Here is a 144,179-nt window from a genome sequence, read left to right as displayed (position 1 = left end):
TAAAAAAAGTGTTTTCTCTTAAAATCTGTTTTTTAACTTAAAGTTGAGTAGATTTATATTGATAATTCATCGAGCAGTTATATAGGTTATTATTGTTTTAAGAATAAATAATTAGGTAATAATAAAGAGATAATCCTAATACCGAAACAGAAAACTAAATTTACTTTATAACAAATGTGAATATAACGTTAATAAAATATTAGGGTAGCGCACATAACTAAAACACATGCACGCACTAAAACACAAGCACATTCAAACAGACACACGCACGCAAACACACTTGAACACATACGACCAATACCACATAAAGAACTGTTTAAAAACCTAACAGCTCTAGTTGCATCAAAAGCTGTTCTCTTTAACAGTATTTTGCTAATAAAGTTGTAATAAAGATATCATAACTACGAAAAATTTAAAACAATATTATACATTGTTTAACGCTATGGAGTTTGAACAGAAATCAAAAAAAATTAGTTAAATCTTTAAGAGAAAAGACCTAAAGCAACCGAACAAATAATTAAAAAAAAAAAGTGAAGTCGTTAATTTATTCGCATGCAAATACTCAATTAAAGTTTTCTTACCGAGGTATTTATTACAGTTGAATGGAATTTAACAACCGCTAAAAAATAAAAGTACTAACTCTGCGGATAATTATTCTAACATCTTTGATGAGGATCATGTTAAATTACGTAATATAAGATTTATTTAAAAAGAAAAGATGAATAGATTATGATGCATAAGAATTTAAAAAGTTTAAAATAATAACTTTATGTTACTCGAATAATGCAGGACTCAAAAATAAAAAATTGTTTCAGCGTTGCTTATCCGTTTTGCATAATTTGCATAATTATTCGTTTGAAGTTGGGATTAGTTTAATTAAAGTAATAAAATTTTAAATAAAAAGCGAACTTCGACGCGTATTTAATTTTTTCAAGTTTTATAAATGAATACGCGGTGAAAAGGACAATTCTTAAAAAAAATAGCTTAAATCCTAAAAATTGTTGTAAAATTATTAATAAAAGTATAAACTATTAATTAAAATAACTACTATTTTTTAATTTATTATTAATAATATTTCCTCACTAATAAAAATAAACATTTTTTTTACTGATGTTTTAACTTTGTACCGTGAATGGACTATGAACGCTTTTTGAACATTTTTGCATCATGAAAAAAAACTGCTTTCATAATCACTACCATTTTTTTTTAAAGAGTTTCTTCGTTTACCAAGGCTCTACTATGTTTCACATTGTCTGCAACCCAATTTGTTAAACAATGTCTCTTCATGAAAGACTGAACCCAATCTAACCTAGGCATATTATTTTTGAATTTAGCGTCATTAATCTTCACTCTATCACAACAAGTTGTGACTAAAAGTTTTATGTCCAACAAATCAAATGGTACTCTCTAGTCAGTCATATGAATAATTGTTTGGACAAATAGATTTTGGGTTTTACTATCAAGTCTGGTCTGCCCGCCGTGCATTTTCGGAACTTGATCCCCAAGCTTTACTTTTTTATGTAATTTTCCTAATGAAAAATTGTACATTTTTACAGTCTTCCTTACGATAAATTCATGGTTTTTTACTTTAATTACAGCTGTTTCTATGTCTTTTTTTGTGCAATTTGTTTTATAACCTCGACTCTTTGTCTTTCTTTTGTAATTTCGAGGCATAGTTTATAAAATTAACAAAGAAAAGCCTAATTTCGTATTAAAAAAATATCATTTTAAAATGAACTTATAATTCGATACAGGCAAGCTATTACAGGCATCATTACAAATACATTAATGGTAATATTAAGATACAACCGTTAATTGTTTGCATTCTTTTTTGATTCGACATCTGCATGTATCTTGAAAGATACAATAAGTATTTAATAATTTTCCATTTCCTTCGAAGGTATTGGAAAGTATTCCAATTGGAAGGTTTTGATACCTCCGAATGTATCAATACCATCGTAACTTTCCAATACCTTCGAAGCTATTGGAAAATTACGTCAACGTAATTACATGTATTTATTGTTATTAATATAATATTTTGTGTTTCTGAATTTTAGATAACAAGGATGATATTTGTAAATAATATATTTGCAGTCAAATGATAATAAAACAACTATAAACAAACAAGTGAATTTATTAGTGTCATTGGGAAACGTTTAATAATTCCCCACAATATAAACAATAAATATGCTTTTATGTTTTTATATAGATATATTTAAAATATAAATTAGGTTGTTGCCATTGCTATTTATTTAAAAATGCTTGGCAAGCCAGCGCTTGATTTATGTAACTGCGCATATAGTTGTAAAATGGAATTAAATTAAACTCTGTAGTATCCATAATATTTTTAAGTTTCCTGATTACCCCATCCGTATTTCGAGGCCTTTCTCCCTGTTTGTAAGTATGCTTTAAAGAAGAAAAAAATTTTCTATTGGATTAAGCTGTGGCGTGTATGCTGGCAGATACTTAATAGCTATGCCATGAGAGGCTAGTGTTTGCCTAACAGAAAGACTCCAGTGGAATTTACAATTGTCCATAAGAAGCACTGGCGCTTTCACATCTGCATTCCAAATTGCTAATGCCAACATTGTAGTAATGAAAGTACAAAATGAATCTGCATTGAAGCCTCCAGTTTTTGTTTCTTAAGCCAGCACTCCAATTGTTGAAACAGCTCAAATTAAACTAACATTCTTGCCACGATTTGCAGACAACTGTAAAATTGCTGGCGCACGTCTTAGCGAATAACCATATGTGCTGTTAGTGTACACATTAAATCCAGTTTTATCCAAATAAATAAGTTTTTCATTTGAAATTCCGTTAACTTTGCTTGTAAATGCATAGCGTGCTTCAATAACTTGTGTTGATTTTCGTTCTTCTGGCACATGCACAACACGTTTTCTTGATAAATCTGAGCGTTTGAGTTTGTTTGAAATGGTAGGCTGAAGCATATTGAAGCCTGCTGCAGAAATTATTGCTTCTTGCGTAGAAAGATTGTTTTCTTGTACGCATAATTCAATAATATTTTTATCTGAGCGTTTATAGACCTATTACCTCGTTTTTTATCAGAAAACGACTTGAACGCACTCATGTTGTCGAATTTTTCTCTGTTAATGACAAGATTTTGAACTGTGCGCTAACATAAATTAGGAGAAGTGGAAATACTTGTTGTAGATTCATTTCTTTCAACTAAATGCTTAAGCATTTCAATGTGCTCTTTTGTAACATTTTTCCATATTTTACAATTGGCACTGCTATTTTCTCTTTCATCCATTGGGTAAGTATTTGATATTAATAATAATTATAAATAATTAAATTTAAATCTAGATAAATGAATAATTAGATAAATAATAATTTAATCAGCCAAGAAGTTTAATAATAAAATTAAACAAAGACCTAATAGTAAATTTAATAAACCATCACTGAATGTGAAAAGTCTTCGTCTTAAGTATTTTTAAGCTTGTTTACCAGGAAACAAGAAATTTTTTTTTTGAAAAAACAAATTGTTTTTTTAAAACAAATTGCTTACTTAATATTATATATAAGTAATAAATATATATAACTTAATAAATATATAACGTATATATTATTAACATATACGTTATATATTTTTTAAAACAAATTGCTTACTTAAATATATACGTAAATATGCTTTTTTAAAACGCATAAAAGAATGAATAAATACACATATAAGAATGAATAACCCTGTATGCTATTTAAAAAAAACCTAATGCTTTTGTAACAAAAAACCGCAGGAGAACATTTAATAAGGAAGTTTCTTGCTGACTTTCTCGCCAATAATGCTTTTATGATTTGAGTTTGCAGCAACCTTTTGGAACTAAGGTCAGCACTCTTTACCGTGACAAGTGGGTTAAATTCCCCTTCCCCATCCCCTCCTCCAAAAAAATTAAACCTGTTATTAGGGTTCCAATTTCTTAAAAAAATTTTAATAATAAAAAAAAAAGGCTCCTTAAATTGCCAAAAGGGCCCGTAAATTTACAAACGAGTCCCCAATATTGTGCGGCCGTGGCGCAGTGGTTAGAGCACTTGCTTTATAAGCAGGAGATCTAGGTTCGAAACGATCATTGGACATATTTTTGCGTCACGGTAAGGAAGGAGGCGTGAAATCCTGGTTAAATGCACTTCCGCGGTGCTCTGTGACATGACCGTTAGGACTTCTTTGGGCACCTAAAAGAAAAAATTAAAAACTCCCTGGACTCTCCCCCCACCCCCAATTAGGGTGTGTGAGGTAGCCTAGCCGCGGCTACTTTAATGTATAATGAGATCTATACACTAAATTTCCCTTCCAGTGTTTTAGGTCTTGGTAAATTGTATCAAAAAAGTATGGTTTGATTTTATTTCAGAATGAGTATTTTTAGAGCTTGATACATTGCTAACTAAAATATAAAACTGGTAAAACGTTTTTTTTTTCCAAAGTTTAATGAAAAAAAATCTGCTTTTTGATGGGTGAAATGGAGACTTACAGAAACAGCATGAATACCAAACTTTTGTTATCAAATTTTAGGCTTTGTAGTTTTGCACTTTAGGCTTTGTAGACACTTTGTAGACAAAAAAATAAAATGTATCTGATATATTACTAACAGTAAAATAGTTCATATTCCAAGTTTTTGTTAAATAAGTTATAAGCTCTAATGTTTATAAATAAATATAGTTACACAATAAACTTCAAAAACAAACACTCGCTGCTAACTGTTAAGTACAAAAATATTTTTAAATAAATAAAAGTTTAAAGAGGCATTTTTAAAGTACTTTTACGTTATTTTACACGATGACTAATAGTAAAAATATGATAGTAGATGATTGTAGTAAAAATTATAAATATATGTAAAGTAAAAATAAGTTTTATTTGAGAGTTATTGCTTTATTTTATTGTTTTACAAAGTAAAACTTGAAACTTAAATATTTGTGAAAGTTATAATTAAACTTTATTTTATATACAGAAAAGGAAAAAAAAAAGTTTATGTCTAGTTTACGAGTTATCCCTAACGAAGCTCATTGCAAACATTTGATGTAGCTCATTGATATTAGTAAGTGCCCGGAGCCCCGGCAAAATTATAAGATTTAGCAGGAGTTGATAGCCGGTGCTAGAAAAAATTCATAATAACTTTTTGCATTATAATTTTAAATTTACGTTTACTATTTTTACATACTGGCATATATTTATATATTTTTAAACTCTTATTTACTTTCAACAAGATGGCAAGCAACCACTGTTAAGCTATGAGTTACTTTAAAATAGAGGACAAGTTAAAGTACTAGAAAATGGTTAACTGAATGTTGACCATAATAGTATTTGTAGAAAAAAAGAAAGAAATGCAACCTTACAACAATGGGAGAGTGGTTCAAGTTTGGCTGATAAAGCAGGTCTAACATTTACAATATGCTTTTAGACTTTGTCTGAGAGTAAGAGGTTTGCTATTCGTCAATATAGGAATGCAAACAATATTGCAATATTTTTTTGCATTAAATAAATGAGTTTTGTTGCCTTAAAAAATTTAAATCCACTAGCCACTGCAAGCCTTAGGCTGTTACAGAAGAGAGATCAAATTAAAAACCGGATTGTTTAAAGCAATCAAAAAGTGAAAATTTTTTGTCAAGACAAGAGTATAAAGTTGAGTACTTAGCTAATAGAGGTACTTTAGATTTAAAACTTTCATGAAGATTGTTATTGTAGATAAGAAACATTACAAGAGCAAAGATAAAACTTTGTGGTACCCTTAAAGTTACTTGAAATAAAAAGGAGTGTAAGCCTTCAATAACAACTTTAATTCTGCAGTTAGAAAGAAATAATTTATTAATCTCAAAAACTTTATATAAAGAAACTAATAACAGAATGAAGACTAATTGTAGGATAGTCGGAGAGGTCAAAGTGTCTTCTAGAGTTTTGAAAAATTGGAACCACTTATTTAGCACTTTTTCAAAGTTTTTTTTAAAAAATTGAAGAGAATTCTGGAAAACACTTTTTTAAGACTATGATGGGAATCTTATCTGGAGCACAAACTGTAGAAGAGTTCGATTGAGAACTAACTTTAGTATTAGAAGCCATAGTGATTTTAATGTTTAACAATGGGTTAATCTGTTTAACTGGCAGGAAGAGTGTGGCCATTAGACTCAAGAGTTGAATTAGAGTAAGATTTTTTTTGCAAAAAACTAACATCTGAGATAAGAAACAGGATTTAGTAAACTTAAAATAACAGAGCTTAACATAAGACTGAACATTTTTACATTGGTTTCTTGGAATAATAAAAGGACATTTGATTATAAGAGAGACATTTTTGTAACTAAGATCAAAAAAATAACTACAGTTTGATAAAGAAACTGCTCAAGATGGTAAAAATAGCAGATTAGAATAAGGCTTGACTTAATATCAAAGAGAAGGAATAGAAGCTTCCAAGCTTTTATTCCAGTAGGAATAAAAGCTTCCAAGATGCGCTTCATGCTTACATATTATGGGTATAAACATATATTTTTGCTATTTATTTAGATGCTAGCAAGCAATATCCTTTCATATTTATATAAACTTTAGTATTTATATGGTGTAGTAGAAGTAAGAAAATTTGAAGAGAATGCCTTATATATTGTATAAATGAGGTTTAGTTAAAGAAAGAAAATGCTCTAGATTGTTCATATTAGAGAAACAGCATAAAAGAGGGAAGCTAAAGCCTGATGATGATGATGAGGATGACGATGATGATGATGATGATAATAATGATGATGATAATGATAATGATCATGATTATGATCATGAACATTATGGTAATGATGATTATGATGATCATGTTGATCATAATGATGTTTATATATGCATATATATACAAAATTTTGTATTTTAAAATTTAACATTAATTTTAAATTAAAAAATATACTTTAGGATGTGTAATTGTTTATGCAGCCCCGGTTACAAACGCGGCCCCGGCCCCAGCCCTGGTTAAATATCCAGTTGTTTACTAATTGGTATACATTGATATATTTGTAGACTTATGGTTTGATTGTTACACGGGTTTTCAATAAAAATCCGAGAAAATTATAATTTTTATGTTTTATGTTTACATTTATTCCTTTATTAGTTTAAATTTGAATTTTTAGATTTAAACTTTATTAAAGGAGTAAATATATTATATTATAGATATTTATTCCTTTATAAGTTTCAATTATTATATTTCAAATATTCAATTTCTTCTATTAGCATATAATTTTTTGAATTTCCCAGTACAAGGAATTGTTGACTTTTGTCAACTTTTTTCGCAATGTTATTTGCAAGTTTCAAGTCGACTTTCTAGAACCAACTATTTATCATATTACGAAGATATTTCAGGGTTTTTGTCTGCCCGCTCTTTGAATAGACTATTCCTTTTAGAATACATGTCATGGTCCTCGGTGTGTTATACACTTTAGACACATTTTTTATGAAATTTTTTTTTAACATCAACTGTTTTGGCATAATAAGATCAGGTCAGGTCAAAACATTTATTGATTATCAAATCAAATATATTCAAAATAAAGTTGTTTCATCAAGAATATTTACAATTAGTAATTTTAGTAAAATTAGTAAAATTAGTAATTAGTACTAATATGAAGTAAACTCCTGTCGAATTCATTAAAGTAAAATGATAATAATAATAGTTATGATACAAGTAGAAGTAAATAAAAATAATAGTAGTAATAACAGGGATTAAAAGTAATAGTAAAGTTTATAAAAGTATATACTATACTATATTAATAATAATAGTAATAATAACAATAAAAATAATAGCAACAACAAAAATAGTATAACAATAATAGTAATGTATAAATTGTTATAACAATATTAACAACTGTAATAATAATAACATTTGTTATGATAAAAATATAGTAATAATAACAATAAAAGTGATGAATAGAATACTAATGAAAATGTTTCAGTTTAAAAAAGATTAAAATACATAAATTTAAAAAATTATTAAAACTAGTATTACAACAGAAAAGAGAAAAAATACTAGATAAATACAAGCTCAAGGTTAGGATTATAAATCATAAGTTGTTAAAAGGTATAAGATTTATAAACAACATTTTTCGAAAAAATAGTTAAAGAGAGCATTTTTAATTTTTATAATGGTTTAAGAGATTTTAGTTTGGAAGAGAGATTGTTCCAGGTTTGTATGCTTTTATGTTGTATGGATTCATAGCCGTAATGAACAATTCGATATTTAGGCAAAGGTAACTTAGTTGGAAGCAGATTGTAAAATATAGTTACAATTTTCCCTATAATTAAAAAAGTTGATAAATGTAAAAGGTAGGTTATTGTAATTTTTGTTCCAAACAGATAGGCAATTTCATTGCTGTAAAAGATCACAAAATTTAATGACTTAAATTAAATTTAGAGCTTTGTTTTGGAGAAAAGTTAGTCTTTCAAACTGTTTTGATTGTCCCCAAACTTGAAAAGCATATCTGAGAATAAAGTAAAAAATAGCATGATATTTATTAATCAAATTTCATGATTAACAAAATGACGGATTTTAGCTAACATACCGTTCGATCTGCTTAACTGTCTTGAATATGTGATGCAAAAGATAAATTAAAGTCTATTATGATTCCAAGATATTTAAAAGAGTTAACTGGATTTAAATAGTTAACTTCTGGTTTTTTAGAGTTAAGGGGTAATTTATTTCTGCTCACTTAATCTGAAATTTAATTACTTATTAATTTTTTTGAACAGATTTAAATAGATAACTTCTGTTTTTTTAGAGTTAAGGGGTAATTTATTGGAACGGTCATTGAACAATATTAGCTAGATCGCGATTTATATTTTTGTTAATTTTTTAAAGTAATTTGTTAATTAGGAGCCAGTTGGTGTCATCCGCAAAGTGATACGCAGTAGAAAATTTAAACCGTTAAAAGTTTTAGCTAGTTCCGAGTTGATACCATTAGTTGAAACAAATTGTGTTCTATTACAAAGATAAGATACCATTATGGTACTCTTTAATATATATATATATATATATATATATATATATATATATATATATATATATATATATATATATATATATATATATATATATATATATATATATATAATATATAATATATAATATATAATATATAATATTTAATATATAATATATAATATATAATATATATATATGTATATATTATATATTAAAAAAATTTATATATATATATATATAATATATAATATATATATATGTATATATTATATATTAAAAAAATTAATAAGCAATTTAATTTCAGATTAAGTAAGCAGAAAATAAATCCAGCTAACTCTTTTAAATATCTTGGAATCAAAATAGACTTTAATTTATCTTTTGCATCACATATTCAAGACAGTTAAGCAGATCATACCGTTCGATCTGCTTAACTGTTAGCTAAAATCCGTCATTTTGTATATTAAAATGTATTTATTTATTTATAAATCTTTATTTAAAATTGAATAGCATTGCAAGCAGTGGCGTAATTATAAATTTGAGGCCCCCCCCCTCCGCCAAAAACGAAAAGGGGCCCTCCCACTTTAAATTTTTTTTAAATATATTTACAAATGAAATATCCAATATTTGATTTTTATATTGAGTTAATATAACACGATTAAGTATATAAAAATATTTATTTTATAAATTTGAGAAATAATCTAGAATCTTTTCACAAAATAACTATAAAAAAGAACGAACATCCTTAAAAGCAAAAACTAACTTGACCTCACTTATGCCTATGGGAGAATTTTTATTTTCATAATAACTATACTATCTTAAGACAGTAATTCTTAGCATGCTATCAAGAATAGAAAAAAAAATTGAAGAATATTCTAAGAAACTTTGTATTTGTTGAACAACTTTAAATATAAACTTTTCTTGCCTTCTTATTCGCAAATTCCGCAATTACTTTATCTAATTCTAATGTTTGTGCTTTTTCGTTTTCTATTGCCAAAATTGCACAATGTTTGAGACGCTCCTGAAACATGCTATTTCTTAAATATGATTTGATAATCTTTAATTTGCTGAAAGATCTTTCTGCACTTGCAACTGTCTCAGGTATTGTCATCAATAGCAATATTGCTGTGTTTACATCTGAAAAATTGCACTCCATAAAACTGTATTTGATGAGCAGTATGTCAGCTAAATCTTTTAATGTAGTTGCTTCTGTGATGTCGTTTTTAATAAAAGTGATTGCATTAATTAATTGGGTTGGAAAATGTTTTGTCAAATCGTCTGGGTAACTATGTTGCAATAATTTAGCTGATTTAATTAGATCATCTTTAGACAATTTTATTAAATTTTGAGGTTGCAAAAAATTAAAAAGATTTGAAAGTTTTTCCATTCCAGTAAATCTATCACTTATTTCCACGTTAACAATATCTATGGTCCTATAAAAAACATTAATTTAAAATCTTTTTTCAGCGCATTCGTTTAAATCACTTCCACTAAAATCATCAAAATGTCTCGCATACTTGGATTGCCTCTTAACCTTAAATATTGGTCTTATTTTCCACTTACTACAAATAGTAACAGCCTCTAATTTAAATAAATCGTAATTTGACCTAAAATCTTTTAACTTGAATTTCAGTGTACCAAATAACGCGGCCGCTTCGTATAGATCTATGTACTTTTTTTGTAAGTTTTTTGAAGCATAATTTACATTCGTTAATATGTGATACATAATGACGCAAACAAAAACAAATTCAAAGTTTGATATTTTGTCCCTTAATTTTAGAGCTTCAGTTTGTTCTACTCTTTTCGAATATTTTAAAGAAATTTCAGTTAAAGTTTTAACTATATCTAAAAAACGTAACTTTATAGCTAATAAAGAATTAATTCTTGAAGACCATCTTGTTGGGTTTAATTTTTTAAATGTTACTTCCGACTCCCCGCTAAAATTTGATAGCAAATCCCATCTTTTAATACTGTTGCCAAAAAAGGAGTAAATTTCTTGTAAAATTATAAAAAATTGTTTACTTCTCTACAACCAGAAACAGTGTCATTTATAACCAGGTTTAAATTGTGACTCGCACAATGAACATATTGTGCAGATGGCTGAATATTATTAATTTTTTTCTGAACTCCGTTATAAATGCCGCTCTTCACATTAGCTCCGTCATATCCTTGACCACGGCACTTTTTTAAATCTATTCCTTTATTTTCAAGCAATAATAACAACTGATTGGTTAAACCTACTGCCGAATGATCCTTTATTTCATAAAAACCCAAAAATGTTTCTTTAATCTCTAATTGACAGGGTTGAGTGTCCTGTTTGCGCATTATGTGAACGTATCGAAAAATTAAACTTAATTGTTCTTTTCTAGATACATCTTGAGTTGTGTCAACTATAATAGAAAAAAAGGCAGATTCATTTATTTCGAATAATAATGTTTTTTCTAAATATTGGCTTAAACATTGAATCACTTCATTTTGGATAGCTGGACTAAGATATTTTATAGTGCCTTTAGGCTTATTGAGAACTTGTTTCATTGTATCGTCGTACTTTGACAGTAAATAAACATGAGACAAAAAATTGCCATTGTAAATTTCATCTGCCAACACTTCACTATGACCTCTAAATGCAAGTGAGTTTTTTGTTAACATTAAAGTGATGTTAAATAACCTTTCCAATACCATCTTCCAAAATGAAGCTTTATGACGAATTATTGTCTCTGTATCCTCATTAAGTGTCCTTTTTTGTTTCCAATGATCGTATACTTGACATGCTTCAATATGTTTTAGGCTATTAGCATGACTTTTTATTTTTTTACTTAGCCCTTTCCAGTCTCGAACTCCCGTACGCCATTGGTTATTTTTATCATTTGAAAATAACCAACATGGTTCACAATATGCTGAGTCCAGAATTTTGGAATAACAGAGCCAAAATCGCTGAGTTCGACCAAATTTATATGCACAATAATAATAATTTGTGAAAAAATGTCTAAAATTTTGTGAAGGATCTTTTTTAAATGGTCCTTTTGGTTTGCATCTTTCAGAGGAAATAATAAATTTTTTTGTGCTATCATCTAGAAATTTTCCTTTAAAATATCCCATATCTGTTGTTAATGTATTTAATTCCAGAAATATATTCGGTTCTGGATCTGTTTCTTCAACTTGCATTGCAGTGGTGAGATTGTTAGGATTTGCGAAAATATATGCATTACTTTTATAACGAGATTTATTATGATCTTTCGAAAGTTCCTTGTGTTCTAAGTTAACAGATAACATTTCTTCTTGTTGGGTTGCTTGAGGGTTTACTAGTAACGACATTGATATTTTTATCTGCAACTTCTTCACTAGATTTCTGTTCTACTGATGAAAAAAATAAGGATATCTTTTTATTGTTTTTACGTAATCTATCATCAGCCTCCTTTTTTAATTTCCTTTTTCTGGCTCCACTCATATAAGTTCTATTTGAGTCCATGCTATTGTACGAAAAATGTTTTATTAGAACAATTATATGTATTAACCCTATAGATATAAATATATGTGGCTAAATATTTTTGAATAAATAATAAACTTAAATTGCATTTATTCTTTAGTTCGTATCTTGAGTCCGCGCTTTTAATTTTATATCAAATATGTACACATAATTTGTGTTTCTTTGTTAATTCGTACTATCCTCGTACTATAGCAAAACCTCGTGCGTACTCAACACAAAAACATGGTTCTACCTGTATCGCGTTTATATACATTTTTTATTTAAAAATTCAAGATCTCAGTAATTAATTTATATAGGATATTTTGAATCGCTAGAATAAAATTGCAAGATTTTTTTAACAAGCAGTTAAAAAATATTACCAATATTTTAAATATAACTAATTTATTACCTATTAGCTAAACATTTTGATAACTCAACTTATTGTAATGAAAATTATAATTATATGACTTTTTTACTGCTTTGCATGAATGCATATAAATAGAAAAGCACTTACCTTCTGAATATAATTATATTTAATAATTTATACTTAATTTTCCACTATAAAATCACCTGACTTTATCGACAAATACTTAAGTACTAAATTAGATCAGCGGTATTTCTATAATAGACAACGTTACTATTCGCTAATGTTTACTAACATTCAATAGAAATTCTATAATGGATTTGCTATCGAAGTTAAATTCTGAAATAGAATTTCTATTGAAATTTAATTCTCCGATAAAACTGTTATTGAAACTAAATCTATTATGGGATTTCTATTGAAATTAAATTCTATAATAGAATTTTTATTGAAATTAAATTCTATTATTGAATTTCTATTGAAATTAAATTCTATAATAGAATTTCTATTGAAGTTAAATTCTACGATAGAGTTCCTATTGTTGAAAAATTATCTGTTTTTCATTTAAGAATACGTGAAAAATCTTTGCGGGGCCCTCTAAGCTCTGGGGCCCACCGCCTTGCGGGGCTGTGCTCCCCCTAGTTACGCCATTGATTGCAAGTAATGAATTATACAAATTTATCCATCCTTATATACTAAAAAAAGAAAGCCAAAAAACATAATATTTATGCATTAAAAAAGCAGTGGAACTCCCAATGTTTTTTGGCAAGTAGAGGTCAATGACATTATCACAAGGAATACTGAGGTATTTTTGAATTAAAGATTGTTGATAGGTGGTGGTCTTTGCCGTGTTCGAACAAAATGGGAATCTGTTAGGGTTTCTGCTGTTGGTGTGAGCAAATTTAGTGGTTATAGGATGGCATGAATCAGCAACGATCTTTTTAAGGATACTAATACAAATCTTGTCTAGTAACTCTTCAATGGCAAAACTAATATTGAATCTGCTCAAACTGGTTACATCAATTCCAATAATGTTTATAGCATTTTAATGGAAATACTGCATCTTTTTTTGCAGCAGGACTGCACGAAATAAGGACAGGAGCAATATATATCAAGTGACTAATAGCGTAAAATCTATAAACTTGTAGAAGGTTGAGCTGAGTGTGTCTGATTTTCTTAAGGCGTTTGAGTAGATATGGTACTGATTTTATATTATTGTGCACTTTTGTCCATTGTTCATCCCAATCAAGATTCTCATAGATCATGATTCCAAGGTATTTGTGGCTGTTGACTTTTTCAAGCTCTGTATTATTGAGTACGAGAGAAGGTATAACTTTAATTTTGGAGCACCTTGGTTTCTCATGATTTTACATTTAGAGCTATTAAGTTTTATTCCATTGACAACGGACCATAGTGTGATATCATCTACAATGGATTGAGGTAAGTTGGCAGGAACTTTATTGTAGATTATATAAGTTAGAATGTCGTCAGCATATTTTTGGAGAATGGTTTCAGGTGGTAGATAGACGGTAATGTCAGAAATAAAGAGAATGAACAAAATTACACCCAAGAACTCTTGAAGTACTCCTGCTTCAATATATTTCCAGCCAGTGGTGAGATCATTTATTTTAACTCTTTGACAACGGTTAGATAAATAAGCTGCAATCCAGGAAGTGAGCCGGCTAGGTAGAATATTTACAAACTTTAGCAGTAATTTGTCATGACTCACAAGATTTAAATGCTTTTACAAAATCAAAGAATATTGAAAAAATTGATTTGTTATTATCTTTAACATAACTCTAGTTCTCTATAAATTGAATAGTAGCATCCACTGTGCAACGTCCTAAAAGGAAACAGAGCTGTTTGTTTGACACCCAAAAATGCTTGGTGTGATGGATTATGAAACTGGCAATATTGCGTTCAAAAATTTTGAATAATGCGGATATAATGGCAATTGAATAGTAGTCATTAGATGAGAGCGGGTTATATTTTATTATGTTTGCTGATTGCATTGGTCAGGTAGGTAACTGTTTTCTAATAGGATACAGAATGATGCGGCAATTTTAAAGCGAGTAGATTTGAGTAAAAGCGAAGAAAGATTATCTGGTCCTGACAATCCATCTCTAGCTTATTGAGTTGGTTAAAAATGTTATTACAGTAAACTCCCGGTTATTGGAACTGGCACTTATTCGAATTTCCCGCTTATTCGAAGAAATTTTAATTCCCCGTGAATTTTCCACAACAAACCCATGCAAATATACATCAGTTATTCGAACACGCAGCTATTCAAAATTTCGGTTATTCAAAATAATTTTTTACTCCCCTCAACGAAAATCCTTTCAGTTATTCGGAGTTTTTCTTTGTTTAAAGATACCATTCCATTGCATTTCAAAACGTAACGTTACTAAACGTTATCGAAATATTATAAACGAAATAATGTTATTAAAGTATAATTAAAAAATCGAAGACATTGCAAAGGAGTGCGGTAGAAGTTTCAACATGTCGTCTAAACAAAAGAAAACAGTTCTGACAATCAAAGAAAAATATCTTGCTCTTAAAGATTTAGAAAAAGGTCTAAAAAAAATGTTGCAAAAAAGTTCAGTGTTCCTCAAAACACTTTAACTTACTGGATTACGCATAAAACAGTTACCTACCTGACCAAAACATAATTAGCAAGTATGAGTCAGGTCAATTTGGAGCAAAGAGACTTTAAGGCTTTAGAAGGGTGACTTGATCGGTAGAAAAATAGACATAATGTTGTTTTTCGAACTGTTTCTGGCGAGGATAGGTCATGTACAGCGGAAAAGACATCAAGTTAAGAGCAAACCCATTTTTCCACTATCCTCTCAAGGTATGAGTTGAGAGATGTTTACAACGCTGACGAGTTTGGTTTATTTTATCAACAGCCACCGACAAAAACCTTTCATCTAAAAGGTGAACGATGTACAAGAGGAAAATTAAGTAAAGCTCGTTCAACAGGCTTAGCAGCAGGAAATGGGGTTGGTGAAAAGCTGCCTATGTTTATAATCGGAAAAAAAGAAAAACCACGATGTTTCAAAGGTGTCAAAAACCTACCTTTTCAGTACAAGTCCCAAAATAATTCCTGGATGGACTCTAAAGTTATTACTGATTATGTAAGGAGACTTGACGCAAAGTTTAATGCTGAGGGTAGAAAAGTTGCACTAATCAAAGATAACTGCCCAGCTCATCCTAATGTTGTATCATGGGATGCTGTATCGACTAACACTGTAATAAATTGTTTTAGAAAGGCAGGCATCTTAAAGGAAATTCCGGTTGCAAGTATAAATGGTGAAGAAGATCCTTTTGAATTGCTTGAAGAAAACGTCAAAGAGCTTAGATCACGTGGCTTAGTAGAGAAAGATTTTGCTGTTGAAGATTACGTAAACATAGATTTTGATATTTGTTCAAGCAAAGCAATTGCTATCACAGATCAAGAAATTCTGAATTCCATTTTAAACAACGATTGTGCTGAGGTAGATGAGGAGATAGACGAAGATTCGAACGATTTGCCTCCTGTAAAGTCAAAATTATCAGAGGTTGCACGTGCAATAGAGTTGATTAAATGTTGGTCTCTTTTTGAAAATAACGGCGTCGAAATCCGACAATCGCTAAACCTAGTAAAGATGTTTGATAAACATTCTTTAGAGGCAAAAAAGCAATCGAAAATGGACGATTTTTTCGAAAAATTGTAAATATTTTATTTCTTTATTTTAGATTGTTTTTTTTTAGAAGATAAAGACTTAAACGGCATCTTATTCCAAAGTTTTTCTTCTTTTTTACTTTCTACTAGTGTTAAAGTTTAATAGTAACTTGAAATTGGTCACTTTAAAGAAGATTTTCAGTTATTCGAACTTTCGGTTATTCGAAGTAAATTCTCGTTCCCCTTGGAGGTTCGAATAACCGAGTTTACTGTAAGTGTTAAAATGGGGGTATTAGGTGAGTTTACTTTTCGGTTGATGAAGAACGCCAGATTTATTTATTTTTTACCAATCCAAACACTTTGAAAATGATCGTTTAATTGGTTTGCTAACGTCTCAAAGATAGGGGTGGTGATTAGTCCTTTATCTGCTAGCCTGATTTTTCGCCAAAAATCTGTTTTCAGAAGAAAATCGCCTGTTATAGATTCTTTTTCTTTTGGTAATTAGTTTACTGATTTGATTGGCATGTTCTTTCCACTGGTTATAGTGCCCGAAAAAAAAAGTCGTTAACGTTCTTTTAAAAGACTGAATAAATGGTGTCATCCAAGGCTTGAAGTTAACAAGCATTGTTGCTCTTAGAGGTTGGCAGATGTCTTGAGTAGAATGTATAGAAGAATAAAAATTTTGCAAGCAGTTTGTATTTCATACGGTGAGTCAACTAAGGTTTCAAGATTGGTACATTGTATCAGTGCAACAGTGTCAGCAATTCTTCCTAACTGGTTAGCAATATTAGCACCGGTAATCCACTCGCTCAGTTTCGTAACCTTGCGGGAAACTGAGCGAGTGGATTTGTAAAGATTAATAGGAGACTGACTAACTACTATCTGAATTACCAAAATAGGAAACTAGGAAGGGTTTTGGACACATAGCCTTTGGAAGTATTATTTAAAATATTGTCAAGAATAACTAATTTTCGGGTAGGATGTTCATTATATATATATATATATATATATATATATATATATATATATATATATATATATATATATATATATATATATATATATATATATATATATATATATATATATATATATATATATATATATATATATATATATATATATATATATATATATACATATATATATAGTTTGCCGAGTTGATTTCATGACATGTGGTCAAGCGTTGTCATAAAAAAATAAGTTTTGTGTTGATCTGGATAGAAAGTTGAGAGTTTTAACCAAAGCTTTACTAGTTGAGAACAATAGACCTCTGCAGTGACAGCTGTTTTTTAATGAAGCAATCCCTACATCTTTAAATGGCACAAAACTGCAATATTTTTTACTTAAAGAGTCCACTCTAAAGACGAATTAAAGAGTGCTGAGGGAGCACTCGTAGAGGTCCTTCAAAAAATCTTTCGGAAGGGTTTATCCGAAGAACCTTACGGTAAGGTTCTTTAAAGAACCCTAAATGGTTTTTAAAAGAACCTGAGAGTTCTTGAGACTTACGATAATTTACCCTGAGAGATTCTTCAAAGAACGTTAAAAAAAAACTTTTTTTTATAAAAACTGAACGTCAAAGTTTATAAAAGAACTATTTCTGATTAACGACATCTAACTGCCAAAATAGATATTCATAATACAAATTTCTAAATAACTTTTTGGAAAACAACCTAAATTAAAGATTTTTAATATTAAGTTCTTGGATGATTCTTTAGTTTACATTCCAGTTATTTTTCTCCAATTCTTTTTTTTTTTTTTTTATTTAAAAAGTTTATACTGAGTGATAAAAATGATTTAACTTTTTGACTTGTTGTGTATAATGAAAAATAAGACAACGACTAAACTAACGTTTAGTCGTTGTCTTATTTTTCATTATACACAATTATAAGCATATGTTATAAACAATAAAAAATAAAAAAACTATTGAATAAAATAGTTTACTAAAGTGAAAAAAATTGTTCACTTTATTTTAAACGCTTTGTTATACAATAAATAACGATTCGTTGCATATAAGCCATGAATGCAGTTCATTATGGCGTTTAACTATTATTTGTCCGTTCAATATAATAATTCAAAACTTTGAAGTCAGTCTTTGAAATTGAGGCATTGCAATAAACGGCGTATTCTGCCTCGAAGTATTGTCAAATGTAACTAAGATTTAAACAGACTCTTTGAATAACCGTGGCAATAATAAAAGGATGGCTTCATTCAAAGTAGCATCTGAAAAAGAAAAAAAGAAAAAAAAAATTACAAAGCAACAGAAAAAACCATACAAAATTAATTAGATATCGTTTTTACAAATGATTGCTTTTAATTTAGTAGTTCCCACCTTTTCAAGGTTAATAGTGAAGACTACTGATATTTTTTAAATCAGTTGTGATCAATGTATCAAAAATCAGCAATGAAAAATATTTACATATTGGACATCTGTCCGACATCTTTTTAAATCTATTAACTAACACTCACCCTAACATGATTTTACTTTTTTCTTCCTTAAAGCTCTTCTGGTCGCACTTTTACCAAGCAAGTGATTAGATTTTGTTGTTCTAATTGAAAAAAATTATCGAAATATATAAACTGTATAAAAACTCACGTTAAATCAACTTCTTGCAGTGCAGGTAACGCTTTGAGATTGTTTATAATTTTTAATAGCATAACTTGATTTCACATTGTTCTACATAAATTGGAAATCATTGTCAAGGTTAAACACAACACATTTTTTCCATCAATTTCTTCATCTAGATTCAAAGTAAAGTGTTACTAATATAAGTGATTAATAGAGCTTTATAAAGATCTAACAATAGTTTAGATAACTGTACTAGAATTTGTATAACTGTACTATCATTGACAAAAACATCAAAATAGATAAGAACCAACATTTTTATATATGTATTTGGTTTAAATCAGTTAGAATTACAGAGATAACTCATCAAAAATAAAACAGATTAATGTATTAAAGGTGCATTTTTTAATTTTATTATTATTTATTATTAATAGTAATATTTTTTAATTTTTGTTATTATTTATTACTAAAAGTAATACAATTAATAGTAATTATTATAGTTTTTTTTCTTTATCAATATTATTGTTCATGACCGACAACACGAATTTCGAAGTAGAGGTGCACAATCGTCTATTTCGTATATTAAAACGTATATTTAAAGAAGGTACTTTAAAAAAAAGAAGGAGGGGGGGGGGGGGAACACGTAACCTCAGAACAAGTAACACAGTCCTGGTTACTTGCATTAATCTTTTTGTTTGCACACTAGCCAACTATAACTTTGAAAAAATAATAGTGTTAAAAGTAAACATCTCGTGTGCACTTATTTAGTTCTGTTTGTGTCAGATCTTTTTTGAGCGCAACACAAAAAGTAGGAATATAAAAACTTTATTAAAATATTAAAGGTTGAGCGAGTGTGCGTGAGCGAGTGTGCAACACAGGACTGCAATTGCAGTCTAATTTTCCAATTGTATATTCCTCTGTAATTAAATTTATTTAGAAAAAGTAGCTTTGTCTACGTCAAATTGTCTTGACCTCTCCCTACCCTTTTCAACAATTGTCAAAAAATTGTTGACCGCCCTTCCCTCTTATTTTGTTGACGTATTTAATGGACAACCCCTTAACTCTATTCAGTCTGGTTTATATTCACCAGAAAAGAAAAGATCTGATAAAAGGGATAAAAGTTACTGCTTTTTTCAACAAAAACAAAGAAAAATAGGAGGTGTATGTTAATACTGTTAATGGCGTAAATGTGAAAGGTATTGGAAAAAAAAAACCAACTGCATGCTTGTGTGAAAAAAATTTTATTTCAATAATAATTTCATTTATTAGAGGAGGCTGAATAAGTGCAAATTTCAAAACTGCGAATCTGCATAAGTGCGAAGCAGCTGCAAAGACTGGCATAAGTGCGAACTGGCATAAGTGCGCCAAAAGAATTTGCAAACATTGACATAAGTGCGAACTGGCATAAGTGCGAACTGGCATATGTGCGAATCAATTGCAAAAACTGGCATAAGTGCGAACTGGCACAAGCGCGAACTGGCATAACTGCGCCGAAAGAATTTGCAAACATTGGCATAAGTGCGAATTGGCATAAGTGCGAACTTGCCAATTCGCCACTTATGCCAATTTGCACTTATGCCAATGTTTGCAAATTCTTTCGGCGCACTTATGCTAATTCGCGCTTGTGCCAGTTCGCACTTATGTCAGTTTTTGCAATTGGTTCGCACTTATGCCAGTTCGCACTTATGCCAGTACGCATTTATGCCAATGTTTCCAAATTCTTTCGGCGCACTTATGCCAGTTCGCGCTTGTGCCAGTTCGCACTTATGCCAGTTTTTGCAATTGTTTCGCACTTATGCCAGTTTTTGCAATTGTTTCGCACTTATGCCAGTTCGCACTTATGCCAATGTTTGCAAATTCTTTTGGCGCACTTATGCCAGTTCGCGCTTGTGCTAGTTCGCACTTATGCCAGTTTTTGCAAGTGATTCGCACTTATGCCAGTTCGCGCTTGTGCCAGTTCGCACTTATGCCAGTTCGCACTTATGCCAGTCGCACTTATGCAGATTCGCAGTTATGAAATTCGCACTTATTCAGTTGCCCCATTTATTATGTTTGTTAAATACTTTAGGAATTTTAAGAATTGTTCTTTACAATGAAGTTTTTTGTGATCGTTTAATAAATGGTTTATTACAGTTACACAATGTTATAATATTTAAACGTATTTTTATTATAAAATATGTGTTTGTAATAATATTTTATTTAAAATATTATTACAAATTGATAACTTAAATATATTAATTACCATATTTATATTGATTTGATGTCGTAGCGTCGGTTATACATTAACACGGTTTACTTAACGAGCTTATAAATCTGATAATTAGCTTTAGCACCCGTAAGTAAAATGGTTAACTATTTTTGAGTGCAGTTTTAAATAAAGAAATTTAAAAATTAAAATTATTGTTTCATTTATAAACAAACATCTGTAGGTTACACATTACTATTTGTGTGATACAAACAAAACCAATACTGATTACTCTTTACGAGACGTGGTTTTGAATAACGGTGTTTAACATATTTAGTGTCAAAAAAATGGTGTTAGTAGGCTTTAGGGTTTTGTTTTCTTTTTAAACTCATTCGAGTATCAGAGATTGCCTACATTAACCAAGCAAAAACTAGAAAATTATTTCATATCTGGAAAAAAATTGTTTACTAATTCATTTTTTTTGTTTATTTCTTCGCTTACGTTCTTAGATCAATATAATACTGAAAATGTCCAATGAAGAGAACCCTTCGAGTAAAGTAAACGAAAATATGTTGGATGGAATAAACGAAAGTACACAAAAAGACTTTGATGCTAGTTTTAGAATGTGTTCTGAAGAAGAAGTATCAAAAAATTTAGTTTTTGAAAAAGACGATTATAATTTAGCCAATGAAGAAATTGAAAAAGACTTTGATTTTGGAAGTGCTAGCAGCAGAAGAGAATCTGATGGAGATTCGTGGGAGACTGTCTCAGAAGAAATGAGAGCAGAAGCTAGCGCTCATCAAGCTGATGGACATTGTTTATGTCAGACATGTGAAATGAAATCACTTAGCATATCAAATAGAATTACACAAAGAAGCCTTTACTCAAAAGAGTCTTTACCTGAAAATGTGAGTAAAATTGTGTCTAGTAGTGGAACAATAATATATATTATAGGAACAGCTCATTTTAGTAAAGCTAGTCAAGAAGACGTGGCTAAAACTATACAGCTATTGTCTCCTGATATAGTTATGATAGAACTTTGTTCTAGTCGTATTGGTGTATTAAAATTAGACGAGGAAGCTCTTTTGGAAGCAGCAAAAGATGTGAGCTTGTCCAAGTTAAAAATGGCAATCAAGGATAGTGGTAGTGTATTGAGTGGAGTAATGCAGTTACTTCTTTTGAGTATGTCAGCACACATTACTAAACAGTTAGGGATGGCACCTGGTGGAGAATTTCGAGTTGCAACAAATCAAGCTAAACAGATACCTGGATGTAGAATTGTTTTAGGAGATCGACCAATTCAAGCAACACTTGGCCGTGCTATGGCTTCTCTTTCAATTTTTCAAAAAATTAAGCTTGGATGGCATTTGATTTTTTCAAAAGGTACTATCACTAAAGAAGATGTAGAGAAATACAAACAAAAAGACATGATAGCAGAAATGCTAGCAGAAATGACAGGTGACTTTCCTGAATTGTCTAAAGTATTTGTTGATGAACGTGATCTTTATATGGCGCACATGCTTGAGCAATGTGGAAACATGGTAAGAAATGATATTCCTTCATCTCTTTATCTAAATAATGCTGAAACACATACTTATAAAAATAGTGAGGAGAAATCCAACTCTGGTAAAAAATTGGAAGATAATAGTGATGACGATTATAATAATGATGAAGATGAAGTTAAAGGACTTGCTAATGATTTTGATTACTCAGAATACCAACCTATAGTACTTGGTGTTGTCGGAATCGGACATATAAATGGCATTATTGCTAATATAGGAAAAAGTTGTGATGTAAATGAATTGCTTCATGTGCCTCCTCCTTCTTTTTCTAGTAAAGCTGTTAAAATGGTATTCAAAGCAGCTATTGTTGCATTTATAAGTTGGAGTGCATACTCAGTTATTAGTTGGGTGCGCAAAAAATAAAAATGAAAAGAACTATGATTATTTATTTGTAGCTGTTTTACAAAGTTATGTAGAAAATCCGAGTTTTGTCATTGTTAACATTTTTAATTATAAAAATACCATTTTAGAAAATTTCTAATAAAATATTTAAAACTGAAAATGATCTTTTTATAATTTTATCTTAATGATCTTAAAGCTGTGATATTTTAATGTTTTTGTTTTTTTCTTTACAATTTTTCATTTATAAATGTTTCAATTTTAAAAACTGTTCTCATCATTAATTATATTGTATTTTATTCTTTTTCTCAATATATTTTAAAATAATTCTTATAATTAAAACAGTTTTCAGAAGTAATTGTTAGGCAATTTTTTCACAACTTTAGATTGTCCTTATCTTTTGAAAAGCATTTTATTAGATGCAAATTTGCTGTTAATTATTTAAAGTTATAAGAATTTTTTTTTTAATATTCTAAATATTTATGTGCATGTTTATAAGTATTTTTCATATTAAATATTTAATTAATCAGCTTTTTTTTAAAAGCATTTTAGTTTATTCAATAATTTCTAAATATTTTTGTTTGACTCGGTTACCAAAGTTAATGATAAACTTTTTTTAGGAACTAGAAATTATCATAATTTATGTAATACAACACCTTTTTGAAACTTCTTTTATATTAATCAAATAAGGTTTTAACAACATCTTTTTGAAACTTCTTTTATATTAATCAAATAAGGTTTTAATAAAAATCTTGAAGTTGCAATAAATTATAAAATGCATTATTAGTTGTAAAGCTATCATTCAAAATGATTAAAGGCAAAAAAAAATTTAATCACCTTACCATTAGAGTTTATTTTATATTAAAAAAACGTAGAAACCTTGGCACAAAAGTTTATTTATATTTAAAAAAGTTCACATTTCTAAAAGTCCAATACTTGTTAAAATATTTCTGATACATTAATATTTTGTTTACATCTTTACAGTAAAAAAAGTTATGTTTTATATAACATGCCCCATAGTTGTCAGAAAACAATTTAAAAAATTAAAATCTATGCATTTGTTTTAACTGGCACAATGTTGACATAGTAACAAATTTTTTAACCAAAGCAGTCATGCTAGACTCCTCTTTGTTTCCGGTAACTTATGGGGTATCATAAGGCTCTGTTTTTGGTACTTTATTGTTTTTCACCTTTGTTGATTTCACCTTACATCTTAAGTGGCTCTGTTTGCTGACGGTACAGCTATACACTTCTATTTTGGCAAAAAGTTATCATTTTTTGATCGCCTAGAATCTTGTAACTGATCTCTCCTCTAACAGCTTGGGGCCTGCAGTAACTTGTAAATTTTGACTTCAACAAAACTCAGTTATTTACTGCAAACTATTATCGCAATATATGTTGATATTCCTATATTGATGAATAGCAACCCTCTCACTGAGTCTTCTACTTTACGTCTTTTCGGATTTTCATTCACTAATAACACTTTGCAAAGTGGTTCTTAGTGTGAAATCAAGTTGTCTTTTTGACCTCAGTTAGATACGGTCTGATATAAATTAGTTTATTATCAATGCTGCTTCTTGACTTTTTTTTACCTACTAAAAGTACTGGATTTCAAATGGTTAGCACATTCAGTTCCACAATATTTGGGCCAGGCCTTGTCTTGTCTTTTGATCTAGGTCTTCTAATATAAACTGGTTTAGTTTCTGGTTAGCTGATGAAATTAAGAACATCTGCTATCATTTTTTTCATTTTTATTTCTTCTAATTGACAGATCTGTTTGAATTGATTCTGGAATTCTGAAATCAATTAAGTTTATTTTTCTCTTCTTTCAATCGTGCAACTCGTTTTTAGTTTCATTAGCAACAGCTACCTAAGTGGCTTATTACCATTTTTTTATACCTTTTGTAACAATTTGCACTCATTTGTTGCAAATATTGGCAAAAGTCACTTTTTTTTAAATTTAATTAAGTCATTTATTCAAAAGTTCAGTAATTTTCAAATTATTTCTTTATGTATCACTTTATATACGTTTACTTTTGTTTTAATTTTTGAGTTATTACTGTTTTAGAACAACTACTATATGCACACACCATTGTGAAATATTAATTGTAAGTGTAATATGATATGAGCATGATATGAGCAAAATCAGAGAACTGTTGTAATCCACTTCTAATACATAAAAAAGTGTGTAGAGGTAAAAAAAAAAGTTTTATATTCAGGGTAGATTTGGTTATATGAGCACCTTGGTAATATGAGCATACTTAAAGATTTCTTAGATGTAAGCAGTTAAGTTAAAGTTGCTTTGTATTTTTTAAATCGACTTTATGTGGCGGTAATAGGAATCAGTACAATTAGCGTAAATTTATATGCAGTAATTAGCGGCTATCATCTAATTAAAAGGCTGTTAAATTTTATCATTTAATTAAAAGGCTGTGAAATTCAAAAAACTTGAATTTTTATTGTTCAAAGGTTTGAGTTAATAAAATTGAAAAAACAACGTTCTTTTTTTTTTTTTTTTTTTTTTTGCGCAAGACATTGTAGCATTGTTTCAACAAAAAATGGCTTAAAATTTGATCTTTTAATGATAAGTTTTTTTAATAACGAATCATTAGATTCCAACAATTAGTTCTAATTGTCAGGTTGGTATTTTTTTACTTAATTAATGTTATTTTTTTGAGTTAATTTAAAGTGCTCATATTACCATTATTATCCCCGACAATAAGAAAAAGGTTTTTATATTTTTAGTTTACCGTTAACTATAGGCTTGCACATAATCTAGCTACCACGCTAGATAATAATGTACAGGATCAGTGTTATTATCTGAAATGCAACAGAAGCTACCAGCCAGAAAGCTACCACGCAAGATAATAATACACAGGATCAGTGTTATTATCTGAAATGCAACAGAAGCTGTACACGAATATTTAATATCTATAGTCAGTTGCACAATAACGACTGGAAATTTGTGATTTGGTTTGAGGCGTTTTTGAAAAGGCTGACATTAATATAAGTAAAATGTATCGCCAATGCCTCTGATGGTGCCTCTAATATGCAAGGTCAATACAATGAATTCAATGCCGGGTTAAGTACAGTTTCCTCGGATAAGATTTATGTATAGTGTTATGCCCATGTTTTAAATTTTGTAATGGGCGACGTCCAGCTTTAAAAGAAGTTATTGGACTTTGCAAGGAAATGGAAAAATTTTGAAATAACTCTTGCTATTTGACTCGAAAGTATCCGTCTCTGTTTTGAACAACATCCGACATTCTGAATCCGTAGATAATCTCTACAATCCAAGCAGTAGAAAACAGCGACAGCATAAAAAATAAATGCAAATACTGCAAAAGAATGCATTTTTTGTTGTTACTTTGTTAATTTGTGTTGACATTATTCTCATCACAAGTTGTTTGTGAGAGGTCATTCTCAAAATCAAAATACCTTTTTCAATAGATTAAGAAGTTTGCTAAGACTGTCAAATTTACAATTATTCATGCTGATATTTTGTGAAAAACACCTTCTTCCAAGAATTAATAATAATGAAATCATTGATATTTTGGCATCGGCTAGTGGAACGATGAAAAAGCTATTAGTCAATAGTAAATAGCAAACGTGTCTACTATTTCTTGATTCTAATGTGTAAGTTGTTAAAACGAGTGACGTAAAAATGTAAATAATAAAATTGGTTCCAAACATAATTACGATTTTAAACATATCATAAGTTAAAAGACACATACAACTTACAATAGTGTTTTGGAAATTTTTTTTTTATAAATATTTAGGCTGGGAAGTTTAAAACTTTTTTTTATAAATATATATGTATAAAATATATTTTGTATATATATATATATATATGTATATATAATTTTAGAAATACGTAAACAAATTAAATAATGCCAAAAAACTTTATGAAACACATCGCGACGTTAAAATTATCTTGTTTTATCACTACTTTTTGAAAAAATTGAGTTATTAATAGTGTTATGTACCTCAGAATAATGTTTTTCTACTGAATTGAAACCTAAGTTATAAGTAAAAAAGTTAAGGAGAAAACATAAGTTGTAAAAATGTTTTAATATGTTGTCTCCTAATTTTTTTGGCGTTATTTAATTTTAAAATTATTTTAACTCAAAACTCAAAAATGCGGAGATAGAACAAAATAATTCTAAGGCCGCGACATGATGAAGTAGGCCGCCATGGCCAAATTTTGCAGGCCACTTTTTTAACCCAGCTCTACCCTGATAAAAAGTTTGTAAGTTATTTTTTGATTTATAAGATTTCTTCATTCATTCATCATAATTAGTAATATAACTAATGTAAGTAATAACAGTTAAATAATGTAATTACATTTGCTTCTCAGCAACGCCACATGTGTTCACAATACAAGCTGTTTTAGAAGCAGGAGCCTTAAATTTAAACTTAGAAAAGATTTAAATCTGGAAAAAAATTGTGTTCACCCTATCAAAGTGAAGTGACAAAACGTTTATTAAAAAGTTCGAGAAAAAATGAAAATGAGGCTTCGATATTGTTAATAAATCATCAACTCAAAATAAAAAAGAGAATGTAGATTTACACTTTACAGCTGCTGGAGTACCTCCTTTTTAGGTAAAATCAGAGAATGTAAACAAAATTGACAGCATTAACAACCTTCATTTAAAAAATGTCGCCACTTTTCTTAACATATCTGAAGAATGTCAAAAGTCAAGAAGAAAAGTCAATTTTTGGCAATAATTATATGGAAAAAGCAAACTCGTTTGATAAAATAATAATTTGGTTAATTTTAAAAATTGCAGAGTTTACAAGGGAATCTAAAGAAAATACAGCTAACAACTCTTGCTCTAACTAACTGGTCAATAAAATAAGTTATATATATATATATATATATATATATATATATATATATATATATATATATATATATATATATATATATATATATATATATTATGTTTAAATTGTGTTTTGGACAAAACTTGCACATTTCCAAAAAAAATGAATTTAAGAATTTTACTTTGCGCATCGATCTTAAGAGAAAACTTCACTCTGAACTACTTTGAAATAAAAAATATACTTTGACAAGCCATCTACTGCATAATACAGCGTACTGAAAACGGCTCTGATCATAAAAGAGTTAGGTGGCACACAATTTAAAGCAAGTTTTTTTTAAATTATCAATAAGAGCAGAAATATATATCAAAATGATATAAAAAAGTAGCATTAAATATTTTTTTATTTCTGATGGCTAAAAATATGTTGTAAAACCTGTCTTATTACCAAAATTCTAAAACCTATATATAGGTTTTAAAATATTAGCTAATATCTTGAATTTGTCTCTATAACTCAAACTCAAACTTTAAATATAGTTTCCTAAACATATTTCACCTTACTTAACAGTGGGAATTTTTGTTTACTTTTAAAAAATATTTTTGTTAAAAGTATTTTTAACAAAATCCTTTTATATATATATATATATATATATATATATATATATATATATATATATATATATATATATATATATATATATATATATATATATATATATATATATGATATATATATATATATATATATATATATATATATATATATATATATATATATATATATGTATATATATATATGTATATATATATATATATATATATATATATATATATGTATATATATATGTATATATATATATATATATATATATATATATATATATATATATGTATATATATATGTATATATATATATATATATATATATATATGCATAAAAAAAGCTTAGTTGCTTTGCTCATTGTTGATTTATTTTCTATTTAGTTTTGTTTCTGAGTTCAATTTCTTGAATACAGTTAGAAATTTATATTTATATAATACGATGCAAATTTATATTTATATAAACGATGAAATACGATTATTATTAAACTTCCATTAAAATGAATGAAAAACGAATGGGTTTATTAAAACATCGGCTCAGCCTGACGTTTTACTTTTGAAAAAATAAATTAAAAAATTATCCTTTTTCTGATTGTTATTGAAGTCTTTATATAATTATTATTTAAAAAAATTATTTTTTAAAAAACAATATATTTGCATTGATGTTTTATAATATAACATAGTTTAATTTTTTAACAGAAAATATGAGTGACACGGACTTTTTTGGACTTGTCTGGAGACCATGGAATTGTATGTAATTCAAATTTACACTCTTTAACTGAACCCCCATTTTTAGCTAAACATTCGTCAACTTTCTTTCCGTCATTTGCATCTGTATTCGGGCACCATGTTTCGACCATTTTTACGTAAATGTAGTAATAGTTTCCAAGTTGCCCTGTTGTTACATGACGATTTCCTTTTAGAATTGAATCCAATACCAACCTTTACAAAAAAATTTTATCAAAAATTTTTTTTATCAAAAAATACATAATTTATTACATATATATATTACACATTTAAGTTTAAATATTTTGAACATACACTCTAAAAATAAAGGGTAAAAATTTCTGCAGTTGGTGTAGGATATGTGATATACCCTTAGTGAGGCACATTTTTTTTACCTTTTAAGGTACAAAGTAATACTATTTTTAATTACAGTTTTTATGCTTTTAGAAGGTTGGAAATTATAGCTTACTTAAGGTATATAACATATTCTACCCTAAGGTAGACAGCTTTTTTTTAGAGTGTATAAACATTTAATATAAATGTTTGTATGTATATGACATATGTGACGTTAATCCACTTATGTATTTAACATATATGATATTATTCCATTTATGTTTATGACATATGTGACATTGATCCATTTAATAAGTTAAATTTTTTGTGCATGGGTTTTTTATGGTTTTCAAAAAGACCTAATGGCTTTATAACAGAGTACAGCGTAAAAACTTTTTAGTTTTATCACCGAGCACCGCGTAATAATCTAAGTTAATACACCAAAATTTATAATAAGAGTTAATTAAAGTTGGTTATTATCAACCAATGGATATTCTAATAAATAGAAAATGATGTTTCTGAATTCAATCAAGATAATATTTTATTATTTTTACATTAAACCAATTGATTCATTGAAGATTTAAAAAAGGGCTTCTAAAATCAATACATCATTGTGGAAACATATTAATAACTAAAAAAATTTTATTTACCTTGATTCCTAAGTGCTCAACTCTATAAACTCAATTTAATTTACATAAAAATTACAAATTATTAACTTTTAAATAACATCAAATACAGTCAGGGACGACGACACGGGTTTCAAAGAAAAGGGACACAGTCATCAATTTTTAAAAAAAGTCCATTATATCAAGAATTTTCTTCAAAAAAAAAAGTTTTTTAGAAAAAAATAGCTCGTGACCTCCTCCCCCCCCCCCCCGGTTTCGTCGGCTCTGATTGTGAAAGTGGTTAAGTTTCACAATCAGAGCCAAAGTCAAAAATAATTTAGAGTTTTGATTAATTTTTATACTCTATTATTAGACAACTAACGATTTCTAAACGTTTTTTGTAAATCAATTATTTTTTTAACCTACTAATTATTGAATCTGTTCATTTTTTAACATAATTATTTTACATTAAATCTGCGCGAACCATAAAGCTTAGCCTAAACTATTTTTAATGTTAAATTTTTTTAGTAACTAAATATAAATATAAAAAATGGTTACTTTGAAGGGTTTTGAAATACCTGTATTGATTTTCTTTTCTATCGTGTCGTGAATTCAGTTTATCCACTGCCATATCAATACCTGCTAAAACATATTCAGCCCTTTTTATTTCATCTAAAGTCATGTTAAAAATATTGGCATAAGAAAAGGCACACAACGCAAAAAAGATTGCGAGAGAATACATTTTTGTAAAAATGTCGAGACTCTGAAAACAACAGGTACAAAATTATAACTGTTTTCTTTTTATAGCTTCGAAAGCATAAAACAAACAAATTATTTTTTTAGCTGTAATTCAGTTTTATTGTTCTTTAAAATGGTAGGCGTGTCATTTGGAATACATCTAATGCAGGTGCCAAAACAAACTTTTGAATTATATATGTATTATTAAACAAGCAATAAAATGTTGATTCCACCATATGTATTTTCAGATTTAAACAAAAATCAATAATGATATTTTTATATATTATTGGTCGGACATGGTTTTATTTTTAACGATTAAATATTTATTAATGATTGTTAATCATAAAATCTCAAACTGAAAAACAATTTTTTTAAATAAGTTATTAAAGATTAAACAAATGTATGTATGTACAGTGCAGGAAAAAAGTGTGAGGACACAATGATGCTAGCAAAATCAATTTATTTAAGAATCGCACGTACGCACGTTTTAAATTCAACATAGTTTCATAGTACAGAATCCTATTATAATGGTATATTACTCAAAAAGTTTGTATTTTGTACGTTATCTTTTATTTTTAATAATATTGCTAATTCTGTTTTACATCAATTGAGATAGTATTTGACAAAAATTTGGATCCAGTTTATCTCAGTTATTCTATAGGGTTTATATTAGGTGATTGTGGAGGTCAAGTCATGGTTTTAAACATTTTCTGCTTCTCTTTCGTCTTCAAATAATTCAAACAAAATTTAGAAGTGTGCTTAGGGCCTTAGTTTGCCTTGTTGAAAGACAAATTCTTTACCAATATTAGGAATACCAGATGACACCGCATGATGAATCACAATATTATGGTACGCTTTTTTATCCATGGTTGGTTTGACTTGAATTAAAACACCAACTTTTCCTCTTACAAAACCACCTCAAATCATGAAATTACAACCAGTGTGTTTCACTTAATAACTAAAACAATTATCATTACCACGTTCGCCAATTGTTGGAGAAATGTTGGAGAAAAGCCTTCTGGTTCCAAAGGTTTTTGACACACTATGCGATAATTTAGTCCAACTAATTCAAAAACTTAACTTTTTTCTTTATCTTATTGTTTATGTGTAACATACTCATGGTGGATGATTTTTTAATAGCAGACACCAAAATTAATTTGTTAACAATTTAAAAGTAAACACCACACCAAAAAAAGATCAATTTGTATAACTTTTCAGACGGATATAACTTGAGTCTATTTTCAATTTTTATTGACAAACAAAGCATTTTTTTTTTTTTCACAGGAATTAATGCTGAGTTCAGATGATTATGATCCAGAGTTTAACACCTCTTTAAATATACTTCTTTCACACCCTGTAAATATTTATTCAATGAAATAAAATAATTACAGGGTATTTAAAACATGTTTATATCCAGAGTTTCACTCTGGATATATTATGCCCGTACTGTGTGTGTGGGGGTGGGGGGGGAGGGAGTGGGTGGATGATGGGTGGGTGGATGGTTGGGTTGGTCGTCGGGTGTGATCAACACCCCTTTTTGTAACAAGTGCTTTTTTTCATTTGACAACAAAAATCATTTTCAGCAATTTTTTCAAAATAAAAATATTTAATTGCCTTGAATAATTCACAAAAGTTAGGCGCGAAATTTATTCTTTCATTGCAAAGTGTCGCAAGCATAATTCTTATTAAAAGAAAGAAAACCTCTCCGTAGTTTTCTCAATTCTAATTTCAGAGCTAATTCGAATTCAATACGAAGAAGAGTGCCTTCGCACTTTTTTCCGTAAATAGTTTGAAACACAATTTTAAATAAACGAGCGGTTCAGGGTAACAACATCAGTTTTTGCTATGTCTATTAACATCTGCCCAAAAACATCTGTAAATATAATGAGGTATAACTACATCTGTTTAAAAATATCTTTAAATTCACTGAAGTATAATAACATCTGTCCAACAATACCGGAAACTTACTTAATATCTAAAAACATCTGTATAAAAAGTATGTGATTACTACAGATGTAGTTACATCTTTTCAATTATCTAAGTATAACAACATCTATGCAACTACATTTGGATATTTTACAGATGTAGTTACGTCTTTTCAATTTTATTAAGAGTATCTACATCTGTACAACTACATATGTAAATTCTAAAGATGTAATTATATCTTTTAAATTTTATTAAAAATAGCTACAGGATTTTATGAAGTTATAAAATTATAATGCGTTATTTTAACCAGATGCAGTTACATTATGTGACTACAACTGGTATTTTTTTTTTGCCATATATTTATAATTATGCCGTATAAGTATGCCATAATAATTATGCCATATAAATCTATAAGTCGTGAACCATAATATAAATACAAATAGCAGGAGCAAGAAGAAGACATTATTGGTCTCATCACCAAGCCCCTTAGTCTATACCGTAATATAAGACAACAAAAATTAAAAAATGTAACACTATATAATATTAAACGTTTTTCTAAAGACTTAATAAAATAAAAATCACCGGTCCTAAAGTCCTAATTTAACAATTTGTTTTTGTATTGGTTAAGAAAAATTAAAAAAAAGAAAAAAAAAAAGAATTAGTACAAAGAAACGATATTACTAAAATGCATGCAAGCAAATGCGCATAATCCTGAAGCTTTCCTTTTACACCAGCATATACCTTGAAGTATGTGAATAATTCTTAAAAACCATAACTTTTTATATATATTTAAAAAAAAAAAAAAAGAAAAAAAAGAAGATTTTAAGCAATAACAAGTGGCACAATCCTTTTCTAAGATCGTCAAGCCGATAATGACAAACCTCTAATTGTTGGGTAAGTTTAACAGTAGCAATCATTAAAACTTCTGAAAAAGCTGAGCGCTACGTAGCTCATCAGTAGTTTTTGCTTCAATTTGTTCTTAAACTCATTAAGCGTAGCAATTGTTTTAAGTTTATTAGTTAATATTTTATTCCATAATTTTGGCCCCCTTTGAATTGAAAATTCAGTCGCCGCAAAATAACTTTTGGGTTGAATATAACTGTTATTTGAAAATCTGGTTAGATATGTATTCTGATTTATTTTGAATAATGGGTAAAATATTTTAGGAGATATATTTTTATTAATTTTGAACATAAATATAAGAGTTTGATACACATTTAATTGATAAACATTCCTTATATTTGAATTAAAAAATAATGCTTTGGAATGTGTATAAATGCCCACATTGGAAATGATTCTTATTGCATGCTTTTTTTTATTTTATTTTTATTTGTACTGCACCAAGCAATATTTGAATAATTAAGATGGCAATGAATGAAAGAGAAATATAAAAGCTTTAAGCAAGTTGGATTTAAAAAAGGGTTAGCTCTGCATAGCAGGCCTATGTTCCTTGAGATTGAGTCACATTTTCATCAAGAAGCACGCCGAGAAATTTTAAAGTGGTTTCTCTTTTTATGACTTGATTGGCATTACAAAGTTTTGGAAGTTTCAAAGGAATTCATCTCGGTTATGAAAACGATGGAAAAAAGTATATTTTGTTTTGGTTACATTTAAAGGTAATTTGTTTGCATTAAATCATTCAGTAAGATTTAATAGCTAATAGTTATTTTGTTTACTGACTTTAACAGAATATTTTTATCATTATGTGCATAAAATGGATTTGTGTCATCTGCAAATAAAGTTATATCTAGCTCAGTACAAGCTTTGCTTAAATCATCAATAAAAATGAGAAATAGGAGTGGGCCTAATATAGATCCCTAAGAAACCCCACATGTTATGTTCATATTGGTCGTTTTACCTTCATTATAAGAAATGTATTGTTTTCTATTTGACAAATGGCTTTTAAACCACGCAATATTTATATGTTTAATACCATAGTTTTCTAATTTTGTTAATAAAATGCAATGATCGACAGTGTATTGGTATGTAACTTTCATACAAGATTTTTTTCAAATGTAATTGCATCTGAAGGAAAATCGTCTCAAATGTTATTTGGAGAAAAATTATCAGACGTAGTTACATCTTCCTAAAAATATTGTTAGGGCTCATTGAACTTGCAATGATATTGGACAGAGTAAAACAGACAGAGTTGTTGGAGTAAAAAATTAATACAAATGATCTTGGACAAAAGTGTACAGATGATCTTAAGCTACTTTACAGATGCTGTTGTGCAGATGTAGTAAACTTTTACCAAGCGAACTGCAAAAAAAAAAAAAAATAATTAACGACAAACTTAAAATGCCAATTGGTGTGGAAAAAGAGCAGCGGGTATAAAAGAGCTTCAAAATGCTTCAAAAAAAAAAAATACTCATACATACCATACAATACATACCATTCTGAACATACATACCATTCTGAACATACATACCATTCTGAATATAAGTATATATTTCAGTTGATTCTCTTTTATATAGGAGCCCCAGGTTTCAGTCCACCGAAGAAATTATTGCCTGTCCAACAAAAACAGGAGCCATAAGTCTAGCTTGCCAGTATAGAGCATGTGAAAGATCAATCTATAGGTGTGTTACTTCAGCTGTCACTGAGATCTGGATAAAAGCTGGTTTTAAGTGCAACATTTTTAATGGAAGATCTGTTAGGTAATTTAAAATAATATTTTTATGATATGCTTGTTTGTTTTTTTAATAACTTCAGCTATGTAATATTTTTCAGTGAAAGAATTCTAAAACTCACAGAGAAATATAACAAAATGAAAGGATGGAGTAAACTGAACTGAAACTCAAGCAAAGATAACTGGACTCAAAAGCAAGTAGATTTTCAGGTTGAGATTAATACTTTTTTTAATATATCTGCTTCTCAGATAATTGACACGATAATGAAAGATCAAAAAAGAACAGAAATGGCAAAAAAAGAAGATGTAGCAATCTATGAAGACCAGAGATCTAAATGGAATATGACCATGACTAAACAGCAAGAATTTGAAATTAAGACTCTGCGAAGAAGAGATTTGAAATTAAGACTCTGCGATGAAGAGATTTGAAATTAAGACTCTGCGATGAAAGAAGAGATTTGAATGAGTAAAACAGTTGAATGATCAGAAAAACACAAAGGCTCAAAAAGAGAAAAGATCTGTGCAAACATTTGACAGATCACAACAGTCAACAGCAAGAAAAGCACAGACAATGTTTTGGATGGCCAATCGAATTTGAAGATGATGTTAACCCATTTGAAAATTCTATTTTATGTGAAGAAAGTGATGATTCTAAATATAATGTATCCAAATAAAAAAAATCGAAAATAATTTTAGAATTAACGCCTGATGAATTAATTGAAGCTACTTCTGCAGTAAGCATTCGGTATAGAACTGGTGTTAGGCTCCATGCTGCTATAACTTCTGCTATCTGCAATAAAGCAGGTGTTGATTTGTATGAGATTAATTGATCAAGATCTACTCTACACAGATAAAAATACAGATTTATTGAAAATATTGGTAACCATTATTTACTAAAGTGATTTAGTTTATTTGTTTTATTATCTTTATTATTTTTAATGTACAATTAAATTGATTTTGGAGAAACACTACGACAGGATCTTGAATGAACGACAAAGAACGACTACGACAGGATCTTAAATGAACGACAATGAACGACTACGACAGGATCTTGTTGATGTTTTAAAAGAAAAAAAACTCATAGCCCATTTTGGCGGGAAACTTGTTGACAAAAGAAAATGATCTGGCAGTTTCCTGTGAGAGAATTGCAGTTAGTGTAACCAGTTCAGGTTTGGAATGTAGAGATGATTTTTTACTTGGAATAGTGCAGGCAGAAAATATAATTGGGTCCGAGCAGGCTTGTTTAATCCTCAACCTCTTGGAATACTATGATATTGTCGACAATATTATTGGTGTTCGCTGCAACACGACTGCATCCAACACTGGAAAATTTGCTGGAGCAGTTACAATCCTATCAACTATCTTTAATACTAGTCTTGTCTGGTGCATATGTCGTTGCCATATTATTGAAGTACATATTGAACATTTGATAACTGAACTAACTGGCGTCGAAAGCAAGTCTCTGAGAAGAGAGATTTATGTCCAATTACAATAGACTCGATCAAAGATTGTTGACAAGATAGACACATTATCAGACAATCTTGTTAAGTTTAACAGGAATTCTTTAGAGCTTGGATCACCTATCTTTAATATAGCCAAAGTAGCATTAAAGTTTGGGGAAACTGCACTAAAGGAAAATATTTTCAAGAGAGGAGACTTTAAAAATTTTTGTCATTTACATGTTTACTTCCTTGGTGCACATATTCCTGCAATAAAATTTCATCAGCCAGGAGCTTGCCATGAAGCAAGGTTTATGGCAGATGCAACTTATTTTCTTACATTTGAAATGACAAAGGACATCTCAAACATCATGTATGAAAAGGAGAAGAAGATGATTCAGACAGCTTCTTTATTTATATCTCTGACATACTGTCCTTGATTTTTCAAAAGTTCTCTGAGTATTAAAGCCTCAGTTAATGATCTACCAGCTTTCAAAGGCGTGTTTGATTTAATTAAAGAATATCCTGAGTTTTCTCAATCAATACTGAAAAGCCTGCAAAATCATACCTGATATTTAAGTCAGCAGCTTGTTGTAATGGCTTTAGCTGATGATGATGTTGAGAAAGACGAGAAGAAGAATATACTTCAAAAACTCTTACAGTTTTCTTAAAGAGTTCACGAAGAGTAAACCTAAAATCCCGGTAATCACACCGTCTAGATCACTATCAGATTTAGAAGGTAATATAAGCTGGATTTTGTTTTACCTAGACCAGGTTACTCATGAACAGGTTGAGTTAGATGCACAGGGGATTTTACTGTTTTGGAAAACTTTAAACCTTTTGTTAAAAATATGGAAGTCACCAATGATTGTGCAGAAAGAAATATAAAACTGATCTAAGACTTTATTATGTCATACTGAAATGAAGACATGAAGCAGAATGTGTTGTTGGTTGCAAAAAACCACAGAAAAACGTTGAATACAAATCTGACTAAAACTAGCTGGGTTTAAATGAGATTTGAAGTGCTCGTGATACTTGTTCAACCTTTCTTTACATGATTCTTTAACATATGCAACATATTTCACACGTTTTTATTATAATAAATGTTTAACATAATTTTTTTTAAATATTTATAAGGTTTATTTAAAAAAAGGAAAAAATCTATAAATTTCGAAAATTTGAAGTTTTACACCAAGCACTTATAACCGTTTAAATAAAAAAATTCTGATACATTTGGTCACATTATACCTAATAACTGCATCTCTTTTTTCAAATAAAAATATTTATTTGGAACACCCTAATATATATATATATATATATATATATATATATATATATATATATATATATGTATATATATACATATATATATATATATATATACATATATATATATGTACATATATATATAAATATATATATACATATATATATATATATATATATATATATATATATATATATATATATATATATATATATATATATATATATATATATATATATATATACATATATATATATGTACATATATATATAAATATATATATACATATATATATATATATATATATATATATATATATATATATATATATATATATATATATATATATATAGGGAAGGGAGGGGAGGTCGTTTTTTAATGTAAAAGCGCTTTTAAAATACCAATTTAATTTTAAAATACCATATACATATATATATATGTACATATATATATAAATATATATATACATATATATATATATATATATATATATGTATATATATATATATATATATATATATATATATATATATATATATATATATATATATATATATATATATATATATATATAGGGAAGGGAGGGGAGGTCGTTTTTTAAAGTAAAAGCGCTTTTAAAATACCAAGCAAATATCATGCTAAAACCAATACCAAGCTAACTTCATGCTATATCTGTCAAATATGTCTAATATATATTTTCTGCCAACATAAAATATGCCCACATATTTTCTATCGACGTGTTTCGACATAACTTTATGTCTGAATTATTTTTTGCTGTCATAAAATATGTCTGACATTTTTTCTATCGATGTATTTTGCCATAATTTTATGTCTGAATTATGTCAAAATATGTCAGACATTTTAACATAATTTTGTTTTGGACATGTTTTATGTTTAATATTCTTGAAATAAAAATTGAACTAACAACTTAGTAACGCATTTCAGAATAACTTGATGAACAAAATGAAAATATATTAAAAATTAGTTTGACTTATTCTGAACAGCAAGTAATTCAGCAATGACATTAACAATAACATTATTAATAACATTAACACTCGAATTAATTTGACTTGTTCTGAAACAGCAAATAATTCAGGCATAAAATCATGTCAAAATATGTTTTTAGAAAACATATCGGAAATATTTTATATCATCAGAAAACAGTGTCGTATTTTCTATCGACAAAATATGTCGATAGAAAATACGTCAGACATATTTTTTGTCAGTAGAAAATAATTCAGACAAAATAATGTCAAAATAAGTCGATAGAAAAAATGTGGGACATTTTATGTCAGCAGAAAATTGTCTAAAAATATGTCAACAGATCTGCCAGATATATTATGTCGTAACAACCCTGATGCTAGATTGTTTTTAAAAAATTTGTGTGAAAACATGTTTAAATTTGCGCAAAATATTATTTAATCTATTGCATTATAAATCTAATTTTGTTTAAAATAAATTGATAAATTATTTACATATTTTATGTTATATTTATACCTTGTATAGTTAGAGAATAGGTATTGATACAAAAGTAATATTATTTGGAAAATATGTTTAAATTTTTTACTAGCTAAGCTTTTTTCATACAACTTTCTGGGATGTAAAGAAAAAATTAACTTTGAGACATGCTTATAATCAACTGTTTCGTTGTTCGAATATTTATAATTGCTAATGAACCAAGTCTTTCTGCAGTCATACTGGCTCTTACCCATGTTCTTATTCTTCGTATCGGAGAAAAAATACGCTCACATTCTAAAGACGTAACTGGCAATCTCATCCAATCTTTTAGACCCAAAGAGATTAGGGTATTGATTTTCATCGCAGATTTTTATAGCTTCGCCCAGGGTATTAGGTTTAACTTCAGGTTTAACAATCAACCATTTTCTTTTCCAAAACCTTAGTAGTAGTAAAAGGCGGGTTAGACGCCACTTTTTGACCATCATTCGAGAGCATTTTTGCACCCTTTCTCCTAAAAAATATTTTTGACACCACATACGGAGTTTTTTGACACCCGGTTCAGTAAAATTTTTTACGCTCACTAAAGGATGGCTTGCGGAAACCTTTTTTACTCTCCGAAATTGATTAAGGGCAACGGAAATCTTTTTACAATTATGAAAGTTTTATATATTTACTAAGTGGCCATTTTATATAAAATCTTAGTCAACCGCTTGAAAATCACTACGGGTGTGGAAATCTTTTTTGACACCCATTCACAGAAATCTTTTTTGACACTACTTGGAAATTACCCACGGAAATCTTTTTGAAACAAATCAATAATTTTCTATATTTTAATTAGTGACCATTTATAAAAAAATTAAGTCAACCACTTGGAAATCAATTTTACGGCATCGGAAAAACTTTTTCAACATCCGGGTAAAGGAAAACTTTTAGCACCACCTGAGGAAATCTTTTTACATTTTTGATCATCTTACTTAGGGTTTTCACTTTTATTGTTATATTTAACAGTTTGATAAATAAAGATTCTTAATACTGTTTGCAGTACCTAGTTACTTAAGGCTATTGATTATCTAAGCATTACTGACTATACAAACATTAGTTATAATAAGTATAAACAAATGTTTATACTTAAATAGTAGTATAAACAAAGGTTTATGCTTATACAAACTACGTTTAAACAGGTAACCAAATTAATATTATGAATTGCACATGCTAACAGCTAGTGCAGTATCTGTCTTACTCTTAACTTACTCTATGTTATCTTTCTAACTTTACTTCTTCCGACTTTCATCCTAATTCCTTCGTTCTTCTCAAAATCACTAACTCTTGATCTGCAAAGCGGGTTATAATGCTCTTTAGTGAGCTAAACTCGTCCTTGCGGACATTGGTGATGTGCCCTCTGTATAGCAATTAGCTGGAGGAGAAACTATAATACCAGGCTGCTAACTATCTTTTTACTTGTTTAGATGGCTGTGAGAAAGCCACCCTTCAGCTACTAACCTTTCGGTTGGAGCACGACTTTTCTTGTTTCTTATGAGTGGAGCCGGCCACCTCTAAATTTTTTTAATTAAGAGAATAGTTACCTAAGTTATACTATCAGAGCAAAACGTACACACGTATTTATAAGAACAACTAGAGGAAAATATGCTTATATAATATTACTAAAACAATCAAGAATATTAGAGAAAGAAATAAAGAGAAATAAAGAGAGAAAAAGTTTCATAACTTATAATAATAACATACACACTACAACTAGCAAAAGCGGAAAAGTTAATACGACTTGCAAATGAGAACAGGGCATAATTTGATAGTTATGTAAAGACTATTTATGATGGCTACCAAGACTACCAAAAGGTTTTACAAAAATTATTGGTGAAGCAGCAGCCTTAGAATACGTTCCACGTAGAATTAGCGGTATAATAAAAAAGGAGCTTTATACTAATGGTTTGTTTAAACCAATAAGCTTGAAGATAGAAAAAGATGTAAAGGAAAAAGTACAAATTAACATTCACAAAGTAAAACCTGAAGAACTTTGAATAACACCAGAGTTGGTTAAAGCGATAACAGATAAAATTTGTGAATATCATCATAATAACCTTCTTACTATACACGGTGTGCTAACAAAATTTCTCAAGTGTCTTAAACAAATGGGAGTGTCAGAAGATATTGTAAAAATAGCAAAGAAGTCAAGAAGTAAACAGCCTATGCGAGAAATCGAATAGCTGAAAAAATAAGGGAGAAAAAACAATACACTTATCTAGCAGAAAAATAAGGGAGAAAAAACAATACACTTATCTAGCAGAAAAATAAGGGAGAAAAAACTTATCTAGCAGAAAATACTAACATAAATAAGCCAGATAAAAAATTTTTTTTGATTGAATAATAGATAAGTATAAAACATTACACACTAGAAAAAAAAAACTTATTTGAAGAGAAGCGAAATTGTATTCCAGAAAATTAGGACTAAGAGAAGATTTAAAAGCTTTCCAAATCAAAAATTTCCAATTAGAGGAAAGCAAAACTTATATATATTCGAGAGAATTAAAACTCGTAGAAATATACAGTGAAAAAATACATCAAAAAAACGCAAGTTCTTGCAGATCTTGCAGATCTTCTTCACGAGAAAGTGATTACACTCGACAAATGGTTGAATGGGGTAAAGGCATTAAATGCCACACCTCCATATAAACCACCAGTCAACTCTCCAATTGCATCAAAGCGATTGGAGCTACCAGCTAAAAGCAAAGCAACAGTCAACAGGAAAGTCTTACATTGAAATACCAAGTTGTATTTCGAAGTGCTGCGTTATAAATGTTAAAAAATTTGATAATTGATGCTTTGAGTTGGCTATTCTTAGCGCATCGTTCCCTGCAGAACCTCCTAAAATTAAGGGTAAAACTACAGCAAGCAAGGTAAAAAGCACGCAAATTCTACATCAAAGTATAGCAAACATCTTGGAGAGCTCAATTTTGATGAAATTAAATTCCCAGTCAAGGTAAGCAATATTGTTAAGTTTGAACGTCGAAATTCAACACTTTCAGTTAACGTTTTTGCATAGAATAAAGGGTTGTACCCTCTTTACATTAGTGATCAAAAAGATGCTATCTTCTGCTTATTCAAGAAGATTTAAAATCTCATTTTGTCCAAACAGATCCAAATCCAAACAGATTAGATTTAAAATCTAATCTGTTTGGATTTTTAAAAATTACAGATCAAAACATTCTTGTCGTTGATGTCTTCATGTATTTAGTACCGCCGATTTGTTGAAGGCTCACTGCAATTATTGTCTTGGGATTGGTGAAAAAGCACTGCACCCTGTGATGCCTGATAAGAGTAGAGACAATATTTGTAAATTCACAAACTATCACAAGCGAATGCAAGTTCCTTACGTTATTTATGCTAACTTTGAATGTCTGAATATTCCAGCAGATTCCAGGGGCTCCTAATGATTAGGCTAATAGTTCAACCCGCTTGGTTGCAAAACAGTTGAAGTAACTGTTTTGTAACCAAGCGGATAAAACTTTTATAACTACAAGAGTGTTTGTAATGCAGCTATTACTACGTAAAAGTTAGAAGTGACAGACTTACCGATGCTTCATTTGTTTTACTACCATCATTGTTACTATGATGATAGTAAACCAAATTTACAAATAACGTATTTAGATGCTAATAATTTATACGGTTGGGCTATGATGCAGCCTCTTCCGGGTCAGAGGTTCCAGTGATGCAATCCCTCAATTGAAGAAATCCTTAAAAGACCTATAAAGTTTAGGCAAGAACGCTGGGTGACGCCTTACATTCAGCTTAGTAATGATTTAAGAGCTAAGGCTACGACAGCTTTCGAAAAAGATTTCTTCGTACACAAGAACAATAGCGTGTTCGAGAAAAACTATGGAGTGTCTTTGCAAGCGTATACGGGTAGACCTTGTTCGCGGGAATGAGGAAGATTGATTACGTAAACTTGTTGCTGACCCAGCTTATTTATCACATAAAACATTTGATGATAATCTAGCTGCCGTTCACAGCACGAAAAACAGATTGAAATTGATTAAGCAAATATATATTGGCCAGGCTGTCTTAGACTTGAGCAAACACTTAATGTACCAGTTCTGCAAAAATAAAATAAAATCAAGGCATGGTCAAGAACCACAGCTGCTCTACACTGACACGGACAGCTTGCTATTCCAAGTGGAGACTGAAGATATTTAAAAAAATATGCTAAAATATTATGATTTTAGCAAATATCCAGTAGATCATTCATGATTTAATGAGGCTAATAAAAAGGTTGTTGGAAAATTAAAGCATGAGTCTAATGGACGTATCATCCAGTAATTTGTTGATTTGCAATCCCAGATGTATTCCTACACTCGCGTGACCCAAAACGAACAGGTGAACACTCTGTTTTTTTATAAATTTATTATATCTACATAAGCGGTGTAGATATAATAACTTTATAATAATCTATAGAGTTGAATACAACGCGATGCGAGCTTTCCTATCCGAGCGTGATGTTTTCCTCGAAACAATTCCAATTTGGTCTACTCCCTTTTCAGTTTATAATGCTTTTACTAAAAAGCTTATAAAAAAAGATTTATGGTACCATTGGACGATCCAGTAGTAAAAACTCTCATTAAACAATTCCCAAAACGTGAGAAAAAATTAATTTACAAATAGTTAAAACTTATGTTATAAATCCCAAGTATGCTCTCCTATATTTGCGTGCGATATATAAGTCAAATTATATCAATTAGAGAAAAACATATGTGAGCTATACTCTAGTAAAATGGAAATTACCTTGAGAGGAGCAAAAAGTGGAAAACTAGTGAGAGTTGTAAATGAAAACAAAGAAGAATTCGATAGTTATATAAAAACACTTCGTGGTTATCAACAGGAGTGCTAGTCGATTGAATCCCTTATTAAGGGTTATTCTCATCAAAGAGTTCATTCTTAAAAGGGCTAAATTTTTTTATAGGTGCCCCAAGAAGTCCTAACGGTCTTGTCACAGAGCACCGCGGAAGTGCATTTATTTAACTAGGAAGTTCACGCCTCCTTCCTTACCGTGACGCGAAAATGTGTCCAGAGCTCGTTTCGAACCAGGATCTCCTGCTTATAAAGCAAGCGCTCTAACCAATGCGCCTTTGCCGCACTTTTCACTGCTAATATTTTTTTTCTTCAAACTTAACATCTATAATCAATGTAGCAAATAAAGCACGAGCGCCTAGTTTTTCATTATGCTTACATGATCCGTTAGTGAAAACAACGTAATTGATATCATAAATAAAACTTTCCATTTTTACTAGGGTATAACGTATATAAGTTTTCCTCTAATTAAAAAATTCATTCAGAGAATAAAAATTTCACAAAGTTATCTGTATAAGATGCTTTCTCTACAATGATAGCGGCAGCATAAGTAGGAATAGATATCCCCATTCGACTTAGGCAAATACTGTCCACTTTCCCAATTGCGTCAATTTTACAATCTTTTTCAATAAATTTTTCAATATTTTGATTTGGAATTTTTTCTCCATTCACTTTTGTTAGTTTATATTAGTGTTGTTATCGACTTTGACTAAATCGACTAAAATTCGACTAGTCAAAAGTCGAAATTAGTCGACTTTAATAAATTGAATAGTCGATTTAATCGACTATGGGTTTCCTACTAATCGACTAAAAGTCAATTTAGTCGGGTAATCATCTTAACATCCTTATTTCTATTTTTTCACTTGATATGACTTTATTAACCTTTAATTTTGTTATGATGCTGACCAATTAGTAATTGGTTTAACTCCCTTTAGACATTATTAAAGATTGGTATAGCTTCATTTGGACTATTAATAATAATGGTTGGTACGCATATAAATCCCTTTGGAAAATATTTCCGCACGAAGAAATTCTCCTGCAAACGCACTTAAAAGCTGCGCAACTAAACTTAAGAAAGACGAAACGACGGAGAACGATGAAGAGATTTTATGATATTCCTTTGACTTAATTTTAATATAATTTTTATTTACTTTTATTCTCTTTTTATGGCAGAAACAAAATGTTAAATAATAATTTTCATAAAAGTAAAGTCTGGAATTATTTTGTAAAAAACAATGACTCTACAATAACCACTACAATAAAGGTTATGCATCTTTTAAACAAAGTTGAATTTGCCATCTAACAACCGATGGATGGACATCACAAGCCTCGCATTCATACATGGCGCCACAATACATTTTGTTGATCAAAATTTTTGTTTGAAATCGATTCCCATTGCATTAAAGCACAGCCCAAAAGCTCATACTAGTCTATATTTATTGGAGCAAATTGAATTAATGCTAAATGAATGAAAAATAAGCGATAAAACACTTTCAACAAGTAGCCACACTGCTGCGAATATCAAACATTGTCTAGAAGATCTAATGAATAAATTGTGCATACCTTGTTTTTGTCACATACCAAATTTAATTGTTAGAGGTATTCTTGTAAAAGAGAATGAGCAATCAACTGAAGAAAATGATTGCGTTTTCATAATTTTAAAGAAATGTAGGAAACTGGTTGGCTTATTTAAACATAGTAATAAACTTTCTGCTCAGCTAGTTAGTTGTGTTGAATTAAATAATATGAAAATTGACAATCCGGAAGATAAATGTTTAATTAACAAATTAAAACAAGACGTACCTGCTCGGTGGAATTCGACCTTTTAAATGCTGCAATCAGTTTTTAAACTTAGCGACTCAATCAAAGACGAATAAATCAAACCAGAGAACAAAGATAATAAAGTATTTTTGTTAAAAAAGCTGGGAACTGGAAATCATTGGCAAGCTAATTGATTTATTAGAACCAGTACATGATTTTACAAAAATTTTGAGCGGATCACAGTATACCACTTGTTCAATTATATTACCAGCCGTTTATAATTACCTGATTATTTTGCTAACTTTAAAAGTGAATCAAATAATTGTACAATTATGAATCTTGCCATTAAACTCAAAGACAGTTTTAGATTTTCTCAAAATTGAAAAGTTATACGCAGCTATTTTTAGATCCTCAATTTCGTACTTTTAAGTTTATATCGAACAAAACAGCAAAAATTGCTTGTATTAAAAAAGCTCATTCTTTAGTTGTTCAATTGAGCCATGAATTGCAGCTCTCACCGACAAGTCTTCAGTTGTCTAGCCGAGAGTCGTCATCTAGTCAAGGAATTCCATCAAAAAAAAAAGAAAAATACTGTTATGCGATGAAACAGTGTCGTCAAAAGATTTGTTCCAGTGGACGACAAAATCATCAATTATCTAAATATGAATATAAAAGTATCAGAAAATTCCCCTTGTATTTTATAAAAATAATTTGTGCCAGTTTCCCGTTTTGTCAAAGGTAGCAAAGATGCTTTTTTGAATAACTGCTCCATCATTGCCTTCAGGAGAGTTATTTTCAAGTGCTGCCGAAATCATTACAGAACGGCGAAATAGACTTAAACCAGGTTTAGCTGAATAATTGTCTTGTTGAGCCAAGACATATATAATGCCAATCTTTTTTTTTTTTTTCTTCATTACTTTGTAATTGTAATTTCCGTTTTATTTTGTTTGTTCACTCGATTTTAATTCGTCTAGTAGATTAGAAGAATTAAAATTGAACAAAAAAATGCTCTTGTTATAACACCATGTATTACAACAGTATTACATATCACCAAGTTTTTTTGTTTATTCTCTTAAAGTTCTATTTGTTTCATACCATCTAAAAAATAAATTCTCAAGCAACATTAAAGTATATGGATTATAATAAAAATTTTTATTCAAATATTTCGACTAAATCGACTTTTAGTCGACTTAGTCAATTTTAAAAATGTATTATTGATTTTGGTCCACTTTAAAAAATACAAAAATCGATTTAGTCAACAATCGAATAATTTCAAAGTCGTAACAACACTACTTTTTATGTAGAAAAAACTGAATCCACGTGGCTAAACCAACTACCAAAAAGAATAAAATCTTAAATAATTGACAATAAAAAATAATTTTCACGATCAAATAATGAGCAAAAGTATTTTAAAAATTGTAAACAAATCACAAAAAAAGTAACTTTTTTTGTGTTTATGTTTTTTTTTAAAGAAACATGAAAAAATAATTATGTTTAAAATAATAATTTACGTAATTAAATTATGTATAAAGTTTATACATAATTTAATTCATAAAACGTAATTAAATATTTTTAATATGCCGCGTTTCGTAAGTGTTTTTCCGTTAAGAACTGTTTCGCAAGTTGCGGTGCGAAAGAGTTTCGTTTCGAAAGAAATTTGGTTTTTTATCATTATTTAAAAAAATAAATCTTAAAATATTTATATGTTGCAATACTGAAAATAAAACTTTATTATAAACATTTTGGTATATAAAAATTTTGTTTTTTACAATTATATCCGTTTGGCCAACAAAATTTTTTTATAGACTTCAAAACGTCGTTTAGCGAAAGAGCTCGTTCCGCAAGTGCGACTTCCGTAAGCGCTACTTTCGTATGTAGTAAAATAGTTTTATTTCATAATTCAACTTGAAAAAGGCGACATTTCGTAAGTAGCATTTGCGAGATGAACATCGATGGTTTTTTTTGTTTCGTAAAATTCGGTACGAAAAAAAAAAATTCCTGATTCTCAATATCCTTTCTAAAGAATTTTATTTTTCCGGAATTATACGAAATATTCCGGTTAACAACTCTAGTATAAACTTACTTAACTCAATAAATAATTAGAAACGTATATTATGACATAGAATATACAAATAACTGGTTTTTAATTATATTTTTTCTGTTGCCGAGTGTCCGTTGCCATTTTTTTAATTTCTCCAGTTTATAATATCATACTGCGCTTTGCGTATAACTTTTCGCTTTATTCTAATATCTAAACATCCGTGATATATATATATATATATATATATATATATATATATATATATATATATATATATATATATATTTACATATGTGTGTGTGTGTGTGTGTACATTTATCTGTATAACAGCGATTTTGTTTATTGCTAATTATATTTCATCCGGCGTAAACATTTCTGTTTTTACGGCCATCAAAAAAGCTTTTAAAAACGAAATCGCAAAGTATTACCGAATTCTCAACATTTAGGTGTTTGTCGTTAAAGAAATGACAAACTATTGGGTTTTCTAGTTGGCCATCTAAATACAATTACGGAACAACGATAGAATACAATGTTGGTGCCTTATAGGTTTTAGACTACTGGAAAAGTTGTTCTTAATGATTTTACCTCTTACTTTTTTAAATATTCTTTATTCAGTTTTAAGGTAATTTAAGTCAACCCTCATATCGTCGACAATGAAATATTTTTTAAATCAGGACAACTTTTGCTAGTATTATTCAGTTCAGCCAACAATGTTTGAAAAATTTTTTTTTTTTTTTTTTAGTTTACAATTAATAATCCTACTATAACAATATAACAATACATAAACTTGGTATCTGAAAGAAGATCCAAAAGATCTTGTCGTCAGAATCATATAAAGTATATCAAACGTGTATATATAATATAATGAAAATACAATTGATTTAATAATTATTAACAATGTAGAATAAACAAAAACAGAAAACAATTTTACATTTTAAAAATATTTATATATATTGTCAGTAGAAAGAATAAAGTTTTTTAATTTAGTTTTAAAAACAGAAAACGAAATTGACAAATCAAAATTTGGAACAACAATTTTGTTCCATAAATACGGTGCTCGATAGTTTATACAAAATTGATTAAACTTTGTTTGACAAAAGGGTTCAATTATTAAATTATTATTTCGTAAAGTATATTTGTTTATAGCTTTATGGTTGTTCACTTTCACAAAGAAACATAAAACGTAAAATATTATAGACATTGAGTTCGTAAACGTTAAGTGCTTTAACGTTTTTAAACAAAATATTAGAATGAGAAAAACGATTTTCAAAACATATTAAACGCATTGCGTGTTTCTGACGATGGTAGAGATTTCGTAACTTACTTTTAGAGGTACTTCCCCAAACAATATTGGCATAATTTATATAGCTATGAATAAATGAGTTGTAGAGTTGAATTAAATTTTGTTTATTTAGATAGCATCTGACCTTATATAGAATTCCAATACTTTTGGCCAATTTTTATTTGTTTAATTAAGGTGTTCCAAGAAGACCTAACGGTTTCGTCACAGAATTCCGCGGAAAAACATTTAACTAGGAAGTTCGAACCTCCTTCCTTACTGATTGCGCAAAATATGCCCAGAGCTCGCTTCAAAGAAACCTAGGGGTCTCTTGCTTTTAAAGTAAGTGCTCTTTAAACTGCACCACGGCTGCTAATTAATCATTTTTTATAAACTAAAGTTATTATTTTTTAATTAACCATAATTCAAAACATGACAAAAGACAAGTGAAGCGAAGTAATTTTTAATTTATTAAAAAAAATATACGCATACAAAAATCTACAATTTGATCAGGAAAAAAAATCTAAAAATGCAGTAATAATGAGAATTAAAGTAATGGAATCTTTACAACTCTGTTGTTTTTGAACGAACATGAACACAAGAACATTAACAACTTTCATTCAAAAATTTCAAATTTCGATTTTGTAAAGGAAAAAGATTGTTGAGAATATTAGGTTAAATATTCACTGTTTTTTACTTTTAGGATTTTTTGAAAGCGATAATAAGATTTAATAAGTGATGAATAAACTTTGTGCTTAAAGAAGACTTCGAATGTTGATTCTGAATGAAGTCTATTTCTATTATGTTTTTTTTTTTCTGAGTTCAAGTTCCCAAGGCCGAGTGGGCCACTTTAATCGAGGAAGCTACCCATTTTTTTTTCTTTTTAAAGTGGTTACAACCCTCTCTTAACTCTTTAACTCCGAAGCACGAATCTTGACAAAGCAGGCCACTGCGAGGAGAAAAAGGTTGATTTACATAAAACATGTAATATATTTTATAATTATTATTCTTTTTTAATTGAAAAAAAATTAAATACTTTCGAATTTAACTGAAAGTTAAATAAAACTTTACGATTGTTGCCGAATTTAACTGAAAGCCGAAGTTTTCAAATTTTAGAGCAGCCGTAGCGTACTTGCCTTAGAAACAAAGGATCTATGGTTCAAACCCCACTTCTGGGCAATTTGTGCAATATCGCTAAGGAAGGAGGCGTGAACTTCCTATTAAATGCTCATCCGCAGTACTCTATGATAAGATCGTAGGGCTTCTTGGGGCACCTAAATAAAATTAAAAAACAAAAATTTGGCACCGAAGTCGAAGCCGAAGTCAACTTCGCCTTTCAGCAAACTTCGTATTGGAATTATAACGAATAAAGTGAATACAAATAAAGTGAATAGTAAGTCCACAATTTTGTTAAGAATGAGAGACACTTGTTGGGAATTTTAGGGAAAAAGTTTAATAAATCAGTAACTATAAGGAAAAAATATATTACCATTAGGAAACAAGTAATTAAAAGTAAATCGTAAATCACATCATAAAAATAAAAAATCTATTTTTTAATCAAAACATGAAAAATTTACTTTTATTACTTGAAACAAGGACGGTTTTTTTTAGTGTTAGGAAAGGATATAATCGAACGTCAGTCAAACACTTCATATAGTGATTGCGCGTTTCATTCACAACATACCAAGCTTCAACAGGGGATTTTCTATCCAATAAAATACTAGCATAACTCAAAGAAAAGTCAAATTTAAAACTATCTGTCTGCTTATTAACGGTAATGCTAATAACTAATGACTATTATGACACGTCAACTTGATACTGGTGTTGGTCTCACACTTTGTCCAGGTAAAAAATTCCCTGATTGTTGCATGACATGAAGCAAAATTATTTCAATAATTTTGTCTGGTGCACGATTCCGAAAAATTGCAGATTCTTCATTTAATATTAATTTTAATTTTTCATCTGCTCTTTAACATAGTGTTTAAATTGAACAATCTTGTATGTATTAAGAGTCAATCCCAATGCATTTTTTAAAGTCGCAACTCCTTTTCAGAGATGCTCATAACAGTGTCAGGACGAAGCCATTTTTGTGAAAACTTGCCACCCATCAGATCAGATCGTTTATTGTTTTTCAATAACAAAATGTCATCAACCTTTATTTCCGTCTTCAACAAAATGTCTACAATCATAATCTCATTTTTATTATTTCTGCGGGGCATTAATATTTTCGGCTCCTTTATCGGTGATTTTTGTTCTGACTTTCATCGCTGATGAAAAGATGGCATAAAGAAATTTAAGATTGAATGGCTGTTCTTCATCTGCATCTCCTTCTCTGTATTCTTGTTTATTGCTTTCATCTTTGTCCAGGTTATGCTTCACATCAACTGGTAAAACTAGCTAGCTGTTATATATTAGCATAAAAGGAGAGTAGTTGGTAGAAGAATCGACTAACGCAATGAGCGAAAAGAATACGCTCGATAATTTGCGGCCACATTTAAGGATTTCCTTCCAAAACCTTTACCAAAGAGTTCTTTATTGTTCGGTTTTGACGTTCTACCAATCCATTCCCCTGCCGGCGATAAGCAGACGTACATTGATTTGGATTTTAAAGCAACCATGCCGACACATTAAATTCTACAAAAAATGAGCGATAGTTTGTGCTGATTTTTCCTTGATCGGGTTGGCTTCCGACCATTTTGAAAAATAGTCAATCAAGACCATGACATGACAATACTCATCGACCACTGGAAGGTTGTAAATACCCATTCCAACTTGGTTCATAACAATTAATGGTACTGGTATTGACTTCAATTCTACATCAGGAGATTTTAGGTCACCTTTGTTTTTGGCACTGTTCCTAACTCTTTATATATTCATTGATACCAGCAGCAATGTTATACCATCTTGTCATACGTAGTATTTTTTTCTCTATGGGGGACATTGGTTTGAATGTTCAAAACCCCCCAATATCTTGGCGCACATCTCCGATAATTTCAATTTGGCGTTCTTTATCTTTGATAACCATCTTTTTCTGATAAAATCAATGTCCTTGTTTCACTTCAAAGCGTTTTGATGCTCTTCGAAAATTTGATTTTTTTTTTAAACATTTCAGTTTACATTTGTTAATTCGTTTTTACAATATAATGAGAGTAGATAAAAATTAATAAAGTATTTATAAAGTAATAAAATACTACTAACATTTGAGAAACTAGGTATCTGAAAGAAGATCAGTAAGATCTTATCGTCAGAACCTTATACTAGTGTAAACAAGATATTAGGTTATAAAGTCGCTTTAAGTACAGCATATCAAAATAAAATGTACAAACAAATATCACTTTATAGTAGAAGTAATAAAGTTTAATGAATAAAGTTTAATTTCCATAATATCAAGTTTTGATAAAATGGGAGAGTAAAAGATTTTTCAACCTAATTTTAAAAAAAGGCAAAGAAGTAGGTCAAAATTAAAGTTAGGCAAAACAATTATATTTCAAAAATGGGGCGCACGATAATCAATGCAAAATCGGTTAAAATTTGTTTGACAAAAAGGCTCATATAGAAGGTTGGTATTTCTTAGAGAGTATTTATGGTAGGTTTCAAGGTAATTAGATCATTAAAAACGGCAGGAGAAAGATTATTTTTACATATATATGCAAAACATAAATTATCAAAAATATTAAGTTTGTAAATATTAAGTATTCTCATTTCAGAAAAAAGTTGTTTAGAGTGAGAAAAACGATCAGCAAAATTAATTACACGTATTGCATGTTTCTGACGGCGATAGAGAGACTGAAACTTACTTTTTTCAGTGCTTGCCCAAGCAATATTTGCATAATTCATATAGCTATGAACGAATGCATAATAAAGTTGGGAAAAAACTTTTTATTTATATAGGTTCTGACCTTATAAAGAATTTCTTTAGTACCAACCTAATCAATATGTTGCTTTCATGTGATGTTCCATGTGATGATGAGAACATCAAGAAATACACCCAAAAATTTTGTGACGCAATCTCTTTTTATTTCAATTTGGTCAATAAAAATATCAGGTAGAGCTGGGGGTAAATAACGTCTTTTAGTTGTGAAAAAACGTTATTTACCCGAATGAAAAAGAATCCATTTTTTAATATTTAAGGTAAGTTTATTGCATTTGAACCAGCTATAGTATAAAATTAGTAAAAATAAATTAGAATCATCCGGAAACATAATACTTAAAAGATAAGAAACTTTATACAAACCATTAATGCAGAACGTAGATTAAAAAAGAAGTGGCCCCAAAATTGATCCTTGCGGAACACCATATGAAATATCTAAAACATTTTTTTGATAAGGATCGTTAAACAAACAAATTGTTTTCGGTTTATTAAATAATTTTTAAACCATTTTAAAATTACGCCATTCACTCCATAATATTTAATTTTATGAATCAAAATGGCTCAATTTAATGTATCAAATGCTTTTGTTAAATCTAAGAAAATACCGAAAGTGAATTGTAAATTTTTGACGAATTGGATGATTGCATGCTAAGTAGAACTATTTTTTTTAAAACCAAACTGATTTTTATAAAAAAAATTCTTCTCCTTAAAATAAGTATACATATATAATACATATATAATATAATAGTATACATATACAATAAATAAATAATAATATACATATATAATAAAATAAATAAAAGTATACATATATAATAAGTATACACATATAAGTATAATCTATTGTAAATAATTTTTTTTAAGATTTTTGAAAATGTTGATAAAATAGAGATAGGACAGTAGTTCCATATATTAGTTCTGTCTCCTTCTTTGTATATTGGGATTATCTTGGCTTTTTTTTAACTTCTCTGGAAAAACTCCTTGTTGCATTGACGCTTTGAAAACTTTAAAGAGAATATCTTATAATTGTTCAGAGCATTCTAAGACTATGTTTCCATTTATTTCATCAGCTCTAGGGGCTAGTTTTTTTAAATAGATTTAAATGACACTTGAAATTCCTCAAATGATAGCTCAGAAGATAGTTCATTGAAATGAAATCATCCATCGATGTTAAAAAGTTATCGAACACTACTTTGGTATTTTTTATTTGCCAGTTTGGAACCGATGTCAATGAAGAATTTGTTAAACTTATTAGCTATTAATCTAAGCTCTAAAACATTTTTGTTATCCACTCCAACCACCTAGGTAGTGAACCTGAGCAAGCTTTTTTTTTCCACCAACTTCTCTAAATATTTTTCAAGTGCGTTTAGAGTCGTTCTTAACATTTTCAATTAATTTTGAGTAGTTATTCTTTTTTAAGTTTTTACGAGTTTTTTCAATTAGATATTTGTAATCTGTGTATAATTTTTCATATAAAGGTGTTTTTTTTAAGTAACTTATATATAGCTTTTGTTTGATCTTAGATTTTTAAAATCCTTAATTATCCAAGGAGCATTTAAGCTTTTTTGATTTTTCACAGATAGGAAAATTGGCATCATAGACAGAATAAAATGTTTAAAAAAAATTTTCATAAATTTTATTTGCGTCGTCATTAAAACTTATATGCTTCCAATGCAGCAGTGATAATTGTTTTTTAAACTGTTCATATTATATATGCGTTTACTTATTTTATTATTAGTTTTGGTCTTAATTTTGGTTTTTGAGTTGAATGATAGAAATATTAGGAAATGATCAGATATATCTGCTTTCAATATACCTTTTTGTATATTGTTATTGAAGACATCACTTTTAATAATGGTATCAAAGAGAGTTGCTTAGTTTGTTGATACTCTAATCGGGCAATTAATTAAGGGAAATGCTATTTCAAATATCAAATCATACAAATTTTTTATTTTGCAGTAATTTCTTTGTTTAAAAAAGTTCTTAAGATATTAACTCAAAACGGGGAAGATAAAAATTCGCCTTATTACTTAAATCGTTAGTGCTTATCCAAGTTTTAGTTAAATAATATTAAAAATATTTTTAGTTTCTTCTAATAAGTAAAGTACCTTTTTAGGTATTTCACTAGGATAATAGTAAAAGCAATCATTATTTAAATCATGGCAAAAATTATTTGAATCATGATAATCATTATTTAAATCATGACAATCATTGTTTAAATCATGACAATAATTATTTTCTACATTTATATCTATTAAAGCTTTTTATTTTAGAAAAAATAAAAACTTGATGTTTAAAATCATGGTGTTTTGCTAATATTAGCCATTCCGGAGAGAGTTTTAAAATCTCCTTTTATTTCCACGATCACCTTATTTTATTTATGCATACTTTTAAGAAAAAATTTTATCAAATTTGATGACTACATACTAACCCTCTTTACGATGTCTTTAAACTTCTTCCCACAATTTTTACGTTGTTCTATGGTTTCTTTCGCCCAATCTTCATTGATAAAAATTCCAGTGCCGTTAAGTTTTTTTAAAGATGTTAGAATTCTGCATTTGTCATTATAATTTAGGAGTTTGAAGATTATAGTTCAAATTTAAAAGATTTAAAATCCATAATCCCGTTTTCAAGAAGTTTTAAGTAAAATGTTACATAACGTTTTACTTACACGATCCGATTTCCCGCTACACTGGTCCTTAAACTCCCCCTCTAAATAAAATTGTAAAAAATCTTTTTTAATTAGGAACTACTGGCCTAATTCCGTAAAAAAAAGTATTTAAAAAGTCAAAATTGGAAAAATCTTTGGGGAATGTAGATAAAATCATAATTCCGATTAATGACGCTTTGAGTGCCGAAGGATTTGTTTTAGATCCGGAGTTTGTTAATAAGGGCAGCTGCTTAAGTAGTTATTTCATAACTGCGAACTAGTGTAAGTACGAAGCAGTTGCAAAAACTAGCATAATTGGGCCAAAAAAAATTTCCAAACACATACTTGAAACTTCGCACTTATACTAGTTTTTGCAACTGCCTTGAACTTATAAAGGGTTGCATTTATGACTGTAGGCACTTACGCCAGTATTAGCCAGTATTCTTTCAACGCAATTTTTTTAAGCCTACCATTGCTAACAAATTAAAGTTAACTGTACCTAAACAGCATACTATTCGTTACCGCTATAATCCATACAGTACCAAACATAAAACGATGGAGCTTTCCATTACACGTCAGGCGATATTTTAGAAACTAGAACTCTCTTGACTTTCCTGAAACTTGCAACAGCTGTTTATAAGTTATTTAACTATCTAGTGCTACCCAAATACAGATTACTTTTTAGTGTTAAATATCAAAAAAACACTAGAAACCTTGACATCGACAGATTATAAAAATAATATAATCAAAAAATATTCTGTCGTAGATTCAAATTATAATAAATTAATGCTTACTTATTTGTTTTTGGGCAGTAGTTCATTCTTAAGGGGAATCGTAAAGAAGTTTTAACTCCTCACACTTCATAGTGCATCATCAAAAATTATTAAAAGAGTTAAGTCACATCAAAATAAAACCATAAAATAATTTTTAAATTAAAAAACTTTGTGTATTTCAAACAATTTAAACTGATAAACGTTTTAACAACTCTTTCAGAAAGATAAACATTTTAAACTTTTTTTAATGTACGTTTTCAACAAATCCTTTGTAGCAATCACTGAAAAATATTTAAACGACTTTTTTCAGAACGGTAACTGATAAATGGGTAAGTTATTTTTTTAGAACTAAATAAATCTGTTTTGAATGCAACAATGCCTAGTACGAAAATGTGTAAGCTAAATAGCCAAGTTCAGAACAATAGGACAATGATCGCTACCCATTACTGAAGATCGAATAACACTGTCACATATGTCGTCTTCTATATCCTTAGTCACGATGAAATAATCTAATCGCCTGAAATAAAAGTTTTTGAAATGCTGTTTTATGTAGCATAAAATTAAACAAAAACGTTTTAAACGCTTTAAATAGTAGAAAAAAAAATTGTTAATCAATAACCCACTTACCATCCCTTGTTTTTACTCCTAGCGTTCATCATGTAAGTCCAAAATGTATATGCCCCTGTTTTTTCCGGATTAAGTTTTCTGAATGTGTCGATGTAGCCATCTTCCAAAAATGCAGTGAAATCACTACGCTCTTCTTCCGTGAAACCGGCGTTACGTTTATTGGAATTTGGATTCGCAATATCTTTTACAAAATAACAAAGAAATCTTTTCATACAAAACTAGAAAAAAACTATATTTTAAAACTATAGTTGCATTAAAATGATATCCCAGGAAAAAAAGTTACTATTGACCTATAGATGTTATAATAGGTTTTTATAGAAACTTCATTAACTTCTATAAAAAGTTAAAGAAAAATATTGTCATGAGTTCACACTATTTGTTTGGCCAGGCTTGTCAAATTTCCAACAATCTTCCTCAATTCGTTCAACAAATCATGCTTTGTGTTATCGAAGTTTTCAAATTGAACTACTCTCGGGTTCTTAATAAAAAAAAAAAAAGAAAAAAAAAGGGGGGCTGGGGGTGGAGATGTTTTATTAATTTTTGGAAAATTCCCCCCCCCCCCTCCTCCAACAAAAACTTTTATCTAAAAACTAAAAAAAAAAAAAAAAAATTAAAAAATAATTATTTCAGTAAAAAAAAAAACTTTCTGTGTAAACAGGTTTTAAAAATCGTCGACCAAATAAATCTAGACGAGCTTTTAGATTATTTCTCGTCAAAGTATAAAACTTATACCACCAGATACACCATATGAAACAAGCTTATGAAGAAGGCCAGCAGCAGACCAAACGTTGTTGAAAGTTTTAAATATATTGAGAGCAATAGTCCTCAAATCAGTGAATTGATGCATATATATAACCCCCAAGCCAAAGAGCAAGAAAGAGCACTAAGAGCAAGCAAGTCTGGTGAATTTTGCAAAAGGTAAGATTCAACTGATGGAAGGTTGCTTCACAGAAATGAATATTTGTAAAAGATATATTAAAACAGTTAGGTGGCGGGGATGGTTTTTTATGTTTAATATATTGGGTTACTTTTGGCATGATAAAAGTTTAAAGAGAACTTGACTCATTCATAGATATAGCAGTCTTCTAAGCAATGAGCTATGCAATTATCTCAGTCCTGTTAATTAACCCTTTTAAGTCGTAACATAGGTCTCCTTATGTATTATAGAGCTCCTTAAGTTGCCTTGACAATGCACACCAAAAGCATTAATAGGGACACTATCCATGCGCAACATGGCACTGTTATTACTCTGATACTTTGCAGCTGTTGATAGTATCAGACTCTCTGAGAGCTACCACATAGTTTGGAAAGTCTTACTAACAGTCAGCCTCAATAAAGAAAAGTAGGTGAAGATACAGCCTAATCCCAGAAAGTTTGTATCTTAATTGATTAGTCTGTTTCTACTCAAATATCCTATTAACTAGCTATCCACAAATGTTTTGAACAAGCTTCTAGCATAGAAATAGCATGTGCTCAAATATATACATTTACAAAATCACTCAGTTCTTAAAAATTTAAATTTACTAAGCCTGTTAAAGCTTGTTCTCAAGAGTTTACAGGCAAAAATCTTATTTGCAAAAGCAGATCTTGTAAAGATCCAAATTATAGACCAGCTTCTGCTTTTTACTTTTTACTTCTTACTTTACCATATCCATTACTTTTGGTAATGGATGTGGATTTGGATCTAACTAGTGTTGGAGAACTTCTTATTTCTGAAGCTGCTGTTAAGTAACAAATAATGTAATTTGTAATTGTAAATAAACAAGTAATAAATCCAAAAACAAACCAACAGTAATATGACACTATAAATAAATTAAAAAAAAATCAACATCTAGGTAATTAATAGGTATGAGGAGATCATCAGGTTGGCTACAGGTTGGATCATCCTTGTAAGAGAAGCACTGGAATTTAGCAAGAGGATGTTGACCACAGAGACATAACAGAGTGGTAGTAAGTAACTGCGGTTGAAATTTGACTAGGGTCAGGTTGGATAAAATATAGCCGGGGCCGGGTTTGTGACCAGGGCTGCATAAACTTATATACATCCTAAAGATTTTTTATTCAAAATTTATTTTATATTTTGTATCTACATGCATATATAAACATCATTATGATCAACATGATCATCATAATCATTATTGCTATCATCATCATTATTATCAGGCTTTAGCCTTTCTCTTTAATACAAACAATCTAGAGCATTTTCTTTCCTTAACTAAAGCTCATTCATACAATGTGTGAGCACTCTCTTCAAGTTTTCTTACTTCTACCACTACCATTTTCTCCCGAAGCTGGTACTTCACTACATGCTGATACCTAAATCACTTTAATCTTCTCTGACAAACGTTGTTCAATGCAATGTTTTTTCTAATCTGTCCAAGATTATGTCTCCTTTTCTTGTCAGTTTGTCACACAACACATCAATCTGATCATCTCTTTCGGCAAATACTGCATCATATAAATACTAAAGTTTATATAAGTATGTAAGGATATTGTATGCCAACACCTAAATAAATAGCCAATATATATGTTTATACTCATATTATGTATGCATAAATGCCAATCTTGAAAGCTTTTATTTCTTCGGGAACAAAAGTTTGGAAAGTTTTCTCTTTAATTTTAAGTCGAGCCTTATTCTACTGCACATTTTTCACCATCTTGAGCAGTTGCTTTATCAAACTGTAATTATTTTTTTTAACTTTTTTAAAATAACATCCCTTAATAAAAAATGTCCTTTTATTATTTCAAGAAGTCAATTTAAAAAGGTCCTGTCTGATGTTAAGCTCTGTTATTCTCAGTTTACTAAACCTTGCATCTTATCTCAGATGTTAGGTTCTAGAGACTTTAAAAAGTCTTTAACAGTGTCATTAACTAAAGTAAGTCTAACATTTAATCTCTAATTCATGGGTCTGATCTTTTTACTTCTCCCAAGAATAAACCAGCTTGACTCTTGAATTTAAAAGCCATTATCTTCCTGTCATGCCAGTTGAACAGATTAACCAATTGTTTAACATCCAAATCACTCTGGCTTCCAATACAAGAGTTAATTCTCAATTAAACACTTCTACAGTTATTGCTTTAGACAAGATTTCCATCATAGCTTTAAAAAAGTGTTCTCTAGAACTCTCTACAATTTTTGCTAAACTATTGTGCTAAATAAGTAGTTTTAAAAACTCTAGAAAACACTTTCAACCTCTTTCTTTGACCTCTTCAACTATTCTGCAATTAGTCTTCAGTCTGCTATGAGTTTCTTTATATAAAGTTTTTGAGATTGTTAAACCATTTTTTTCTAACTGCAGTATTAAAGTTATTCTTGAAGGCCTACACTCTTCTACATTTCGAGTAACTTTAAGTGTATCATAAGATTCTATCTTTGCTCCTGTATTGTATATATCTACAGTAAAGACCTTCATAAGAATTTTACACCTAAAATGGCTCTACTTGCTGATGAGTCAACTTTATACTCTTGTCTTGACAAAAAGTCTTCACTTTTTGATAGCTTAGTACTAGCAGCCAATTTTTAATCTGATCTCTCTTCTGTAACATCCTAAGGCTTGCAGTAGCTTGTGGATTTAAGTCTGGAATTAAAATGCACAATTTTTGTTAGACAATAAAACTTATTTACAGCAAAAAAATCTTGTAATATTGTTGGCATTCCTATATTGACGAATAACAACCCTCTTACTCTCAGACAAAGTCTAAAAGCACATTAAAAATGTAACTAGACCTGCTTTATCTGCCTTATTGAGCCACTCTTCCATTGTTGTAAGGTTGCATTTCTTTCTTTTTTTCTACAAATACTATCATGGTTAAACGAGCTATCATCTTTATTACAATAAACCAAATCTCATTCTTGCTTGGCTTTTTATTCAACAAGTTGCATCCTTTTACTGTATCTGTCCCTTCGTGCTATAAAAACTTTTATTAACCTAGTTATTTCTTTGTGCGTCAAAAAAACCTTATTACTCTTACCCACCTTTATGTTTTCCTTTTTTATACAACCTACAACTTTTTAAGTCTTCAGTTAAGCATTTCCTAGCTTTTTAACCCTAACCTCTATTTTAAAGGGTAACTCATAACTTAATAGTGCTAGCTTGCAACTATGTTGGAAGTAAATTAGAGTTTAAAAATATATAAATATATGCCAGTATTTAATAAATAGTAAATATAAAATAAATAGTAAGTATAAAATAATAATATATAAAGTATTACAAAATTTTTTTTAGCCCCGGCTATCAACCCTTGCTAAATCATATAATTTTAGCCGGAGTAATGAATAAAGAAAAGAAGATAATAAAGAAAAAAAGATAATGAAGATGGCAGCATTCTTTATTTCTATATACGTTGAGCCTTGTTTTTTAAAAATCCTATATGCTGAACAAGTTGAATTCAAAGGACTTGGCTGCTTTTAAATCATAGTTTGAAATAGGGGAACACTACCCAAAACAGGTTCTTTTTGTCACCATGCAGCACCATGTTTGGTATTTATTAAAAAAAAATCGTTAAACTAGTCCTAGCCAACAACGATGTTCAACAGGAGGTAAAGAAAATATTTGAGAAGTTGTAAACTGTGATGTTTCTGAGCATATTCATATCAGTAAATTAAAGCTAATGGTTATTAGCAGTATTAAAGGAGCAATATTAAAATTGTTTAATTTTTTTAACTGGAAGTATATATTATTAAGAAAAATTCTAAAACCTTTTCCTTAAAATGCAAAAATTTTTAAAAAATGAAGTTTAAAACTCATTACTTTTACACAAATGTATTTTTGGTATTTTTAGTCTGTTTGGATCTTAGAGAATGGGAAAAACTAGAGAGGTATTTTTTTTTTTTTTTAGTACACCCTAGAGTCCATAGAGCACCCATATTTTTCTTTTTCTGACCCACATTGGTATGCCATGGCATAGTCAATTTGTAACAACCTCACAGACTTAACAACCAAATTCAAGTTTCAAATTCAACTGTGCGTATTTACATTTAGATGGTCTTTCACATATTTTAACGTTTCCTGAAAATCATCAACCACCTTGCCCATTCTTACCTCCTTAATGATAATAGAACCTTTTTTGTAAGTTTTTTCTAGTGCTATTAGCCTTTTTAAAAATTAGCTTAGCACTTCAACAACTTTGGTATTTTAACAATTTTATGAATGCAATTACAACATAACTAAGTCTTAATTGCATTCAAGGTTTTTTTGGAAATTTTTTTTCCATCTTTGCACTCTACATGTTGTACCAGGCATGCACTATAGGACCAGGTGTCGCATAATAATGCTTCTCAATAAAAACTATCAGTTACCTACCCTCTAATACCCCCTTGCCTCTAATTTGAGTAATAAATTTTTATGTATCTGGCATAAACTATAAAGTCGCATTTATTTGTAGTTCTTTCATGGAGCATCAAGAAATAATGACTCCACAAAACTAACAAAATGATAAATATCAACATGGTGATGTTGGGTAGATACATTAAGTCACAGAATGTGACATAACATGTGACAGAATGTGACATAACGCATTCCCTTTAAAACAAAGTTCTAAAGGGAATGCATTTACTGTGAAGCCTTTGATATAATTAACTTTTTTTTCTTCTTAGTATATAACGTACAGCTAACTTAACACTTTTCAGTTTGTTTTTTTCAATTGATCTTTTTTCATTATTTGAACTATCAAGATTTGTTAAGATAAGACTAATGAATAATATTGGAAAAAGTATAACTATATATGTTTAACGGATATTGATTTATATTATTTATATATATTATGCAAAAGATTACCAGTTTAAAATTGTTTAAATGATACATTTTAATGATAATCTCTATGCTATGCAAAGGCAGATTTTCTTAACAAAAAAATTAAAATTGAATTTAAAGCATCAAAGATTCTTCTATCTACTAAATCTGCTTTCTTGGTCTGAAATTATTTCTTTTAAAAGTCAACCTTGGGAATACTTATCCCAAGGTTGACTTTTAAAAGAAATGGTCACTACATGTTTATTTTAAAGCTACATATATAATAAAACAGGGATGACACAAAAAAATCAAAAATTCAGAAAATCAAATAAAATTCTAAAACTCTCAAAGACAATATCCTATTTTTCCAGGATATTTGCATAAAATATTTGAGGGCATTATTAGGATATTCAAGGGCTTTATTAGGATATTCCCCAAAAATAAAAAATTTAAGAACATTACAGAACTTTAACTAAAACATTTTCAAAAAATAAAACTTTTAAAAATCAGAACAACTTGTCATTTAAAATAAATGTGAAAACTAAAATATCAAATAACATCGCTTCTACAAAATGTCAATTCTACGAAATACTTTTTTCAGCTATTTTTTAATCAAATTTAACTCATCAATATCTTTCTGTTCTGGTTCATGTTCAACTTGTTTAAGTTTTAAACCAAAAGTTTCTTATTTATATTAAAACCATGTTCAATAGTGTTGTAAAAGCACAAAGACTTTCGAGGCTAAGAGTACTTATACTTTTACTTTTATGTATTAAATATAACAAACAAATAGAATGTTAAGCTCAAAACACAAAACTATTTTTAACTAAAAGAATTTCTTTTTACCTATTTCTGTATGAGCGACATTGAAGTCTCCACACATTATAACAGGTTTCTTTTTCTTAAGATCTCCTACATAGTTTTTAAGATCTGTATTCCATATTCTTCTATAATCTAACCTAAAGTCAGTAAAAATAAAAAATTAACTTTGCTTTAACAATATACTTTCCAATGAAAAATGTATTACCTTATTAGCTTTTGACCAGAGTTTGGCACATCTATAAATTAAAAAATTATAGAAATAATTATTTAAATTAAAGTTTAGATTAATAAATGAATTATTAAATTCAATTCAATTTTTTTAAATAATTTAATAATTCAAATTTATATTAACTATTATTTATAAATACGAAAATTGAAAAATATTAGAAATATTCAATTTATCTTTTCACCTAAATCATATCACAATAAAAACTCAAAGCTAAGTAGTTACCTGCCTACCATTAATTTAGTAGTTACCAACCTAGCATTACCCTAACTGTTACCCTAACATTTTTGAAAGGTTTTTTATTTAGTATGGATTGACCAGTTTATTATCCAAAACACATTTGACAAGCATAATTACATGAACAGAATTAATCCAACAAATGCTTTAAAAAATATTTTAAAACTAAATATGTGTTGAAAGTGACAAATTTTTATGTAAAAAAAAACAAAACTAGTTTACTTACAGGTTGTTATTATAAAGTATTTTTCAAATTCTGCTGTTATTAATCTCCCTTCGCTGTCGTGTTCTTTAATGCCTAAAATATTATTTTAATGAGCTCTAGAAAAAATCAGAAAACAGTAAACAAAAAATTAAACATTTCCATATAAACATATAAGAAACATATAAGTGCTCCATATAAGAATATAAATTGTGAAAAACTTAAAATTTTTTGGAGTATAATAAGTTTTTTTTGTGGTTACTTTTTAAATTATGTCTTTACATAAAAAAGGATCTCAAAATTTAATTTCACTTAAAAGTGAGCAATGACAACAACTTGAAACAGTACTTCTTCATTTGGTTACAAATTTCAACTGTTAAAACTTCTTTGTTGGATCAGAAATACCAAGTAAAATATTGTATGCAAAATTCTTGTAAAGGGATAAAGTAAAATTTCTGCCTACCAATAGTCAAGACGTACAAGCTTTTCATCAACAAATATAACTTCTTGATTAAATACTACTTTATTTATACTCAGTGGGAAAGAAAGTTGGGAGTTTTTTAACTTTCTCTCTGAAAATTTTGTGATCTTGAGACACTGAGTCGATCGCAGAAAGGTATTTTAATAAAGGGTTCTTAAAAGAAAATTTATTAAGTAAACTGTAAAAGATAAACTTTTAGCAAGATCTTATAAAACGAAGATTTGAAGTCAGAGTTTCAAACAACAATTCTTGACAAATATTTTTCAGCATATCTTTCAAGGTATATGAAATTCAAATGGCAATACATTTTTTTATCTTTTAGGTTTAAAAATTTTAACTTTGTTTCTGTTTTATCTTTTTCATCATCTTTGGCTTAATAAAGCAAGTTAAAATTGCTTCTACCAGTTCAATTTACTTGTCATAAATTGGATGGATTAACATTTCTTAATTTAAAAGTTGGAAGAATTTCAACATAAAAATTAATATAAAGTAATGTTTCAATACACTGGAAAAAAAAAAATTTTTATTAGTTTTTTACCTATGTTTGATAGCCTTTTTAAAAGTTTCTCATTTTCATATTTATACAGAGAGAAATCCTGTTTTGATAACTAGGAAGAATAAATTAAGGTGAAAGCATGCATCATCTCAAGCATAGAAAGAGTGTAATCAAAAACAAACGACCACCAATGAGAAACCCTTTGCTTTAGAGTGTTGTATGTGACACCTGTGATTTGACAAAAAATTTTCAGAAATGTACAAAGATCTGGGCTAAACTCAAAATCAATATAGATATCATCCAGTAAATTTTAAACTACCTTGTCAAATAAAGAAGTAAATTTTTTGACAACATTGCGAACATGATGAAAAATATCACTATTAATATCAAGTAAGTGAGGAGCTTCTTTTCTTGTATCAAATCGACTGATTTTAACTAAATCCTAATATCAATACTACAGAAATGTTAAACGTTTAATGTTGTTTTATTTGTTATGCTTTGAAAGAACGCGTTCTCTAAACGCACGCGGTCATCGGAGAAAGATCTCTTAAGCGAGTTGAAACTTTTTTCCTTATGAAATTTAATTATTAGTTTAGATATATTATATAAAGAATCATACTAAGATAAATAATCATCGTTAAGATCATATTATAATTAAAGTAAGTATATAGAATAGTTGTATATACATTTTTATTAGACAAAGTAGAAAGGATTTAAATTTTTATTAGATGAAGTAGCAAGGATTTTAAGTAGAAAGGATTTTAATTTTTTAAATCGTTTATATTTTGTTTGTTTTAGCTTTTCTTTTAGCAGTTTTATTATTTTATTTTTTTGAAGGGAAAATAGGGGTATGGATGTTATTTAAAGTTATACTAATGCTATTTCCATAAAATGGTTATAACTACTTCAAAATTTCTGTGATGCTATTAACTATTTTTGTTCTTTTTTAGAAAATTTAGAAAAATTAAATTAAAATTTTGTGCCAACACTGACATGGCATGTCACATGTTATTGTACGTAAAGGTTAAATTTTGTTATGAGGATTATAGTTCTTATGAAAAAAAAAGGTAAGGAGTATTGTTTGTAAATATATATTTTGTTTATTTTAAATCTTTTTAAATTTTCTCGCATCATTTTTAAAATTTTTGTTTGTACACGTTTATAGTATGCATTTATGCTTTTTTGATATGTATGTGTATGTGATAATAAGTGCTTTATAGTTGTTTTATCAATGTGTTTTTATAATAATGTAAAGTGTTTTTTATTGTTTGTGTATGTGTCAATATGTGTTATATAATTGTTTTTAAAAATGTGTTTAAATATGTATATAAGGTATATATTTAACCTTATATACATATTAAAACACATTTATTATGTTTAAAGTTGGTACATATGTTTATATTATGTTGTTTCAAAGTGCTGTGACTTTGTAAACATGTAGAGTAAGATTTGTCAACTTTGCCAGTCAAGTGATGTACTTATAACAGAGTGTTACACGATAGTCTTTAGTGTCAAAAAATACATAATAATGTATTTTATAAACATTTTGCTTAATGTTGTTATTTATGTTCTGTTAAATATGAACGTTATCTTACTCATTGTTATAAACATATTATATTAACTTATGGTGTGTGCCATTGTTGTGTGTTGTTGCTGTAATGTTTTTTTGTTATCTTTTGAGTTGATAGACATTTGGCTTATCTTCATGTTGGTGTCTATTGTTAAAAATGATAAATAGGTAATTTTATTAAAAATCACTGCTTTTAAACATTCATTAAAAGCCAATACAAATTATTTTGCCATATATACAATTTGTTTTATCTCAATTTAATTTTTTGTCTTTAGCACTGTTTACTACATGATTTTTCTATAAATATTTTGGAATCATGATGTTCCAGCATAAATTGTTTTGTAAAAGCTAACATGAAATAATAATATTTTACAACTACTACTCTGGTAAATCACAACAGCTTTTCTCTATAGGTGCATTGATTTTCATTTTTTGTATGTAATGTTTTACTTATTTATTTACTTATTCATTACATTTTTTATTTTAGATTTACTAGATAATGAATTAATGTGGTATTGAAGAACAAAATATTGTAAAGTTTTGTGAATTTTTGAAAAAAACGTTTACTAATAATTTTTTTTGAAGAAATAATTTTTAAGTTTGCAACAAAGGTTTACAATGTTTTTTTTTTAAACTTTTCTTTGTTAGCAGTATGTTTATTATTAGAATTGCATGTTTTTAATAATTTTTTTTATTATTATTTTCTAAGCTAATTTTTTTTTAAACATCTCCTAGCTGATATATATTATATATATATATATTTTTTAAAGTCATGAGATTATTGTATAACTTATTTTGAATGACAGTCTGTTATATATAAAAATTATTTGTGTGTGCTATTTAAAGTAGAAAAAAATTATATAGGAAAGATCGCAATCTTCAGGATTCGTTTAAGATTTTTTGTTACTACTTTTAATTAAAAGTGAAGTTTAAATGGATGATATTAGGTTAGAAGCAGATATTAGTTTAGAAAATGGAAATGTTAATAGGCAAATTTTTTGTTTCACAAATGAAAGAGATAGACTTAGGCGAGATGAAATTAATAATGGACAAAATGCTACTCGGCAAGCAGCAAGTAATTTGAACCCAAATGAGGAAAGCTTGGTTAGGCAAGTTGAAAATAATTGTCGCAGAAATAAAAGAAATAGGCTTAGGCGAGATGAAATTAATAATCAACAAAATGCGAGAATTGCTGCTAGATACGAAAGAATACATTGTATAGCAAGAAGTAATACTATTCCAGATTATAACTATTTAGGAGAAATGAATTATATTTGTCAGCATTGTGGTGCTAAGAAATTTCCCAATGAAACACATTTTTTATGTTGCCATAATGAAAAGATAGTTTTGTCGCAACTTTCATCATTTCCACAAGATTTAGAAGATTTATTTAAAGGAAACTATGCAGATAGAAATGCCAATCTGAATTTTTTAAAATATATTAGAAATTATAATGCCTGTCTTACTTTTGCTTCATTTGAAGCTAATGTAGTTCAACCCATGAATCATGGGCCGCCATGTTTTAGAATATGTGGTCAAGTTTTTAATCGTATTGGAAATTTAAGACCAAATCAAGATGTTCTGCCGACATATTGTCAACTATACATCTATGATCCACTTGCAGCAGTAAATTTTAGAATGCAACAACGTGGTAATGATCTTTGCTTAAGTGATTTAATGTTTCAATTATAAACCTTCAGTTACACAATTTTTTTCTTCACTCTTTTATGGCAAAAACTGTTTCAGCAATATGCTGTTGATGTGTATGTTAAAATTGAAGGCCAGCGCCTTGGTTTCATCAGAAATAATCAAAACAAACTGAGAAGCGAGCAGTATGATGTCTTACATGAACATGTAAACAACCTTGGAAATGATCATAATGTTAGACCAGGGCGTGTTGTAGTTTTGCCATCAACTAATGTAGGAAGTCCTAGAGTTTTAAAGGAAAACTGAAGATGTAATGGCTATAATTAAAAAGTATGGTAAACCAGATCTTTTTATTACTTTCACTTGCAACCCAAAATGGCGCGAAATAACTGAAAATTTATATCCAAGTCAGACAACAAATGATAGACCTGACTTGGTTATTCGAGTATTTAAACTCAAATTAAATAGTGTTTTCAATGACATTTTTAAGCACAGTGTATAAGGGAAAGTTGTAACACATTTTCAGGTTTTTGAGTTTCAAAAGCGTGGATTGCCACATGTTCATATTTTACTTCACTTTGCAAATGATGATAAGCTTGAAACAGGTCGTGATATCAAGAATTTATTATCTGCAGAAATTCCAGATCCGATTGTTAATCGAGACCTTTATGACGTTGTTAAAACTTGCATGATTCACAGTCCATGTGGCATACTGAATCCAAATTCTCCTTGCATGAAAGATGAGGTGTGCAGCAAAAACTATCCTAAAGAATTTAATGCTAACACAGTAGCAGTTCATAATGGTTATCCATGCTATAGACGTTGTGATAATGGTTTGGTTATCAATATTAAAGGTAACAATGTAGATAACCGCTGGGTGGTACCTTACAACCCATGGTTATCAAAGAAATATCAAGCTCACATTAATGTTGAAGCTTGCATGTCTGTTAAGGCTGTTAAATATTTGTACAAATATATATACAAGGGTCACGACTGCCAATATTTTAATAAATGAAAAAATTAGTCATGATGAAGTAAACACTTTTTTAGATTGTCATTATGTAAGTGCACCTGAAGCATTGTGGCGAATTTTCGAGTATCCAATAAGTCATATGTCACACACTATTATACGCCTTAAAGTTCATCTACCTAAAAATCAATTAGTGTATTTTTGAGAAGGAGCAGAACAAATGGCTTTAGATCGTGCAGCTCAATGTGATACGCACCTAACAGCGTGGTTGAAAGGTTTGTTGCAAGATGACACTGAATGGCAGAATATTCTTTCTGAGGCGGTTTTAACACGTATGCCAAAGCAAATTAGACAGTTGTTTTCAATTATTTTGACCTTTGTACACCTGACAATCCTTTGCATCTCTGGAATACATACAAAGCTTTTATGATGGAAGATTTCATTCACCGCTCAGTCCCACTTCTATTAGCTGAACAAGCTACTCTTCATCAAATTGAAAAGATTATAAATCAAAGTGGTAAAACGCTGGCTGATTACAATCTGCCTGTTATTGATGAGTTTATGCGCCTAAATCTAGAAAATTTTGATAAAAATGTTCAACAATCTATTGACAAAGCCAACTGAATGAGACTGTTGCTTAATGTCAATCAAATAAATGTATGTAATGCTATCTTTGCTGCACTGAGCAACCAAGTGTACAAAATCAACATTCTAGATTGTTTTTCATGGATGGACCAGCTGGTAGTGGAAAAACCTTTACTTATAATTATTTGATTGCTGAAACCATAAGTAGGGGCTTCAAATCTGCTACAGCTGCATGGACTGGCATAGCAGCAACTCTTCTTACAAATGGATCTACATTGCATGGCTTATTTAAACTTCCTGTTCCATTATTGTATAATAGCACATGTAATGTAACTCATAACTCTATACATGGGCATTTAAAAAAAAAAAAAAAGGTCTCATACATAACTCATTTTCACAAAAAACTGGATAACCAACCTTTGTCTTTTGAGGTACAGATATTAAAATTTAAAGTTTATTTTAGTTTATAGTTTTGGTTTAGTTTATAGTTAATTTTAATTTAGTTTTTGTTAGTTTTAGCTTCAGTTATCTTTTTTCTTACTTTAGACAACTTGGAAAATGGAAGAAATGAGGGGAATAGGTAAAAAAAATTATAGTTATATATTTATTTATATGTAAATATAATACCAAAAAGCAGGTAAATTGTTTTCCAGTTTTTTTTTGTTTTGTTTTGTTTTTCTTTTGTCTACTTATCTGTTACAATTTTTATTTTAGGTTTGTCATATGACGCATTAATGCAATATAAAAGATCAAAGTTTACATATTTTATACAATTTGTTATACACATGTTTGATTGTAAATTAACTTTTTTTTGTTTGAAACGTATTTGTACTCAATTGCTTAGTTATTTATAATAAATTTATTTAGTTGTGTGCATTTATCATTTTAAAGACAATTTCCTTTTTTAAAGAAACACGTATCAAGGGGATATTAAAAAAATTAATAACTCATGAATAATTTATGTTCACTTCATATTAATCTTATTTTAATTTTACAGATGGTTTAATTTTTTAATTTGAAGGCGTTTTTCTAACAGGGTATTAGTTAAGGTTTTGCAAATTTAAATTGTGAAAAACAGCCACTATAAATTAAGTAACAGACCGACCGTAACCCATATTACGGGTTGCTTTCTGCTAGTATATATAAAAAGTATATATCATAAACGTAAAACTTGCAACTGTGAAATATGTGAAATTGCAAGAAAGCAGGGAGGGATACCCTAGAAAAAACCTGGTCTTAAGAGTTCAAAAACTTCAGTTATTAGTCAGCGGTGTTGTTCTTACCTGAGTAAAGTTAAAAGAGGATTGCATCATAAATGTAATCCAACAACGGTCAGGTAGAAAATGTATTTATAACTTTGAATGTTTGGCTGTGAAAGGTTGTATAACATGTCCTTTTGAAAACAAGTTTAATGTAAATTTACTTAATTAGAAATAACATATCAGCTGTATCAGGATATTAGAAGGAGCTGCATCAAGGTATTAGAAAAGACTTATTTAGCGTCACTGATAGAGAGATTAGAGAAAGAAATGTAAAGAGCTTCTCCTTCCTAATAAATCTTAAAATGATAATTTTAATTTTAAAAAATCATCATTTTAAGATATATTAGGTAACCTTTTGAACCTGTAACCTTTTCAAAAATATAAATTGTCGAAAACGTTTTTCCATCAGTCTTCATAGTTTTGTAACTTATTTAGATGTCAGGGAACAAATGGCTTCTCACGTTATTAAAGAAAAGTTATGTAGTAAAAGTGGTGACGCCATTTTGTTGAAGACAGGAGGTAGTAAACTAAAATTATCTATTGGATCTGGGAATACTACAAAATCAACCAATTTTACTCACAAAAATCTTCTTTGTATTCAGAATTTTCTTTCCTTAAGTAATCATCAAATGATAAGACTTACTAATATGATAAGGTAAAATCACAATACTAATACAAATTTAATTCTGCACAATGAAATGAATAAAATAAATAATAAATTTTGCTACAAAAATTGCAGAATTCTGCAATTTTTGTAGCAAGAATTATTATTTAAAAAAATTAATAATTACAGAGTTGCTGAGACGAAATGCTGTACCTGGACTGAAAGTTTGTCTCTGATTTGGATAGTTATCTTCTCCCACTATTTACCAAAGAAAATATTTTATTTGAATTTAAAAACAAAGATAAAACTTTGGAATATAAGAATATTACAGTTGTATACTACAATGATGTAACTCTTTTTGTTAAACTACTCCTGGATCTTAAATGTGTAGATTATAAAAATCAGTTGTTTAAAATTGCTGTTGACAGGGGAAGTGGTTTTATTAAATTTTGCCTAAATATAGTTGATTTCAATAAAATTTTTGAAAATTGCGGAAAAGTTGACATAGATTATCTTAAAACAAAACTCGCAACAGTTTGCAGATCTTCATATACAGATTGTCTAATAAAAAAATTCAAAGATTCATCAGCTTTATTTCTTCTTCTTGTAGCTCTGGAGATCCCAGAAAGATATTTCAACATTAAAATATTATTTGAAAAACTAAATCTTGCAAAAGTTGAGCACATTGGGGCATGCGACATAAAACTTAGTCAAATTCTGACAGGGATATCTCCAAGTAGCAGTTCAATTTATCCCTGTTATGTATGTGAGTGAGATAGAAGAGAAACCTGGACAAGTGCTCCATACAGAACATTCAAGAGCTGTCAAAAAAACTATAAAAAATTTAAAGAATCTGGTTCAAAACCTAAATCTGCACAACATTTTAAGAATTGTATAAATCCTGTGATAGTACATGGAAACCCCTCTGAATTTCTTGCAGACAGATTTGTTTTACCGGAGCTTCATATAATGGAGGGAACAGCCAACCATGTGATTGATAACATGGAGCAGATTTAGTTGGGAATGAATATGACTGAAATTTATGAACAGTTGCAAATTATTAAGACTGGTCAGCGTGGTGGAAAATTTAATGGAAATTCTTTTCAAAAAATTCTAAAAAAAGTGAGTAGTTTTTAATGATAAGCTGCCAATTAAACTACAGTCTTCTGGAGAATGCTTGTTAAATTTAGTTGTTGAGTTGGATGCGGACTTGATGAAAGCTTTTAAACTAATATCGAAAATTTAAAGGGCTGCTATAAAAAGTTGGTGCTGGAACGTGGTATTATTTTAGCTTCAAAATTTCATATCCTGTTCAATCATTTATCTGAATTCTGTAAAACAAAAAAAAAATGGGCCTTGGAGTTTATTCAGAGCAATCAGGAGAAAGTGTTCACTAACTCTTCAACACTGTCTCTTGAAACCGTTACAAGGTGTTCGCTAATATTTGTAAATATGGAAATAGTTTAGTTTAGGCATAAAGTTCTTATAATGGAAAACATCTTGTTTCTCTTGGTAATGTTGATCTATATGTTGATATTTTTTAGAAATTCAAATCATGAATAAATTATGTTTAACTTTATTTTTGTAAATATATGATGATTTAAAACATGTGATTATCTACTTTTTAACAATCTAATAAAACAAAATATCTGCATTATTCATTTCCAATAAATTGTCTGTAACTTTCAACTGAAATTGACAATAAAATTTTGAATAAAAACATGGCAGAGTAAAAAAAGGCGCAAAACACTTGCAAAAATTGGCGCTAAAAAAAGATGCCAAAAATCTTTAAAATGCATTTTAATAGATAAGACTGGACAATTACTTAATAGGAGATTTTTGATTTGGTGGACTGCATACATAGTGATAAGTAAACTATATTCTTTCAAAAACCATCGACCTTGACTTGGACACAATTCAAAACACCTAAATTTAGTAAAGGCTAACCATGCTAAGAACCTTCTTACTTTTTGCTATGAAACACTAATCTATGTTAAAGGAAAACATTTTTAATTTCATGTCAAAAACAAGCTCAGCATGAAAAGCTTCACCTAATCATGCTTGCAGCTTATACGAAGCAGTTGTTCTGAACATTTTTCAAAACACAATGATCTTTTGACATTGCCTTTGTGTGCTCAATCATATGGGATATAGAGATATTGGAAGATTGTATTCACAAATAAATGAGTATCATTGCCTCATTTGATGTCCAGTCTTATCTATTAAATTGATGCAAAAAATAACTATCTAACCTATTGTTCATTACTTGTCTATTACTAAATCTTTCTAGAAGCTAGTTTTATTACTTTATGATAGGTTATGATCACCTAGTGATCTACTCTTCTTTTTTTTTTACCTTTTTTTTCTTTACTTATAGTTTTCTACTTTTAAAATATCTTTGATATACTTTAACTATTATTGGGAATGCAATAAGTTATTTCAAAAAATTAAATGTAAAATGTAAGTTATTTCCTTTGTAGTTGAAATAAAAACTTTGTGGTTTTGTTTGAAGCAAAAATTAAATGTTTTATTGTTATAAATAAACTTATTTCCCCTTAGTTTTAAAGACTAAATATTTATTAAATAAATACAACTTGTCTTGTCACAAGACTTTTATCTGCATTTTATCATAAATATAAAACTACAAGTTGTGAGAAAAAATTGTGTTAAATTGTATGTATACATTTTGTATGAAACCTGCTATTAAACATATCTAATAATTAGGTAAATACTAATTTACTCATATGAAGAGCAAGGGTTGAATTTTAAGCATTGGTGAATTGATCGTGATGGCAAATTGAAATATGATTCAACCCTTGTGTGTGTATATGTATGTATGTTTATGTGTGTGTGTGTCTGTGTATATATATATATATATATATATATATATATATATATATATATATATATATATATATATATATATATATATATTTATATACATAATAATAATAATAAATTTAACACACCTATTTCCAGACCAACAGTTTAAGTAACGCTTGTTTTTAGTTCCTACAGTTTTCTAAACTATTTATATATGCATTTTTCTTAATTTTCTATTAAATAAAATATAGCATATAATAGTTATTTTTATCTTCTTTTTTATTTATAATACCTGGATTAACTGTTGTTTAAACAAACAAAAAAATGTTAATGTAAGTTATGAGTAAGCTAGTGTTATTACTTTTGTTGTTGTAAAGTATATATTTGTTTTTTGGTAAATAAATTCAAGTTAATTCACTTCTTCAATAACCACAATCTTCACAGTTTTCTGTAAACTGAAACTTTAAGGACCAGAAATTTTTCCAGATACTATACATTATATATACAATTCATGATCATTTGACTTAACCCTTAAAGAGATAATATCAAAATATAAAATTGTAATAAATTAATGTAAATGCAAGTACCTAATCCATAGGTTACTTTTAGTGGCTTTTGCTTGCACCATAACCTAAATAAAAACAATAATATTAAAACAATTAATTCAAAAAAATAATAGAAATAATAATAATACAGGTTTACAATAAAATTATTTTTAAAAATATTGTCAGATGCTGTTGTTCAGATGTTGTTGGGTATCTTGAGAATAAAACAAATGATCAAAGGGACATTCTTGTCACACAATTTTGACCAATATTCACCCTGAACTCCTACTATGTAATGTATTTCATACTCCATAACACCCTCGCTTATGTCACATCATAAAGAACTAAAACAAAACTTTCAAAAAAATCAAGCGAAGCGCACATTAATACTAGATAGATTTATTGCTATCTAGTATTAATGTTATATATTTTTTATTTGCAAAATCTCTAATGACTTTTTCTTTGTCCAAAAGTATAGCCTCCTTATTTGCTAAAAAAGGAGCATTCACTCAATGCAACAAACGCTAGAAGTGTAACAAAGAGAACACATGCAGTTGCTAATTCTGACATTGAAGCAATTAGTTTCACTTTGATTAGATGTTGTAAAATATCTTGAATGGTCTGCATTTTGCACAAACCCTCATGAAATTCTTGCTGGTATGAGCAAATTTCTTGTACAAGATCATCATTCACATCATCAAGGTATGATTTTACAAAATTAGTTGCATTTTACAAACTTAGTTACTAGTTCCATTTCAGTATGCAACAAACTTTTGAGATGATGAGGATGCAAAAATTTGAACAAATCAGTAACGTATGTAGGTGCGAATGTAGGTGTGGTAGTTATTAAATCTCAAAATAGTTTTTGAACTTCACGTTTTTTCCACTCATTACACTGACACCATTATAACCCTGGCCTCGCATCTTCTTTAAGTTTAAACCTTGTATAGCTAGCCAAACACTTACCCAATCTGTTAATCCTACTGAAGTTGCATCTGTGACATCGAGAAATCCAAAAAAAGATTCATTTATGTTGCAATTTTAAGAGTTTAAATCTACCCGACATATGACTATGGAAATATGATTAACTCAGCTGATACCACTTTGCAATTTAAATTTTACTATATTAAATTTACCACATTATTCTGCCTAAATTAATAAACTAAATTATTTACTTAATGCAAATTCACTGTCAAAAAATTTTTTAAATAAATTAAAAAACAATATCAAAAATCAATTTGTTTACTTTTTTATGTATTTTACATGTAATTTTATTACTTTGTAAACAAACTTATTAAAAGTTTGAAGTCTAATGTTTTCATACACTAATTTAATAAACTGAATTTTGAATAAAAGTTTTATTCAAAATTCAAACAGTTTTGTCATAAAACAAGCAATCCAATTGCAATTAAAACTTTAAAATCTTTGGTCTTGCTTATTTATTAAAACTCCTATGTAATTGTTTTTTCAGGTCAAGTAAAATTTTCCCATTAAATTTTCTAGGGGCCCTTTTGTTGCTTAGAGCCTTGTCATTTGTTCACCCTGTCCATATGGTCGTTACACTACTGTTATTGAGCAACTTTATGCTTGTCTCACAAAAAATATAAAAAATAAATCAAACCAATATATATACTATATATCAATAGAAGGCTTCAACTCTCCTCTCAGGAATTTATACAATTTTTCTATATTTTAATTCTTTTTTAAGTATAAAAGTTGAGTTTAACTTTTAAAAAACCCAGAAACTGTGTTCAGCTTTCTTTTGTAATGAGCTTTCTGGCTGCACTTATTATTTGTACTTATGATACAAAAATGCCTATTGTCTCAATAATTCAGAAAACTGTTAATTTTAGTTTTTTAATTGTCACATTGTGACATGCTACGCTGTGACGAATAGGGTAACATTGATTTTATTTCTAAGGCAAACAGCATACTTAAGAATCCAAAATTCCAGAGCAATAAGAACTCTATGTAATAGATCCAAAATAACACTCACAAAAAAATTTAGCTTAAGTTAATTTCAGCATGTTTTTCTGTCACGCTGTGACATCACGACATGCCAATGTTTGTAAAAAATTGAAAACTCCTCAACAAAAGCCACAAGTAAAGCTAATTCTGTGACAGTTGTTCTTTATCACTTTTAGTACTTTTTTCAAGATTTATTTTTAATACCTTGAAATGTTCAATAAAGTTATGTTTTACGCAAGCAACATTTAGAGGATGAATGCTCAGCTTTCCTTGAGACTCTTTGCTAGGGATATAGAGCCACTTTAAAAAGTAATTGTAACTATTGAGCTTTAGATGTTATAATTCAACATGGAAAGATGTCCAACATGAAAAGATGTTTGAAGTTTTATGATCTTTGTGCTTTTATTGATATTGATATTTTTTACAACAACTTTTCAAAATCTTTACTATTATTTCTTTGGCATTATTTTTTTAAACAGAAGCAGTCAAAGTCATATAATGATTATAAGACCCAACTTCAAAGTGATTCAGACTGTTCAATTGGTACTTGCTAAAAACTTTGAAACTTTGTGGCAAGATGAAGTGTAGTCAGCACATTGCCACAAGAAACAAGTTACTGTGTTGGGTATCTTGAAATGAAAGACTAAAAGTCTTTCATTTCAGTTTTACTTAATAGGCTACTATTAAGTTTTATATAAAAACATTAAAAACTAAATTTCATGTTTTATGTGTATGTTTAGTGGTGTGTTTGGGCATAATGGCACTTCATACATCAGACATAAAACCAAACGCACCATGTAAGGAGAAGTGTTCAATTACAATTTTTTTCTAAGTTCTGGTAAAAAATGTGAATATTAAAAAGTAAATTGATGGGGGAGGGGCAGGAAAGAGTTAGGGCTATTTAAAAATTGAGTTCAATTCAGGCTTAAGTAAAGACTTATTTCTAGTACTGATTATGAAATACTTTTAAATTCGTACATACTTTGTATTACAATATATAATACAAACTAAAGTACAACAATAACTTTATTTTTATTGTTTTTAATGCATTTTGGGCAATTTTCATTGTTCTGATTTTGTAACTTCCCCATGAGTAGCCACTATTTTTTTTTCTGAAATCACTGTAATAAAGTCTATTAAATTAGAAGAAAAAAATCTTATTAAAATCAGTGTTGATCTTAGGTTACCGGTGGTTTGAAGTGGAGGCATATTTTCCTAAGTTTAAGCCACAGCCATTTTTAGAGGTCTATAATTTTTTACTGAATTGTATCTTATCAGTAAATTTCTAAAAAATTTAGAAGCCTACCATATTTAGAAACTAAAAAAATATTTCTTTTCACTTCTTAAACTGAGGTTTTGTATATTGACTCATCAAAAACCAACTTTTTAAATTTGCAAACAATTTTTTCGTTTTTTTAGGTAGTCATTATGGAAAAAATGTGACATTCAAGAATTCAATGTCAAAGTTTTATTAAAGTAAGTTTAAAGTTGTATACAATAAAAAAAAACTAGAAGGTTTTCTGAAATTTTGTTTTTAAAATATAGAACTTCAAAGTATGAACAAATCATGTTTTTGCTACTGAATTTTTTATTTTTGGAAAAATTTTCAAATGATCATATCTCATGAACCGCAAAAGATTTTATGCTGAAGTTTTCAGGAATTGCTTTTCTCATTGATATTAACAAACCCACTAAGTTTTATCAAAATCTGAGGGGGTCCATGTTGGACCTTGGTTCAGTTGGCAAAAAAGTGTCTGATCACATTGTGATGTCACGCTGTGTGACCTCATGACGAAGACATCATGCTTTGACTACTAATTGATCAAGGGAATTGACTACCTGAAATTCAGGTGCGTCGATTAAGTTTTTAATTCCATTTTTTCAAAAAAAACTCTGAAATATTTATTTATACAAGAGAACTTCATAAACTTCATAAGCAAGAAGTTCAAAGTTTGATTTTTACCCTGCCTCTGGTAGTACTGGTATATATATATATTAGGGTGTTTAAAAAAAATAACATTTTTTGAAAAATTTATGCTGGCACTCCCTTAATGTGTTCTATATAATAAAAAAACACTGGTTTTTAAAATTTTTTGAATAAAAATATTTTTAGAGTTCCTCAAAGAACATATAACGAATTACTAATATTATCAAAAAAAAAAGTTCTTTAAAAGAGTTGGGCAAAATCATATGAAAATTTAAAAAATGAAAAATATATTATAAAAAACTTATTAAAAAAAAAATAGTGTCAAAAAAAATTGTAAAAATTTAACTTTTTTCTTTTTTGTTTGATAAACTTCATTTTTAATCCTGTTTAAACTAACATATTTATTTTTATATAATATAATTACCATTTTTAAAATTTTCATATAATTTCGCTTCATTTTTTTTTATTGTTGAAGCATTTGTAAGCTCATGCTGAAAATGCGTGTTTCTTTGCATATCTGAGAATGCCTGACTTGTTATTTGCACGATTCACTGTCCATCTAAAACATTTCAATCCCAAATCGGTGCCAATTTATCTCGTAGAGACTGTAATTACTAGTGGCATACACAACTCCTTGTAGTTGTTGAGCTGTAAGCATCAGTCTTTGATGTGCAATAATTCGTTGGATCATTTACAAAATTATTGACCTAACCCAGTGAGCGTCTCAGCTTACAAGTATTTTTTTTTTTTTTTTTTGTTTTGTTATTTCACCTCCCCAAGGCCCAGAAGGCCACTACAGATGAGGAGGCTACTTAATTGTGGTTATAACCCTCTCTCAACTCTATAACTCCGAAACACGAACCTTGATGAACAAGGCCGCTGCGCGGAGAAACAAGTTGAGCGCGGTACTACCAGGGACGTGGTGGGGATCGAACTCGGAACCTCTCGCTTATGAAGCGAGCGCTCTACCACTACACCACTACCGCATTTGATAAACACAATGACCTGTAGGCTTTAATCTTGTCTTTTTATTTATCAGAGAGTGTAATTCCTCTTAGCTTTTATTAAAATGTGTTTGATTTAATAAATTAAATTTGAAAACATAATCAGTACATAAAAAAATACAGGTGTAAAATTAAGCATTTTACTAGCATTTTGGACCTGTAAAATACGTATCTTGGTAAGTCTATTCTACACCAACCATTTCTATACTTATACCTTAATTCAATATTTTTAATAAGCATTAAAAAATCTTTACATATTGTCTACCTTTTAAAGTAATAAATAAAAAATTAATTTATAACGTAACAGTAAAAAATTTTAAATGCTTCTGTAGTCGTTGGGCAAACCACTACTTAGTGGTAGAAAATAAAAATCTGTCAAAGCTTTGTTTTGAATTAACAATTAATGTTCAATAATTTATAACTTCCTATTGCAAAATTGTAAACTTTTATAAAAAAAACTGGTACAGTCATAAACTTTATTTTATCAGACTTCAAAAAATTTATACTGCTGTTTTGATGTTTATTGCAATTTTAAGCTTTTTAAAAACTCTCTCCCTTTTGTTTGTTACAGTATATTATATCTTTATATATCAACAACAGAACTTTGAAAATGTTTTAATTTATATTTTAGAAAATTAAAAAAGATTTAAAAAAAATTAATATGCAAGTGACTTCGGAAGTGCAGCAAGCTTACCACTTCAGCCACGAAGACACACTTAAATGCCAATTTTTAACACTATTTAAAAAACAAAAGACAGAATAACTTTATAAAAAATGGCAAAAAATGCTTTAAATCAAAATTAAGGAGATTTTGCAACAAACTTATTTTTAAATAAAAGTAAAGCTTTATAAAAGTAAAAAAATTTATTAAACTTCAAAAATGTTTTACTTTTTTTTTTTTTTTTAAATAAAAAAAGATTAAAAAAAAAAAAGAAAAGTGGAAGAGCAAAGATTTGAACCACAGCATTTCACTTCAGTTTGCTATGACCTAACCACTTCGACCACTAAGACATGTTGTTTAATGAAAGAACACTTTTGTTCACATTTTCTGATACCAACGTGCTGTGACTCTTTCTTGTCATTAACTCAGGTGTAATGGCTACCATGACACACGTGTCTAATATTTACAAATGATTAACGGCAGCAGCATTAAATTCAGTATTAAAATATTATAGGATTATTAAAAAAAACAAATTTTTTTTTAAAGATTTACTATTAAAACCATTATCTCAATAATGTTCTTTGTTTATTAAAACTTTATCAATTAGATTATTGGTGTAAAAACTAAAAGCTTGTGCAAAAAGCTACCAAAACAAATGATTGGCTCATTGTGTCTATTTTGAAAATTATTTCTCTACTTTTGCTCTCATTTACTCTGGTCAAGACTTGCTTGTACTAACCATTTTTTACTTTACAAATCTTTAAAAACAAAATACTATAAAAAAAATAATTAAAAACAAAATATTGAAAATAAAAAATAAAATGTAAACTAACGAAACTCCACTGTATCCTTTTTTCTCAGCATTACACCAGTACATATAGTAACCAGAATTCGAAGCGTTAGTAATTTTTGGTCCATTCTTCATTTGAAGCACCTAGAATAAATTATTGAAATCAAAATATCATTAAAATAAAATTAGAATAAAAAGCAAATGAAAGAGTAAATTTAAAAATAATAATAGTAAAAATAAGAAATAAAAGAAAAAAAAGTGAACAAAAATGCAAACTTGTCCTGGTAAATCTTTTTCTGTGCATTTTGTTTCTTGCAAACATAAAATATCTGGATCTTCTTTAATGACATAATTTAAACCATCTTTCTTTCGAGAAATCCAAAGAAAATATAGACAAATATTAATATTTAAAGTAAAATGTTTCACCACTTGTTAATAATAAAATAAAGTAAAACGTTTCACTACTTGTTAACTCTTTCGCTACCAGCAGTTTTAACAAAAATCTTTTCACTGTGACTGCACAATTTTTTGATTAAAATTTGGATGGCATAACATTGACAACTAATAAAAATTCGAATAGTAAATCTTTTTAAAAGCATAACAAACTATATATCAATAGAAAGCTAAACAAATGAACTTTTCAATTAAATAAGTTTTTAACACGCACCATTAAACAATAAGATAAAGTGCTTAAAACCATTGTTTTTATAAATAGTAACTAAACATTTTTTGAAAAAAAAATGTTTTAGTAACTATTTATAAAAACTAAAACAAGTTTTGTATTGGACCAGTCCAAAACAAAACTTATTTAATGTATAAAAGAATGCTTTTCTTCAAAAGACTTTTATAATTACTTACCTAATTACTTGTACACTTCTACAAGTTAAATTTTACAGTGTTAATGCTTCTTAATTTTAGAACTAAATTTAAAGAAGTTTATGTATTACTCAAGATTTTTTGACTTAGTCAAGTAATAACTTTCACCTCTTATTTATTTTTGATTATGTAGAAAAATAATTAAACCGTAATAACAAACAAATCATAAGTGTTTAGAATGAAAAATTATGTACAAAATAAGATAAACTGTAAAGCATACTTGAAAGTCGCTACCAGCGGCTTTCGGTCAAAATTTTAAAAAATCAAAAGCTGCTATCAGCAGCTTGCGGTAGTGAAAGAGTTAATAATAGTAATAACAATAATATAACAGTAACAGCAATAATAACAATAATAATAAAATAATTTTTTTTTATTTTTCAAGTTATCATCTATGGTTCCACACTTGTGTCACATTATAGAGGATACAGTCATGTTATAGAGGATACAGTCACATAAAGGATACAGTCACAATATAGAGACAAAAGTGTCTATAATGTGATTTTTGTATTCAAATATGACATGATACAGTTGAAACTATATTTTAAAACGAATGCTTTTCCTGGCATTAACCTGTTTTAGAACAGATAAAGATCAGTGTATTTTTATTATTTTTACTACTGGAAAGATTACCACACAAAGTTTCCAAGTTTTTCTAACCTTTACTCACAATTAAACTAGAGGGTTTTATATCAAAGTATTCCTTCTTCTAAGTAAGTTGCTTTTTTTCAGGGCAAAGAAACCTTATCTGACCAATATAGGAAAAATATAAGAAATAACAATCAAACCAGGATAATGATGATAATAACAACAATAGCAACAACAATATTAAAAATACAACTAATTACTAATAAATTTCTGTTTTATTTTTAAGAACTTATAATAATAAAAAATAGAAAGAAAAAAACTCAAAAAGTTATAACTTTTAGTAAGCAAATTAAAAATCATTTCAGAAAAAATACTTTGTTAATAAATAAATGTTTTAGTTACATTAAAAAAAAAACTTTAAAAAATTTTTTACATTGACCCATGCTTTGAGACCAGCAACATTCCAACTACAAATCTTTAAAGTTGATGCCCTTTATAAATAAAATAAAAAATAAATTATCTAAATTATTACAAGAATCAGATTTATTTATAATATAATATTGAACTGTATATATAATAAAAATAATTTTACTTTTCTTGGACATAAAAAGAAAAAAATAAACTAATTGAAAAAAAACTTTGGTCACGTATTTCAAGTGTTTGCAAATTTACAATAACTGATTTGCAGAGAAGTGTGTAGGCCTAAGGACACTTCACACTGATTACACTTAGGACACATAAAACCATTAGGGACACTACATACTAATTGCCAGGAATATATTTTTTACCACGTTTTAGCAATATTGGGAATATTTATTGTTATTGTCCTACAAAATATTGAAACTTTTATTAAAATTGTCCTAATACTTCAAAAAAAAAAATTTAATTTTTGGAGTTTTAAACCCATTGGAAATTTATAACTGACTTTAAATTGTAGAGATCGGCAAAAAAAAATTGACACAAAGGTTTTACCATAAAAAACAGAAATGAAATCTACAATTTTTTGCTGACCTCAAACACATCGGCAGTTAGGTCAGCATTGCTAAAACACATCGGCAGTTAGGTCAGCATTGCCAGCCCTTATTCTGAGGTCTGTGTTGTACATTCTGATATAAAGGTAAAAATTTTAAAAAAATATTTCTTTTAATTTAATTTATGTTTCAACCTTTCAAAAAAAAGTTAAAAATAACTCCAAACATTACATCCAATCTTTTTGAGACTGAAGTTGTATTAAACAACTAATGCAGTAGAGGTAATCAAGGGTTTAAGGTGTTTTTCAAATTTTGCAGGAATGTTTTCCGTTAATAGAACTATTTTAATAAATAAGTGTGTACAAAAGTTTTAACTAACGCTCTGCTTTTAAAAGAAACTAATAATGACATAGCACTTTGAAGGAAAGTAACATCTGTAACACTTATGAGGGAACAAACTTTTATCTGTCAGAAAAATATATATATATAACAAAGTTTTTCAAATCAAACTTTTTTTAATGTTTATATTGACAAGTTATATTGTAAGTAACACTATGAAGGATTAAACTTTCATCTGTTAGAAGAATATATATATAATAAAGTTTTTCAAATTAAACTTTTTTTAATGTTTATATTGACAAGTTATAATGTTATCACTTTTTCTCACAAATTTCTATAGAAGAAAAAAATAATATTAAACAGTATGTTTTCTAGTTTTCATTATATTTCTGTTAACTTTAGGCATTCAGCAACGCTGACCTAACTGCCGATGTGTTTGAGGTCAGCAAAAAATCGTAGATTTAATTTCTATTTTTTATAGTAAAACCTTTGTGTCAATTTTTTTTTGTTCTATTTTTTATAGTAAAACCAATTTATTGTGTCAATTTTTTTTGTACTTTGAGGTAAGCTCTTTTTGATTTTATACAGTTCCAAGCATTCTATTGAAAACTACTTTGCGAATTTACATAACCCATGTACAGTGAGACTTTTGCTTTGCTGATTATTAAAGTATAGTCTTTGAAAAATAATTATGGAGAAATTCACAACCAAACAAGATATTAAATTCAAATAAGATATTAAACTACTCAAATTTTATCTAGAAAATCATGCTACACAAAGAGCTTACACTAGTTACTTTGAAGTTAAAAAACCACCTTAGTCAAGCAGTTTTAAATTCATGGATCAGTGAGTCATCTACTATGTGCTGGTAGGCTACATTTAGGGAGGTCACAGGACAACCAGTGTGTTCACCAAAACATTGAAAATTCTTTAATATCAATTATAAAGTATTCCCATCAGCTGGACATAAGGGTCATTCCATGCCAAGTGGTGCAAATTTTAATGAGGTCCCTCATGGACCATCTCAGATTTTATTGAAATTTTGTGATTTTGTACATATATATGTTAAAAGCATGTTTTGAAAATTTTAGATCAATATCTAATATGGTTCTTGAGAAAACGCTATTTAAGTAGTGGGCTATTTTGCATAAAATTTCACTCTACAAGAAAAAAGGGTTTTTTCATCATTTTTAACAGCCAATAACTTTTGAACAAGTTAGTTTTATACTTCAATTATTATAAGATAGCAAGTGTGCTGTGGATACTTTGAGAAAAGAAAAAAATATTATTTCTGGCATCTTAACTTTTTCCATAATGGCGGGCTAAAGTTGATTTTTTTGTTTTAAGAATAAGTTTTTTTGTGATTTTAAAGACCTTAATCTTAAAAACTAGTTACAAAGTTAATACAAATCAAAATGCCTGCTGATCTACATGGGGTGGATAAACATTTTTAAAAAAATCAGTTGATTAAAGAGCTGCATTCAAAAGTTATAGGTCTCCAAAATGAGTCAGATCGAGATTTTCGTAAAATTGATCTGTGATGCAAAGCATCTGTTACCTAAGATGGCACTTTTTTTTTTTTATAAAATTTTTTATACGCATCAATTAAAGACTGTTAATTAATAAAAACCAAAAAAATTAATGGGCGCTTATTTATAACCCCCAAAAGGTAGTCTCTAAAAGTCAGGTAAATTTTCCATAAAATTCTGAAATTGACATAATAAATAAATGCATTGAATTATATAATGTTATTTATTATGAAATATCAATTAAAAAATATCAATGCTTAAAGTCTTTTAATCCCTTTAGATAAAGAACTTTTAAATCCCAATAGATAAAGTCCCCTCCCCTCTATCCCCTCCCCTCTGTCCCCTCCCCTCTTTATAATACAATAATTTTTTTAATGAAAAACAAACAAAATGTTTTTAAGAAAATAAACAAAAATAATAAAATTTACAAAAAGTTAAATTTCTCAAATAATAAAATAATCTCATTGATTTCTTTTAAGTCAATACTATAAAATCTTCCAATGTTTGACTGGACTTTAAGAGATTGCACTTTGCATAAAATATGCATTAGAGGTACCCAACAAAGATCATCTCTGCATGGCCACGTAAACTTGTTACATAAAGACTTTTTCATGAATTTCATATTAAGATCTTGATGCTCTTCTGAAATACTAAGAATATTTCCTAAATACCATTGAGCATCGTAAATGCAGGCCACATATTCTCCTGGTGAGTAACTGGAAATTTTATTAATATAAATTCTGCAAGTAGAAAAATCCACATTAGTGCAAATAATATCAAATGAGACTCTTCTTATTTTTATTGAGGTAAGTGACATTGGGATAAAACTGTGGTGGTTTCGTGTCCCAGGTATTGTCGAACAAGAACGATATCTCTCCTCCAAATTGAAGTTTGTAGTATGTGTTTCTATTGAAACTTTGTCAACAAAAAAAAAAGATATTCCTTTGACGTGTTGAACACACCAGCTGTACATTTTGCTTGGTGTGTCAATAGGATCGTTTAGTGATTGTAGACTGGCTCGTGTAACAAGACGTTTCACTGTTCCACCAACACCATCACAAGGGCTTTTACCATGCGATGTTGCAAAAAAGTGCCACTCTGCAGTCATGTCAAAATCGTGTTTATGGTAGCATAAGTTGATAAGATTTTTGTAATTTTTATATTGTGATGCAGCTCCATCACTAAAATAGATAATGTGTTCAAATGTTTGTAATTGTTTAAGTTTATCAATAACATTACCGATAAAGCAATGAACAGCATCTGTTCCATGTTTCAGATGATCTGATATAACACAATAACTTTGACTATCAAGTTTTCCATCTTTTATAAAATACGCAACAAAGGGGTGCACAGTTGCTTGGCTGTTATTCCAGTGAAAACCTTGCACTGCATCCTGTATTAGAAAACTATAGTTTTCTGCAAAGTCAAGAAGAACCAAAGCTTGATTTTCTTTTAAATTAGTTTTCAAATGTTGGTAGTAGGTGGCTTGACTTTTTAATATAAAATGATGCACTCGTAAACTATCTAACTGTTCATAAACCATTTCAATAAATTCATCTAAAGGTAGAGTTGGTGGTACTAAAGTACATTGGTAATTTGATTTTTGCCATTGATAAAAGTTAACTTCACTAATTTCTTTTTCTAAGTGTCAATGTAGTCTAACAAAACCTTTTTAGCAGGACATTTATCGCAGCTATGCAGCATACAATCTCTATTTTCAATGCTACAAACCATTAATTTTAATAAGATTTTGTAATCAGAAATTCCAGGAATTTTCTGTACAAGGAGCTTTACATTTTGATGGTACTGGCAAACACAAACTGCATGCAGGCCAGAAGCACCACCCACAGGAATGCACCACTTGGGCCTTAGCTCACAAAATTTTGAAAATCCAACTTTAAGATAATTATATTTCTTTTTAAACTCAATATGTAGCTCTTTCATATTGACTAGTAGAAGGCGCTTTTGGATATGTTGCTTTTTACTATCTACTTTAACTGAAACAAACTCTTTTTTTCCTGGACAAACCCTTGAATATTCATCGCATTCGTAGAAATGAACAACCTCTGTAATTACATCTTCTCTTAGTTTTCTACCCGATTTTGGAGAAGGTTTTGATAGTATTCCACTTTTTTTACTTAATTTTCTGGCTTGTACTACAGATCTTTTTGAAGTAAAAAAAAACTTCTGAGTTTTCTCTATTGACCAACTGTCTGGAGTGAGTGTAAGAAGTGTGATTTTTTCAGAATTTGACAATGTTTTTTCAAATTTTGACTTAATTTGAGTCATAATATTGTCTAAATCTGTGTTTGTTTTTTTCAAACATTTTTTTGAGGGTGATTCAATTCCACAAAGTGCAGCTATTTCTAAACCTAGCACATTGGCAACAGCCTTTTGTGTATGAGCTCTTACGCTATCAATTTTACGCTTTCCATATGCAACTCTATCTTTTTTTGAAACAAGTTTTAGAGGTGAGCATCCAAAACTTGCAATACTTGAATTAAGATCTTCTTTTAATGTATGGTTGTCAACATAAATTTCTTTTTCTTGGAGTTCATTTTCTTTTGTATTATGTTTGCAATTCAGAACTTTTCTGCAACTAGTGCAAATTTTTTGACCAGGTATTAAACCAAAATCTTTGGCATATGAAAGACTGATAACTCTAAGAGAATCTAAAAAATAACGGAAATAATTATTAAATTTTTTTTTTTATTTATTTAGTGTTATTAAGGTATTTTTATTAAATTAAGATATTAAATATTGAAACTTACTTTTCACATTTTTTGCGTGCTTGTTCAACGGATTACAACAATACCTGCGATGTTCATTCTCATACCTCGACAAGTAAACTTTCTCGTGATAGCTACAAATAAAATCTATGGGATTTATTTTGCTTCTCAAAGAAATAAGCTCTTGGTTTAGTTTAGACAGTTCTTGGTAGCGTTTACTTTTATTAGATAGATAGCACTGTTCATTTAATGCTTTACCAATACAGCAAGTAGAAAGCTCAGGCATATTACTTATTATTAATTAGTTCTAAAATACAACAATTTATTTGGTTTTATTAGTACTTTTTAGATTGACATACTAGTAATATAGAATTAAATGAAACAATAACTAAACTTTTAAAAAGTAATAATTTTTTATGGAAAATTTACCTGACTTTTAGAGACTACCTTTTGGGGGTTATAAATAAGCGCCCATTAATTTTTTTGGTTTTTATTAATTAACAGTCTTTAATTGATGCGTATAAAAAATTTTATAAAAAAAAAAAAAGTGCCATCTTAGGTAACAGATGCTTTGCATCACAGATCAATTTTACGAAAATCTCGATCTGACTCATTTTGGAGACCTATAACTTTTGAATGCAGCTCTTTAATCAACTGATTTTTTTTAAAATGTTTATCCACCACATGTAGATCAGCAGGCATTTTGATTTGTATTAACTTTGTAACTAGTTTTTAAGATTAAGGTCTTTAAAATCACAAAAAAACTTATTCTTAAAACAAAAAAATCAACTTTAGCCCGCCATTATGGAAAAAGTTAAGATGCCAGAAATAATATTTTTTTCTTTTCTCAAAGTATCCACAGCACACTTGCTATCTTATAATAATTGAAGTATAAAACTAACTTGTTCAAAAGTTATTGGCTGTTAAAAATGATGAAAAAACCCTTTTTTCTTGTAGAGTGAAATTTTATGCAAAATAGCCCACTACTTAAATAGCGTTTTCTCAAGAACCATATTAGATATTGATCTAAAATTTTCAAAACATGCTTTTAACATATATATGTACAAAATCACAAAATTTCAATAAAATCTGAGATGGTCCATAAGGGACCTTTGCACCACTTGGCATGGAATGACCCATAACTTGAACTTTGCTCCAGAGTATTCAAAGAATGGCCTATCTGTATAGGATACAGCTAGTGCATGAACTGGTGCCAGAAGATTACAAGATACAATTAGCATATAATATCTCGATCCAAGATTTGGCAAGGCAAGAACCTGACTTCATTAACAACATTTTTATTATAAACAAAAAATGCATCATTGAGTTATATAAGTCCATATATAAGTCCACAAACATTGTTTGGACCCTGTAAAAAGGAATAAAAATAAAATCCGCAAAAATTGACTGCACCCTGTAAAAATTATTGTTTGGTGTGATGAATATGCAAAAATTTTGGACTTTGTTTCTTTGAAGATGATGCAGAAAATGCACCAACAGTCAATAGTGAAAGATATCAAGAAATGCTTGAGAACTTTGTACATTCTGCAGTCGAAGACATACCAGAGATGTCTAGAGAAGTCTTTGACAGCAAACTTTTGGAAGAAGGATAATTTTAATAATAAACCAAGAAACATAATGACAGGTGATGCTTTATCCCCTAGAAAGAGGGTATCAGTGCTAAGAGCAAAAAGGTGATTATTTAAAAAATGTTATTTTCAAAATTAGTTAAAACTAATTTCCAAGAAGAATGTTTTCTGTAAAACATGAGTAAAGGAGAATCTTTTTTTTTAATGCTGTTTTTTAGTTGTAATTGGGCAAAAAATAGATTCCACACCCCCTTAAGATCTCTTCAGGACGGCCCTGATTTTTAAACTTTGATCTCAAAAAAAAAGCATTAATGAACTACCATCTTGAAATTAAAAACCACTTTTTAACTCAAAACCAGTTGTCCAGGTGCAGGTGCATAAGTTTTTTTTGGGTAAATCCAAAAAAAAAGTACATCATTTATGACAATTCTAAAATGGTCACTAAAGTGAAAAAATTTCTTTTACAAACTAAAAAATATTTTTTTATAAAAATACTCAGCTGACACTAATAAATTTTATTTATAACAAAAATAGAAGGTACTGCACAGACAAAGACAATATCTTTTATTACTAAGTATTTGGGAAAAAACTTGTTTACTTATTCACAGGCTCATAATGACTGGCAGTTTTAATGAAAATCTTTGTGCCCTAACACTATCTTTCAATAATGCTTTTTTAAAACATTCTGCAACTGTAGAAATAAAGTCTTTTATATGAGTATATAAACAACTTTTAATTTTAAATAAATTTTATATAAATATTTACTAAGAGTGAAAAAATTGTACATTAATACAACAGCAATAAAGAATTCAAATACCTTACTGCAATAACTGTTGAATGCCAATCTTTTACAAAGATATGTGGCTATGAACAGGGCTGTCCCGAAGAGATCTTAAAGGAGAGAGGGGGGCTAGACAACCCCACAACCCCCTCCCTCTTTTGCAACGCCTCTGGCTATGAAAATAGCTATTTAACAAAAGGTACTAAAGATATTTTTTAAAATTATACTTTTACTATATTTAAAAATTATTCAAAAACAATCCATGTGTATTAATAGCAAACTTGTTAAACACTTGTTTACTATCTAAAGATAACTCCGGGCGAATATTCATTTAGACTACTTCTATCATTTTGCTTTCAAACTTTTTCTTACCAATCTTCAGTGGTCCAAAAATACAACTTTTAAGGCAAAAATCATATATTTGTCATTTTTGAAGTTAACTCTCTAAAATTTTCAGTGAATATTATACCCTAGACTATTACAAATATTATTGTAATGCCCCTTACCATGCTTCTGATGGATACACCAAATCAAGAACAAATGACATAGTAAATAGTAGATACATGACACATGTTTCATACTTAATTTTCAATGTTCAATTAATTATAAACGTTCACCAGCATGAATGACACATTTTTGTTTGATTATATAATGATCATACATTCTTTAACTGGAACTGGCAATATGTCCTCTTCATTTGTAGTTCTCTTTTTATAAACAGAATAACCAGTTGAACCATCAAATCCAACTTATAAGAAGAAGAGTTTTATAAGACTAGATTTATCCATGATTTTTCAAATCCTATTTGCAGTGTCATCCATTATTTCTTGAAGATTTACAAAAGCACTGTAGTTTGATGCAATAATTCCAGAATCTAAAATGTAATTATTTTTAGCTTTAACAATATAATTACAGATAGGGTATAACAACCTTTGCTTGACAAATAGTTTGATAGTCAGTCCTACTTATCTTAGTCTAGAGCTAAAACTTTTTTTGCAAAGTCTACTCATTCTACAGTCTAGAGCTAAAGCTTCTTCTGCTAAGTACATTTTAGAGCATGGTACATTACTGGACCCATTAGATTTACTTACCCTAAAATGTTTTAAAACTAGGGCATCTTTTAATTGTCCTTCTTTGTAAAGATTAAAAATAAGTGCAAGAAACGGACAGCCCAGTGGTAACTCCTACTATTTTAGTAAAATATGACAATCTTCTTTTCTCAGACTTTCTTGAGAGATCTTTAAAAGATTTTGATGGTGCATCTCATTTCAGCTGCATCTCATTCAGGTCAAAAATTTTGATGGTGCATCTCATTCAGTATAAAATTATATCTTTTGTACATATATAATAAATATTATCTAATAAATATATATTATATATAAATATATAATAAATATTATCTTATAAGTTTTTTGTATTGTATTGTATAAAATTGTATCTTTTGTACATTTTGTACAATTATTTTTAAAATATTAACTTTCATATTTAAATAATATCTTATAATTTTCTTGTTTGACGGAGTTTAAAATAGTGTAAGTTACTGTTATAATTTACAGCTTAAGTTATAATTTAAAGTTTAAGTTGCAGTTATAGTGTAATGAACAAGTAACGTATTTAATACTATTAAGATATTTCTTTTAGTAATTGTTTTTAATTAACATAATACTTAAAAAAGTCAAAGTAAAAAAGTAAGAGTAAACATGTAAATATTATAATATTTAAACCACTTTAATTAGTCAAAACCACTTTAATATGTTCATGCTGATGATAAAATACACGTTTTTTTTAAAGAATATTTAATTGTTATTGTAAAAAGCTATAAAACAGCAGTAAATTAAACTGCTTATCATAAATTAAACAATATAAAGAGCTTGTGTTTATGTAAAACAACTTTGTGACACTGTTTTTTTGCTGTTTTATACAGTTTATATCCATAATAACATAAAACGCGTTTAAAATAAAACAAAGCAAATAAAGAGAATTGTTCTAATTAATAAATGAAAGGTTCTATAATCTATAAACAAAATGAGTACGATCAAAGCAAAAAAAAAACGTTTAATTATTTTTTCTAATTTATTGCTTCTTGATCTAGCGTACAATTAAAAAATTGAGTTTAAAACAAAGCAAATAAATAGAATTGTTCATTTAATAAATAATTAATTAAATAAATAGAATTGTTCAATTGTTTTCATTTAAATGGTTTTTGAATGAAAACAGTTGAACAATTTTTGACAATTTTCATTCATTTTTTTAATTCTAATTGATTTGCAATAAAAACTGAAACAAAAAAATTTAGTTTAATAAATCGAATTATATTTCCTTAAGTATAAGAATATGCTTAAACTATTTTTTAGAAAAAAAATTCTTTGAACAGAAGTAAAATAATTTGTTAATTATAATTTAAATTTTTTTCAATTTAATTTTTATTTTAACTTTTATTTAACTATTCAAAACGTTTACGATTTAAATAAAACTTTCTTTGTCGCTTGCACTATGTTCTAAATCTGATATTGTTACTCAGAGGCGGATTAAGGGCACTTGGGGCCAGAGGCAAATATATTTTGGAGGCCATTTTGACTTAAGAAAAAGTGATGGTATGTAATATTTAATATTTCAGCCATGTATTTAAAAATTAAAGTGAAATTTTCTGGATTTGAATTAAAGTTAAATTTTCTGGATTTTTTCGTATGGCAAATTGTTCAACAATTTCATCAAATGAGAGTATTCTGATCATCTCACTTTCAATACACATTAAAGAAAGCATGTCGAGCTGCTCTTGATTAATTATAAGACAACATTAATTTTTTATACGCTTTAATTGTAAGAAACTTCTTTCACATGTACAATTTGCCACCATTAGGCTGAGGTAAATTCTAAAAGCTACTGCAAAATTTGGAAAAGTCTACCAAACCATCATTGAGAAAAATGAGGCTCATCAACAACACCTTGCTTGTTTTTGTATCATCAGAATTAATTTGTGTGACTGTGTAAGATCAAAAGTAAAGCATTTCCTTTTTCAAGCTGACTTCAATGTCATTGGAGTAATTTGTTACTAAAGTATCACAATGCCTTATCACTCCCATCAGTCCATGTCTGCAAATTGTTTATGAAACTAAATCTGCTGGGCACATTTAAATATGCGATAGATATATGAGCCAATGCTGCTTTTAATTTATCGATAATATCAATTAGAACATTAAATTAAATTTCATCTTTTGCAAGCAGGAGAACTTCTTCAGAAGTACCTTCATTGAACTGTTGCATTCTGACTTTTTTGATTTTTTTTTTATTTACTTCACATTTGGACAACTCTTTTCCGTATTTCTTAAATTTATCCAGTTCTGTCGAACACCTCAACAATTGAACATACTCAGTGAATGAATGCATCAAACCAACAGCTTTATTCAAATCTAAAGTTGCACCTTTTAAAGCAAGACTTGTTTTATTGAATCTTTGCAGTATTGTGTCCCAAAAGATAGTCAAAGTAAACTTAATATTGAGTGACTGTAAGTTACTGTAGTAACTTAACAGGTTGTTTTAATTTAGTTTTAAGGTAAATTTAGTGTGATGTACTTTATCCATTCAGTGAATCAAACTAAATATGACTTTAAAATAATATTGGCTTCCATGCAGAGATTTAAAGTAATTTAAATTCAAAAGCGCTTTATGTTGAACAAAATCTCCGCGCAATAGAGCAAAGATCATACTTCTATTCAAAAGACTAATTTAGCATGACGTACTTTATGACCCCTAATATAAAACTTAGACAAAAACATTACTTTTAAGAAAGGCCAAAAAATGCTAAATTAGAAAAAAAAATTAACAAACAAAAAAAAAAAAAAAAAAATTGCGAAAATGTGATTCGCAATTGTGATTCACAGAGGTCAAAGATAAGAATGGGTGTATTGAGACTTACATGATGTTTGGTACCATGTTAAATTGAAAATTCACAGAAATTCCAGACGGAGCTGATAGTGACCCCATGGACTGGATCTGTGAGAAGTGTCTAAATATTGCTTTTGCTTGGTTTTAATTGTTATATTATATATATATATATACATATATATTATATATATATACATATATATTATATATATATATATATATAGTTATATGTATATATATATATAGATATATATGTATACATAAATATATATATCTAAATATATATGTAAATATATATATATATAAATATATAAATATATATATATATAAATATATATATATATATATAAATATATATATATATATAAATATATATATATATATATAAATATATATATATATATATATATATATATATATGTGTGTGTGTGTATATATATAAAATTTTTTTTAAAAATATATTCAAGTTGGATAACTTTTATTTGATTATGCCCAACAATATAGCAGACATCAACTAGACATGCCTATGGTTAGGCTACTGCATACTAAAACTTTATCACAATTGAAATTTAATTATTGTAGCATATTTTATTTACGTTGTAATGAACGAAAGCTTACTGATATTTAGAGACATCTGCAAGTTCAATATTGTATTTTACTATGCTTTTTATTAGTACATAATACAAGTTTGGTTGTATATCTTTATATACAAAGTTTTTTTTTACCACAAAATGCTTTAGATTTGTATGGTAATTTTTATTTTAAATGTTTTCAATTCTTAAAAAATAATTTGTGTAGCAAACATTTAAAATTCTAAACTGAACAACCAGTTCATAAATTAATATTAAAATACTTTACCTTCCATCTGCTGTAACGGTTTTCGATTCAAAATCAGATGGCTTTAAGTCCATTTTTTCATCTTTCAAAATTGTTGCTTTCTATATAAAAAATTAGAATTGTTATTTAGTTTTACTTTATTATCTATTTTTGATTATTTGGGTGAAGAAATTAGAAGTGATAGAGATGATCAATATTGTTTTAGACTGAGCATTCCTATAAAAGCTAAACATTAAAGATATGCGATGTTGACAAGAATCTTGCTAACAGAGAGAGCAAAGCATGCAAGAAAGAACAGGCTTAAAGAAAACAGATAGAAAACCATGCCAGAAGAGGAAAAAGAAGCTAGATGGTTAGTTGGCAATAAACCTTGACATAGCATGGCATAGTGATAGAAATACAGCATTACTCTAACAATGCAAAGCTTTGGCCACAACCTTGTTAACTTATTGAATTGTAAATCAATTTTAATTCTAAGACAGTAAACTAAATGTTGACAAAAGATTGCTGAGAACCTGTAATCTAAGTTTAAACCTATAGTTTCTTTCACCATTAATTAGGATAGAAAACTGTTGCAAGATATTTTGATCAATATTTATGTGTGGAATCGGAAACATTAAACCTAATCATCAAATTTAATTTTTATCGATTAATTTTGATTAATTGTTATGATTGCTGAACTATTTAACATAATTTGACCAATGGGATTGTGGAAATATGTTTTAACTATCTTCAATTTTGAAAAAAGTACTCACCAGAACAATTAGTTACCATTAGGCATAAAAAATTGGCAAAACTGTTTCAGTGTTTAGAAAAATGGTAATCAAATGGTCATCTTTAATAGTTTTATTGTATGATTTAATCTGTCTGCATTGTAGCTTTTAGTTGCTTTCAAATACAATCAAAAATCAATCCATCAAACAAACTTTATTGCTGACTAACCTTTTCATCCTCTTCTTGTTGAATTTTATTTTTCTTTGTCTTTTTTGCATCCTTATCAATTTTACTGTCTGTCTTCTAAAAAAAATTAAAAAAGTCATGAAAATATAATTTTCAGATTTTCTATGAAATCCAATCATTACATATATAATAATTAAAATTTCATGCAATGATTCAATATTTGAACTATTGCGTAACATATTTGTTGATTTTTTTAAACTTTCTGCTAATTAAAGACTAAACATTACAACAGTAACAATACTAAATTTGGCATTTTGTGCAGCTATACAAACTTCATTTGAATGAGATCAATTACAGCAAAAAAAATCATATTATATATATTAGTAAATTTTTAACAGTTGCTAAGTTGCAAAAAGAATAATTTTGAGTTTATTCTGTTTCCAAATTTTGTATACTGAAATCTATCATCTATATAAATATTAGATCTAATTATAGACTCTTTTATTTAATTATATATATATATATATATATATATATATATATATATATATATATATATATATATATATATATATATATATATATATATATATATATATATATATATATATATATATATATATATTGTTTACCACTAAAAGCTTCATTCATAAGCAATTATCAGGTAAAAAATACATTACATTTTTTACCTGGTGATTGCAAACACATGAAACTTTTAGTAGTAAACATTATGCAGTTACTTTTTACTTAATCTCGTCAAACAAACATATAAAGATATGATTCATTGAGCACTCTTGCTGAAGAAATATAGAGAATAAAATAAATTTAGTAAATTTATCCCCACTGTTAATTTTTTTCTGCTAATTACCAATATGCAAAAAAATTTTCTTTATCATGGCCCTGTTAGCGCTTTTGGTGTGCATTGAAAAGGCCACATAAGGAACCCTGAGTTATGACTTTAGGTTATTTAGCAGAACAGAGGCAACTGTATAGCTCATTGTTAGGGTAACTTGTTCTTACTACCTAGTGAAGGTACCGCTATCTATATGCTCTATCTATAATTGAACATCGTACTCGAATTATTAAACATAAAAAACAATCACCACAACCTAATTGTTTCAAAATATCTTTTACAAATATTTGTAGTCTTTGAGACATTTTTTCAGTTGAACCTTACCTCTTGCAAAATTCATCAGACTTAATTGCTCTTTGTTGGGCTAATTTGAATTCAGCTGTTTCTTCTTCAAATCTCAGTATTAATGGCTGTCTTTTGATTCACAAAGACTCTAATAATCACATGATTAGTTTGGGAATATACTTAGGTGTCAAAGGAGATCTGTTACAGCCAAAAAAATTGTTTTTACATTTTACTTTATATTTTTTTGAAATTAATGTGTCTCAGTGATTAAAGTGTACATTTCAACAACAGCAAAAAGGAATGTAGAACTTATTAATATGACCTTCAAAAGAACTTAATACATAGTTGTAAACATTTTTATGATTTTCTGTTTTTTGTTATTACGATATATGTTGATAAACAATCAAGCTTGATGGAAAATTTTACATACATAAAAAAAAAAAAAAGTAAAAATGTATATATGAAAAAAAGTGAAATATTCAGTACCTATATAACACAATATGCAGTTATTTGTTACAAATGAATCAAAACTGAACTTTCTACTTGTTTTAACAGACATCATAATGATTTAAAAAACACTGGATTTCCCCTTTTGCATGCTGATTTGATCTGGAAATTTTTAGTCAATAGTTATTATTATTAGGCATTTGATCAACAGATCAATGGTTGACTTATTCTTTTGAAAAAAGGTAAATCTATGAACTCTGGATAGTAAGTTTCTTTGCTTAGGTAAAAGAACAAATACCAAAAAAAAATACTATTGCCCTAAAATTCCACTTTGCATTACTTAACTAAGGTAATTTTTAAAACTTAAATAGATACAACTTTTTTTAAAAGAATACTTTTTAAAAAAGTAAAAAAATTTGAACTAAGTAAAATAGAAACATCATGACACCATTCTGCTGTTTTGGTAATATTAACTTATCACTTTTGAAACACTTCTAAAATTGTTTGTTATTTAAAAAATCGAAGATAAACTTATATTCAACAATGTTTCTACTAAGTTCATATATTACTGTGCAAAGCAAGCGGTCAAAAACATGTTGACAGTCAATAATGTTTTTTCAGCTTCTTTTGAGTGAACAGTCTTGGGCAATAACACTATTTCCTTTTCCAGTGTTAATGAAGATTATTTTTATGGACACTACAACAGTGTTTGTAGTGTCCATAAAAATAATCTTCATTAGTTCCTTTGAAAACAGTATCCATGCTTTCATTTAGTATAACTAATGCTTCAAACATACCCTCTCTTGTTTTATTTATTAAAACCCTGGTAATGAAGTGGTTTTTGCTCTGGAAAGCAAAAGGTATGAAGTTGAAACCCTAGCACATTCCTTACAGTGTTATGCTTAACTCTAAATTTCAGTACAGCGCTTGTTCATTAAGGTTCATATTTCATAATTATAGAATTGAGAAAAAGTTGTAACCACATATTTAAAAAAACAAACAGCCTCCTCAATTGTAGTGACCTTCTCCAAAATCTAAAAAGAAAAAACCACTCAATATTCTTGACCATCAAAGAGTATTGTTTTTTGCATTTGCTATAAATAATATAGCTTCTGTAGTAGAGGTCTCAATCAGTTATATAAATATCTCCAAATATAAGATTAAAGTATACAGAACATTTAACTCATAATCTTGATTCATTTTTTTAACAAATTGATCAGAATATATAAATTAGAATATTTATTTGCATCTACATGTATTTTATTAGATTACCTAAATCAGGCAAGTAATGTTTAATTAATATTTTTTTAAATGGTATTTTTTACTTCAAGATTATGAATAATATATAACATAGACAATTTTTCAAGTAAAATAATTACAGCCCAAATCAGTTCTTTTAAAACCATATAGTTTCGAAATCAGAAGAAAACTATGTTTAAAAAAAAAACCTCTGTGTTTTACTGTATTACATATTATAAGGAATGCATTTATGCACACATTTTTGATAGTCACTATCAAAATTCGAATTTTATGATAAAAGAATGAAAAATGCAATAAAGATCTAATGGGCTTAACTGTATATTCATTAGAAAATTACTCATGTATGTTTCATGTTAGAAAATGAATGCTTGTACCTTTGTAAATTGGTTGTCCCCCTTCCCCCTTTGATTGGTGCTACCTTAAATCCACCTCGCTCTAGTGGGTCTTATATGCTGTTAATCTTAGATCAAAACAAAGTGTTAAAAAAATTTACAAGCATCTCAAAACGGCTGAAAACTAGACTTTTTAGACAAGTGGACACTTTGCTTTTAGATGTATTTGAGTTCTAAACTGCAACAAGCTGCCTATATTTTGCCCATTTATTGCAGACAGTAGTAGCTAATCACAAAACTTATCTGTAAAGACTTGTGGATGAATAAAATAATGCTCCAGTTAGTTTCATTTTGGCATATTTTAGCAATTTTAGGATTTTTTCCTAAGTTGAGGAGGTCATAATTTTTTTCTAATTTAACACAAGTTAATAAAAACCACTTTTTTTAAGAGACAACTATCCAGAAAATAGTTCTAGAAAAAATGAGACACTTGTTGAAGGTGAGAAAAAAGTTATAAAGCTCTAAAGTAGTCTGTTTTGACCATTTGTAAATCAAGGGGGGGGGGGGGCAACTGTGTCATGTTTCTAAGGCTATAATTTCTGAACCAGTTTACTTGGTAGTCTGAAATTTCAAATTTAACCTATCTACATGATGCACAATATGTAAAAACAATATGTAAAATCAGGAAAATCAGAAATGGTGACCCACATGCCATTGGTTGAAATATAATGATTTGACCTATTACCAAGTCTTAAAACTAAAAATAAGGAATTTAAAAACAATTGGCACTTCAACTGTGCTCACCTAAATCAGTTAAATACAAAGTTTAGCTTTGAAACAAATCTATTTTAAATATCAATATAAAATAAAAAAACATTATTAGAATTTCCTTTAGTAAACAGAATTTAAAAAGAACATATGTACTTATGATGATTAAATAATCGATGTATGAATAACATGTGTACTTATGATGGAGGTATGAATAACACAGTAATAATGAATAAGTTGTAAAAACTTTTTTTTTTTTAATTTTAAAAGAACAACCAAATTTTAAAATTTACCAATAAAAATATGATGCTGATTTCATTTATATGATGTCCCATCATATAAATGAAATCAGCATTACAAACAAAAACAATGTCAGCAAGTCAAAAATAACATAAATAAAAATTTGAACAATAATATTATAACATAAATATACTTTTAATCCTTTTTTAAATATTTTCATTCAGTACTAGAAATCAAGATTATAAAAACTACAATAAAAATAAAAATAAAAGATCGTACTCTTTTACCCATTGTTTTTGATAAAAAGTGAAAACTTGAAAAGGATCTAAAACAAAACAAAAAACACTAATATGCTACCACATTACATTTTACCACATTAGTTAAAAAACACTAATACGCTACCACATTAGTTAACAAACTATATAAGTTTTCTAAAATTACACATGTCAAGTAATATGCATATGCATTAAAAAATTGTTTAAAAAACTAACATTATTTTATTAAATTTCAAACCCCACCTTTAACAAACTATTAAGAACTCAAAGAAACTATTTACTGCTAATCTGAGATCATTACTAATCATTACAGCTATTCAAAAAAAATTTTTTTTTGATTTTTAGGCTAATGGGCAATATGCTTTTTCTAAAATTCAAAACTTAAAATGTGACAACTTGCTAGTTTTTAGTAAAAAAAAATTCTAAAGTTCTAAAGTAAATTTCTTTAAATGGATATTTCAAAAAATACTTTTGATAAAAAAGAATTATGCAGAGTAAAGTTTTACACAAAATTAGTAACTTGTTATAGTGTTAGAAAAAAGTTAGGAAATATTTTTAAAAGTTATAAAATGTCGATTTTTATAATTATCATGAAAATCAAAGATAATAAGAAAATTTTAAATTGTTAGAAATAAAGAAATTGCTTTAACTTAATAGATTTAATAATTTAATTTGACGTAAAAGGCATTTTATGCTGCAAAAGATAGCATAGTTACAGAAAAAATAGTACGATGTGCCATATCTGTTAAAGATGCTTCACCTCAAGAAGCTATCTGGCTTAGTCAAGCTGAATTGTTCCTTGAGGTGAATTGAATTACCTGGACCTTTTAGTCCAGATCTAATAAAAGGGAAAGGAGGGGGGGGGAGGTGTTTTAATAAAAAGGTGGATGGGAATTTTTTACAGAAAACGAATAAAACAAATTAATTCTAATGTGGTTTTCGGGCATTTTGGCATTTTTTAACAGCTATTTTATCATAATTTTAATAGGATTTAAATTGCTTGTATAAGTTTTATACTATGGTGAGAAATTAACAAAAATCTCATTTATATATATATATATATATATATATATATATATATATATATATATATATATATATATATATATATATTGATTGTTCAAGAACAAAAGTACCGATGATGAAAAACAAATATGGTGATGAAGATGACAATGATGAAGAAAACAAGATAAGAGATGATAGGGCTATGAGCCATGAAGCAAAGCAAGAATAAAAAAATAGAGAAGAAATTAAACTACTTACAAAAAAAATTCAAGCTTATAATAACTGAGTAAATTTAAATTTTCGATTTCATCGAAAGAAGCTGAAGAAAAAGTTTGTAATATGGAGAAATTGTTAAAGTTAAAAGTACTCCTTACTCAACCTAATTTTTATTGTGTCATCTCAAGTGTATTAAGCACTTAAGAGTATTGTTATCATGAATTATTGGCAACGGTGATGCTACTGATGATTTTTCTGATTGTATTTGCATTTGTTCCATCGAGATTGAGTGCCAAACAATTTACTATTTGGAAAAATTTCCAACCATCATCTACACTTTATTGCCAACTTATGGTTTATTTTTAAAAAGAAATCATGAGTTTACTTTAACATTTTTCAATTTTAAAAAAAGTCTTAATTTTAACACAATTTCAACACAAATTATATTTTATAAATCTCAAACCACTCTTAAACATGACCTTATACTTTATTTGACAGATGGAAATGTGTGCAACACACATCTCTCAACAAAGTGTTACATTTAAAAAATTTAAAAAAACAGTGATGAATAAATAAGGAAATAAAATAAAATAATAATAATATGAAATAGGTTAACCACATAATAAAAGTAAGTTAAGTATGTAAGTTAAAGTTGGATAAATTAGCCACATAAAAAAGTAGAGTTTCGTAAATATTTATTTAGTAACACCAATAAAACAGACTTTATTAAAAACTTATATAAAATGCAAAGGTAAAGAAAAAGGTTAAGAGGTAAAAAGGTCAAGAGTAAAGTTAAGCGCAACTTTTTAAGTAGAAATGGTGGTGTGATTTTAAGGTAGAAATGGTGGAGTGATTTTAGGAACAGACTCTTGAACCTGAGGATGGGATCTGTTTTTAGGGTGTTCGATAGGATACACTAGCATGTAATAGATGTGAGTAAACTAAAGTTTACTCAAATTAGCTCTATTATCTATTGCCACTTGATTGTGGAAAAAAAATGGCGGCAGGTCGTTCGATTTCGGACTAGAATGATAAAAATTAAATTTTTAACATTTTATGTTTATTGTTTACCCTTAATATTCTAAATAGTGCAGTGATTGCTTTGGATGCTTGACTTCGATTTTAAAACTGATTCGCTGAAGTGAGATTACGGAAAGCTAAGAGAGTTACATTAATATTTTGTTTCAAATCAGACTGGCTGTTCTGCACTTTGGCGTAAAGTATTGTTTTGACGTAAAGCAGTATTACTTTGTTTATTTACTTTATTCAAATTTTATTTACTTATTCAACTGTTTTTCTCTTTAACTTATTGAAAATGACTCAAGTCATTTTCAATCAGTTAAAGAGAATCTTGTGGCGACAAATAATTTCCTTCAATTAGTCAAAGATACCGTTCATTGAAAATTACTACAGTTTTAAATTTTTGCTGTTGTTCATTATTAACTTTTGTTACTTCTATTAAAATACCCATAATTTGATCTATATATTTCTCCATAGTATATAAATTATCTATATTATATGTATATATTTTGATTGCATGTTTGTTTTATGATTATATATATGTGCATACTTATGTATGGATATATTTATATGTATATGTATGTATATATATGTGTGTGTAGATATGTATGTATATATTTATATGTATATATAAGTTTTATCTTGTCATATATATCTTATTTTATCACTTATATTTATCTTATTTATCTTATTATATCACTTATATTTATACTATAGCAGTATAGTTACATTATAAATCTTATTTATATTTTAAACTCATATACTTATAGTTATACTTTACTCTATAATCTTAGATTATTTAGACTTATTATTTAAATATAAAGATTATTTATACAGTATCATAATGCTTATATAGTATTTATATAATATCTATTATATTATTTATCATTATCTAATTCTTATAAGTTACTATATTTTATACCACAGTTATTTAATACATTATTTCTGTTTGAATATATAAGTTTCAAAAGGGTTACATTCTTTACTTTTAAAATATTGTCACGTTCTCACTTTTTATCAAAATCTCACACACAGTATTGCATAGGGTTCACTAGTATCTGTAATTAAAATATAGACTAAAATTTGATACCAATAATACAATAAAACTTGTATAAAATAAAAGTATAAAAGTCATAAATAAAAATATAAAATTCTGTAAATAAAATATATAACTCTTAAATTAAAAATAAAAATATAAAACTCAAAATTAAAAATAGAAATAAAAACCTAATAAAAATACAAATATAAATTTAGTTCAACCAAGTACCCTTTTCTCATCTTCATTATCCTAAATGCTGAAGTGAATAATATGGTTGTTAAATCTCCTTGTGGTGTTTGTTATAAAACCGTAACATGCAATCAAAAAGCTATACAGTGCGACTCTTGCAATAAGTGGATCCACATTAGGTGTAATAATGTTGATAAAAAATTCTACAACTCTTTGATGACTGAGACTGGCTGTTGGTACTGTTTTAATTGCTTAAATAACACTCTACCATACTCTTCCCTTACAGATAAGGATTTTAAGGTCACTATATGGTCACTATGCAAACACTTCTACTCATAACTTATTTTATGACACTTCATCTAACCTAAATAATCTTTAATAAATCTTTATCAAAATAAACTTGACAATGATAATATTAATTGTAAATACTATGATACAACAGAGTATAACAAAGCTATTAGTATTGATTCAAAAACCTATTTACATGTAAATATATCATCCCTGACATATTACCTAGATGATCTAAAACTTCTGCTTTCCCTTATGAATAATAAACCTAATATCATTGCTATATCTGAAACTCACTTAAATCGTAACATAACACTTAGAAGTGATATTGCTTTAAATGGCTATGTCTTTGAACATACTGATTCACATTCTAATAAAGGAGGAACTATTATATATATATAAAATCTGAATTAAATTATAACTTAAGATCTGACCTCATAATCCAGAACAACAAAGAACTAGAATCAACCTTTATTGAAATTTTACTGCCATCAGCAAAAAATATTATTGTAGGTTGCATTTATCGCCACCCATGTATGAGCACTAGTGAGTTTAATATCACTTATATACAAACCTTACTTGACAAGTTATCACTAGAGAATAAAAATATAGTTCTTTTAGGAGACTTCAACATTAATCTTTTAAAATATGACTTCTGCAATGATGTTTCTAACTTTCTAAATCTTATGTGCTCTTTCTCTCTCTTCCCATTAATTACTCAACCAACCAGAATTACCCCAAAATCAAAGACTCTCATAGATAATATATTTGTAAACTTTCACACTCCAAATACTAAATCAGGCAACCTAACAGTATGTCTTGCTGACCATCTTGTTCAGTTCATATCCTTTCCATCCAAGAACTTAAAACAGTCTCATTCTAAATTATATCATAGATGTTTTAAAAATTTTGATGAAAAAAGTTTTTTAAAAGACCTTAAAGAAACTGATTGGCTTTCAATAAACCATTTAAACTACTGTGTTAATAACTCTACTTCAAAGTTTTTGGATGCACTTAAAAGATTACTTGATAGTCACGCCCCTTTTAAAATGTCAACCAAAAAAGCTAATAAATCTTTATCAAAGCCATGGATTACTAATGGAATCTTTATGTCAATACAAATTAAAAATAAGTTGCACAAGAAGTTTATAAAATGTAAAAATGAGAATTTAATAAAAATGAGAAGCTACATTACTTTCAAAAATTCAAATATTACAGAAATCAAATTAGTAACCTACTGTGATACTCAAAAAAAATCATATTATTCAACCTACTTTAATGAAAACTTAAATAACCTTAAAAATACCTGGAAAGGAATAAGGAGTATTATTTATATTAAATCAAAGATCAACAATAATATAGATAGTTTAAATATCAATAATAAAACTATAACTAACAAGAAAATAATTGCAAACACTTTTAATGATTACTTCTCTTCAATTGCAGATAAACTTTCTAAAGAAATTATAACTCCTAGATTTCACTTCAGCCACTATTTGAAAAATCAAAATCCTGATACTTTTTTTATATCTCCAGTTACTCCTCAAGAAGTAAATGACTATATTTCCCTCTTGAATCCAAAAAAAAGCACCGGTCCCAATAGCATTCCTTCAAAAATAATGACCTTAGCATCTCAAGAATTGAGCTTCCCCTTGAGTATTAAAATATATCAATCTTTTCAATCAGGGATATTCCCTGACTTATTTAAAGTTGCAGAAGTTGTTCCAATTTTTAAAAGCGGCTGTAAACAAGATCCATGTAACTATCGGCCTATATCCTTACTCTCAAATATAGGTAAACTAATTGAAAAATTTATGTATAACAGGCTGCTCAGTTTTTTAAATCTATCAGATAGCTTATATAGTCTGCAATTTGGATTCCGAAAGAAACACTCTACTAACCAAGCACTCATAGATATAACTGAAACCATACGTGAGGCTTTGGATCAAAAGCAATTTGCTGGTGGAGTATTTGTTGACCTGCAAAAAGCTTTTGATACTGTCAACCATGAAATTTTATTATCAAAACTGTATCATTATGGTGTAAGGGGAATTGCACTGAACTGGTTTAAGTCATATCTAAACCATCGTCCACAAAGTGTTACTATTGGTAATATCTCATCCACTACTAAGTTTACATCTATAGGTGTTCCTCAGGGTTCAACTCTGGGTCCGCTTCTTTTCCTTATCTACATAAATGGTTTAAACACTTGTATTAAGTACTCAAAGGTGTATCATTTTGCTGATGACACTAACCTTCTGATTGTAGATAAGTCTTTAAAAAAGCTAAATAAGTACCTAAATTATGACCTGGCATCACTGGTTCAATGGCTGCGATCAAACAAAATATCTTTGAATGTCAAAAAAACTGAATTAGTTTTATTTAAACCTCAAGGCAAAAAAATTACCAAAAAACTTAATTTTAGAATTAGTGGTCAAAAACTAAATATTGTAGATAAAATAAAATATCTGGGCATATTATTAGATGAAAATCTCTTGTACATTCAACAAATTAAGTCCATATCAAACAAATTAAGTCGAGCAAATGGAATGCTTACCAAAATAAGGCATTTTGTGAATTATGAAACCCTTGTGAATATTTGGCATGCTATTTTTAACTCCCACCTACGCTATGGTTGTCAGATATGGGGGCAAAGTCCATCCATTTAAAAAAAAAACCTTACAAATCTCCAGAATAAATCTTTAAGAATAATTCACTTTCAACCTAACAGTTTTTGTTCTGACATACTGTATAATCTTTCTAAAATTTTAAAGCTTGACGAACTTATCTGCTTATCAAACTGTGTTCTTGTATGGGACATTGTCCACCATAATACGCCTAGCTGCTTCACTAGCTATTTTAAATTCACAAATGATGTTCATAGTTATAAACTTAGGTCTGTATCTTATTGTAGTCTTTCTATGCCTTTAAAACAAACACACAAGTATGGCATAAAGTCAATCAAGTATCAATCAATTCTATGTTGGAACTCTCTTCCTGTTGAAACTAAAAAAATATTCTCCAAAATATCAAATAGAAATGCCTTTATAACCCATGTAAAAAAATTTATCTTCAGTAAAAATTATCAATGAACTATCAGTTTTGCAATCACCCCCTAGTTATTCTCTATAACTAAATTTTTAATATAATAAAAGTAACATAGAAATAAATAAAAATAACTCATAAATAAAAATAAAAATAAGAATAAAAATATAAAACCAAAAATAGAAATAAAAATATAAAACCCATAAAATAGAAATAAAAATATAAAACTCATAAAATAGAAATAAAAACATAAAACTAAAAATAAAACATAAAAATGTATAAATGTTCATTTAGTCACAATCAAGTACCCTCATTTTCATCATCCTGTAAAGTTATATTGCTCTAAAATTTGTGGCACTACTAAACCATATAACATGTAATAAATAAACAATAAACTATTTTCTATGCAATCGTCCCGCTTAATTCTCTATAACAATTTTTTTTTTTTTTTTTCTTTTTCTTTAATTCATATTCAATTTTTCTATGCTTGAAAAATGCTGGATCACAACAAAACTCCTATGACTTCTACTTCTTTGACTCTTCTTCCTTTCTTTCCTTTTTTTTACTGTTATATTTTTTGTTATTGATATTGTTATGATTTTTTTTTTTTTTTTTTTTTTTTTTTTTTTTTTTGCACTATCCTTATGATAATCACTATAATATATATAGATAAATATATAGTAAAATATATACCTAAAATATATAGATAGTACTTATTATATTACTGTATTTAATATTATTATTACTATTTATTACTATTATTATTACTATTTATTTTCATTTATTTTTTATTATTTATTTATTATTTATACTTATTATTATTATCATTATTATTATGCTATATTTATACCATCATAGGTCTTTACGCGTCATCAGTTTATAAATGTTTGTAAATGTCCTGCACGATTGTATATATACAGTTATTATTAAAGTGAAAATATATTGATTTGATTTGATTTGATATTATTGCCCAGATAAAATAATATTTATTAGGTATAATATAAATTATTATCATACTTACTATTAATAATATATGAAAATATAACAAATACTTAAAACCATTTATTCATTAAATAAAGATTTGTTAGTAATAATAAAGGAAACATTGATAATTTATAGATCACCTGATAGTAAAGACAGTTTTATAGAAAGAACAACCTAATATTTTTGACGAACAAAAGGGAGATTTTATAACTAACATGGGTCTCCACGTTAATTCTAAATAAAATCATATAACGTTAAATCGTATTACCAAATGAAAAATTGTACAAATATTAGCTGGGTATGTTTCCACGTGCTTTGGATTGACTGATAAACGGTTGACATAGACATTCCAAATCAAAAATAGATAGCTATGATTGGTCTGTTTCAAAAATTAAAGTTCCGTGGTAAAGTTTATTTACGGCCGCATTTTACTTTTAAAGCTCATGGTTTAAAGTTTCGTTTGCTCTATCTAATAATGGATATTCTTTCAACCTATTTTGAGTAATTGCTACCAAAATATTAAAAAAAAAAACATGAAAATTTTGTTTAGACTAAAAATTTGAATAAATACTAATTAACTTTTGGGTTAACTAATTAATAGCCAGTTCAGGGGCGGGTTTTGTCACTCGCCAAGGAGGAGGCCAAAAAGGTTTAAAAAAAAAAAAAAGGTCAGCATATTTTCATTTATATGTAACTTTCTTTTTTAATTTTTTCTACTTTAGTGTAATAATCAAGTTCGTATACGTATAACTACGTAAAATAGTTAATTTCATTCGTCAGTACAATTTAGTTGAATAGTCAATTTACAAAAGAATATTTCTGAAATTAAGTCCCAAGGAGGGGGGAGGGGGCTTCTACCCTTAGCCCCCCCCCCCCATCCGCTACTGGGCCAGTTGACTTTATAATGGAAAATTAGATATAAGATTGTTAACTAAACATTACATTTCGATTTTTAAAAATAAACTATAAAACTACTTAAAAAGAACCAGAGCCGACAACACCAGGGGGGGGAGGGGGTTCCCCCTCCCCCCACACACACATACACACTTTTTTTAAGGACCTTTTTTTTAAGAAAATTTTAGATATAGCGAACTTTTTTATAAAATTAACGATTGTGCCCCTTCCCCCCCTCCCCCAATTTTGAAACGTGTCGTCAGCCCGTTTCAAAATAGAAAGATTTTCAAGAATCTAGATTTTCATTAATAAATTTTGTGACACAGCCCACTAATTTATAAGCACTCTTAGTGTGCTTACAAATAATGAATACGTAACAGAGCCGACAACTTCGGAGGAGGGGGGAAAGACGCCAACACCCCCTTACCTACTTTTTTTCTAAAAGAATTTTTTTTTTTATTCAAAAGAAACTTTTTGCTATAGAGGACTTCTTTTTAGAAATAGAAATTGATGCTCCTCCACTTCGAAACCCGTTTCATCAGCCTGCTAAGAATTAAATTTTAAAAACATAAAAAGAAAATCACAACTCACACATATCTACCAATCTTATAATTTTTTCCCTTAATATGTATTAACTGAAATGTATCTCCACTTATCCCCCTAATTACAACAATCCAATCTATGAATTTTTATTATTGTATTTACTCTCCCTAACCATTCAAGACTTCCCTACAATTAGGTAGGTGAGAGTAGGTAAACAATCTGATAAAAAATAAGGATACGATATGCAATATCTTACTTAGTCTTTGAAAAAAATTCATTAATTCAAGAATTAGTGGTAAAATTTTTAAGATTTTGGAGCACTAATAGCAGGTTTTTTTTGGAGGAGAAAGGGTCTCCAATCTATTAACCATGGTACTGATTATACTTAAGGCCATTTGTGCGTGAAGAAGTTGTTTGATAACGAGGTACTTAGTTGAATTTTAATTGGTGCAGAATTTTTCTCTCACGGTTGTTTTGGGATTATCATTTTACGCGTAGATTTGTTTGTCAATTTTGTTCAGAACTATTAGTTTATTTTATTACTTATTTAAGTGTTGCAATCTTGAGGCTGAATAAGCGCGAATTTCATAAGTGCTAAGGGTTGCGAAAACTAGCATAAGAGCGAACTGACATATCTGCGAATTGGCATAAGTGCGCCGAACAAATTTGCAAACATTGGCATAAGTGCGAAGCAGTTGCAAAAACTGGCATAAGTACGCCAAAAGAATTTGCAAACATTGGCATAAGTGCGAAGCAGTTGCTAAAAATGGCGCAAGTGCGAACTGGCATAAGTGCGTCGAACAAATTTACAAACATTGGCATAAGCGCGAAGCAGTTAAAAAAAACTGGCATAAGTGCGCCGAATCAAATTGCAAATTCTTTTAGCGCACTTATACCAGTTTTTGTTACTGCTTTGCACTTATGCCAATGTTTGCAAATTTGTTCGACGCACTTATGCCAATTCGCACATCTGCCAGTTCGCGCTTATGCCTGTTTTTGAAACTGCTTTGCACTTAATTAGTCGTCCCGTTGCAATCTAGTAACACAAGATAAATTTGTTAAAAAAATCTAAGATTAAATAAATTTATAATTAAATTTATGTCTCTATCTTTGTTGTTAATTTATTAGAGTCAAACATAATTTTCAGAGAGCGGTCCTAGGTACAATAGCTCGTGGCCACAGATATAGTTAAAAAAAGCTTATTATACTTAGGGCCACTAGTTTTTAAACCCTTCTACATGACTGACTTTTTAATTTAAGTAATTATAACTATATTAATACAAAGTAATTAGTATAGAGATTTGATCATATCAGTTTCACCATTTTGCTAATAACCCCTGCTAACACATATGTTAACCAAGGCCGGGGTTATCTTAATCTTCATATTAAGCCAGGGCCCCGGTCACCATCAATCACATCAAGTAAAATAAGCTAAAAGGAAAAAATATATATCTAAACATTAATCTTTATGTATGATAAAACTATTGGATTTAAACTCGAACAAATTTGTAAAAAATAAGTATTAACAAATCCACATATTTAATTTGAAAACTAAAAATGTCCAGAAAAATAACCATTAATTACAACATAGATTTACATTCGAGTTAATTGTCTTGTATGACTTTTACTTCAGTTGGTTATCATACACTACATCTATTTTGTTTTTGCATCATTAAAGAAAACGTTCTTCTACGTTTGGCCTATGGCTTTGAGTGATGAAAGCAACGCATTTGATAAGAATGTTACATGTGATGGAGAGACTGTGAATTTAATGCACTTAATAAGACAACTATTTCCTCATTATTTTCTTGTGTAAACTGAATTAAATTATGTCTTTCTAGACCCTGCATAGACTGCAAAGGAACAGATGTGATAACACCATTTTGACTTATTATTTGGCCCAACGTAATTGGTATATTATGCTCTCCAAGGTTTACAACTTGTTGTTGGTCCTCATTTAACCGCATATTAGTTTGCATTATTGGCGATAACTCAGATTCATTTGTAACATTATTATATGGAAGAACACGCCCATGAGGTAGCTCATCTGACAAAGAAAGAACTTGTGAGTGGTCATTTCCTTGAACATTAATTACATGACTGTGATCCACATTTATTGGGTTAGTATTACTACTGACCCCGTGCACAACTAAGACTCGTTGATCTACATTATTATGTAATGATGAGTTCTCTGTAACAATTGGTATAGAATCATCTTCTTGCACCAATATCAACTGACCAGTTTCATCTAGGGTCAGAATACGACGACTGACTAAAGTATTTGGATGCAGTATATTAGAACTTTTATGCATAACAGAGAGTTGGTCTTGTTCTTTATTTTTTTGTAATTTATTTTCATTTTCATCAGCACCTTCATCTTTAAATAAATTTTGTATTTCTGCATTTAAATGTTTATTTTCAAATGTTTCCTGAATTTGCATGTTTTCAGTTATATTTGGAATATTTGGTTCTGAATTGTTTGCCCCAGATGAATCAACTTCTAGTATATCAGTTAAATTAGACTCTGAAGTACACATATTCACCATGACACCAGCTGCTTCATTAGTAAGATGATCAAAATTTGAATTTTTGTTACTAACCTCCTCATCCCTTTGATTATGAGACATCTCGCTTTCATGCTTGGCAATATTATGCTTTGTTAGTGATGCACTTGTTTTAAAACGATGTGGGCAGTGATCACATTGAAAAGGCTTTTTATTGAACTTTTTATATACAACGCCAGGCTTAAAAGTGCCATCTGCTTTGGGTAAAATACCATGCTGTGCTACCATGTGCTTTATCAGAACTGTTTTATATTTAAAAGTTTTTCTACATAAACCACACACCGTTGAATTGATGCGAACCTCTCTCTTTTTACGCTCGCGGGGTTCTGCTGGGTGGCGATCTTGTTGATGCCTCAGTAGATGTGCTTTACGTTTAAATTTCTGATCACAGTGATTGCAGGGAAAATCACGAACACCACAATGCCTTAAACCATGTAAGTATACTGAATGGGATACATTTAACTTTCGCTGACATGTTTTACAATTAACAGATTCATCTCCTGGTAGAATATGCACAGAATCACAATGAGATTTTAAGTCCATCTTTAATGTAAACTTAGCATCACAGGCCTGGCAATTAAATACTTCATTTGAGCCATCTTCTTGTCTTGTTTCTGATAAATGAGTTTTCATATGAGTCACTAAGTGCTGTTTTCTTTTAAAAGTAGCACTACATATTTCACAATTAAAATCCCGAGTACCAGTATGCTTCATACTATGGTGATACACCGCTAATGGTGTTTGAAGTTTATGTCTACAAACACTACATTGAACCATATCTCCATTATTATGCTCAGCAAAACAATGATCTTTTAATTCTGACTGCACTTTAAAATTTACATGACAAACATCACATCGAAAATTCTTTTCTTCTTCATGAACACGCAAATGCTGATAAAGGTGAGACCATCTTTTATATGCAAGACCACAATATTGACAAATAAACTTTCGTTCAGTTGAGTGAGAAGTCATGTGTCTTCTTAGTTCAGCACCAGTAATACATTTTTTACCACACATTTCACAAGGAAAATTTCCACCATAGTGCACGGCTACCTTATGTGCCCATAACATCTTTTTAGTTTTTAACGATTTTTGGCAAATATCACATTGAACGCGTTGACCATCTGCAACAGCAATCTGCTGTTGTTGTTTTTTATTTAAAAATCTGGCTTGAGAAAACACATGCTTTGGAAAAGTAACTTTTCCATCTGAATCTTGTGATAAAGGTTGTGTTTGAACAGTAATAGGTTGCTGCAAAGCTTGTTGGTATTTTGGAATTGATTGAGTTGATAGGATTGCAGGAACAATATCTTGATACTGCAAGTTGCTGAGAGATTCATTGTTAGCTATTAAAGAATTTAGAGAGTTCGATGTATCCTGTTTCTTTGCAATAATTGTGTGAGACTTTAATAAACTTCCTTGTTCTAAGAAACTATCATGATTTATAGAATCAATATGTGAAGTATCAACTGATGATTTAATAGAAATATTTGGTGTTATATGGGCAAATTCAGAGTATTGCTTATGTTTAGCTGCAATTTTGATACTACTAGATAATTTAGTAATCTTTTTTTGACTTTCCTTATTGACATTTGCAGATGCTGACCAAAAATCATTAATAAGATGTTGGTAGGTAAGTGCAAGAAGCTCCTCAGTTAACCAAGAGTCTTTCCAACGCACTCGATAAGATCTTTGTCCATCCTAACAACATACATATTTTATATAAAAATAATTTTATGCAACTAAAAATTACTTAAAGTAAATGTATTTCACAATATTTTTTAACAACAAAAAACCTTAACAACTTTATTTATAACTTTAATTTAAATTCTAAACTTATTACTTAATTTCACTTAATTTTTAATTTAAAAAAGTAATACAAAACAGAAGGGTAAAAGCAAAATCATAAAATATAAAAAAAAAATTGCTGTGTTAATAGATTTGCAGTGACATTAATAAACTGTAGCACTATTACTGCTTTAAAAGGTCACAACTCATTAGTAGTTAAAAATAAAATAATAAAAACATGGCCACCCAAAAAACAATTATCAAAATTTACATTTTAGATATATAAGCAGCCAATTAATTCCACATTTATATTAGTGATTAAAACAAGAAAAAATCAGCTAAATTTGTTTCAAATTCATTATGGTACAATAAAAATACCGTGGTTGGCTTTTCTAACACGATAACTAGGTACACCGTTTTATATAAAGAAACAGAGAAAGGTCCGTGGCTCAATCACCCTGGCCACACTTACACATAGTTTATAAATATTCAGTAGGATACCTGAGTCATAGAAAAATCTACTATCTTTTCAGGAACAAATTGAAAACTCGTAGTATCACAAGGAGGCTCAGATTGTTCAGCATCTTGCTGCTGAAAAGTAATTTCTTGATCGTCGTTAGCCGCCATTTTCCTTTTACTCGACGCTAGTATATGGCTGTCAACTAATTGCCGTTTACCCAGGGCTTTTATTTTTATTTCAAATATTTATTCGTGTTCCTATATTTTGAAAAAAAATATAAGTAGTTTAAGAAGGTCATATATAAATTAAAATGGCGATGAGTCTAAGCCTCTGAAAGCGGATAAAATAACATATCTAACTTCAATTAATTAAAATTTAATGAATCCGTATAAATTTAATACCATTTTTATGTGGCTGTAAAGTATACAAATTTCAAATTAATATGAAAAAATAATTCAAAATCATCCTTACGGGAGTTAAGCATCAATTAGCCAAGAAAACAAACAAGAAAAGTCAAATTGATTGACTTAAAACGTTAATTAGTTTTTATTAATTGAAAGTTACTCTATAATTATTATTATGGCAATGAGTATTGATTTATATGTTGACAAAATAGAATGAAAATATACATTAGCCGGTTGTACTGGTTTAAAACAAAGCTACTATAAGCCAATAAATATTACACCAAAAAAAATTTCCTTGAATCTCTGAATCTAGCCAATAAGTAAGAGAATTTTATGTCAGAGTTATTATCTATCAGCATAGCATAGCCTCCTATCGATATAATTACTCTAAAATAAACCGCTCCTTTTTTGAACTTTTTTTTGGATCAAAATAACAAACTCCTTCACTTTATCCAGCTTTTAATATTTTGGTTTTAAGCTATGTTAATACCTATTATACTGAATGGTTTGTCTCTTGTAATATAGATCCTATTGGTACTAAATTTAAAACTAAATTCTGACAATACAAACCACTAAATATTAGTATTTGATTTACATCTTATTTCTGATTCATTTTACCTATTCTAGTTTATCCTTTAATCTCTTTACAACCTGTACCATTGTTTTATAAATGATTTCCAACACAACTGTTTAAGGATCCTCTTCCAACTGAAAGCCTTGTGACAGTTCAACTTAACACTGGTTTGTCCAACAACCAAATGAGACAACTTGCTTCAACTCTTAACTCTGCAGGCCAATAAAAAATTGTTGAGCCATATTTTGCTAGGAAATTTGCAGAGAAGTAAAGTTGCTCAAAGGAACATCTAATTAAGATTGGACTTGATGGTGGAGGTGACTTTTTTAAGATGAGTCTGGGCATTATTAATGTAGTCCCAGAACCAACCAGTCTCGTCCTGAAGACTCCTAAGCTTTGTAGTTCTTCCTTCAAAGATTCTGGAGTAAAGAAACAGCTGATTATAGCAATCTCTGAAGGAATCAGAGATTGCTATAATTTTCCTTTGTCTTGTCTTGCGACATTCTCTGTGGACTTCAGTCTCATTCTAGCAAACATCCTTGCTGTTGGTGTGATGCAGAACCTTGGAAAATGTGGTGCACTGAGAACTTTTGAAAGTATCAGAAAGGCTCACCAAGCTTTTTTTGCTGAAGGAAGTAATGTAAAGGGTGCTAAATGCTTTGGACAACATGCCCTTGCGCAATATTTCAGATGTAACACTCATTCTAAAAGCAATACCACCAATGAAACTTCACCTACTGATGGGTGTGGTCAACCACCTTTTCAAGAGTCTGAGCCAAGTTTGGCCAGAGGTTAAAGAATGGCCAGAGGTTTTATAGATTCCCCTCCAACCTTTTCATGCAGGACATTTTCACTGAAATCATTGTCAAAGGCTGTTGAAAAGTATTGATATTCTTCAGTAAAAAGTTATATATATATATATATATATATATATATATATATATATATATATATATATATATATATATATATATATATATATATATTGACCCAGTAGTCAAAATTCCAAAAGTTTCCAATTTTTGCACATGGGGATAGGGTTATAAAAATACAATACAAAAATATGCCATGTTTGAATTTGTCCCATGCAAGGCTCAATCCAAACAGAAGTTAATGTGTGCAGAAAATTCTTGTTAATCTTGTGTGTGTGTGTTTTTTTTTTATAATTACTTAACATTTTCTTAGGTAACAAGTATTTCAAAGTGTTTCCTTATATCAATGAACAAATAATGGGCATATTCGAAGAAACATGCAACAATAAAGTTATACAGAGGAAAGGCTCCTTTTTATTACAAACTTCATCTGTATCTCATATTTTCAAAGGCCTATATTTTCATTACAAACTATATCTGCGAATTATCTGTGAATGTTTTTAAAGTTCATTTACAATACTTTACCATGTAAAGTTTGCATAATCTTTTTGCTCCACTTTAGGCTGCAATATTGCTTTGAACATTTTTTAAATTTGGAAGCTGAAACTCTAAAAAATAGAGCCTTAATTGTTTTAAAACAATCCTATAAACAAGATCTGAGAATCATATATCTGAAAAATAGCAAAACAACTAATTGACCATAAAAATTATGTACACTTTTAAAAAATTAAACTTTAAATATTTAAAGCGCAATTTTTTTCCAACAATTAGATGCTTTTTATATAAAAATTTATTTATTAGCCTTAAATCAATCTAATTTTGCCAGGAATTCCATATGCATAGTTATACCAATAATTTTAAATAAACTATAGCAATATTTTATAATAAATAAATTATACCAAAACTAAAATGGTTAGTCTCATTTTTTTAATACCAAAATTGCAGTGAAATAGTTCGAAGTACCAAAAAATAAAAAACTCATACTAATTCTACTTATAATTATAATATTAATTTAATTTAAAAATTAGAAATTAATGGATTCTTTGTAAAGGAAATAATCGTAGAGAAATAAATTATTGGATTATTTTTTTAAGTTGACAATACATAAAATCTAATCTGAAGCGCGCTTATGGAGTGTAAACATAGTCATTATAAATGGCACAGTACATCATAAGTCAAAACATTTTAGTTAGTTATACTTGAACATCCGAAGTGAGAAGTTAATTTGTTATTATTTTTTGCTTATCAGAGTGTTTACAGACTGGTCAGTGAGAAAATTGACAAAAATAATTTCTATTTAAATTTTAAAATTGAGTGAGCCAGTGGATCACTCAATTTTAAAATTTAAAATTGAGTGATCCACTGCGAAAATGTCGCCAACATATTCCATATTTCAGGAAGTGTAATAAAGTTTGGAAAAATATTTCTAGAGCCAGAACTATACTTTTTTTTTACCACATTGTGACTGAAAACGAAGGACAACACCTTGTCATGACCAGTAAGTTGCAACTAAGGCAAAGAAAAGACCATTTGTTTTATCATGAAAGCTGAAAGAAGTTTTAAATTTATTGATTAGTGATACCTGAATCAAATTCAGATTAAACAAAACTAAACTAGGTGACTCTGTGGCCAGGAAAAAACCATTTGTTTCAAAAACTAATGCCGGTATATGCCTGAAGTTCGCTACAACATGCAGATAAGCCTCGATAATATTGGGTAAGTACCTTTTGGACGGAAAAAGTAAGTTTTAAATAGAAATCTCAAAATGTCGCCAAATGGCGTGAAGAAGATCTTAAGAAGCACATAATAGTACTGAAATAAAACCTACAGTAAAATATAGCGGATGCTCTGTTATGGTTTTGGGTTGTTTTTCTTGTGATGGTATAGATAAGTTACAATTTATTGATAATAAGAAAACTCCTCATAGCTAGGTTAATGTAATAAAAATAATTTTTCGAGATTCATTCAATCAATTAAGGCTTATGGAAAACTACATCTTTCAATATGACCCCAAACATACTGTCAAAATTACAAAGAGATTATTGGTAGAAAATCACATTAGCTTGTTACAGCGGCCACCTCAAAGCCTTGACTATAACCCCATAGAACATCTTTGGGATAGGTTCTAAAACTCAACTCAAATAAGATCTGTAGAGAGAATGCTTCTGTAGAGGGAATGCCAAATGGAGCTTTGCAGAGGAAATGCCTCAAGAAATCATTAAATCTAATTGATAGTATGCATAATTGATTGCTAGAGGTCATCAAATCAAGAAGCCTTTAAATCTGTCATTAATTTTTTTTTAATAAATATAAAATAATTTTCTAAAATTTTACTTTACTGTCAACTTACTTTCTGTTCTTGTTATTAAAAACCTAAATATATTTTAGGTTTGTGGTAATTATTTAATTACTGGTGAAAAATGTGTTAATATGTGGAATAAACATATTTTACATTAACAGAAAAATAACTTCAGTAGTTTATTTACTTTACCTTCGAATTACTAAAAATAAGGGTTATCATATTACTTTCTGGCATGACTGCAGCTTATTAGATATCATATTTTGATTTTTCAACAACTTTTAAATTATATTTTAACTAATAAAATTTAATCATATTTTAACTAATAAAATTTTTTCTGTTTAATTTTGAACAAAAATGTGGGGTGCATTTTACTAAAAACCTACTTTATACATTGCCACAAGGAATAATTCATTAATGTAAATTGTGCAGCTTTTTAACTTTGCAACACAGGACACATTTTAATTTTTTATGCGTCCTTTTCTTTTTAACTCTTATTTTGAGTCAGACTATGTAATATTAAATAAATATTATGTAACTTTCCTACATATTTATACCTACAGTAAAGATCTTCTGGTTGGGAGATGCTATTTTAAAACCAGATAAAATGTTCTTTATTTTATTTTTTATTTGAATGATTGCTTATTGATCAAATATGCTGTTGGTAATCAATTATTGTTTGATTTTTTTGTTTCAGGATAAACCTCCAGTTTGATGAACCTTAATATAACAAAAAAATGTTGGTGAAGTTAGTTTTAATCTAGTTTTTTGTATTAGACAACACTGCTGGATCATTTTGTTGATTACTTTGACCATTTTGAAAACCTAGTTTGAGAAAGTAAGTTAAATTTTTTTCCACTAATGATTATTACATAATTAAATCCAATTATTTGTCCTTTTATTCATATTGCACAAGAGTATTTTGATTGTTTTTTTAGAACTATTTTGTTTTTCCAACCTCTCCAGAGCATTATTAGGACTCCTCACCCCATCCTCAGTTTATTAAGTTTAAAGGAGTGTAAAATGGTTTTGCCATTTTTTTACTTTACTTTGTTTTTCTGAGTTTTTTTTTTTTTTTTTTGATTTTAATGTTTTTAGAAATTAACTTGTTAGAGTAAATTTAGAACCTGAAAGATGTTTATTGATGCTATTAAAAGTTAATGATATTAAAATTGATAATATTAAAAAATTAAAATTTTTGTGATATTGTTAAATATTATTAATTAAATGGAAGGTTAATATCTTTATTTATAAAAAAATATATTAGGTATTAGGTATTTAATATTACTTCACAGCAAACAAGTTGAGGTTTGTACGACCAGGGACTTTTAACTTTTTGAAATTATTTGATAATGTTTATTAATTAAAAAAGTAATCTTGCATGAAGTTTGAAAAGGTATTGTGAATTACTTTTGTTGAAAGAAATTTATAGTTTATTATATACATTTCAAAAAATTTCAAAGTGTGAACTCATAAAGCTTTAAAGATTAACAGTCAATTTAAGTAAATATTTTATTTAAATTCAATTTTTTTTATTTCAAGTAATTTGTGTTTTTCAACAAAATATATTTAGTTTTACCTCGGAGTAAAACTACACATTTTGAATAAATTTCCATAAGCTCAGGTACCAAATAAACATCAAACATTTATTTGTGTCATCTCTATCTCCAGACCCTTGATGTAATATAGTTAACCTATATTTATTTGTTTTGGAGGTTTTTTTGAAATTGTAGAAAACATAATCATAACTTCTGCATTAGCAGCAAAGTTGCCGCTGTGGTTTCTGCAGTGTGCTGTAGTAGCTTCCAGAGTAGGTGATATTATATAAACAAAGAAAAAACTGTGAAATAATGAATTTTACTACTGTTTATATGAAAATAGTGAATAAAGGAGTAGATGTATTTCAAAAGAATAAATTTAAAAAATATTAAAAATAAAATTAAAAGGTATTATTTTTAGGGGTACCACAAGGTTAACTCAGTTATAACATAACGTTAATTTATGATTTAAAGTTAACATTTTCATTATGAACACAACTTGTGTGGGGGGTTTGGCATCCCTTTAAAGTAGTGGTAAATCTACACAAATCAAGATGAGTTTATTTTATATGTTACAAGTAAAGTATTTAGGTCATTTTATCTACATCCTTATAAAATTCCATGAGTAGTCTGTCATTTAACCACTTTCATAAGTTAGAGTAGTGAATTAAAAGTCAACACAATTTATCTTTAAAAAATATATTTAGTGTAACAAAAATCTACTCACTATATTCAAAAATTTTCCCCTGTACTTCCATCTTTTTAGCATACAATTTAGGGTTGGTCTATAAAGTATGTATGTCTTGTAAAGTTTTATAATTTTGACTTCTTTCTTTCTGTTTTTTTTCTGTTTTTTATACGTTTACTCATTTCTCATAAGTATCAACATTTTTATTTTCCCCCTCTCTTTTATGAATTAAAAAGAATTATTAGAGTTACATTTTTCTGGTTTTGAATCACAAGCTTGCTTAAATGATTTTTTTTTAGGAATTGGGTACAATTTTAATTGATCTCGCACTTTATTTCCCCTTAGTTTTATCCCATTTAACCATCAATGTATAATAGCTAATGTGGTTAATTTTGTTTAATTTTCTTATAATTTCTATATAATTTTGTTTTTATATTCTCTAAAGTTTAAGTTATTAGAAGAATTGCCATATTGATAGGTAAGATGATTTGACTTGGAGTAAATGTTCAAGCCAATTGGGGTTCGAGTTATAGAGGGTTTGAGATAATTGAAGTTTACTGTCATAAAATGCTTAGTAGGTCTGGACCATTTGTCTATTAGTTTTGTATTTTACTGCCTATTCTTGCTTAGAAATTGTATCCTTATTTTTGCCATAACAATCGTCTTTAGTTTTTTTGTCAATGTTCCAATTCCAGGTTTTCTATTTATTATATTAAGCGTCAAATAATTATTTAAAGTTCTAATCACGGTGCTTTTAGAACATCTAACAGTTTTTACAATCGATTTGAGAGGCAAATTAGGATTTTCCACTAAAGCGTGCAAAATTGTTATGCACTTGTAACTGTTTTGTTGCCATTTCGAATAATAATAAAGTTTTTCTAAAAAAAATTATTTTAACTGAAATACTAATTATTATATATTATTGCTCAACTTAACACTGCTGCTGCTGTTACTCATTTGTGCGCAATTGACACAGAGTTTTTCAAACAAGGTTTAGCATGCTTGACCTTGCAATATTTCTCTTATTTATATATATATATTTTTGACTGCTATTGGTTGCAAAGTTTTTTTTTCCAATTGCGCCTTCAAATCAACGCTTTTTAAGTTTTTCAAGTTTGACTTTCTCAAGTGCGATCATAAAATTTTCAAGCTTCCTTTACATATATGTATATATATATATATATATATATATATATATATATATATATATATATATATATATATATATATATATACATATATATATATATATATATATATATATATATATATATATATATATATATATACATATATATATATATATATATATATATATATATATATATACATATATATATATATATATACATATATATATATATATATACATATATATATATATATATATATATATATATATATATATATATATACATATATATATATTTAATATATATATTTAACTTGCTTCTCGGCGCAGCGGCCTTGTTCGTCATGGTTCGTGTTTCGGAATTAGAGAGTTGAGAGAGGGTTATAAGCACTCGTATCCTCATCTGTAGTGGCCTTCTCGGCCTTGGGGAGGTGAATTACAAAAAATATATACATACATACATAGATACATACATTCATAAACACATTTTAATTTTTCTGCATTGTATTATTGACCTATTTTCTTTAGAAAATTAAATATATAAAAAATAAAATTAAAATAGTTCAAGAAGTTTCAATATTTCCACGTTTCTTCACCTGAAGCAAATATATGATTGTTTATAGAGGTTTTCTATTATTAGTTTTGTATTTATTTATTATTTATTTATTCTTGCATTAAATGTGTTTCAAAGTAATGAAAAGGATTTTTTGATTGAGGATTACATTTCACCGTTCAATGCTAGCAGTATTTGCCCAGAAGACAGGCCTTATAATTTTTTTAATTTGCTTTATTAATGAGTTCTTATCTGTAAAAATTTTGTAATTTTTTAAATTACTTTTTAATGTTTTTTTGATTAAATACTATATTTATATTTTGTCAATGATTATCAATAACTACCTTTCCTATACCTATCAATAACTATAACATTACTCATTTATAAAGGTTATACCAATTTATTTATGACTTTAGTTTAAGAAATATGTTATCTTTACTATAGTTTACTTAGTTATATTTTTATCTATGTTATCTTTTACATATTGTTATATTATTTTAAAATATTTAATTTAAATATGACTAAGAGTAGAGGTAGAATAAAGTAGATAATTATATTATGCTCTGTTTTATTTGTCTACACTTTGTTTTAGATAAGTTAAGAAAGAAAACTAAAAGTTCAATCTTAAAATAAAAGTTCAACTTTTATTATAATAAACATCATTTTTACACACTTCTTCGATGCTTAGTTATGTCTGATAATTATAAAAGTAAAATTATTAGACTTTTTTTCTATTTTTTTTTATTTTTTATAATTCACCTCCCCATGGCCAAGAAAGCCACTACAGATGAGGAGGCTACTTGTGGTTATAACCCTCTCTCAACTCTTTAACTCCAAAACTCGAACCTTGACGAACAAGGCCGCTGCGCGGAGAAACAAGTTGAGTGCAGTACTACCAGGGACGTGGCAGGAATTGAACTCGGAACCCCTTGCTTATGAAGCGAGCGTTCTACCACTACACCACTGCCGCATACCACTACCACATCGCAGACTTTATCGAAATGGAAGAAACCAGGCTAGGCGAGATGAATTGAACCGTCACCAAAATTAAAGTGGTAAGCTTAGACTAGCTGAGATAAATCGTTGTTGAATTGAAAGATGAAGGAAGGTGAACTGAGATAAATTGCCTTCAAAATGAAAGAGATGAGCCCAGACGATCTGAGATAAATCATTTGTGAAATGAAAGAGATAAGCCTAGGTGAGCTGAGATAAATTGCTGTAGAAATGAAAGATATCAGGCAAGGCGAGAACTCAGTATAAATGCATCGCATAGCAAGAAATAGTATTGCTATAAAGAGTAACTACCTCAGAGAACTAAACCATATTTGTCGTAAAATGGTGCGAAGAAGTTTTTAATTAAAACTCATTTTTGTGCTGTCATTTTGGAAAATTGTATTAGCTCCTTTTTTTCTATATCCACCGTTTTTGACTGATTTAATGACAAATAACCATGTTGCTCATCTTGTCAATCTAAATTTTTTTAAGCTTCTAAGGAGTTATAATTCCTCTTTGATAAAGTTGCTATTAATCTCAATAAGTCTTGGTTTTTATACAACCAATTCTATGTAGCATGTTCCAGGACATTTGATTATTTGATAAACCTGCATAACAATGTAGGTCATTAAACAAAAATTTCACAAATGTTGTATTTGTAAATGTTCTTAATTTATAGTTTTTGACGAGTATTTTTATGTGTCATATGATGTGGTCATATGTGTTTTTATTATGTGTTATATAAGATTTTATGGGTTTATATTTTGTAAGTGTTTCTATGTGTGTGCTCTTGGTAATTAAAATATGTGCAATAAACTCTGGGTAACTCAATAATCTTTAATAGCTTAAACTAGTTTTAAAATTTCATTTGACCCTTTATTTATGGATTATACTCCCAATAACTCTAACATTCTCTAACAAGCTAATTTCTTGGTCCCTTTGAGGTTTGAGTAATTTAAAGTTTACTGTAATATGTTATGTTATTTGTTAATTTTGTGATGTTATTGTTGTGTTGTTTTGTTTTGATTGATGCCTTGGTTTCCTTTCATGTCGGTGTCTTTAGTTTAAAATGATTATTGAGTAGTTTCATTATTGAAGTTGACTACGTATAATCATTCACTAAATGATTCAGTTTTCAAATAAAAGCTAATGATTCAGTTTTCAAATAAAAACAAAGGTTTATCTTATTGTGATCATTTATTTTTAGCCTTGCTTTTTTAAAATCCAATCTTGCAACAATAAATCTTGAAACTTTCACAAAAGAAAAGCAGCCTCGCAAAAGTAAGTTTCTCATTTGTTATCTGTTTAGTCGCATTTTTGAGTTTTCAAATGAATAAATAGAGTACATAACAAATTAACGTGTATTAAGTGTATTCAATTAATAATTTTGTTCTATTTTTAGGTCGAATTCTTTCTCTTATGACTGATATTTAAAAGTTCCTACATAGCAGAATTTAAGAAATGTTCTGAATGTTGATTGTATTCAAAAAGCTAAAACAAAGTTTGATAATCTTCATACCATTTACTAAAAGCTTTATAATAATGAAACAATTTTTCAATTTGTTTTTATAAGTATTTTTGATACTTTTTTATGTTGAATATTTTTTTGTAATTTTTTTAAAGTTTATATTTTTATTTTATCTCAAGAATATGTTTTTTGTTTCCCAAGTAAATCTCTAAATTTTTTATCTTTGGAATTATTGTTTTGAATGGGTATATTGACCATTTTTGTTTTGTTTTTTATATTTTCGTTTTTTTTATATGTGAATGGAAACCATTTATACTTTTATCACCTTTTGTTCCATCTAGACGGTTTCCATTTGCATTAAGTGTCGATTTTAGGCACAAATAACAGGTTTAATAATTTATTTGCCTAACTCGGCAGTAAACAGCTTAAATAAATAAATTTGTTTACAGAAAAGCTTTTATAAAAAATATCAAATAGATAAAGCTAAATTATTTGAAATAACTAGGTCTTTTTGGCCCGTTTTTAAATGTCCACATTTGCTTTTTAAATAAATGTTAATGAGAGGGTTAAATATTATTATAGTCTAAGATTCCAAAAACACCTGAAGAAATGTTACGCAGCTGTCTTATATGTTAAAGATAATTTTATAATGTAAAAAATATTGAAATAAGTACAATTCTAAAGTATAGTAAATTAATTGTTAACCAAAAGAACTTCAGATTCATTAATATTTTGCCATTTATTAAAATAAATTAAAGTATACAGACGAAATTAAAAGCAAATTTAGAAATAGTCGGGTGTGGAACAGACTTACCACAACCCGTATTGTACGGGTCATGACAGCTGGTACATAAATAACTTTTTTTCTGTATTATTTTTTTAGCATCCTAATCATGAGAAATAAAAAGTGTCAATTTTACTTAACCCGATCTTTAACTCTAAAAAGAAAATTTAATTAAACTTGAACCTCTAGTTCTACAAAAAGTTATCCATAATTATCTGAATTAATAAGAATTAACTTAAAAAACTCCACTTAAATTTTGATAAATATGCAAAAACTTTTAATTGATAGTGATTTGGTTTGTAGTATTTCAATATTAAAACCAAATAAAAATCACTCACTACTTGAGTTTTGACAGAATTGTAAATATGAATAAAAATGTAAATATGAAAAAAGATGTAAAAATAATAACTATGTATAGGTAATTCAGTTACCTTTACATTAAGGTAATAAATATGGTGATTTATGGACATTCATTTAGTATTTCTATGATATCAATACAAATTTTCTGTAATGTAGGTTATACTAAAGCCATAATTTGGAATGACCTTGGCCTATCATCTACTAGTTAATATTTAACCCATCTAATTAGTTTTTGAGAAAGAATCGACATTATTATTATTTAAAATAGTAAAGATTTAAGGCGACAAATTTAAATGTCAAAGAATGTCTCTGAGAGCATGGCATAGATTACCAACGATGATATTGTGCATAACATATTGTTAGACTGAAAAGTTTGCAATGCGCTGTCATCATGTTTTTCCGCACTGATACTTATGTAGCGCAAAATTTACTAAAATAGATATAATAGAACCAAACAAAATTCCTTTTTTTTTTGTCTTGTAACTTTTCTTTCATACCTTCCAAAACAGCCCTTAGTGACTAAAAGAAAAGATTTAAAAATTATATATAGGTTCTTTTTTTTTTTTTTTTTGTATACATATTACCCTCAATTAATTGCCACCTGTTCTAAATTTCCTTAATATTTCAAAAGGGTATAATGTGAGGAGAATATATATCGTTAAGTTCATCTAAACAAAACAAGACTTTGTGACAGTTAGGTCTATCATACCCTCCTCCATTATATCCATATCCGATAACTGTTTTACTCAACAAGTTTTTAGTATTCCTGATACGTTCCTTCACGATAGCAACAGGCAGATTTTCCGCAATACCCCTAACAATAAAATTATACAATCTACAGCTGTCATTGGAAGATCTGTTTTCCTTTTTATGTTAAATAACGCGTTGGTAGAAATTTCCCTCAGTGGTGCCCGTTTTGGATAAAAATTTACTTTCATTGAAATACCACCTATTCTGAAAATAAATTTTATTGTAATAATTGTATTGAAAAATTTTCTTAATCAAGTTTAAAATGAAAGTTAATTGTAGCAAGATTGAATGTACTGCTTCCCTCTTTTGCAGCCAATTCCTTCAATACAGAAGATACAACTCTCCCGGAAATCTTTGAACCTTCTGATTGTATGAGATACAGCAGATCTCGAATTTAATCCCTCTGTCTACATTAATCCCTCTGTCTGAAATGTCTAATCCCTCTGTCTGAATTAAATCCTCTGTCAACATGGATGTCTGATACCCTTCCCCACCCTTTGATGACATTGCGAACAAAATGATTCATCTACAGTGTTATTTTGTTAAGTTGGCGTTTCATTTATAAAGTCTAATAGGTTTAATTTTTTATGGCTTCTTGTATCTCGTCCAATCTGCAAATCGGACACTCGCACAATGATCTATCTGCAACAACTATTCTTCCCAGTTTTTGTAAAACAAATGTACTTTTTTTCTAGGACTCTTCCATTGATTTACTAATACTCAAATCTTTCTATAAAGTTTTTAAAATTATAAACTTCTAAGTAATTTTATGCCGAGCTTTTTTTTTTTTCTTTTTTCTTTTATACATGTTTATTTTACAACTACAAAGTAATTACAAGTAACCAATCACTGATTGGCAGTAAAGATATACAAATTTAAGTCATAAATATAAAGTTCGAAATATACGAGGTAAATAAAAGTTGCTTACAACTCCGAGACATGAATAAAATAAATACCAATTACAACAATATAATAACAAGTAAGTAAAAATAATTCGAGAAATATATCTCTATATTACTCCAATTAAAATAACAAATACAATAAATAAAAATAAATCTGCTGATTTTTTGGAGGAGAGTTTAGATGTTTCACTATAAGTTTATTTACCACATTTCAAAATAATGCTAGTGTATAAATATGATAAAAACAAAATTTGGACCACGATATGTAATTGAGAATTTTGAGAGTCTTGTTGTTTCAAAAGGTATCTTAAAGTTACCTGTTGCTCTTTTATTGTATTTATTTATATTGTTTTTAAAAAAGCGTGCTGTAAAATGTTCTGAAACCAGACTTAGTTTATATTTAAACATGAAAAGTATATTTTGAAAAATATTTATTTGGAATATATTTAGTGCGTTCATTTATTCCAGTAGGGATTGAGCATGAGTAAATTTGTTTTTGTTGTATACTAGTCTTCAAGCATGCTTTTGACGTAAGTAAAGTGGTTGTAATTTAGATTTGTGGGTACTGCCCCATGCTACATTGGTATACATGAGATAGCTATGCATGAATGAAAAGTAGATAAGTTTTAGACTTTTTTGTGACAAAAATGGTCTTGCCTTGTAAAGTAAACCTATGTTCTTTGATATTTTTGTGTTTATGTAGTTTATGTGGGGTTTCCAGGAGATGTGTTCATCAATTAGAACTCCTAAAAACTTTGTATTCAGAGCTCTTTTGATGGTTATATTTTCTATATTAATTGTTGGTAGGTTCAGGGGTATTTTTTTAATTTGTTGATTAGAGTGAAATAGTATACACTTAGTTTTTTCTATATTGAGTGACAGTTTATTTAAACCATATGTTAACTTGTTTTAGTTCAGCATTTGTTTTTTCATAGAGGTCTTCGATTGTCTTTGACGAGTAAAATAAGTTTGTATCGTCGGCAAACATTATAGTTTTGAAGATATTAGAGGCGTTTGGAAGATCGTTTATATAAATAAGAAACAAAAGAGGAGCAAGAATGGAACCTTGGGGTACACCACATCTTGTTTTTAGTAAATTTGAGTTGCCTTTTTTTAATCTATAATAACACACTGTTGTCTGTTATTAAGGTAGTTTTTAAACCAATTTGCTTGATTTTTTATATCATAGTTTTTCAACCAGCTTGATTTTTTATATCATAGTTTTTCATTTTTGTTAGTAAAATCTCATGGTTGACAGTGTCAAATGCCTTTGACAAATCAATAAAGATCCCTAATGTGAATTTTTTTTTTTTAAATGATCTAACTTAAAAGTGCTTCTCATAAATTTACAAAAGCTTATTAACTATACTTGCCTTCTTTAAATACAAACTTTTAACACATGTGCCACAAATGCCAGATGGGCAAGAAATCATTTCTATATTAAAACCATGATTCAAAAATTGTCACAAACTTTATCAATTCTGGTTTTTCTTCAAGTAGAGTAAATTTTCTGTCCTTATTTAGGCAACAGAAGCATGTCACTTTTTGATGTTCTGAATAGCATCTAGCTCTTGTCAAGTTCATTTAAACTAAACTTTTAGTTTTCTAATAGTTTTTTATAATCTAATAAAATAATTTTAATTAAAACTTTTTCCTTATTTAAACTAATCTAAATTTATATTTAAAAGGTTTACATTTAAATTGAGTAAAAAATTATAAACTTTTGATAATAAACTCAAATATTGATGTTTTTTTATTAAAGAACTCATGTTAAAATCCATAAATGTATATATATATAAATATATATATATATATATATATATATATATATATATATATATATATATATATATATATTTATATTGAATAAATAGAAATAAAAAAATAATGCATAAGCATGCATATCCGTAGACCAAACGAGCAAGGTCAAAGCAAAAAAATATTAGATACCGCGCCTTTAATAATTTATTGCTATACAAACATAAAATCCATTATTAGCTCTCACAATAAAAGCATTTTACATAAGGAGGCAAAAACTAATAAAATGAAATGCAACTGCATTGAAAAAACCAAACGTCCCATGAACAACCATTGCCTTTCCAACAACATTGTTTATCAGGCCACCATCTATTCAAATAATCCGGAATATAAAGAAAAAGTGTATTTTGGGCTTAGCGAAACACCTTTTAAAGTTCGGTACGCAAACCACTTAAAATCTTTTAATGCAGTTAGGTACAAAAATGATACAGACCTATCAAAAGAAGTATGGAAATTAAAAGAAAAAAACTTTACACCTTTTGTAAGATGGAAGATTGTTAAAAAATGCAAACCATACAACCCAACATCAAGAGTTTGTAACCTTTGTTTGAACGAGAAGTTCCAAATTTTGATGTATAAAGGAGAAAACCTACTAAATACAAGGAGCGAAATAATATTGAAGAGCAGGCACAAAAATAATTTCCTTATCTCTTCTTTTGATACCGAAGATTGATCCTGGTTGGTTTACGTCACGTTTACGTCACGTTATACTAAATTTATATATACGTTAAAATTTTGCTTCCATGAAGTCATTAGAACTCACGCCACCGTAATTCTAATTGTAATTTAGCGTTTAATTTTTAATTTTGTAATATATGGCTGATGATTGCCGTTAGGCATGATACTTAAAGTTCCATAATAAAAGTTTTTTCTTTATCGTTTTTAATTATAATTATAATTTTATATATATATATATATATATATATATATATATATATATATATATATATATATATATATATATATATATATATAAATATAGAAAAACTAAATAGTGAAAACTAAATAATTATTAATACATGTTTCAATTACATAACTAAAAGTTTGACGAAATAGCGATCATCAGACGTAACAACAACAAAAAAGTAATGACAAAAATTATATACAAAAAATGCTATGGAGTGTCCGCCTTGATGACAATAAAGTTCTCTATTAGAAATTTATTTTCATGGCGGCATTTTGACGCAAGCTCGGTTCGTTTGTTAAGCAAATTAAATGGTGATGTAATAAGTGGTATTTTTCTGTCAAGCATAAATTGAAAAATTTACCACCAGGTTTGAATGGCTCCGCTTGATCGAGAATATTCCATTTTAATATAGGTTCTATGTGGATTCGAAGATAAGATCAATTTCATTCCAAATATCCAGAAATATTAAACAAAATCTCGAAAAAGAAACATTATCTAGTTTAACCCACCTTATTCGCTCAACGTCACAACAAACGTAGCCAAAACATTTTTAGTACAATTGATAAATGTTTCCTAAAGACCACAAATTTCACAAACTTTTTAATCGAAACAACTTAAAGGTTAGTTATAGCTGCCTTCCAAACATCAAGAGGATTAATACTTCTCATTATAAAAAGATATTATTTAATCCTCGTGAAAATGCCAATTAATTATGCTATTGTCGACAAACCACCTAATGTCCACTCAACGGAAAATGCCTTACAAAAAATATTATTTATATTTGCAACGTAAAAACTCACCAAGAAGAAGAAGGATGTTATTAAGATGGGCTTACTGAGAAAACCTTTAAAGACCGGTGGTATAAACATAAAAACTCTTTTATTTATGAGAGTAAGGCCAACTCTACTGAACTTTCAAAATTTGTGTAGGAATGCAAAAACAAAGCTATGGAACCTATATTAAAATGGAATATTCTCGATTAGGCGGAGCCATTAAAACATGGCGGTAAATTTTCAATTTATTCTTGACAGAAAAATACCACATTATTACGTCACTTTTAGATTTGCTTAACAAACGAACTGAGTTTGCGTCAAAATTCCGCCATGAAAATAAATTATTTATAGAGAACTTTAATGTCATCAAGGCGGATACTTCATAGCATTTTTTGTATATAATTTTTGTCGTTACTTTTTTGTTGTTGTTACATCTGATGATCGCTATTTCGTCAAACTTTTAGTTATGTAATTGAATTTTAATTATACAATTGAAATATATATTATTAATTATTTAGTTTTCACTATATTATTTGCTCTTCTATTTTCCAACACGCCGTATTGAGCACTCTTACTGTAAATATTAACACAATTCCTACAATATATATATATATATATATATATATATATATATATATATATATATATATATATATATATATATATATATATATATATATATATATATATATATTTATATATATGTATGTATATATATGTGTATATATATACATTAAATATATGCATATATATATATACACCAAGATCTCCCAAGAAGATGGGGTTTTTATTTCGTTTTCAGTTGTTTCTTTGTCAGGTTTATTAGTTTTCTAAATATTTGTGCATTTCACCATGACATTCAACTTAAAATGTTTACATTGATCCAGTGAAATAAATTATATGTTATGTTTGAGTTAAATAGTATGTTCTAAGGATGAATTAGCGTGAAAAATATAACTGCACGCTAAAAAAAAGAAAGCTATAAATTTCAATCTTAAGGTAGGATATGTGACATGTACCTTTAGAAAGGTATAGTTTTCTACCTTCTAAGTTAGTAAGTTATACCTTTAAGGTAAAAAGTTATATCTCAAATTATTATTTTTAATATAATTTTCTACCTCAAAAAGGTTTTCTACCTTACTAAAGTTTTGCCACATACCCTAATGTAGAAAGTTCTACAGTTTTTTTAGTGCGTAAAAGTTCTACATTTTTTTTAGTGCGTAAAAGTTCTACATTTTTTTTAGTGCGTAAAACGCCTTTGGAAAGTTAAGACTATTAGCATAGGCAGCATTAAGTACAAATATAATTTATTTTGTGGTAACTATGAGGATCAAATCTAAATATTTTGTTTTAAATTCAACAGTTTGAATGCATGAAAAAGTATAAGTAATGCATATGTTGAGAAGTATTTAAAATGTATGCTTCTGACAAAAATTTTAGTCATGCAAAACATGCAAGACAAATATCAGCTAAAAACATTTAATGGTTTTATCTGTTTTTTTTTGTTTTTGTTTTTTTTAATTTTATTTTCGTCATTTTACACATTTTACAATGTTATCTATAAAATTTAAACAAATATATATAATTACAAGCTGACTGGGGCAAGTAGAAGTCAAAATGACTTATCATCAAGCCCCTTTGTGAAATACAAAAAAATACAATTAAATTTTACATCTTCCAATATTACATAAAAGAATGAAATTAATAAGTTTAAAAAAAAAAAAAATTGGTTAGAAATTTTAGTAGGTTAAAAAAGAACTTAAAGTTAAAAAAAGAAGAAATTTAAGATAAAGTTAAAATATAAAATAACAAATAAAAAATTACAAATCTGTACATATTCGTATACATATTAAAGACAATAAACAAAGAAAAAAATTTAATTTGCTTCATATGCATATACATATTCGATACAATATTAAAATTAAATCTATTGCTACATTTAAGAGAACTATAAAAAAACTTTATCTTAAATTTCTAACTTTATCTTAAATTTCTTCTTTTTTTAACTTTAAGTTCTTTTTTAACCTACTAAAATTTCTAACCAAATTTTTTTTTTTTTATAAAGTACATAAAAAATTAAAAATACAAAATTATTTCAATTTTTTTTAAAAAAATGAGAGAATGTACATAATGTTTAAATTTAGTAAGTGTTTTTTTATAGTTCTCTTAAATGTAGCAATAGATTTTATTTTTTTCATGTTTTCGTCTAAAACCGAATTCCACAAGCGTGGTCCCCGGCATATAGTCGAGAAGTCAGATTTTTTGAGTGATGTGGGATGTAGTAATTACTCATTGAATGTCTTGTTTCATATTTATGATTAATTCGAGTAAAACTTTTAAAAAAATATTTTGGAATCATTTCATTTTGAAGTTTAACATAAATAAAAAGTTATGGTATATATTTAGTTTGTATACATTTAGATCATTTATTTCCTTGAGTAACGGCTCGGCACTTTCGTATCTACTTGCGCCCAAAACTAATCTACTTGCTTGCTTTTGTTTTGTATAAATAATTTTTAGGAAAGATAAATGATTGTTTGCCCAGGCAATATTACAATAGTTAATATGACTATGTATAAATGAAAAGTATAAATTTTTTAAACATAAATTATTTAAAAGATGTTTTGTCTTGTACATAATCCCCAGGGTCTTTGAAACTTTGTTCTCGACTAGCTTTATTTGGCTTTTCCAATTTAAATTCTCATCGAAAATTATTCCTAGTATTTTCATTGAAAAAACTCTTTTTATTTTAATATTGTTAATTGTTAGTTCGGGTAATTTGAGTGGAAGGTTCTAGGATTTAGATGACTTAGCAAACAAAATATATTTCGTTTTTTCAATATTTAAAGAAAGTTTATTTGCTTCAAACCACTCATTAAGATATATTAATTCTGTGTTTATAATATAAAAAATATTTTTTAAATTTGAGTCAGAAAAGAAAACATTTGTTTCATCAGCAAAAATAATATAGTTAACTATTTTTGAAGACAAATAAATATCATTAATATAAATTAAAAACAGCAGGGGTCCAAGTATTAATCCTTGGGGAACTCCGCAATTTATTGATTTAAATGGGGAACATGTTAAGTCATATGGTACTCCTTGTTTACGATTTTGTAAATAATTGTAAGCCACTTTAAATTGGAGTGAACTACTCCATAATTGTGTAGTTTATAAATTAGAATCTTGTGGTTGACAGTATCAAATGCTTTTGATAGATCTAGAAAAATTTCGAGTGTGTAACTGTCGTTATCAAAACCATTTAAAATTTGGTTGGCAAGATCAACTACTGCATGTTCCGTGGAATGGTTGTTGCGAAATCCAAACTGTTTATGATAAATAATGTTGTTTTTTTCAAGATAATTGTACACTCTGTTGTGCATAATACGCTCTAGTATTTTGGAAAAACAAGAAAGTATGGAAATTGGTCTGTAGTTAGATTTTATTGAGTCATCACCGCCTTTGTATACATGTTTTGATTACATGTTTAAACTTACTTTATTATTTTATGATTTTTATCTATTTTGCATGAATAGGTTATTAATGTATATAAAGCAAACACTTTTTTAATTATTCTATATAGCGTGACATGATGATGATGACAATGATGGTTATGACAATGATGATGATGACGATGATGATGATGATGATGATGATGATGATGATGATGATGATGATGATGATGATGATGATGATGATAATGATGATGTCACTATATGCCATATAGAATAAATAAAATGTGTTTGTTTTATATACATCACTATATACATCATATTATCCTCACATTATATACATCTTATCATCATCGTCATCATTAGACGTATTACACGATTTATCGGTTAATGAAACATTTTTGCGGAGAAATAACTTTTGTAAGTATTTTTATACTAATTATCATGTCAACTTTTGTCTTAGCTATAATTTAAGCGTTAAATTATGCTTATGAAACAATATTTCTACGTTTTACTTTTTTTACGTAGCATTTCTATTTGTACGATAGAAAATAATCAAATCACAGTGAATTTACTTATTTAACTATGGAATGATTTTCTATTTTTATTTTACTGATTACAAATCTTGTAGGGTTCTTTTATAATGTCTCACTCGGTTGATTTCAGATAGATTTGCTACATACGAGCGATCCCAGGTTAGTAAAATGTCGGGTTTTCTTTTATACATAAGCTTTGATCATTTTATGCTACATTCATTCTCTTATATTCGTTTAGCCATGCAAGCTACCATCCTTTGCAGAAGTAGAGAAATTTGAATACATTTGCAGAGGATAAAAAGGACGCTGTTTTTGTATTTCCCTTTCCCCCTGAGAATTATAGTATTATTTCTCTTTTTATAAAACTTATATTACTTATATGGGTATTTATCTATATTTAATTTTCTCCAGGTCTACCTAACTGGACAGTTTCATAGATCACCCGTATTCTATTTTTTTTCACTATAAATATTCTAGGTTTTTTTTAGTAATGAGCAGTAACGGCGCAAAAAACACTCGATGACCCATAGAAAAAACTCATCCCAATAGCAGTTTTCTGGAAATCAAAAATATGAATATAATCACTTCCTACTTTTAGAATGTATTATTCCTTATTCTCTACTAAACCTTATTCTCTACTAAACTCTCATGTACACGAGAGCTATGTAGGGGAAAAAAATGAGAAAATAAAATAAAACTTATTAGAAGAGAAAATAATGGTAACACTGTCCAACAATATTTTTTTACATGCAATGTTATGTATCTAGCGTAAAACTTTATGAAATTTTAGAAAATGCACTTATTTTTATCTTTTAAACGAATCGTTTTTATGTAAACTGCAACTTAATCTTTTTTAGTGTCAGCTTTTTGGTGTTTTTTGGTGTTTTTCTGTATTTACGATCTGTATCTGCCTACCTACTCACCTGTCATGCTTTTTCTTTTTCTAATGAATGCCAATAAAACTAACCCATTGTTTATATCCTTCAGTTACCACCTACCCCTCACAGTTTATATGTATATTTTTGTTTGAAAATTTTTTATTTACAATTCCAACAATGAACTAGCCATTGAATAAATGAAATTTGAACTTAAACTTAAATTAAATTGCATGTAAGTGCTTAATGTGATTGTGTTCCTTGTTTGTTGTAGATTGTAATAAAATAATCTTCCTCTCGCCGTAGTTGTAAAAATGAGAAAAACAGGTTTTGCTACATATGTGGCGATTATTCTGCACAAAAGAAGCATCGTTCAATTAATGAACTTGTTCGAAAGCTTCATTACTTGCTGACTACTGTTGGACTTAGGTGCGTGATTCAAAGTCCTCTAACAAAAGACACGGTGTGATGAAAATTTTTTTGAAATTGTACAGGCAAGACTATTTTACATACGTATTAGTAATATCACACTTTACATAACACATACATAATCAATCCAAATAGAAGTGTCATTATCAAAAAACTATTTATGTGATTTGTAAATACGTCATAAAAAGAAACAAATGCCAAATTCGAAAAAAATAATTTTATCAAATTTTGTTGGTCAGTGTAATTAATTTACAAACTGTATAAGTAAGATAATAATTTTATTAATTTTTCCATGCTATAATTGCTTCAAAATGGTCCACTAGCTTCTCTAAATTTAAACCATGGGCTTCTTTATTTCCGATACTCATTTATGTGTGTGCGTTTATATATAAAAACGTTTTATATATATTCACATATACAACATATACACATATACAAAAAACGTTTATCAATCACTTAACAAAATGGAATAAAAAGATCAGGTAATAAAAGAAAAATTTCAAACCATGATGAGTAAAGTATATGACTAAAATACAAATAGTTTTTTATGAACACAGAAGGTTTTTCATAAATAATCTTCTGCTGCGAATAAAGCTTACAATCATAAAAAGTCTTTAATGTTAAACTTCCAATAAAAGTTTAAAAAAGAAGTATCAAAGAACAAAAAAAACTATTTATAACAAAAGCATGGTAGAACTTTAATCTTTTGGTAAATAAGCAAAAATGATAAAAATATATTTCTTCTCTCCTTATATATTCATTATGTCATGTTCTTGTTTATGCAAGTGAGCCTCATATATAAGAAGTAAACCCTCATTAGATAGTTTTAACATTGGAAATAGTTGCATTTGTAAACATGGTGATCATGCATTTGTAAACACGGTGATCAAATTTGTCTGAACTAGTACCTATTATGCATGTATGGATGTTTATTTTAGTTTGAAATCTAAGGTTATTAGTTTTTTCAATATTTGTCGTTTTTTCATCATATCCATTACATGATAGAAAATAAATAACGTTTTTCGAATTACAAGACACCGATTTTTTAATGTTCTGTACATTATCCGATGATGCGGTAAAATGGTTGCCGAAATGAAGGAACGTAGTACATATCTTACTAAGTTTTGATGCGTATTTTAAAACCATGCATTCACTGTTTAAGAAGGCTGGTTCTTTATTAAAGTTGATGTATTAATTGTTAAACTCAAAATATTTTTTGGTTGACGCAGTGATAAAACAATAAAAATGTTTTCTAAAACTGATTTTAATTTATTGTCTGCAACAAATAGTTTCATATCATTCTGATTAATAGTCTGTTTTTAATAGTTTCATATAATTTTATATTCACCCGTGTTTCAGAACCATTCATAAACGATTATATGAAAATAAACACAGCTTCAATTCTTTAGACAAAAATAAATCTAATAGGAAAATGTTCACATCTAATCCCCTTTTGTTGCACAATCAAGCATTGTGCAACAATTAAATAACCTCGTTCCTAGTGTACTAAAAGTAAAGCATAACAGTACAAAAAAGGAACTTAAAGCATTATTTTTTTTCGCTGTGTAAATATATACAAACCGTATGTTAATAACAAGATATACATAATGCAGGGGCGAGAAGAAGACTAACATGCTTTATCGCCAAGCCCCTTGATAAATTCCGCAAATACAAAGTTTTATTTAAAAATAAGCACTTCTGTTAACAATATAAAATAAACAAACGTTAAATTGGTAAAGAAATAAATAAACATCTATTATTAAAAAATAACAAGAAGCACTATTTACTTAAACATATTCTTCTAAAAGCACAGAAAAATTTAATTCTTAATATTATAAAATCATGAATTTTTATTATTTTTCTTTAAATATTAAACTTCAGATCACAAAACCAAAATCAAAGGATCAAAAAAGAAAAACAACACACATCAAATAACAAAAACATAAATAAATTTGAAAAGTTACCTTAAAGTTAAGTGCATTTAACTTTAGCGTTTCTAAAATTAATATACTTTTCATTTAATTGATAGATCAATCATAAGGATATTTTGCATTTTTAGAAATAGTTTTGTGGTAGATCATTTTTTTAGTAATAACTGTCTAAGTTTAGCCTTAAACTCATTTAACATTGTAAGATTTTTAAGTTCAGTTGTGAGTATTTTATTCCATGCCTTTGGTTCTCTAATTTTTTATGAAATAGATTTAGAAGCTGTCAAACTCTGGATATGGAAATTCTTGCTCATATTCAAGATTATAAAATCATACGCTTCAAGATTACACTTTAACATTAATAAAAAAAAGTGCCATATAGGCTACGGAGCTCAAAGAGTAAAAAAAAGAAAGGCCACAAGCCCCAGTCTCCCACTACTAAATAAATAAAGTAATTTAATCAGCACTAGTTTATTAAGACTAAGTAAAATTACAACCTTTTCAAAACTTTATATATATATTATAGTGTGTGTGTGTGTGTATATATACATACATACATACATATATATATATATATATATATATATATATATATATATATATATATATATATATATATATATATATATATATATATATATATATATATATATATATATATATATATATATTAAAAAGGTCTATTTGCTGGAATCTGACTTAAACTCAACTTATAACAAAATAGATATAACAAAAAATAGATATTACTTTTCTACTTTTTTTTTTATAAACAATAAAATAAAAAACAGACCTAAGCTGAACCGAAATAAAACTTATATCTCAATTGGCTTAACGTATATAGCTAACTGTACAAGCTCCCTAATTTATTATTCCGCTAAAAAAAAAGGTGCAAAAATATGATTAAAATACAAAAGCAACGAGACTAAGTGTAAGAAATAATTTTGTCAGCTTCAGTCTGTATATAAAATAATATTTAAAAATACAATGTTTATGTACAATGTTTGACAAAAAATACTTGTTTTATGTTTATATATAAATATATAAACAAATATAAATGCTTTTTTTTCTAAATATATCATTCAAAAACGTAAAAACAAAATCAAAAACCCTAAAAGATGACTCTCATTTAACACTGATCGTTTACCGTAATAATAGCATAGCAGATAGAAAAAAATATCTTCAAAAATTGTACAGTATGAAAACAAATTTAGAAAAGGAAATTTAAAATAAGTTCAAAATTGATTGATGAAAATAATTTTCAATAAATAAAAAAAACTAATGATTTTGAAAGATTGATTCAAAGTCAAGTTCACATATGATACTAATGTTTTTATTTTAAAAGAAAAATTTAGAAACTCGATTCAATTAGTTCGACCTAATATATGATCGGCTGTTTCGATAACCTAAATAAATTTCTTGTTTAAACTCATTGAATTCTTAAATTTAAAAAAATCTCTTATATCTAAAAATAATTACCAGTGCAAAGTCAACACCCTCAAACAACGCATGAACAAATCTTCTTATACTAAGTCTGTAAGTAAACATTCCAAGATGTTCCATAACTTGAGAATAAAGACATAGATTCTGAAAAGCCAATGGATGTTTAGAACGGAGACTAGAATAAAAATATCTTAACAGTTTAACATAAATACACATACACATATACACACACACATATAAAAAAATACATAAATATAAATACAGATACACACACAATACCTATACATTATATATATATATACACACACACGCACACACACAATACCGTCCGTAAGTATTTAAATAGCATGCTCAAAAAAAATACTTTAATAAATAATTTTTTTTTTATGGAGGATTTTTAGATAATTTAGGTATAAGAGTATTTTGATAAAAATCATAAAGTTAAAACACAGGTTCAATTTAGTTAAAGTGGAATTACGTGTTTATTTATATAAGCGTACTATATTGTAATCCCGGTAGGAAATCGGCTAGCGACTAGCCAGCAATATTCTTAACAATAAAGACAAAAATTTGGCCACGAAGATTGTTAACTGAATAAGTTAGCAACTAGCTAGCGACAACTCGTAACAATAAAGACTGCGTATTTGGTCACAAGGAGCGTTAATCTAGAATTGCTATTCAAGTTAACTAATCGCTAGCAAAAAAACGTATTATATTACTATATTACTTATATATTTTATCAATATACTACATATTTATGCCATATACTATTACAATTCTTATTTTATTTACGTTCCATAGTTGCGGACGGCTTCGTAAATCAAACCGACACTACGCACGTTATCATTTTAATAACGCCTTTATTTATCAATTTCTGCTTGTGGTTGTATATTTTTGAAAAATTATTTTAGTATTTTTATCCATGATAGCTACAAAGCTAAGATATATAGCAATCAAATAAGTACAATCTTTTTTTTTAGAGTTAACTACAATAATAAAACAATAATTTTGTTAGCTAAAAAGATGTGGTGTATATACACACCACAGCTAAAGAGTTTTAGCAAAAAACTTAGTTTGCTAAAACTCTTTTGCTTTTCTAAAAAGTTGTGTTGTGCGTGGTATGTGGCAACACACCACACTCATCACAACTTTTTGCAGTTATCAAGTTTTTGATGTTTTGTGTTATTGCGAAGATTATATGTTAGCAACATAAATATTTAACTGGCACTGCATATTATATTTTAAAAGATTTAGTTATGCTATTGTTTTGCTGGAGTGAACTTTGATAGTAGTAGCCTCGCACAAACAGTTCAATTTTCATAAATTGTTGATAATAATTGAAAAAATAATTATAAATAAGAAACTGAAAATGTGGTCAATAGCAAGCAATAGAGACACTGTCAAATTACTTATGTCACTGAAGGCAGAAGAATTACAACCACCAGCAATAGAAATAAATTATTAACTGCTTAGGAATTAAGTTATAAAGCCATTACATTGAGCCATACTTTGAATAGCACTTAAAAAGCTCTGGTATCTTTAACAACAGTGAAGAAGTGATTGATGAAAGCACGATTTGTGAATAGCTGCAAGGAAACCACTCCATCAGCCCAAAAGCAAGAGGAAAAAAAAAGATTACAGTGGACAAAACTACACAAAAATTAGACCATTGATGATTGATAAAACAATATGTGTTACCGATTGTGAAGCATGTGAGGGTAATGTCATAGCGTGAGGCTGTTTTGGTCTAAATACCACAGGTGACATTGTAAAAATAGAAAGAATAATGGCAAAAGAGGTGTATTTGGACATTCTAAAAAGTCATGCTTTACTTTTGGGAAATTGGATTATTGGGGAGTTATTCATTTTTCAAAAATATAACAATCCAAACATCCTTTAAAACTTTATCGAAGTAATTGGAGTAATTTGGAAAATGATTAAGTATTAAAAAGAATAATTTAATCTCCCTAATCAGAAACAGACCTCTCTCTTAATAAACTTTGTCAAAAATAAAATTAATTAAAAATCAAATGATAGTTTTTGTTTTTCTTCCAATAGTAAGTGAAAGTTTGATATCTTTAAAAAGTATGACCATTTCGAATATTATATGTATGTATGTATGTATGTATGTATGTATGTATGTATGTATGTATGTATGTATGTATGTATGTATGTATGTATGTATGTATGTATGTATGTATGTATGTATGTATGTATGTGTGTGTGTGTGTGTGTGTGTGTATGTATGTATGTATGTATGTATGTATGTATGTATGTATGTATGTATACATGTATGTATGTATGTATACATGTATGCATGTATGAATGTATGCACATTAAAAAAACCTGTACCTGATTAATTCTTGTTGTGCAACTTTGGAAGAAACTCCGCTGCTGAGATTTAGAATTTGTTTTAGAATTTCATCACGAACATTTGAATGAACAATTGAAGAATCTTTAAGCTGCTCATCATCGTTTTTTTGAGATGTCATAATTTCAACTGATTCGTGTAAACAACTCCGAAAATATTTGCCTAAAACAAATTTTATTTGAAAACAAAAAATGAACAAATGAAAGCAAAGTAAGCTAAATATAACAAATCACTTTAAACCAAATTTTAAAATATTAAGTCACAAAACAAGTATAAATTTTAAGTTTTTCTGCTGATTTTTTTAAATTTATATTTTTCCAAGTTGTATGTTTTGAAACCTTTTTGTATTTAATTTTAAAATAAAAATTTTATTCTTAATATTCTCTACTTAATATATTTTCATAATTATTTTTAAAAAACTTATGAGAAATATAAAAAGTGATGAATTTAAGAAACAATAATAAATATATAAATAATGTATAAATAATTATTTTCAAAACTTATTTATACTTTTGATATTTGAAAAACTTTTTTAATAAAATGATAGTTAAAATTTAAAATAAAATGAAATAGGATATAATAAAGTAAATTAGTGAATATAATGAAATAATTTTAACAATTTTTTTGAATTTTTCGATTAATTATTATAAAATTTTTACAAATACAAGAATAACAAAAGAAAAACATTATTTATGAACATAGAGTAAAAATGGAAAAGTTTTGAATTCTGAAGACAAAAGTAATCAAAGAATCACGCTTGCAAATGTTTAAACTAAT

At 28.2% G+C, this 144,179-nt stretch overlaps 8 protein-coding genes and 2 long non-coding RNA genes across 12 annotated transcripts in view; 3 read left to right on the top strand and 7 right to left on the bottom strand.

Annotated features, from left to right (window-relative positions):
* LOC101238431 (inositol hexakisphosphate and diphosphoinositol-pentakisphosphate kinase 2) overlaps nt 1-763 on the bottom strand; it is a 41,349-nt gene extending 40,586 nt beyond the window's left edge. Inside the window, exon 1 of the mRNA XM_065792706.1 lies at nt 582-763. The gene's annotated coding sequence lies outside the window, so the exon portion shown is untranslated. The remainder of the gene's footprint in view (nt 1-581) is intronic.
* A 10,183-nt stretch (nt 764-10,946) lies between these two features.
* LOC136078572 (zinc finger MYM-type protein 1-like) lies at nt 10,947-12,257 on the bottom strand. Its single transcript, XM_065794350.1, has one exon. It carries the CDS (start codon nt 12,255-12,257, stop codon nt 10,947-10,949), a length of 1,311 nt encoding a protein of 436 aa, XP_065650422.1.
* Nucleotides 12,258-15,560: 3,303 nt separating this feature from the next.
* LOC136078571 (uncharacterized) lies at nt 15,561-16,482 on the top strand. The gene is made up of 2 exons (XM_065794349.1): nt 15,561-15,620; nt 15,676-16,482. The coding sequence occupies exons 1-2, from the start codon at nt 15,561-15,563 to the stop codon at nt 16,480-16,482; spliced, it is 867 nt and encodes a 288-aa protein (XP_065650421.1).
* Nucleotides 16,483-21,505: 5,023 nt separating this feature from the next.
* Nucleotides 21,506-23,640, top strand: LOC100203392 (traB domain-containing protein). The gene has a single exon (XM_065792703.1). It carries the CDS (start codon nt 21,709-21,711, stop codon nt 23,104-23,106), a length of 1,398 nt encoding a protein of 465 aa, XP_065648775.1. The 5' UTR covers nt 21,506-21,708; the 3' UTR covers nt 23,107-23,640.
* Nucleotides 23,641-29,133: 5,493 nt separating this feature from the next.
* LOC101238078 (uncharacterized) lies at nt 29,134-32,172 on the bottom strand. The gene is made up of 2 exons (XR_010637466.1): nt 30,748-32,172; nt 29,134-29,447 (listed from the first exon to the last, which is right to left on the bottom strand). It is a non-coding gene; the product is annotated as an uncharacterized LOC101238078 (long non-coding RNA).
* Nucleotides 32,173-56,996: 24,824 nt separating this feature from the next.
* LOC100201725 (DNA repair nuclease APEX1) lies at nt 56,997-109,718 on the bottom strand. 3 transcript variants are annotated; one of them, XM_065792702.1, is made up of 13 exons: nt 109,576-109,718; nt 101,526-101,571; nt 97,104-97,178; nt 96,183-96,262; nt 83,935-83,992; nt 82,317-82,406; nt 82,084-82,184; nt 75,733-75,776; nt 64,732-64,803; nt 64,248-64,278; nt 64,067-64,179; nt 57,489-57,669; nt 56,997-57,378 (listed from the first exon to the last, which is right to left on the bottom strand). In XM_065792702.1, exons 2-13 carry the CDS (start codon nt 101,535-101,537, stop codon nt 57,261-57,263), a joined length of 975 nt encoding a protein of 324 aa, XP_065648774.1. In that variant the 5' UTR covers nt 101,538-101,571; nt 109,576-109,718; the 3' UTR covers nt 56,997-57,260. The 3 variants fall into 3 exon arrangements, with proteins under 3 accessions (XP_065648774.1, XP_065648772.1, XP_065648773.1); XM_065792700.1 differs by having other exon boundaries at nt 109,448-109,649; XM_065792701.1 differs by lacking the exon at nt 109,576-109,718 and adding an exon at nt 109,482-109,570.
* LOC136078037 (uncharacterized) lies at nt 87,965-89,466 on the bottom strand. The gene is made up of 2 exons (XM_065792699.1): nt 89,112-89,466; nt 87,965-89,012 (listed from the first exon to the last, which is right to left on the bottom strand). The coding sequence occupies exons 1-2, from the start codon at nt 89,353-89,355 to the stop codon at nt 87,982-87,984; spliced, it is 1,275 nt and encodes a 424-aa protein (XP_065648771.1). The 5' UTR covers nt 89,356-89,466; the 3' UTR covers nt 87,965-87,981.
* A 2,477-nt stretch (nt 109,719-112,195) lies between the features above and the next one.
* Nucleotides 112,196-115,815, bottom strand: LOC100198157 (zinc finger protein 181). The gene is made up of 2 exons (XM_065792698.1): nt 115,598-115,815; nt 112,196-115,009 (listed from the first exon to the last, which is right to left on the bottom strand). The coding sequence occupies exons 1-2, from the start codon at nt 115,721-115,723 to the stop codon at nt 112,487-112,489; spliced, it is 2,649 nt and encodes an 882-aa protein (XP_065648770.1). The 5' UTR covers nt 115,724-115,815; the 3' UTR covers nt 112,196-112,486.
* Nucleotides 115,816-120,100: 4,285 nt separating this feature from the next.
* LOC136078036 (uncharacterized) lies at nt 120,101-126,282 on the top strand. Its single transcript, XR_010637465.1, has 3 exons — nt 120,101-120,543; nt 125,817-125,890; nt 126,012-126,282. It is a non-coding gene; the product is annotated as an uncharacterized LOC136078036 (long non-coding RNA).
* Nucleotides 126,283-140,514: 14,232 nt separating this feature from the next.
* The window catches only part of LOC101234483 (rapamycin-insensitive companion of mTOR), a 123,802-nt gene continuing 120,137 nt past the window's right edge, over nt 140,515-144,179 (bottom strand). Inside the window, exons 38-40 of the mRNA XM_065792697.1 lie at nt 143,384-143,564; nt 141,068-141,206; nt 140,515-140,994 (exon numbers count right to left, since the gene is read on the bottom strand). Of these exons, the coding sequence (XP_065648769.1) occupies nt 140,953-140,994; nt 141,068-141,206; nt 143,384-143,564 (362 nt within the window). The 3' untranslated portion in view covers nt 140,515-140,952. The remainder of the gene's footprint in view (nt 140,995-141,067; nt 141,207-143,383; nt 143,565-144,179) is intronic.

This window comes from Hydra vulgaris, chromosome 03 (genome assembly GCF_038396675.1).
Source record: "Hydra vulgaris chromosome 03, alternate assembly HydraT2T_AEP".
NCBI lineage: Eukaryota > Metazoa > Cnidaria > Hydrozoa > Anthoathecata > Hydridae > Hydra > Hydra vulgaris.
Note: the sequence above shows the minus strand (reverse complement) of the source record. Positions and strands in the feature narration are given on the sequence as shown.

Bases quoted from the DNA above. Each gene is read 5' to 3' on its own strand.
- LOC136078572 (XM_065794350.1), bottom strand. From the start codon at position 12,257: ATGTCGTTACTAGTAAACCCTCAAGCAACCCAACAAGAAGAAATGTTA.
- LOC136078571 (XM_065794349.1), top strand. From the start codon at position 15,561: ATGTACAGCGGAAAAGACATCAAGTTAAGAGCAAACCCATTTTTCCAC. The intron at 15,621-15,675 runs GTATGAGTTGAG...TTTTATCAACAG, and splicing joins TTTTCCACTATCCTCTCAAG to CCACCGACAAAAACCTTTCA.
- LOC100203392 (XM_065792703.1), top strand. From the start codon at position 21,709: ATGTCCAATGAAGAGAACCCTTCGAGTAAAGTAAACGAAAATATGTTG.
- LOC136078037 (XM_065792699.1), bottom strand. From the start codon at position 89,355: ATGCCTGAGCTTTCTACTTGCTGTATTGGTAAAGCATTAAATGAACAG. The intron at 89,013-89,111 runs GTAAGTTTCAAT...GTTATTTTTTAG, and splicing joins GCACGCAAAAAATGTGAAAA to ATTCTCTTAGAGTTATCAGT.
- LOC100201725 (XM_065792700.1), bottom strand. From the start codon at position 109,524: ATGTTAGTTATAAAATCTCCCTTTTGTTCGTCAAAAATATTAGGTTGT. The intron at 97,179-101,525 runs GTACGATCTTTT...AATTTTTTTTAG, and splicing joins CAAAAACAATGGGTAAAAGA to AAGACAGACAGTAAAATTGA. The intron at 82,185-82,316 runs GTTTGCATTTTT...AATTTATTCTAG, and splicing joins AAAAAGATTTACCAGGACAA to GTGCTTCAAATGAAGAATGG.
- LOC100198157 (XM_065792698.1), bottom strand. From the start codon at position 115,723: ATGGCGGCTAACGACGATCAAGAAATTACTTTTCAGCAGCAAGATGCT. The intron at 115,010-115,597 runs GTATCCTACTGA...GTATGTTGTTAG, and splicing joins TAGATTTTTCTATGACTCAG to GATGGACAAAGATCTTATCG.